At 45.8% G+C, this 144,179-nt stretch overlaps 1 protein-coding gene across 1 annotated transcript; it reads left to right on the top strand.

The window, feature by feature from the left end:
- Positions 1 to 59,818: 59,818 nt before the first annotated feature.
- DHX15 (DEAH-box helicase 15) lies at positions 59,819 to 117,772 on the top strand. The gene is made up of 14 exons (XM_044296490.1): positions 59,819 to 60,018; positions 78,463 to 78,799; positions 78,890 to 79,083; positions 83,532 to 83,691; positions 84,217 to 84,435; positions 89,496 to 89,663; positions 90,557 to 90,643; positions 90,749 to 90,898; positions 99,999 to 100,107; positions 102,777 to 102,968; positions 107,587 to 107,709; positions 111,785 to 111,975; positions 116,670 to 116,839; positions 117,205 to 117,772. The coding sequence occupies exons 1-14, from the start codon at positions 59,954 to 59,956 to the stop codon at positions 117,320 to 117,322; spliced, it is 2,283 nt and encodes a 760-aa protein (XP_044152425.1). The 5' UTR covers positions 59,819 to 59,953; the 3' UTR covers positions 117,323 to 117,772.
- The last annotated feature ends 26,407 nt before the right edge of the window (positions 117,773 to 144,179 follow it).

The raw sequence follows: 144,179 nt of genomic DNA, 5'->3' as shown, positions 1-144,179 counted from the left end.
TGTGTGCATCCGTGTCCGTTGTTCCGTTTTACGTGATTTTCTGCGGACCCATTGACTTTCAATGGGTCTGTTGAAAACTCGGAAAATGCACCGTTTGTCATCCGTGTCCGTGATGCGTGTTTCCGGTCCGTCAAAAAAATATGACCTGTCCTTCTTTAGACGGACAACAGTTCACGGACCCATTAAAGTCAATGGGTCCGTGAAAAAAACACGGAGGCACACAAGATTGCCATCCGCGTCCGTGATCCGCGTCCGTAGGCTACTTTAGCACAGACGGATCCGCAGATCCGTCTGCATACAGCTTTTTCAGAGCTGAGTTTTCACTTTGTGAAAACTCAGATCCGACAGTATATTCTAACACAGAGGCGTTCCCATAGTGATGGGGACGCTTCAAGTTAGAATATACTAATAACTGTGGACATGACTGCCCCCTGCTGCCTGGCAGCATCCGATCTCTTACAGGGGGCTGTGATCCGCACAATTAACCCCTTAGGTGCCGCACCTGAGGGGTTAATTGTGCGTATCATAGCCCCCTGTAAGAGATCAGGTGCTGCCAGGCAGCAGGGGGCAGACCCCCCTCCCTCCCCAGTTTTTAATTCATTGGTGGCCAGTGTGGCCCCCTCCCTCCCTCCCCTGTATTAAATTCATTGGTGGCCAGTGCGGCCCCCCGACCCCCTCCCCTGTATTAAATTTATTGGTGGCCAGTGTGGCCCCCCCTACCCCCCTCCCTCCCTCCCTCCCCTGTATTAAATTCATTGGTGGCCAGTGCGGCCTCCCCTCTCCCCCCCCCATTATTGGTGGCAGCAGAGAGTTCCGATCGGAGTCCCAGTTTAATCGCTGGGGCTCCAATCGGTAACCACAGCAACCAGGATGCTACTGCAGTCCTGGCTGCCATGGTTACTTAGCAATTTTAGAAGCATTATACTTACCTGCGCTGTCTTTGACCGGCCGGGCGCTCCTCCTACTGGTAAGTGACAGGTCTGTGCTATAAGCAATGCGCCGCACAGACCTTTCACTTAACAGTAGGAGGAGCTCCCGGCCGGTCACAGACAGCGCAGGTAAGTATAATGCTTCTAAAATTGCTAAGTAACCATGGCAGCCAGAACTGCAGTAGCGTCCTGGTTGCCATGGTTACCGATCGGAGCCCCAGCGATTAAACTGGGACTCTGATCGGAACTCTCCGCTGCCACCAATGATGGGGGGGAGGGGAGGCCGCACTGGCCAACAATTAATTTAAAACTGGGTAGGGAGGGGGGTCTGCCCCCTGCTGTCTGGCAGCACCTGATCTCTTACAGGGGGCTATGATATGCACAATTAACCCCTCAGGTGCGGCACCTGAGGGGTTAATTGTGCGGATCACAGCCCCCTGTAAGAGATCAGGTGCTGCCAGGCAGCAGGGGGCAGTCATGTCCACAGTTCTTAGTATATTCTAACTTGAAGCGTCCCCATCACCATGGGAACGCCTCTGTGTTAGAATATACTGTCGGATCTGAGTTTTCACAATGTAACTCAAATCCGATGGTATATTCTAACATAGAGGCGTTCCCATGGTGATAGGGACGCTTCAAGTTAAAATATACCATCGGATTGGAGAAAACTCTGATAGGGACTCCTGACTTTACATTGAAAGTCAATGGGGGACGGATCCGTTTGCAATTGCACCATATTGTGTCAACGTCAAACGGATCCGTCCCCATTGACTTGCATTGTAAGTCAGGACGGATCCGTTTGGCTCCGCACAGGCCAGGCGGACACCAAAACTACTTTTTTTTTTACTTTCCTTCATGTCTGGTGATCCTCCAAAAATCACAGAAGACACACGGAAGAAAAAACGGACACAGATCACGGAACAACGGAACCCCGTTTTGCGGACCGTGAAAAGATACTGTAATGTGCATGAGGCCTAAAGTGGATGTTTTTGGAGGAAAGCCAAACCTTTTCCCCAGACGAGAACTGGGGCGGTCTCCTTCTTCTCTTGTCTGCATTGGTCTTCATGCGGACCACCGCTTTGTTGATGCAGACCTTGGTGTCCAAATCTTCAAAAAAATCTCTAAAGGAAGAGTCTGCAGATGGTACCCTGGAAGATGCAGGAACAGGAAGAGGTGTACGAAGGTGTTGACCATAGACGACAAAGAATGGCGAGGATCTAGTAGACTCACTAATGTGGTGACATAGTTACATAGTTTTGTTGTAGGAGAATTCTGCCCAAGGTAACAGTGATACCCAGTTGTCATGTTGCGTAGATACAAAATGTCAAAGATAATTCTCCAATATCTTATTGACCCGCCAATTAGTTTGGGGGTGATAACCAGAAGAGAAGTCCAGGTCTATTTGTAGCAGACGACAGAGGGCTCTCCAGAGCTTGAATGTAAACTGGACTCCTCGATCGGAAACAATATGCCCAGGCAAACCATGTAGTCGAAATATGTGTTTTATGAACAGCAAGTTTTGCAGCCGAGGGCAATCCAATCGATGGGACGAAGTGTGCCATCTTGGAGAAGCGGTCCACCACCACCCAAATCATGGTACATCCAGCTGAAGAGTGCAGATCTGTAATAAAGTCCATGGCAATGTGTTGCCATGGAACATCAGGAACAGGTAGGGGTAGCAACAGGCCTGGTGGTTTGCTCCTGGAAACAAAGTCACGTATGTCTTTGGACAATGTGGGCCACCAGTAGTGGCGAGAGACCAGTTCTGTGGTCTTGTGGATCTCGGGATGACTGGGCAGTTTGGAGTTGTGCCCCCATAACAGGATACGTTTACTTTTGGCAACGGGCACGAAAGTTCTCCCGGGGGGATGTCTCTTACCAGGACGGGAGCCACCGTGATGCAGCGAGCAGGATCTCTCATGTATTGAGGCTTCTCCAGTTGGTCAGAAAAATCAAAAGATCGTGACAGAGCATCCGCCTTGATGATTTTCTCAGCCAGGCGGAAGTGTAACTCAAAATTGAAACGGGAGAAGAAAAGTGCCCACCTGGCTTGGCGGGGGTTCAGACACTGAGTTGTCTGCAGATACGTGAGATTCTTGTGCTCGGTAAAAAATTTTACCAGATGCTGGGCACCCTCCAATAGATAACGCGATTCCTCCAAGGCGAGTTTTATGGCCAGAAGCTCCCTGGCCCCTATACAGTAATTCCTTTCGACGGGAGAGAATAGCTTGGAGAAGAATCCACAGGTGAACGTCTTGCCCTTGGAATTCTTTTGTAGTAAGACCGCACCGGCTCCTATGCAGGAGGCGTCAACTTCTAACAAGAATTGTCAGGAGACATCAAGATTTGCAAGGCAGGTGCAGATGCAAATGAGCTTTTTAACTGGACGAAAGCAGCTTGTGCCTCAGGAGGTCAGTCTTTGGCATTCGCCCCTTTTTTGTAAGAGCGGATATCAGAGATGTTAGGGAGGAACAGTTCAGACTAAACTGCCGATAGAAATTGGCGAATCCCAGGAAGCGCTCTATAGCGCGCAGACCCTGTGGGCGAGGCCATTTCTTTACCGCATTCTGTTTTTCAGGATCTATCTGTAATCCAGCATCTGAGATGTTGTATTCGAGAAATGGTACTGTAGTTTTTTTTCAAAGGTGCATTTCTCGAGTTTGGCATAGAGTCTATTTTCCCTCAAGCGCTGTAAGACTAGTCGTACAGGCCTTCGGTGAGTGGTCAAGTCTGGAGAGAAGACCAGTATATCATCCAGATACACAATCACATAGGATAGAGCAGGTCCCAAAAGACATCATTAACTAGCTCTTGGAATACCGCAGGAGCGTTGCATAGACTTAAGGGCATGACGAGATACTTGTAGTGTCCATCACAAGTGTTTTCCACTCGTCACCTTTACGAATGCGGACAAGATTTTATGCCCTGCGCAGGTCGAGTTTGAGGAAGACCTTAGTCCCCCCGGATCCTGTCAAAGATTTCGGAGATCAGCGGAAGAGGGTATCGGTTCAATTTGCATGGGCTCCTCAGGTGGGGAGGACGCCAGAGGAAGGACAGATCTCTGGAAGGATGGAGCCAGACGAGGTGGTCTGGCATATGCAACCTGCTTCAATCCTAGTAGTCAATGTGATCAGCTCATTCAGAGTGGACGGGCGGTCGTAGCCTGCTAACTCGTCCTTAATGTGGTCGGAAAGGCCTTCCCAGAACACCGCCAGTTGAGCCTTATCATTCCATGTCAGTTTGGCTGCTAAGGTACGAAACTGGATGGCGTACTGGCCCACAGATGCGGACCCTTGTCTAAGATGCAGCAGTGCTGAGGTAGCGTAGGACGTGTGACCCGGCTCCTCAAAGACCATCCAGAAGGTAGTTAGGAAAGACTGCAGATTAGTTGTTTCGGGACCTCCACGTTCCCAAATAGGGTTCACCTAGGCGAGGGCCCAATTCGAGAGCAGGGACACAATGAAGGCAACCTTGGACCGCTCCATGGGGAACCTCTGGGGTCAGACAGGAATATAGTAGAGGAGAGTAGCCTGTATTTCTATGCGCTCGCTGGCGGAAGCGCATTTGGTATATCACGTATCAGTTACCCTTCCTGTAAACTTGTATAAACTTGTTAACACTGTTCCTGTCATTTGTCGATTGCACCCCTGATGTATCGGCACATTACTGTTGATCTCATTTTCCGGCTGTTATATTTTGTTATTTAATAAAGCCGGTATCTGCTTCAGCCTCCTCGTGTGCTGTACCGTATTTGAACCCTGCCCTGTTGTCTCTTTCTCCCCTGACCGCTACACAGGAACCGGAGGATGATGCAGAGACGTAGTCAGGATGAGCAAAGGGTCAGGGCAGGTGGCACAGGAGCAAGGGCAGACAATCCGGGTTGGTAACAGGAGAGGCGATGCAAGCAGGCTGGCATAGGAGATAAACAAAAATCAGGAAGGAAGCAAGAAGTCAGGAACACGAGTGGTAAGCAAGCTCTTTAGCACAAGATAAGGACCTTGACTCTAAGGCATCTGGGTCATCCTGGAGGAAACACATTATGGGTACATATTATTGATCTTTTGTATATGTTTTTGACACTTGCGCTTTATATAATTGATGTAACTCTGTATGAAATACACCTTGTGTTTTCCTCTTGTGGATGCCGCCTTCCTGCACCTATCTTTTAAAAAAAAGGATATAACAAAAGAAATATTTTAATACTTTATATGAGATTTTAATTTATTTAGTTCAGCTAAAATTATGTCAGACAGAGAAGTGCAAGGCCATGCACAGAGAAGTGACAGAGGCCTAAATGTTTCTGGCGCAGGCAGAGGTTGCAGCAGAGTAAGGGGGCATGGCAGCAGGAGTCGCAGCAGGAGTCGCAGCAAGAGGGCTGAGTTCCCGATGTCATCTAGCGGGCGTGTCTTGACTAACAACCCAGCGGTTCTTGATTGGTTAACTCGTCATTCACTTCATCCCAAGTGACATCCGACACCCCCACCCAACAGTCGGTGGGTTCGTCAGACACAACCCTTAGTTGGCATGGCCCGGAAGCAGGCACTGTGCCCTCATCTGTCCTCAACCTGCTTCTGTCCTTTGCTGTTCCCTCACCCACAGAAGTATTGTATGCTGTGGGCCCAGCTACACTATACAGCAAGGACGAGCAACTAAAGGACAGTCAGCAGCTAATGCCCAGCCAAGATCTGGAGGAGACATCTGCCGCTTGCTCCGCAAGGCGGGCAAGTAATGATGAGGAGAGTGGTGTGGGAGGTGGTGTTGCGAGCAGTCAGGCTCCTGACACAGAGACCATTGAGGAGGACATCAGTGACCTGCAGACAGTACTCGATGATGATGAAGCCTATCGCACTTGGGAGCCAGGTGCAGAAGGGGCTTCATCATCATCACAAGAAGAGGGTGGAAGCTTGCCTGTGAGGCAGTAAGGTTGTAGCATGGTTGGGAGTCAGCAGTGGGAAGTCGGGAGCCAAACGTGCCGGGGTAGACCACCTGCTTCACAGCAGCCTACCTGCCCGGGAAGTAGTGTTGCAGTGGTTCATGGAGGCCGTGGCAGTAGCAGTCAGTCAGTGCGGACTGTTGGGGGGAAAATCAGAGGATAGGTCATCAATATTAAAAGCCCGGTGAACCCCTTTAACCCTATCAACACTGAATCAAGAGAAATCAAGGAGGCTGTTAGATTCCTCCACACTCAGCCAATCTCCTTGATTTACTGACATCAGTAACCTGAGGTACCGTGACAGTACATTAGGCAGTCACTGGCTAACAATTTTACTGTAGGCCAGTACAGGCCACAAAAATTAGGCATTAACCTGACAGAAAAGAACTTGTGTGTCACGATGCTGTTCGCCGTGACGTGGTTTGTGCAACCTCTCAGGCGGTATCGTCTCCCTGTGGGTATTCAGGTCTGTTGCGCCCTTGCGTTCTGGCTGCGGCATTCCGTGCTTGCTGGTTGCTAGGGTCAACGTCCTGTATTGCAGCTTCTTTGCTGCGGTTTCTTGTTTACCACTGACCTGATTAGGTACCTCCCTGCTTGGTTCTGATGGGGTTAATCTCCCTCTTCGGTTCCTGGGTGTGTCCTTTCAGGTGCGCTTGTTAGGCTGCTACTTCTGTCTTTGGGCGTGGAGGTTCAGGGCTCAGTCTGCATACTGTAGCTTGTGGTCAGTTCTGTTAATTCAGGCTGTTCCTGTTCTTGCGTGCATTCTGGGGGTCAGTACTGTTAATTCAGACTGTCCAGTACCCTGCTATGTTTCTGCTCTTCCTGTCCATGCCGCGCCATGCCTTGAGGGTGTCTGTACCCTGCTATGTCTTTGTTCATGTCTGTCCTTGTCCATGCCCAGTGGGTGTCATGCCCTTTTTGCTCTGTCATGTCTGTCTATGTTTTTCTTTGCCAGGTTTTGCCTTTGTCCTGCCATCTACGTCTCGGTATGGGCTGCCTGGTTCTGCATTGTTGTCCAGCACGTGACATCGTGATTATGCGGCTGGAGGTACATTAGGGGGTCACTGGATAAAAATTTTACTGTAGGTCAGTACAGGCCCCAAAAATTAGGCATTAACCTGACAGAAAATAACTTGTGATTATTTGGCTGGAGGTACATTAGGCGGTCACTGGATATAAATTTTACTGTAGGCCAGTACAGGCCCCAAAAATTAGCCATTCATCTGACAGAAAAGTACTTGTGATTATTTGGCTGGAGGTACATTAGGTGGTCACTGGATAAAATTTATACTGTAGGCCAGTACAGGCCCCAAAAATTAGGCATTCATCTGACAGAAAAGAACTTGTGATTATTTGGCTGGAGGTACATTAGGCGGTCACTGGATAAAAATGTTACTGTAGGCCACTGGAGTACAGGCCGCAAAAATCACGCATTCACCTGACAGAAAAGGCCTTTTATGGCGCTGTATTTACATAAGACAAGGACCATTTTTTGATCTGGGTGGTGGTGGATATGTGTGGGCTGGCATGAGTAAATTAAATTAGACATGGTCGTCACAGGTGTTGAATTCCTCAGAGATCCATGCCTCATTCATTTTTAGAAATGTGAGGTAGTCCACACTGTCGTGAGCTAGGCGAGTGCGCTTATCGGTCACGATCCCCCCTGCTGCGCAGAACGTCCTTTCGGACAGGGGCAAGCCAAGAGTTCCATGGCAAATTGTGCCAGCTCTGGTCACAGGTCAAGCCTGCGCACCCAGTAGTCCAGGGGTTCCTTGCTTTTCAGAGCGTCCACATCACCCGTTAACCCGATATAGTCGGACACCTGTCAGTCTAGGCGTTCCCTGAGGCTAGATCCAAAGGGCGGATGTCGATGGGTTGGGTGCAAGAATGATCTTATATCCGAAGTGACAGACAAATCTTCAAACCGCCCTCTTCTTGCAGGTCCGGTAGGATTGGTACTCGCACCTGTTTAGCTGTGGGTAGAAATTCCTCTGCCAGCGTCCGCAACAGCAGAAGGCAGCATCTCTCGCAGCAAAGCTTGGAAATGCTGCATTCTGACAGCCCTCTGTGATGCTGGGAACATGTCTGCCATTTTGTGTTTGTACCAGGGGTCTAAGTACATTGCCACCCAGTACTGGTCCTTGCCCTTTATGCTTTTTATACGGGGATCCCTCTTCAAACACTGGAGCATGAAGGCCCCTATTTGCACTAAATTGGAAGCGGTGGAGTGCCCTGGCTCCTACTCATCACCCAGGAGAATGTCGTCCTCGGTCTCCTCCCCCCAGCCACAGAAAACACCAGGGATCCCCGAAAAGTTTGAAGTCCCCCCCATAGCCTGCTCTTCTTGCTCCTCCTCCCTCCAGCCACCATCAACCTCTGACTCCTCTTCAGACTCCTGCTGACTTGTCTCAGATGGAGTAGCCCCCCCTGGGAATTAATTCAGCATTGCGACTTCATCATCTTCCAGCTCCTGCTCCTCGACGGCTTGATCAATGACACGACGCAATGCACGCTCCAGAAAGAAGGCGTAAGGTATGATGTCACCCATGGCTGCCTGGCTGCGACTGACCAGTTTGGTGATCTCATCAAATGGCTGCAGAAGTCTGCATGCATCGTGCATGAGCAGCTAATGGCGCGGTGAAAAGAAACCAAGCTCCCCAGAACCTGTCCTGCTGCAGAGTTCGTACAGGTAGTCGTTAACGGCACGTTGCTGCTGAAGCAGCCTATCAAGCATATACAAGGTGGAGTTCCAGCTCGTTGGGCTGTCACAAATCAGACGTCTGACGGCAAAGTGGTGTCGCGCTGAACATCAGAAAGGCGAGCCATGGGTGTGTAAAATCTAAAATGGACAGAGATTTTCCTGGCCTCCCGCAAGACGTCCTGGACCCTGCTTCCACAAAATATTGATTGTGGGCTGCGATATACCTGCTTCCACAGGTATAGCGCAGCCCTCAATCAGTATTTTGTGGAAGCAGGTATATCAAACCCCTTAATCAGAATTTTGTGGTAGCAGGTATATCAAACCCCTTAATCAGTATTTTGTGGAAGCAGGTATTTCGCGGCCCTCAATCAGTATTTTGCGGAAGCAGGTATATCGCAGCCCTTAATTAGTATTTTGTGGAAGCAGGTATACTGCAACCCTCAATCAGTATTTTGTGGAAGCAGGTATATCAAACCCCTTAATCAGAATTTTGTGGAAGCAGGTATATCGCAGCCCTCAATCAGTATTTTGTGGAAGCAGGTATATTGCCGCCCTCAATCAGTATTTTGTGCAAACAGGTAGATTAAACCTCTTAATCAGTATTTTGTGGAAGCAGGTATAATGCAGTCCTCAATCAGTATTTTGTAGAAGCAGGTATATCGCAGCCCTAAATCAGTACTTTGTGGAAGCAGGTATTTCAAACCCCTTAATCAATATTTTGTGGAAGCAGGTATATCAAACCCCTTAATTAGTATTTTGTGGAAGCAGGTATATCGCAGCCCTCAATCAGTATTTTGTGGAAGCAGGTATATCGCAGCCCTTAATCAGTATTTTGTGGAAGCAGGTATATCGCAGCCCTCAAGCAGTATTTTGTGGAAGCAGGTATATGAAACCCCTTAATTAGTATTTTGTGGAAGCAGGTATATAAAACCCCTTAATCAGTATTTTGTAGAAGCAGGTATATCGCGGCCCTCAATCAGTATTTTGTGGAAGCAGGTATATTGCAGCCCTTAACCACCTCCGGACCGCCTAACACAGATGTGCGGTCCGGAGGCGGCGGCCCTGCGCAGTCACGCATATACGCGTCATCTCGCGAGGGCCGGGATTTCCTGTGAACGCGCGCACACAGGCGCGCGCGCTCACAGGAACGGAAGGTAAGCGAGTGGATCTCCAGCCTGCCAGTGGCGATCGCTCGCTGGCAGGCTGGAGATCTGATTTTTTAACCCCTAACAGGTATATTAGACGCTGTTTTGATAACAGCGTCTAATATACCTGCTACCTGGTCCTCTGGTGGTCCCTTTTGTTAGGATCGACCACCAGAGGACACAGGTAGGTCAGTAAAGTCGCACCAAACACTACACTACACTACACCCCCCCGTCACTTATTAACCCTTTATGAACCCCTGATCACCCATGATCACCCCATATAAACTCCCTGATCACCCCCCTGTCATTGATCACCCCCCTGTCAGGCTCCGTTCAGACGTCCGTATGATTTTTACGGATCCACGGATACATGGATCGGATCCGCAAAACACATGCGGACGTCTGAATGGAGACTTACAGGGGGGTGATCAATGACAGGCGGGTGATCACCCATATACACTCCCTGATCACCCCCTGTCATTGATCACCCCCCTGTCATTGATCACCCCCCTGTAAGGCTCCATTCAGACGTCCGTATGATTTTTACGGATCCATGGATACATGGATCGGATCCGCAAAACACATGCGGACGTCTGAATGGAGCCTTACAGGGGGGTGATCAATGACAGGCGGGTGATCACCCATATACACTCCCTGATCACCCCCTGTCATTGATCACCCCCCTGTCATTGATCACCCCCCTGTAAGGCTCCATTCAGACGTCCGTATGATTTTTACGGATCCATGGATACATGGATCGGATCCGCAAAACACATGCGGACGTCTGAATGGAGCCTTACAGGGGGGTGATCAATGACAGACGGGTGATCACCCATATACACTCCCTGATCACCCCCTGTCATTGATCACCCCCTGTAAGGCTCCATTCAGACGTCCGTATGATTTTTACGGATCCATGGATACATGGATCGGATCCGCAAAACACATGCGGACGTCTGAATGGAGCCTTACAGGGGGGTGATCAATGACAGGCGGGTGATCACCCATATACACTCCCTGATCACCCCCTGTCATTGATCACCCCCCTGTCATTGATCACCCCCTGTCATTGATAACCCCCCTGTAAGGCTCCATTCAGACGTCCGCATGTGTTTTGCGGATCCGATCCATGTATCCATGGATCCGTAAAAATCATACGGACGTCTGAATGGAGCCTTACAGGGGGGGTGATCAGTGACAGGGGGGTGATCACCCTGATCACCCCCTGTCATTGATAACCCCCCTGTAAGGCTCCATTCAGACGTCCGCATGTGTTTTGCGGATCCGATCCATGTATCCATGGATCCGTAAAAATCATACGGACGTCTGAATGGAGCTTTACCAGGGGGGTGATCAATGACAGGGGGGTGATCCGGGAGTCTATATGGGTGATCACCCCCCTGTCATTGATCACCCCCCCCTGTCATTGATCATGCCCCCCCCCCCCCCGTAAGGCTCCATTCAGACATTTTTTTGGCCCAAGTTAGCGGAAATTTTTTGTTTGTTTTTGTTTTTGTTTTTTCTTAAAAACACTCATATTCCACTAACTTGTGTCAAAAAATAAAATCTCACATGAACTCACCATACCCCTCACGGAATCCAAATGCATAAACATTTTTAGACATTTATATTCCAGACTTCTTCTCACGCTTTAGGGCCCCTAAAAAGCCAGGGCAGTATAAATACCCCACATGTGACCCCATTTCGGAAAGAAGACACCCCAAGATATTCCGTGAGGGGCATATTGAGTCCATGAAAGATTGAAATTTTTGTCCTAAGTTAGCGGAAAGTGAGACTTTGTGAGAAAAAAAAAAAAATCAATTTCCGCTAACTTATGCAAAAAAAAAAAATTTTCTATGAACTCGCCAGGCCCCTCATTGAATACCTTGGGGTGTCTTCTTTCCAAAGTGGGGTCACATGTGGGGTATTTATACTGCCCTGGCTTTTTAGGGGCCCGAAAGTGTGAGAAGAAGTCTGGGATCCAAATGTCTAAAAATGCCCTCCTAAAAGGAATTTGGGCACCTTTGCGCATCTAGGCTGCAAAAAAGTGTCACACATCTGGTATCGCCGTACTCAGGAGAAGTTGGGCAATGTGTTTTGAGGTGTCATTTTACATATACCCATGCTGGGTGAGAAAAATATCTTGGTCAAATGCCAACTTTGTATAAACAAATGGGAAAAGTTGTCTTTTGCCAAGATATTTCTCTCACCCAGCATGGTTATATGTAAAATGACACCCCAAAACACATTCCCCAACTTCTCCTGAGTACGGCGATACCAGATGTGTGACACTTTTTTGCAGCCTAGATGCGCAAAGGTGCCCAAATTCCTTTTAGGAGGGCATTTTTAGACATTTGGATCCCAGACTTCTTCTCACACTTTCGGGCCCCTAAAAAGCCAGGGCAGTATAAATACCCCACATGTGACCCCATTTCGGAAAGAAGACACCCCAAGATATTCCGTGAGGGGCATATTGAGTCCATGAAAGATTGAAATTTTTGTCCTAAGTTAGCGGAAAGTGAGACTTTGTGAGAAAAAAAAAAAAATCAATTTCCGCTAACTTATGCAAAAAAAAAAAATTTTCTATGAACTCGCCAGGCCCCTCATTGAATACCTTGGGGTGTCTTCTTTCCAAAGTGGGGTCACATGTGGGGTATTTATACTGCCCTGGCTTTTTAGGGGCCCGAAAGTGTGAGAAGAAGTCTGGGATCCAAATGTCTAAAAATGCCCTCCTAAAAGGAATTTGGGCACCTTTGCGCATCTAGGCTGCAAAAAAGTGTCACACATCTGGTATCGCCGTACTCAGGAGAAGTTGGGCAATGTGTTTTGAGGTGTCATTTTACATATACCCATGCTGGGTGAGAAAAATATCTTGGTCAAATGCCAACTTTGTATAAAAAAATGGGAAAAGTTGTCTTTTGCCAAGATATTTCTCTCACCCAGCATGGGTATATGTAAAATGACACCCCAAAACACATTCCCCAACTTCTCCTGAGTACGGCGATACCAGATGTGCCACACTTTTTTGCAGCCAAGGTGGGCAAAGGGGCACATATTCCAAAGTGCACCTTTCGGATTTCACCGGTCATTTTTTACACATTTTGATTGCAAAGTACTTCTCACATATTTGGGCCCCTAAATTGCCAGGGCAGTATAACTACCCCACAAGTGACCCCATTTTGGAAATAAGACACCCCAAGGTATTCCGTGAGGGGCATGGCGAGTTCCTAGAATTTTTTATTTTTTGTCGCAAGTTAGTGGAATATGAGACTTTGTAAGAAAAAAATAAAAATAAAAAATCATCATCATTTTCCGCTAACTTGTGACAAAAAATAAAAAGTTCTATGAACTCACTATGCCCATCAGCGAATACCTTAGGGTGTCTACTTTCCGAAATGGGGTCATTTGTGCACCTGTTTTCCTTACTTACAAATTGACGAATCTTCCTAAAGGGGAGTTTAGGTGGAGATTGAATGAAACGCTGTTGAATAGTACCACTATTCCCAAAATGGTGGAGAAGCTGGAAGAATACTTTCAATTGAATGACAAGGAGAATATATCCCCGGTACTCTTATGGGATGCACACAAATCAGTGATACGGGGGCAGCTAATAGCCTTGGGCTCTTATGTCAAAAAGCAGAAACAGGTTAAGATCGAGGAACTTACAACGGAGATTGCCAAATTGGAAAAACAACACAAATCACAATCTCGAGAGGACGTCTTGGCACGCCTGGACACCTTGCGTTCCGAATTAAAAAATATACTAAATGCCAAAACGGCCAAGTTATTTCTGTCAACTCAATGTAAATTCTACGCTCATGGCAACAAAGCGTCAAAATTATTACTATCTCAAGTGAAGAAAAAGAAGGTGAAGTCTTTCATATCTCATATCAAGACTACGTCAGCACAGACGGTCAGTAAAACGGACCTGATTGCTGAACAATTTTGCAAGTTTTATAGTCAACTTTACAATTTACGGGAAGATCAATCACCTGCTCAACAGTTGGACAGAAGTCGTTTGATAGATGATTGGTTACACAACATACAACTCCCATCCCTTAGTGTAGAACAAGCAGCTAGCTTGAAAGCTGAATTTACTCTGGAAGAATTACAGAAAGCATTAAAAGAGTCCCCCCTCCATAAAAGTCCTGGCCCAGACGGCTTACCAGTGAGTTATTATGTTAATTTTAAAGATACACTGCTACCATATCTTCTGAGAGTCTGTAACGCTGTGAGAAATGGGGCGGACTTTACAAGAGATATGTTATCAGCTCAGGTGACTATTATACCCAAACCTGAGAAAGACCATTCATTATGTGCCAGTTATAGGCCAATTTCTTTACTCAATAATGATTTAAAATTGTACGCCAAACTACTAGCTAACAGGCTTAAAAAGTATTTACCAGAACTTATATCCCCCGAACAGGTAGGATTCATACCCACTAGAGAAGGGAGGAGTAATGTCATTCGGATTATCCACCTTATGCAATGGGCGAAAACACAAGACATCCCCTTAGCGATTCTTAGTATGGACGCGGAAAAGGCATTTGATAGGGTGGACTGGTTATTTATGGCTAAAGCCTTGACGAAATTTGGCATTCCAGATTCTTTTATAGCGGCTGTCATGGCCATGTACAATTCGCCTACCGCAAGGATCCTAGTTAATGGTACGCTGTCTCCTATGTTTCGAATATCCAATGGTACGAGACAAGGTTGCCCTCTCTCCCCATTGTTGTTTGTGCTGGTGATTGAAACTCTTTTGCAATCTTTTCGGCAGCACGAGGAGATAGCGGGACTATCGGTGGGGTCATCGGTCCATCAAACGGCGGCCTTTGCTGATGACGTACTGCTGTTGGTATCCAACCCTATAGCTGCCTTTCCTGCCATCATGTTGACGCTCAAAGCCTTTTCTGACTTGTCAAACTTCTCAGTAAATTTGTCTAAGTCAGTTGTGCTTTCTCTGTCGGTAGCGCCTAGAGATTTGGAGGTTCTTAAGTCAAGTACACCTTTTGTATGGACGACAACTCAAATTACCTTTTTAGGGATAAAACTCACGCCAGATTTCTCCCGATTATACCAGGAAAACTTTGCATCTCTTCCAAAACGCTTAGAAGATACTATTAGCCAATGGGATATCCCATATGTTTCTTGGTTTGGGCGCAGAGCTTTAATCAAAACTGTTCTCTTGCCTACCATCCTATATTATATTCAGACTCTCCCGATACCTATCCCCAAATCATTTTAAAAAAAAATACAGGATGTTATGTTGAGATTCCTTTGGGGTGGGAGAAGGGCACGCTTACCTTTTAATCAGATTACACGACATCCTATCCAGGGTGGTCTGGGTATCCCAGATGTGCATCATTACCACAAGGCGGTGATATGTCTTAGATGTTTAGAGTGGTTAAGGCCTCATTCAGATCGATTGGATCTGATAGTAGAACAAGCCATGTCAACCGTCCCGCTGAGAGCATTCTTATTTATGGATGGCCCCCATGCTTCCAAAAATATTAGAACTCAGAGTTCAATTACTAAATACGTGCTGAACATGTGGGTGAAGTCTAACTGGAGATCCATTTTGACACCTAATTACCTGATGTTAATGCAAATTAGGGATGTCTTTTTTCAGGCATCTACTGATTTTTTACACACTCTCCCGGACAGTGTGAAACAGGGTGTATCTCCGCTATTGGCTATTTGCCCGGATAATGATATCCCTTCAGCATTAGATCTTTATAAACATCCACTGATGAAGGATTGCTCCCCGTTCCATATCAACTATTGCATCAGATATTTGAAGCAGAACCTAACACGTCTACCTACAGTGGTAGTCCATTCTTCATTTGAAAAATTAGTTGCACAAATTAAAGACCCAAGAGGGAAAATATCCAAACTGTACGAGACTTTAATGTCCACATCTAAGATAGACAGTCCGACCTTTCTTCACCAATGGGAACTAGACTTACAAATAAAGTTTTCATCAGTTGAGAAAAAACTTGCTTTGCTCTCCCCGACTAGGGTGTCCAGGTGTGTCAAGGTACAAGAGAACAGTTATAAAGTCCTAACTAGGTGGTATTTTACCCCCCAAAGACTACATCGTATATTTCCCGCTTCTACAAGTCCCTTGTGTTGGAGGTGTAATAAGGAAATGGGTACCCATGCACACATTTGGTGGTCCTGCCAAGTAGTGCCCTTTTGGAAAGCAGTGTGTGGAGTTTTATCAAAAGTGAGTGGGACGCATGTCCCTGTGACCCCAAAACTTTGCCTGTTTGGCTTGTATAATGACATAAAGGGTCCAAAGAACATTAGAATTTTGTGTGCGGCTCTGCTGGCGTCTGCTAGACTTCTTATCGCAACATGCTGGAAACAACAAGACATACCTCCGATCCAGAAATGGTTTGTCAAATGTGATCAAATATGTAGACTTGAGCAGATGGTACATTGGGACCAGGGATCCACACTTAAATTTGAAGCTATTGGGAACCCCTGGAGATCTTACAGACAATTTATACTAAATTGATAATCTGGATGGGTTGTTACTGAACATACTTGAATGTCGGCCCTTGCATGGAGGTGAGCAGTTCTGGTTCATGTGGATGAGACTTACTAAAGGCAGGATTATAACATCTGAGTGTTCTAGATTTGGCGAGGTTTCGAGGTTAATGACAATACCTTATGCACCAACAACTGGTTTTACCCCCCCCCCCCATCCCCACTACTTTTTCCTTTTACTTTCCTTAACCCAATTACCTGTGTCTACCCACTGTTAAATGTTGTATTTGTGGATGTTCACGTAATATTCTGATTATATTTGTTGAACTACCTCATGCACTTGGACATGTTGCTGACCTATAAGAGAATGTCATTGTTATTATTGATATGTATTATGACAACATGTATCTGTGTCTCAGATTTCTATTTTTTATGCCTAAGTGTCAATGAGTATATATTTATTGCTGAGAAAACAATAAAAAGAGTTTTAAAACGAAATGGGGTCATTTGTGGGGTTTTTCTACTGTTTGGGCATTGTAGAACCTCAGGAAACATGACAGGTGCTCAGAAAGTCAGAGCTGCTTCAAAAAGCGGAAATTCACATTTTTGTACCATAGTTTGTAAACGCTATAACTTTTACCCAAACCATTTTTTTTTGCCCAAACATTTTTTTTTATCAAAGACATGTAGAACTATAAATTTAGCGAAAAATTTATATATGGATGTCGTTTTTTTTTGCAAAATTTTACAGCTGAAAGTGAAAAATGTCATTTTTTGGCAAAAAAATCGTTACATTTTGATTAATAACAAAAAAAGTAAAAATGTCAGCAGCAATAAAATACCACCAAATGAAAGCTCCATTAGTGAGAAGAAAAGGAGGTAAAATTCATAAAATTCAGTATTTTGTAGAAGCAGGTATATGAAACCCCTTAATTAGTATTTTGTGGAAGCAGGTATATCACAGCATTCACGAGCATAACAAAACACAAGGTTCAACCCCCATTTACAGTAGTTCTTAACCCCTTCAGCAGTCTTCACAGTATTTATTTCCCCCTTTCAGCAGTCCCCAATTCACAGTAGTTATTAACCCCAGAGATCTCCACACTATACCCTCCACAGAGACCTCTACACTATACTCCCCACACAGACCTCCACACTATACTTCCCACAGAGACCTCCATGCTCAGGTGTGACCCTGAGGATAGAATCTCTCTATACTGCCGCGGCTCACATGACTGGTTACTACGGGCAACATGCGTGCTCTCTGCGTCTTTGTTTCCATGGATACAATGGCTCTCATAGCAGATGACTGGACCACGTGACTGACCATATGACAGGTAATATAAGGGGCGGGCCGTCCTCGGGAGTGAGCGGCGTCTCGGTGACAGTTGCTAATGCTGGTCTGAAGAACGTAATCAGTATCAGCTGGTGGGAGGAGCTCAGAGCGGCGCATGCGTACTATAGAGCCCTTTAGGCTGCTGCGCATTGAAGGGGTGGGGGCGCTCGGATGTGATTGACAGCTGAAGGGACCAATAGACATTCTGAATTTATATTTAGCCTCCAATCAGAGAGAGAGTTGTGGGGGGCGCCTGGCCACCCTAATTGCCGCAGCCCGGCAAACAATCTTCCAGGGCCCTGTCCTGGGCTGTGGCCCCGCGGTTGGGAACTGCTGCTCCCCACCCCTTGAAAAATTTCTTAAAGAAGTTGTGTCACTTCAGCAAATTGCATTTATCATGTAGAGAAAGTTAATACAAGGCACTTACTAATGTATTGTGATTGTCCATATTGCCTCCTTTGCTGGCTGGATTCATTTTTCCATCACATTATACATAGCTTGTTTCCATGGTTATGACCACTCTACAATCCAGCAGTTGTAGCCGTGTTTACACAGTATAGGAAAAATTGCTGGCCTCTCTGATGGCCGGGATCGTGGGAGTGTGTAAATGATAGAGATTTTCCCTATAGGGCTCAAGCATGACCACCACTGCTGGATTGTAGGGTGGTCAAGAACAAGAAGTGTCTAATGCAATGGAAAAAAATGAATCAAGCCAGCAAAGGAAGCAATATGGACAATCACAATACATTAATAAGTGCCTTGTATTACCTTTCTCTACATGATAAATGCCATTTGCTGTACTGAGACAACCCATTTAAGGGGTGTAGTTTCCAAAGTATGGTCAGTTCTTGAAGGATCTCTTCAAATGCGACATAGCACCCAAAAACCATGTCAGCAAAATCTGCCCTCCAAAAGCCATAAGGCACGCCTTCCCTTCTAAGTCCTGCAGTGCGCCCATACAGCAGTTTATGACCACATATAGGGTGTTGCTGTATTTAGGAGAAATTGGATAGGAAAGTGTGGGGTCCTTTTTCACTTGTTATCCCTTGTGAAAATGAGAAAATCTAGGGTTAAATGCCATTTTATTGTAAAAAATTAAATTTTAAATTTTCACAGCCAAGCGTTTCTAAATTCCTTGAAACGCTTGTTGTGTCATAGCACTCACTGCACTTCTCGATGAATTCCTGAGGAGCTTAGTTTCCAAAATGGGGTCCGTTTTTGGGAGTTTTCATTGTAGGTTATCTCAGGGTCTCTTCAAATGCAACATGGTGCCTGAAAGCCATTCCAGCAAAATCTGCCCTCCAGAAAATATTGCATGCCTTCCCTTCTGCACTCTGCCGTGTGCCAGTGCAGCAGTTTAAAGCCTCATTCACACGTCAGTGTTTTGATCAGTGATTGTGAGCCAAAACCAGGATTGGAGCCTCCAGAGACATAAGGTATAAGGGAAAGAGCTGCACCTGTTCTGTGTTTAGAGCCAGGTTTTGGCTCAAAATCACTGATGGAAATCACTGACCGAACACTGACATATCAATGAGGCATAAGCCACATAGGCAGTGTTTCTGTATACTGCAGAATCTGCACGATGGGGAGATGCAGTGGCGCTGTGCAGGCATCAGAAGCTATGTGTGTGCCTGGGTAAGTATGACTCATGGGCATTTTAGGAGGCATTATAGGGGTTGGATAAAATTAGCAAAAAAGTGGCATTTAAAAAAAAAAATTCACCGACATTTGTTTTAATTCCTATGGAACATCTAAAGGGTTAACAAAGATTCTGAATTCAGTTTTCAATAATTCAAGGGGTGCAGTTTCTAAAATGGGTGGTTTCTATTAGGTGAGAACTGAATTGATCCTTAAAAAGTCAGTTTCTTGAAAATCAGAAAAATTGTTTCTAAAATTCTAAGCTTTCTAACATCTTAAAAAATTATTCCAACAAAAGGTAGAGATATAGTGAATGTTAATAAATATTTTTGAAGTGTACTGTCTTAAAAATTCATATTTTAAAAACAGTACATTTTGTAAATAAATAAATATTAAACATATTGACCCAAATTTACCACTAACATGAAGTAAGATGTGTCATGAGAAAAGAATAGGTTGAATAAGTAAAAGCAGTCCAAAGTTATTAGCACATAAGTGACACATCTGTTTTACAAAATTAGGCTTAAAAGGGAATGTGTAATCAAAAATGACCTATTGTGTAGATCAATGATTTTATGTTTAACATATTTTTAAAGAATTTTGGTGATTTTTATTTAGCAATTTCCATGTCAATATCTAATAAAAAGAAAAAAAACCATAAAGGGGCTCATTTATGAACCAGAAATACATCTAAGGTGTCTGCGACTCTACCCCCGCTCATGCCAGGTCTAAAAAAAATGTGGCCGGGGCGTGGTCTGGGAAGGGTCATTTACCATTTTCTACACCTGGTTTAGGTGTAGAAAATTGTCTAAATGTAAGACAGCTCGGAAGCTGTCTTACATTTACAACTGGTGCTGGATGCGCCGAAGTTATGGAGAGGCCTGCGCCTCTTCATAACTCCGGAGAATCCACTGCCAGCACAGGGCCTTATTAGGACCAGCGTCCAAAATGCTGGTCTTAATAAATGTGCCCAAAATTCTTGCAATTTTGGCACTGGCAACTTAACCTAATGATAGGCGCCACTTCTTGGTTTGTACAGATCACTTTTCAGCAATCATCTCATTATCATTACAGGCAGTGTTACAATGACAGATATCACCTGTCATATATAGATAAGACAGGATCCACCATTCACAGTAGGTGATTGTCAAATCTTATATATTCTTTCCCTGTACAATGACCTCTGCACAGGTCACAGAGCATACCTAAAAAAAACTCTCCCATAGAAGTCAATGAGATCCCCTACTGACCATTGTGCCTATGACCCATGGTGGTTGCTGTAAAGCAATTCTCTAAATGTTGTTAACAAAATCTCTGGCAAGATGACCGCCCCCATAATAATGCTCAGAAAATATAATAAATATAATAAAAAATCAGCATTGAGACAGATATTAGAAAAAAAAAAGGATTTTGTCATTATATGGTTTTAAGTGGCAGAAAAAAAAAATTGTGACACATTCCCTTTGAAATAAATAAGGGTGCACTATATTGTGCGCTTACTAATGTATTGTGATTGTCCATATTGCCTCCTTAGCTGGCTTCATTCATTATTCCATCACATTATACACTGCCCGTATCCAGCGGTTACGGCCACCGCTGCTGCACAGATACAAGGTGGCTGAGACGGGAGCGGCAGCGCTTGCATGTCTATGTGCACTGCCATGGTACTGGCCACCAGAGGCATCAGTGCTTTTTCCTATAGTGTGAAAGCACGGCCACTGCTACTGGATTGCAGGGTGGTCGTAACCTCTGGATACGAGCAGTGTATAATTTGATGGAAAATCAAGGCAGCAGAGGAGGAAAAATGGACAATCACAATACATTAGTAAGTGCCTTATATTAAAGGGCATAAAATCTGGCTGCAGATTTGTACCTATGACACCAGCTGACCTGTTGCATGTGCACTTGGCAGCTGAAGGAATCTGTGTTGGTCCCATGTTCATATGTATAGCTCCTAGATGGGACAAGCCCAGGCACTCAGTATATAAATATAATACACAAATGTACAGTATATCCAAAAATATATCTTTATTGAAATCGATAAAACAAATAAATAGATGCATAAATTGGCAACGACAACCACAACCACATGGAGAGTGCACGAAACACGTTGGGACATCAAATTATAGCATTGCAAGTAATGGAGAAGGTGGGATGGAAAAACAAGTAAAAATAAATACAAAATCAAACCATGTGGCTCTCCCACCTAGATAAAAAACCACAATAATTCACAACATATACACAATACAGACCCGACTAGTGGCACCTCTAGGAGACCCCGACACGTCTTTCGCGTCAGCTTCCTCAGGGGGAATGTTCATATGTGTCCGCATTGCTGAGAAAAAATATTTTTTATATATGCAAATGAGCCTCTAGGAGCAACTGGGGCGTTACCATTACTCCTAGAGACTCTGAGAATCTGCTGACAGATGCCCTACTACACCTGTAGATTAAGCAGGCGATTGTATGCCATCGCTAGTCCCCATACTGATTCTTTGTTAGCCGGCAGCACAGTGCTGATTACATGGAACGATCTACCGCCGACAAACGATTATTTTTAAACATGTTGAAAGATTCCAATTACCCGATAAATGGTTTTTTTCTCATTCATCGGGTAACTGGTGGCAGTATTACACTTCTGGATCATGGCTAACAAGCGTTACTACGAATGCTTGTTAGCGATGATTTTAGCGATTATCTGCCAGTTTAAGGCCCCTTGCAGAAGAGCGTGAGCGGATTAGGTCTGGATGCGTTCAGGGTGCATTCAGGAAAACTCGCACCATTTCACAAGCAATTGCAGTCAGTTTTGTCTGCGATTGCGTTCAGTCGTTCAGTATTTATCGAGCGGGGGAAATGCGCATTGATGCGTTTTTCACGTGCGTGATAAAAAACTGAATGTTTACAAACAACATCTCTTGGCAACCATGAGTGAAAAACGCATCACATACTCACTTGCTTGCGGATGTGATGCGTTTTTCACGCAGTCCCATTCACTTCTATGGGTTCAGAGTTGCGTAAAAAATGCAAAATATAGAACATGCTGCGATTTTCACGCAACGCACAAGTGATGTGTGAAAAACAATGCTTATGTACACAGACCCATTGAAATGAATGGGTCCGGATTCCGTGCGGGCGCAATGCGTTCGCATCATGCATTGCACCCACGCGGAAAACTCGCTCCTGTGAAAGGGGCCTAATAGGTAGTGTTGATCAAGCATGCTCGCCGTTCAATAGTTAGGCCGCTGCAGACAGCGACATTACCTGTACTACATCTCCTGTGTAACGTGTGCGCATCCCAAAAATATCTGTGACATCCAGTGTACTTTTTCCGTAAACGGTGTCAGCTGCAGACAGTGACATCATTTTTTATTAGTCGCTGCTGACATCAGTGACATTATCTGCGGTATTTCTTCTGTGTAACGTTTCCACATCCAAAATACCTGTGACCTTCCCTGTAATTTTATATTAGCCACTGCTGACATCAGCGACATTATCTGTGGTATTTCTCCTATTTGACGTTTCCACATCCCAAATACCTTTTTTTATTTTTTTGCGCATACACTTACAAATCTTACGCTACTGTACGTGTGACAGACTTTCAAGCATATATAACATTTAATATGAAGAAGGCGAGCAGTAAGGGACTTGGAAGTGGCCGTGATGCTGATGGTGCACGAAGAGGTTGTGGCCCTGGGCGAGTTAAAACTGTGCCTGCTGCCAGAGGACAAGAAAAACAATCATCCACGATACCTAGCTTCATGTCCCAGTTTGCAGGGCGGCGTAGGACAACGCTCTCGAAGTCAGACCAGTGCGACCAGGTATAGGCTAGAAAGAAGAAGAATTGTGTACAGTAGGGAAAGGCAGGGATAGTGTTCAGACAAGGAGTGAGTAGGAGGTGTGCCCGACAGAGACAGTGTCTTCTAGCTGCACTTACTGCCTCATAATATAGCTGGAGCAAAAACCTGAAAAGCAGCCACCTGAAAGAACATTTAGGGGGGTCATTTATGACCGGATATACACCATTTTTGTGGCATTTTACAGCCTTCTGTTAGGGATCCACTGATTACGGATCAAGAAAAATGAGTAGTATGGTGAAAGTGGCAAGTAGAGACGAGCGAACCACTCAACATTAGTTTTAAGTCTGGTTCGTCAAATTTTGATGTTTTGGACACTGGCGGAAGACAACTTGTTTCATTTGAATGTCACCACGCCCCCCGCGATGATGAAAACCCTCTCCAAGATGACACTGGAGGCTGGGCAATAAAGAGAGCATGCTGTGTCAGTACAGGCTCCTGTTCAATCTGCCTGCCCAGAAATTCATGGAATCAAGAAACAGGGTATAAACCACGAACAGGCCGGAGTTTACGTAGGTCCGGTTTCGGACTGGGGTGTCTAGGGCCCACCAGTAACATTTATTTTGGGGGCCCACCATATAGATACATTCAAATATTACTTGTTCACACAGCAGCAAGATGCTACCAGTTTCTTTAATAATCTATCAAGTTTTTATATGAACATAGGCTGGTTGAGGTGATGTACATTGAATATACAGTAGGGAAAATAAGTATTTGATACACTGGTGATTTTGCATATTTTCTCACCTACAAATAATGCAGAGATCTGTAATTTTTATGGTAGGTACCCTTCAACTGTGAGAGATAGAGAGAAAACAATCCAGAAAATGCCATTGTATGATTTTTAAATGATTCATTTGCATTTGGTAGAGAAACCTTTGTTTGCAATTACAGAGGTCAGACATTTCCTGTAGTTCTTGACCAGGTTTGCACACACTGCAGAAGGGATTTTGGCCCACTCCTCCATACAGACCTGTAATGACCCAGAGTGCCATTACCACTCCTTTTGGCACCTTGCTACTATTTCCTATGTGCTAATACCGGTAATTTAATGTGTTTTGTGTCATCTAAGAATAATGTGCATATTTATTCCATGTAAATGTTGCATTTCATGTAATGTGCCTGGTTTCGATACCATAAAAAAGGAATTTGCGATACTCGATACTATTCGATACCATGCGAAAAAATTAAAACAAAAAAGCCACGTGCATTCCGCATTTTAATAGTTTGGACTTTTCGGATGTGGCGATGTTTATTTATTTATTGTTTTATTTTATATGTAAAATTGGGAAAGGTTTTTTTTTTTAACTTTTTTAAACTTTTTTTTTTTTTTTTTTTTAGTTTATTTAAAAACTATCCTGGGATCTTCTAATCCCTTGTCCTATTCACCCTAATAGAGCTCTATTAGGGTGAATAGGACTTCACACTCTCCCTGCTGCCCTGTGCATACTGCACACAGCAGCAGAGAGATTACCATTTAGTAGCGTCCTGGCTGCCATGGTAACTGATCGAAGCCCCAGGATTACACTGCTGGGACTCCGATCAGAAGCTGCCACTGCCACTAATGAAGAGGAGCTGAGGGGACCCTGTGGCCACTGCCACCAATGATTATAGTACTGGGGGGTTGAGGGGGGGAGGGGACACTGTGCCACCAATGATAATTAACCCTTAATACAGGAGGCGGGTACTGGCAGCAGATCAGCAGCAGTTAAGCCCTCAGGTGCCGCACCTGAGGGGTTAACTGCCGCTGATCACAGCTCCCTGTCAGAGGCAGGGTGCCAGCTATGCGGCTCTACTGCCGGCACCTGCCTCCTGTATTAAAAGTTCAAGACTACCTTATATGGGTTTGGACTTTGTTAAGCAGCAGACTACAGAGAGCGGCACCCAGGGATGTCACAGCACTTACTATTATTCCTGGGCGCCGCTCCGTTCGCCTGCTGTGTGCCTTTGCCCTATTACTGTCTCTGGCTCCGTATGATAATTATTATCGGAGTGATGAGGAGGAGACAGCAGCTTCTCTAGTGAGCGTTCTTTCTCCCCTGGCTGTAGCGCTGTCCAATCGCAGCGCAGGGAGAAGGAACGCCCACTAGAGAAGCTGCTGTCTCCTCCCCATTGCTCTGATAGTAATTAGCATATGGAGCAGAACTGCAGGAGAGGGTAATGGGGCACAGTGGGTGAACGGAGCGGCGCCCAGGAATAATAGTAAGTGCTGGGACATCCCTGGGCGCCGCTATATGTAGCCTAATACTTAGGCCTCTTGCACACGACCGTTCTTTTTTAAGGTCCGCAAAAACGGGGTCCGTAGGTCCGTGATCCGTGACCGTTTTTTCGTCCGTGGGTCTTCCTTGATTTTTGGAGGATCCACAGACATGAAAAATGAAAAAAAAATCTAAGTCAAGTTTGCCATTGAAATGATAGGAAAAAACGGACACGGATCACGGACACGGATCACTGACGCGGATGACAATCTTGTGTGCATCCGTGTTTTTTCACGGACCCATTGACTTGAATGGGTCCGTGAACCGTTGGCCGTGAAAAAAATAGAACAGGTCCTATTTTTTTCACGGCCAGGAAACACGGATCACGGATGCGGCTGCAAAACGGTGCATTTTCCGATTTTTCCACGGACCCATTGAAAGTCAATGGGTCCGCGAAAAAAAACGGAAAACGGCACAACGGCCACTGATGCACACAACGGTCGTGTGCATGAGGCCTTAAAGTCCGGACCCATGAAAAGTACTATCATTAGTGGCGCAGTGCGCCCTCCCCTCTCTCCCCTCCTCCGTCCCTCTCTCCCCTTTGGTGGCAGCAGCAGCACGGGGAGGGGGGGGGAGAGACTGCATACCGGGACAAATGTATAGATTGGGTATCGAAATTTTGATATCCGCAACGACCCTACTCTGCACATCCACCAATATGGGTCCTATCCAGTGGCGTACCGCCAATATAGGCAGACCACGCCATTGCTATGGGGCCCGCAGCTCAGGGGGGCCCGGAGCGCACGGAAGGCCCCGCCCCCTCTGTTTATTTTAGCCAGCAGTAGACTAGTACAGTGGGCGGCGCAGGCCAGCGGCACTTGACTTTGATCGGCGGCCGCCCATCCCCCGCCCCCGTGTCTTGTATTATCCTGCTCATGCTGCCTCACTGCTTGGACTTGATTCTCCCGCCCGGCCAGCCTGCGGGTGTGTTCTAGTTTTCACACTGGCCAATCAGCGCAAGTCAGCACCACAAAGAGGCAGCTGCTGATTGGCCAGTGTTTGTGGGCAGCAGGGGCGGGCGCCAGTCATACTTACACAGTCCCATTCATTCTCTGTCTGACCTGAGCCACTGGAGTGAAGCAGGCTGCACACTGCACCGATCCCAGCCTGACTGGACACGGTCGGTGCCGGTCTCGTCGACTTCAGTAAGTAGGAGAGGCTACAGGCCTGGTGCAGCAGTGACTCTTAGTGTACTAATCAGTCTGCAATGTGTAGGGAGCTGGTATATAGATCTATAGTACCTATCATTGGCCTAGTACTGTCAGTACAAGCCACAAAGGCTATTAGTAACGGGACAATGAGAGGCAGAGAATAAAACCCCAATAAATGACCACATTTCCCCCATAGACATATGCTTTAAGTTCAGTCTCTGCCCCTCAGTGCACTATTAAGCTAATAGTCTTTGTGGATTGTACTATATAATATGACAATGAGAGCTTTTACATATATACTGTATATACACATCCAAGAAATAAGACCACAGTATCGCAGGGGTAAGTCAAAAATATTAAAAGCTTTATTCAAAAAGGTCCATCCATCACATGAAGCAACGTTTCGACAGCAAAAAAATACATTTGACCGCTTTACAAAGGCGTTTTTTATGCTGAAGCATTGCATCATGTGATGGATGGACCTTTTAATATTTTTGACTTACCCCTGCGATACTGTGGCCTTAACCAAGCTGTTGTTCTGGTGGCCACGTGCACAACGGGAGCAGAGACTGACTGCTGACACAATATTTTATACTTGGGGGGGGCCCACTTTTTTTTTTGCTATGGGGCCCCATGATTTCTATGTACGCCCCTGGTCCTATCCATGTCGATCCCACAACCTCCCCCAATGAAATTTAATGCTCCACCTTGGACATTGTGCGTTGCACCGGTGGAGAGCACATCTGTTCCCTGAGGTCACATGACCAGAAGTTCCCTTCCGATACGTAGTTATAGGCACTGAAGCCGCCGGAGGAGGTGGGGGCCTAGTGAACAACGGAATAGGACCACCAGCTTGGATCCATATATCAAGATTCATGTATATACTTTAGCCTAATGTCTAATACAAGAATAAGAAAAAATGAACCTGGACCGGTGGATGTGCGTTCCACGGGTGAAACGCACTTCCGGTTCCGGGTCACATGATCGGGAGGAACTGGTCCACCACGTGGTGCACAAGGGATGTATCGCCAATATAGGCAGACCACGCAGCTGCTATGGGGCCCGTGACACAAGGGGGCCCGGATCCCATGGAAGGCTCCGCCCCCTATGTCTCCAGACCCGGTCAGTTTATAGTTATGTTCTCTGATCACTACTAGCCTACTACTAGTTATCGGCAAGAATTGAGGGGGCCCACCCACTTGTCTTCCATCCACTATGCTCAGGGCCTCCCTCCCCTATTGCACAGCATGCACCGATGTCTGACCAGTAACATCCAGGCTTCAGGCAGCATAGCGCTCTCTCCCTTCTGTCTGCTGATTGGCCAGTGTATCGCTCGCAGCAGGGGCAGCGAAGAAGGCTTAGCAGACAGAATTGTGTGGGCGCAGCAGTTGTATACCGCGCTCACGCGCTGCCCGCATGCCTTATCAGCCACCCACCGAACCAGGGAACAGTCACTGAATACAGCCCCAGCATCACTGCTGCCAACCCAGCAACAGCCGCCCACAGTCCGAGCAGTAAGTAAAAAAAAAGTTCTTGGGGGGATGCTTGATGGGGGGGGGGGGGGGGGGCAGAGGTCAGAAGCAAGCAGAGTTCCTGTTGGGTATATAAGGCTCATAGAGTGGGTGACGCTAGGGAGGCTCATTCCCGTCACAGCCTTCTATACGACCCCAACTGCCCCCCATCGCCGGATCCACCCGACAGGGGGATGCAGTGGCAGTCGCGGGGGCATCTGGAGCGACGCGGGTGCCAGGGAGCGGGGTAAGTATTACCTGTATGCGGTGCCCGGCATTTTGGGGGGCATAATGGGGAGAGGGCAGGGGAGGAGCCAGGACAGGTGGTGAGATGGGACAGGGGTGGGTAGTGGGCAGAGGTTGGGGGCCCAATTCAGATTCTTGCTATGGGGCCCAATAAATTCTATGTACGCCCCTGTGGTGCGCCCTCCCTTTTGAGCTTACCTATAAAATGCAGCCTATTATCTGTTTTATTGTTATGGAGTCTACCGGGTCATCTATTTGGAGGACAACAAGGGGATTTAACACTCTACAGGCAATCTTTAAATGCTATTTATCCCTTTATTACACTGGGCTGCACAACATATGGTCCCTCTTTTAAATAGGGATTGATGGCCTGCTGGTGACCCTCAAAAACATTAGGAGTAAGGATCTGCTGGTGACCCTCTAAAACATTACGGGTGAGGGCCTGCTGCTGAGCTGACCATCTAAAACATTAGGGGTAAGGGTCTGCTGCAGAGTGGACTCTAAAACATTAGGGGCGAGGCCTGGTGCTGATCTGACCATGTAAAACATTAGGGGCGAGGGCCTGCTGGTGAGATGATCATCCCATCAGCAGGCCCTCACCTACAATCTTTTAGAGGGTCAGCTCACCAGCAGGCCCTTGCATATAATGTTTTTGAGGGTCAGCTCACCAGCAGGCCCTCAACCATAATGTTTTACAGGGTCAGCTCACCAGCAGGCCCTCGCCCATAATTTTTTCAATGGTCAGATCAGCAGCAGGCACTCGCCCATAATTTTTTTGATGCTTAGATTAGCAACAGGCACTTGCCCCTAATGTTTTAGAGAGTCAGCTCTGTAGCAGACCCTCACCCTTAATGTTTTAGATGGTCACCAGCAGGCTCTTGCTCCTAATGTTTTTGAGGGGCACCAGCAGGCCATCAATCATAATTTTTCAAGGGTGTGTATGATACCCTCCTTTATGTGTAATAAAGGGTGTATTGATGTGCCGATTTGTTGTAATTTTTGGCAGCCCTTTCACTTAGTGCATAGGCTTTATGAGTGTAGGAGTGCCACTACCTGAACAATTGTACCACAATGTGAATAAGGCCTTCCATTATGTGATATACAGGTTGTATCAGAGTGCCTCTTCCTTGTAATTTTTGGCAGCACTTGCACTTTATATACAAGTAAATATACAGGAAAGAATGTTTCCTAACAATTTTTCCTCTAAAATCGATTTTATCTTCAATTTTGTGCGTATTATTGTCAGTCTGTAAAAGTGGCGTACTACTCGGACAACATTGTTCCCAACAGCGACCTGGGAGTCCAAGATGCATCCAGACATCCTTCCCATGCTGTTCCCGAACCATTTCAGTGGTGTTTCCATCAATTTATGACCGCAGGGGGTGGCTGGTTTAATGCTCGGGTTCTCCTATTGACTTCCATTGTGCTCGGGTGCTCGGTAGACGTCGGGTGCTCGGTGACGTCAGCGGCCTGAGGAGGTGCATTGTTGCGCGAAACGCCCGTCACCGCTATGCTATGAAGATTCGCTGTCTGCCCCTGCCAACTCTGCTAATACCTGTTACTCGTATCCCGGATGAAATAAAGGATCACTTTATGTATCACTGCTGGGTGAGTGCCGCCTTATTATCCCCCTTTCCATTGAAATTTGTGATAGCCTGTTTGGAATGGCGTTGCACCACAGATCTGCAGTTTGAGACGAGGTGGTGCGCTGCACGTCTGTGTTTGAACGATCGGTATATAGGGATTAATATGGGAGTGTGAAGCTGTGCCGTCCTGTTTCTCTCCTATTTGCATATCTTTTCAGCAATGATTTGTGAAAAACATTATGAATTTGTAAAGCCTGCGGAAGTTCAAGATGAAAGGCAACCGGATTAATAATGGCAGAGATCTTATATGGCCCAACTTCCAAGAAGGTACCATCAACTTAATGTTTCTTGTGGACAGCCACACAGGATCACCTACTTTCAGGTCTGGACCACTCATACGTCTCTTGTCAGCCATCAGTTTATACTTTTTGGCCATCTTTTTTAAATTGTTTTGAATTTTCCGCCATGTGTGAGGAGGACTATGACATAGTGGGAATAACTGAGACATGGCTGGATGATAGCTATGACTGGGCAGTTAATGTACAAGTTTACAGTCTGTTTAGAAAGGATTGTCAAAACAGGAGAGGGGGAGGGGTTGGCCTTTATGTAAAGTCCTGTCTAAAGCCCACAGTCCGTGAAGATATAAGTGAGGGACATGAACATGTAGAGTCACTGTGGGTAGAGATACATGGAGCTAAAAACAATAATAAATTACTAATAGGAGTTTACTATAAACCACCTAATATGCCAGAGTCCACAGAAAATCTACTACTAAACTAGATAGACAAGGCGGCAAATCATAAAGAGGTGGTTATTATGGGGGACTTCAACTACCCAGATATAGACTGGGAAACTGAAACTTGTATATCTCATAAAGGAAACAGGTTCTTGGCAATAGCCAAAGACAATTACCTCGCCCAACTAGTTCAGGACCCGACTAGAGGGACAGCCATACTGGGCTTAGTATTAACCAATAGGCCGGACAGAGCAACAGACGTGCAGGTTGGGGGACACCTGGGAAATAGTGACCATAAAGTAATAACCTTCCAATTGTCATTCAAAAGAGCGTTTCTACAGGGAGGAACAAAAATACCAAACTTCAAAAAAGCTAAATTTAGCCAACTAAGACAGGCCATAGGCCTAACTAACTGGGACAAAGTCCTCAAAAATAAAAATACAGCCACAAAATGGGATATCTTTAAAAGCATCCTAAAATCTCATTGTGAGAGGTACATACCGTATGGGAATAAAAGGTTAAGGAACAAAAAGAAACCAATGTGGATAAACAGAACTGTAAAGAAAGCAATAAATGACAAAAAGAAAGCATATAAAACACTAAAACAGGAGGGTAGCACGGAAGCACTGAAAAACTATAAGGAAAAAATTGAACATGTAAAAAACAAATAAAAGCGGCCAAACTAGAGACCGAGAGATTAATTGCCAAAGAGAGTAAAACTAACCCCAAAATGTTCTTCAATTATATAAATGTTAAAAAGTATAAATCTGAAGGTGTCGGCCCTTTAAAGAGTAATGAGGGGGGAGTCGCAGAGAGCGACGAGGAGAAAGCAAAGCTGTTAAATATTTTTTTCTCCAATGTATTCACTGAGGAAAATAAACTGTCAGATGAAATGCTGAATGTAAAAATAAATTCCCCATTAAAAGTGTCCTGTCCGCGGCCGTACCTATCTTCAATCTGCGCAGGCGCACTGAGAGGCGGCCGCTCGCTCGGCCGCCTCTCAGTGCGCCTGCGCAGATTGAAGATAGGTACGGGCGCGGCGCAGGCGCCAGATTTTGAATGCAAACAGGCAGGGCCAGCAGAGAACGATTCCGTTCCCTGGCCCTGTCAATCACAATGCGGAGGGGGCGTCATTAGGATCGGAGGATGCGGCTGCTACCAGCAAGTAGCCGTCCTACTTGCTGGTAGCAAGGTAATTTGCATATTTTAAAAATAGCTTTTTATCAAATTCTACTGAACCAAAATGATTATTTAACTTATGTATGCAGAGCTCGCAGTATAGGGATTATTAGTAAACAAAAAAAAAAACGGTTTAGGGGCTGACAGAAGCCCTTTAATGATCTTGTAGAAGGCTTGCATAGTAAAATATCAATTTTCGCAGATGACACTATACTGTGTAAAGTATTTTACACTGAAGAGGACAGTATACTGCTACAGAGGGATCTGGATAGATTGCAGGCTTGGGCAGATAAGTGGCAGATGAGGTTTAACACTGACAAATGTAAAGTTATGCACATGGGAAGGAATAATGCAAGTCAAGCGTACATACTAAATGGTAAAACACTCGGTAACACTGACATGGAAAAGGATCTAGGAATTTTAATAAACAGCAAACTAAGCTGTAGAAACCAGTGTCAGGCAGCTGCCAAGGCCAATAAGATAATGGGTTGCATCAAAAGGGGCATAGATGCCCGTGATGAGAACATAGTCCTACCATTTTACAAATCATTAGTCAGACCACACATGGAGTACTGTGTACAGTTCTGCGCTCCTGTGAACAAGGCAGACATAGCAGAGCTGGAGAGGGTCCAGAGGAGGGCAACTAAAGTAATAACTGGAATGGGACAACTATAGTACCCTGAAAGATTATCAAAATTAGGGTTATTCACTTTAGAAAAAAGACGACTGAGGGAAGATCTAATTACTATGTATAAATATATCAGGGGTCAGTACAGAGATCTCTCCCATCATCTATTTATCCCCAGGACTGTGACTGTGACGAGGGGACATCCTCTGCGCCTGGAGGAAAGAAGGTTTGTACACAAACATAGAAGAGGATTCTTTACGGTAAGAGCAGTGAGACTATGGAACTCTCTGCCTGAGGAGGTGGTGATGGTGAGTACAATAAAGGAATTCAAGAGGGGCCTGGATGTATTTCTGGAGTGTAAGAATATTACAGGCTATAGCTACTAGAAAGGGGTCGTTAATCCAGGGAGTTATTCCGATTTCCTGATTGGAGTCGGGAATGAATTTTTTATTCCCCTAAAGTGGGGAAAATTGGCTTCTACCTCACAGGGTTTTTTTTTTGCCTTCCTCTGGATCAACTTGCAGGATAACAGGCCGAACTGGATGGACAAATGTCTTTTTTCGGCCTTATGTACTATGTTACTAAATAGATGACAACGAAGAGGAAAATCTTTCCTCTTCTGGTATACCAGAAGTCTCAGTATCAGAAAATGTGCCAAATTGCGGATGAAATCCATATGCTCCAAAAAACTGCGACTTATCAGTGGAATCCTGTCTGCGGTTATTTATGGCAAACTCGGCCAACGACAAATATGAATACCACTCCTCCTGATTCTCCAAGACAAAACATCTCAAATAAGTCTCCAGATTCTGGTTAGTGCGTTCAGTCTGTCCGTTCGACTGATAGTCCATTGTGACATCAGCAGAGTGGACACTCACCGTGCGCCGTCTTCCAATGACCGTGGATCCCGTATCGATATTACCACAATTAGAAACTATATTGGGGGTAGTGATCGCATTACCGGGGAACCGCCTCCTGATAGATTATCATTTCTTCACCTGAAATTACATGGAATCATAATCATATGTCGCCATTGTTTGGAAGACGTGACCTATGTATTTGATTGCCACTGCTGCATCCATTATCTGATTTACATTTACACAACTGTGACCCGTAGGATTTACCTCCTGAGTAACCCATACTATAGGGAGAAACGCGTTGAGGTGTCACATATACGTGCTAGATAGCCCCCACAACAGAAGATTCATCTAGTGGGGACACTAGTAAATACTAATGCTAACACTGGGTTTGTGTATGATTTCGGGACAACCAGGGATAACTCAGCTTAGGCACGAGGACAGGGAGTCCCTACCATTTAGGGTCGACCCTGGGATGAGGGTGCAGATAGGGTAAGTGAAGGGCCAGATTGGTCCCCTCCTCAATTCTGATCCTGGTAGGTCTCCGGATTTCTGTGTTTGTCTGGTCTTGATTGTATCATATATTGGCCAATTGATCAATTTAATATCGGGATTGTATATTCCCGTTTTTAAACAGATGAAATAAAGCTAATGATTTTAGGAGTGTTCCTTTTTTTTGCTGGACCATTGAATTTTGCTATAAGGAATTTGATTATATCGATTACATTATACTGCTGGACCTTTTCTGTCCGTCCGTTCGACTGAGGATGAAAGGTTGAAGAGAAGGACAACTGGACTCCTAGGCGAGTACAGAACGCCTTCCAGAATCTGGAAACAAACTGAGTCCCCCTATCAGACACCACATCAGATCAACGACCACCAGAATCACAGTTTTCCCCGAGGAATTAGGCAAATCTGTGATAAAGTCCATGGATGGGATAGACAAGGGAAGTAAAGATCCTGAAGACCGAGTATGTGTCACCTTGGCACACGCACAAGTCTCACAAGCTGACACATAGCTCTCAACATATTTACGCAAATGTCACGGCGGACGTGCACTCAGTATAAAATATAACGTACCAACCAGGCTCTGGACGAGAGACAGGGGAAGGGTCATCTCCTAGCTTATCCCTGACCTCTTTCCCTGCACTGCTCAGCCTACATGCAGACCTTGAAGGTAGGTGTGATGTGTCCTCCAGCCTGGGCTGACAAAACCCTGAACTCCCTGAGATGGTGAAGTGGGGAAATAGGAGCAGCCTGCTCGCACAGAACCTGGATGGGATAGATGACACAAACAACCAAACTAGAAATGACACTTATCTTTGAGAGCAGGAACTGACAGCCAACCTTCCCTCCAAGCTTCCCAGACCACAATGATCAGTATAATCCGCTCAGAGCACTTAGCTGGAGACCATTTAAACTAATGACTCCACCCAGTGCACCTGATGAGAGGCGGATCCAGCACGGCCCCAAAACAAATACTAAACTCGTGCTGCTATCCTGGCCAACCTCCGCACATCGTCAGAGTGGGGCATGACAGCAACCCTGGCCACCAGAATCTCTGGGAAAAGAGATCAACCATAGATCTGCTCCCATGGTGTCCCGTAACAACAGTAGTACTGTGATGTTCCTCAAACACCTTGTGCCGCAGTTCCGAAGGAACAAATAACTTCCCTAGGGGACAAGAATCAGGTGCTTCTCCCTGGGCCTCCAACACCTCTGCCTCAAGTTCAGGATAAAGGGCGGATACAACCACCCCATTAGCTAATATCAGGCCAGGATACTCCGAACTTTGACGTTCTTACCCTCAGGGTGATAGGTGACAACGAAATTAAATCTGGTAAAAAAACTGCGACCATCTGGCCTGCCTTGGGTTCAGACGTTTAGCCGACTCCAGATAAGCCATTTTTGTGATCAGTAATTACTGTAATGGGATGAATCGCTCCTTCCAACTAATCACGCCATTCCTCAAAAGCCAACTTGATGGCCAGCAACTCTCTATTACCTACAACATAATTTCTTTCGGCAGTAAAGGGTTTTTAAGAGATAAAAACACATTGACGCCATTTGCTAGGAGAAGGACACTGCGACAAGACTGCTCCAACCCCCACCTCGGATGCGTCAACTTCCACAATGAATGGCTGTGACACCATGGGCAGACATACCGCCTGTGCAGCTGGTTCAGCTGCACAAGGGCTCAGCAAAAGAGGGGGCCATCCCAGTGCCAGCAGAGGTGTTTATTTTTTTTTTATCTTATCATATTTTTCATTCACTACCTCTGCCAACAGGGTAACCTGGGCACCTTGGGGTGGAGGTCGGGAGGGGGCGGAGTTGGGGGGGCTAATTAGCACTTGCTGCAAATCTGCTACCCGTTTGTGTCTACACTCCATAGCTGAAGGACCTTCGATGACATCATAGTAATGTGCTTTTTTCAGCAGTGGAAGTACCTGTGATGAGGTCACCGTCATGTGACCAGTGCAGAAAGAGGCAGCGCTCAGCACTGGAGACCTGTGATGCCATGGAATCAATGTAAGTGTCAGAGAAATGCTGGGAGATGTGGTTCTCTCCATTAGACCTCCTCCCTGCTAAGTGGGAGGGAAATATGTTATTTAACTGGAACTGTATGTTAGAGGGGCTGAAGGGGGGGGCGGGGGTAGTGTCAGTTACATAAGACTGTATGTTATAAAAGACTATAAGAAAGATATGCTTTTTACATGGGACTGTATGTCATAGAAGATTAGAGGGAGATGACTGGTGTTATTTACATGGGACTGGATATTTTAGAAGACTGGAGGGTAAGGAGTGATGTTATTTATATGGGACTTTGTGTTGGAGGGGGGGTGAAGGAAGGGATTAAAGTTATTTACATGGGACTGAAGGGAGAGGAGTGAAATTATTTACATAGGACTTCATGGTATAGAAGACTGAAGGGAGAGGAGTAAAGTTATTTACATGGGACTGCATGGTATAAAAGACTGTAAGGAAGATAGGTTATTTACATGGGACTGTATCATATAGAAGGCTGGTGGGAGAGGACTGGTGTTATTTACATGGGACTTCATTAGAGTTGTTGCGATACCAAAATTTTGATTCGGTTTCGATACCATAAAAAATATTGCGATACTCGATACCATGCGGAAAAAATAAAACAAAAAAGCCACGTGCATTCCGCATTTGAAAAAATTGCGAATCGCGCAGATTTTTTTTATATTTTAATAGTTTGGACTTTACGGACATGGCGATGTTTATTTATTTATTGTTTATATATTTTATCTGTAAAATTGGGAAAGGGGGTGATTTATACGTAATATTTTGGTGTGTTTTTTACAGTTTATTTAACCGCCTCAGGACCGCCGCACGCAGGATTGCGTCCTGGCGGCGGCCCTGTTATTCCTCCTGGACGCGCTGATGCGTCCTCTCGCGAGACTCGAGATTTCGGGCAGAGCCGGCCCGCACATGCACAGTGCGGGCCGGGAATCGTTACAGGAGAAGTTCGTCAACAGCCTGCCAGCCAATGATCATCGCTGGCAGGTTGGTGACTTTTAAAAAATTGAATCAGATGCCATTTAACACCTTATATTTATAAATATAAGGTGTTATATGGCTGCCTGCTCCTCTGCTGGTCCTTTTCGTCGGTTGGTTCCAGCAGAGGAGCACACATCACAGTGAGTACACCAAACACTACACTTAGCCCCCAGATCATCCCCCATCACCCCAATTAACCCCTTGATCACCCCTGTCAATCACTAGTGAAAGGGAAAAAAGTGATCAGTGTAAACTGTCACTTTTTTTTTCCACTAGTATTGACGGTTAGGTTTTAGGATAGTTTAGGCCCCTTTGTTAGGTAGTTAGCGTTGGTTAGCGCCCAGCTCACCGCACCGCAGTCACTGATTCGCTGATTAGCGTATCGCTAATCAGCATTGGTACTTTTATAGTATCTGTAAGTGATCAGAACTGATCACAGTCAGATCAATAATAGTATTAGTGTCACCTTAGTTCGCCCTCCACCCAAAACACAGTGTTTGCCCGATCAGGCCTGATCGGTCGCCCACACGTGCGTTCACCCACACCCGCCCCGCCGCAGTGACAAATTGTATTTTTTTTTTATCACTGCACAATCACTTTACACGCACTGCGGCGATAAAACAATCTGTTTTGATATTTTTTATCAATCGCAGCGGCTTCCGGTACTTCGCTAGCCTCCCATTTGTAAGACAGGCTTGCTTTTTTTCTTGGGTAGTCTCAGGGAATACCCCCTAAATTTAGTTGACCAAATGGCAAGTAAGGGGTATTCTTCTGAAGAGGCCTACAGGCTTCTGACCCAGTCGGATGAGGAATGGGAACCCTCATCTGACGAATCCAGCGGGTCAGAATACGAACCTGTAGAAAGCAGTGGCAGTCTGACCCAAAGTTCGGACGATGAGGTTGAGGTCCCTGATACCACCAGGCGTACCCAGCCCCGTGTTGCTAGACCACAGGTTGCGCAGGATCCGCTTCAAGGGCAGCAGAGTGGGGCTGGAGCTGTCGGATTACGTGGTGAGGCATACACCGGCAGCGCAGCCCATCCTGGACCTAGTACCAGCACTGCCGTACAACATGGTGAAGTGGCGAGCTCCAGAAGGGCAGTTGAAGCTGGTACGGTGGCACGTGCATTAGTTCCCCCGTCGCAGCCACCGCACAGACGGGCCCGTAGAGCCCCTAGAATCCCTGAGGTGCTGGCAAACCCTGATTGGCAGTCCCCAACTTTAGCCGCACCAGTAGTTCCCCCTTTCACCGCCCAGTCTGGAGTTCGGGTTGAGACAGCTCAGATCGGATCAGCACTGGGGTTTTTTGAGCTGTTCTTGACTGCGGAGCTCTTGGACTTGTCGTGGCAGAAACAAACCAATATGCCACTCAATTTATAGCCGCCAACCCGGGAAGCTTTTATGCCCAGTCTTTCCGGTGGAAACCAGTCCAAGTTTCCGAATTTAAAACTTTTCTGGGCCTTCTCCTCAACATGGGCCTAACAAAAAAGCATGAATTGCGGTCATATTGGTCCAGGAACCCAATTCATCACATGCCCATGTTCTCTGCTGCCATGTCCAGGACACGATTTGAGACCATCCTGCATTTCCTGCACTTTAGTGACAACAGCACCTCTCGTCCCAGAGGCCACCCAGCTTTTGACCGGCTCCACAAAATTCGGCCCCTCATAGACCACTTTAACACCAAATTTGCTGATTTGTATACCCCTGAGCAAAACATGTGCATAGACGAGTCCCTTATACATTTTACCGGGCGCCTTGGCTTCAAACAATACATCCCAAGCAAGCGCGCCCGGTATGGGGTCAAATTGTATAAGCTCTTTGAAAGGTCCACAGGCTATACGCACAAATTTCGAGTCTGTGAGGGTAAAAATCAGACCCTGGAGCCGGTCGGTTGCCCTGACTACCTGGGGAGCAGTGGGAAGACAGTCTGGGACTTGGTGTCACCCTTATTTGGCAAGGGGTACTATCTTTATGTGGACAATTTTTACACAAGTGTACCCCTCTTCAGGCATTTGTTTTTAGAACAGATTGGCTGCTGTGGCACCGCGCGACCTAGGGGCTTCCCCCAACGGCTCATTACCACCCGTCTTGCAAGGGGGGAGAGGGCTGCCTTGTGTAACGAAGAACTGCTCGCGGTGAAATGGAGAGACAAGCGTGATGCTTACATCCTCTCCTCCATTCACGCAGACACGACAATACAAATTGAACAAGCAACCAGTGTCATTGAAAAGCCCCTCTCGGTCCACGACTATAATTTGCTCATGGGAGGGGTGGCTCCTTATTTACTTTTCCGCAGGACCAGACGTTGGTATAAGAAGGTGTCTGTATGTTTAATTCAATTGACACTGTATAATAGTTTTGTTCTCTACAGTAAGGCTGAGGAAGGAAGAGATCAGGAAGAGATCATCGAGAACCTCCTGTATCCAGGAGGTTCCGTGGCCCCAACCACCAGTGTAGTGAGCCGTCTACACGAGCGACATTTCCCCAATGTCGTTGCTGGTACCTCAAACCAAGCGCCACCATAGTGCACAGAGCAGCAGGGAGCCGACTATGGCAGCCAAGGCTTCAGTAGCGTCCTGGCTGCCATGGTAACCGATCGGAGCCCCAGGATTACACTGCTGGGGCTCCGATCAGAAGCTGCCACTGCCACCAATGAAGAGGAGCGGAGGGGACCCTGTGGCCACTGCCACCAATGATTATAATACTGGGGGGGTTGAGGGGGGGAGGGGGCACTGCGCCACCAATGATAATTAACCCTTAATACAGGAGGCGAGTACTGACAGCAGATCAGCGGTAGTTATGCGCTCCGTGGCCGTATTGCGGACCTTATTTGCGGATCCGCAATACACGGGCGTCGTTCCGTGGGCATTCCCTATCACGGATGTGGATCACTTCACTTCAATGGGTCCGCAAATCCGAAGATGCGGAATGGTGCAGAACGGAAGCACAAAACGGAACTCTACGGAAGCACTATGGAGTGCTTCCGTGCGGTTTCGTCCCGTAATTACGTTCCGCAAAAAGATAGAACATGTCCTATCTTTTGGCGGAACGGGTGGATCGCGGACCTATTAAAGTGAATTGGGTCCACGATCCGCTGCGACTGCCCTACGGTTGGTGTTCATGCATTGCGGCTCGCAATTAGCGGGCCGCAGCACGGCCACGGGGCGCACACATTTGTGTGCAAGAGGCCTTAGCCTGTAAAATGGCTAGGGAAGTGCTAAAGCCACCCATCAGTGCCGGTCTGTGTTGGGCCCATGTTCATATATGCCTGCATTATTGAGAAAAAATAATGAATATTTGAATATATGCAAATGTTCCTCTAGGAGCAACGGGGGCGTTACCATTACACCTAGAGGCTCTGCTGTCTCTGCAACTGCTGCTCCCTGTCAACTTTGACAGGGCCTGGCAGTGAAAATGTCATCCCGCCGGGCCATGTTAAAGTGCAGAGGGCGCGGCAGTTACAGAGAGCGGAGCCTCTAGGTGTAATGGTAACGCCCCTGTTTGTATATAATAAAACATCATTTTTCTCAGCAATGTGGGCACATTAGAACATGGGACCAACACAGATGCCTTCAGCTGCCAAGCGCACATGGAACAGGTCAGTCCTTTAATTGTCCAAGTGTATGAATTGTTTAAATATAGAGAGAATCTGAATCGCACATCCTCATTCCTATACTCCTGATATAACAACTGTTTTCAATTTGCAGCATTTCTTTTGATAAAACATGGCTATACAGCACTAGTATCAATCATTTGCTGTGCACTATTAAGAGGCATTAGTATACAGTTTGATCAAAGAGCATAGGCCGACTTACCGCGACAAGGTTACCTCTTGTTAAGTGGGAACCTACTCTAACCGTAGCGCAGCGCCGTGACCACCGCACCTCCACACCGCTCCAGCAGGCAATGGGATCCAGCAGCCACACCGCGGCCCCACCTTGCGGCAGAGCCACCTAGGCCTCGGATCCCATCACTCCACCAGCACGGCACAGAGGCAGCGACGGCCACCGTCCAGCGCCGCATGTGAACTGGTGCAAAGGGATCACCTGTTCACAGCTTCTCAGGAACTCCAACTGAGATGTGGTAGGAATTATTTGACCCTTTGCAGACGGAGTGCTTCCGTGCGGTTTCGTCCCGTAATTCCGTTCCGCAAAAAGATAGAACATGTCCTATCTTTTGGCGGAACGGGTGGATCGCGGACCCATTAAAGTGAATGGGTCCGCGATCCGCTGCGACTGCCCCACGGTTGGTGTTCATGCATTGCGGCTCGCAATTAGCGGGCCGCAGCACGGCCACGGGGCTGTCACTACCAGAGCTTTGAGACGTTCTCACAGCTCTGTGTCTCCACCCCTGTGATGATGTCACTTAGAGTTTGGAGGTGTTCTCACTGTTCTGTTTCTCCGACCCTGTGATGAGGTCTTTACTCCCAGCTGTCTCTCCTGCGTTTGATTTCCCTGCCTTTAAATCACCCCTCCTCCTATTGCAGGGCGTGGATTATATTTCTCTTTTCAGTTGTAGCTCTGCCTTGAGTATCTTCACTTGTTAAGCTACTAGTTCTCTGGACCTGTGTTCTGCTGCTGCAAGCACTCCGGATATTGCCAGCGGCCCTTGGATCCGTCTTCTCTGCGGCTGCAGCTCCATCAGCTAAGTGTGCAGACTTTGTTGTGTACCATCAGCTAAGTGTGCAGACTTTGTTGTGTACCTGGTGATTTCCTGACTGGATCTGAGGTGGCCAAGGTTCCCTCCATATTCTGAGCAGGGCATCGGTGGCCGTGCCCCTTCCACTATTGTAGGGGTTACAGGGCTCATCAGTCTAAGGTACGCGGGCATGCCTTGTTCCACCATTTGGATCCGGGCATGTGCTTTAGCAGCATAGGGAGAGTGTTGAGGGTCTGACAGGGGTCACCCTTTCTCTTCCCTAGTTTGGGTCCGGTCAGTAGCTCTTCTTACTGTGTATGCTCTGGTTACCCTTAAACAGCCGTGACAGGGGCGCACACATTCGTGTGCAAGAGGCCTTAGCCTGTAAAATGGCTAGGGAAGTGCTAAAGCCACCCATCAGTGCCGGTCTGTGTTGGGCCCATGTTCATATATGCCTGCATTATTGAGAAAAAATAATGAATATTTGAATATATGCAAATGTTCCTCTAGGAGCAACGGGGGCGTTACCATTACACCTAGAGGCTCTGCTGTCTCTGCAACTGCTGCTCCCTGTCAACTTTGACAGGGCTGGCAGTGAAAATGTCATCCCGCCGGGCCATGTTAAAGTGCAGAGGGCGCGGCAGTTACAGAGAGCGGAGCCTCTAGGTGTAATGGTAACGCCCCTGTTTGTATATAATAAAACATCATTTTTCTCAGCAATGTGGGCACATTAGAACATGGGACCAACACAGATGCCTTCAGCTGCCAAGCGCACATAGAACAGGTCAGTCCTTTAATTGTCCAAGTGTATGAGGCAGTCCTGAGGGATAGCTGAAGGCTAGGGAGTATTTTACCATCAGCTATGGACATTGGGGGGAGGAAGCTGGTACTAAAGTGCTTAGGGCAGCATCAAATCTAAATATGGACCTGGCTCCACAGCAGTAGCAGGATGTAGTGTCCCACATCACACTGCTGGTCTGTGTATGAGGAGGAGCGGTGCGGCCGGGAATCTGCTGTGCTCCTCCTCCTACACAGGTGTGGCACTACATCCTGCTACTGTTGTGGAGCGCCAGCGGCTGAACTGTAATCATGAGGAACTAGGTGAGTATATGCAGCGTCCCGCTAGTGAACGTGGGCACTGCCAAGTTGTTGTATTGTATACTGCATATATTTGCTTCTGAAATCTCTGTTAACAGGCTGGTAGGGTGCACTACATCACATCCACCACTAGATGGCGATAACACTAGGATATACAGTACAGACCAAAAGTTTGGACACACCTTCTCATTCAAAGAGTTTTCTTTATTTTCATGACTATTAAAATTGTAGATTCACACTGAAGGCATCACAACTATGAATTAACACATGTGGAATTATATACATAACAAAAAAGTGTGAAACAACTGGAAATATGTCATATTCTAGGTTCTTCAAAGTAGCCACCTTTTGCTTTGATTACTGCTTTGCACACTCTTGGCATTCTCTTGATGAGCTTCAAGAGGTAGTCAGCTGAAATGGTTTTCACTTCACAGGTGTGCCCTGTCAGGTTTAATAAGTGGGATTTCTTGCCTTATAAATGGGATTGGGACCATCAGTTGCGTTGTGGAGAGGTCAGGTGGATACACAGCTGATAGTCCTACTGAATAGACTGTTAGAATTTGTATTATGGCAAGAAAAAAGCAGCTAAGTAAAGAAAAACGAGTGGCCATCATTACTTTAAGAAATGAAGGTCAGTCAGTCCGAAAAATTGGGAAAACTTTGAAAGTGTCCCCAAGTGCAGTCACAAAAACCATCAAGCGCTACAAAGAAACTGGCTCACATGCGGACCGCCCCAGGAAAGGATGACCAAGAGTCACCTCTGCTGCGGAGGATAAGTTCATCCGAGTCACCAGCCTCAGAAATCGCAGGTTAACAGCAGCTCAGATTAGAGACCAGGTCAATGCCACACAGAGTTCTAGCAGCAGACACATCTCTAGAACAACTGTTAAGAGGAGACTGTGTGAATCAGGCCTTCATGGTAGAATATCTGCTAGGAAACCACTGCTAAGGACAGGCAACAAGCAGAAGAGACTTGTTTGGGCTAAAGAACACAAGGAATGGACATTAGACCAGTGGAAATCTGTGCTTTGGTCTGATGAGACCAAATTTGAGATCTTTGGTTCCAACCACCGTGTCTTTGTGCGACGCAGAAAAGGTGAACGGATGGACTCTACATACCTGGTTCCCACCGTGAAGCATGGAGGAGGAGGTGTGATTGTGTGGGGGTGCTTTGCTGGTGATACTGTTGGGGATTTATTCAAAATTGAAGGCATACTGAACCAGCATGGCTACCACAGCATCTTGCAGCGGCATGCTATTCCATCCGGTTTGCGTTTAGTTGGACCATCATTTATTTTTCAACAGGACAATGACCCCAAACACACCTCCAGGCTGTGTAAGGGCTATTTGACCATGAAGGAGAGTGATGGGGTGCTGCGCCAGATGACCTGGCCTCCACAGTCACCGGACCTGAACCCAATCGAGATGGTTTGGGGTGAGCTGGACCGCAGAGTGAAGGTAAAAGGGCCAACAAGTGCTAAGCATCTCTGGGAACTCCTTGAGGACTGTTGGAAGACCATTTCAGGTGACTACCTCTTGAAGCTCATCAAGAGAATGCCAAGAGTGTGCAAAGCAGTAATCAAAGCAAAAGGTGGCTACTTTGAAGAACCTAGAATATGACATATTTTCAGTTGATTCACACTTTTTTGTTATGTATATAATTCCACATGTGTTAATTCATAGTTTTGATGCCTTCAGTGTGAATCTACAATTTTCATAGTCATGAAAATAAAGAAAACTCTTTGAATGAGAAGGTGTGTCCAAACTTTTGGTCTGTACTGTATATACCTCAGTTCAGGCCTAGTTAGGGTGTTGAGAAGATGTAGAGTGGAGTTCAGTGTGTGTGTGGTGAGCAGATGGAGTAGCTGGAGTGAGGAGCAGGGGGAAGGATAGAGGGCCCCCCTACTCTCAGCTCTCTCTGAGGCCCCACGGTCCAGAGGAGCCAAGTGATCTTTTCCCAAGTTTTAGGCTAAGAAGAAAGGCTAAGGTGAGACCTCTTTCTGCAGTCTATCCCTCCAGGAGGACAAGTGGAAAATTGTGTTTTGACTACAGAAAAAACAAAGGAAGATAACAGCCATCTTATTAGGCTTATGGTCTTTTTTGAATTCAGTGTAGGACAATCTAGCTACAGGCAGCCTCACCGGTATATAGAAGCCAGAAAGGCCAATCTGTTATGTCACTTATGTGGAAGGAAGGATCAGAAACCACTGTTACTGGGATTAGAATAAGGCAAGGAGCTAGATACCAGCCAGTTGGAGTTTCACTAATGTAGCTAAACTTTAAACTGAAGTTTCTTAACTACAAAAAGCCTGTTACCTCGGATTACAATTTATTACCTCTGCATGCAAGATACACTGTGTTATCTGTGAATGTCATTGCTACTGAGAACCAGCAAAACAGTAAAAGTTGTGAGTTGCATTCAACTGTTGTCTTACTCCTTAATTCAACTACTACTCTCACCATTGTTGTACCACAATGGTACTGGCGTAATGACTAACGGGACCTAGCCATAAGCACATAAAGCCAAGTTACCACCAAGGGCACCTCAACCACCATCTGGACTGTGTCCCTCATATCAGTGTGCCCCGGAGAATTCCTGTTCTGATCTCCCCTTCACTGCACTGCTGGCCCAGGGAGGCATCTGCTAACCGTGTGTACCCGATGAACTATTGTACCCTTTCGGCCCACCATGAACCTCACGTGTTTTCCCCTGCGGACCGGCATGTTGCATATAGTCTTTCAACTCCCTGTGAAGGGGGCCCATATCTGACCATTACTACTGTGAGGGGGCATATATCTGACCATTACTACTGTGAGGGGGCACATATCAGGGCATATCTACCATGTACTGGCACAAAGGGTGAATAATTACTAGTGGGGGCATTAAAGGGGTTCTACAGTTATTTAAAACTGATGATCTATCCTCTGGATAGATCATCAGCATCTATAGCACCGCTGCCTTCTCAAATAGCTGATCAGCGGGGGCTCAGGGTGTTGGACCCCCGCCGATCAGATGCTGATGATCTATCCAGAGGATAGATCATCAGTTTAAAATAACTGCAGAACACCTTTAAGGGGACTGGGTGTGTATAGTTATGCTTTGGGCAGAGTTAGTGGTGTGGCTTAGTATGAAAAGAACATATATACATATTGTAAACATATTCATAAGATGTTTTTTATTTGCACATATATGTTTATATTTGTATGTGTGGTTGGGGGGGGGGGGGGCAGGTACATCCTTTGCACAGGGGCCCTTTGCTGCCTGTGTCCGCCCCTGTGTGACACATCAGGTTGCACCAGTATAGGAGCCGAAGCAAAACATTTTCCTTCATGTAATGCCTCATCAGACCAGACTGAGAAATTCACACCTTTCTTAGTCATATCAGTTAATGGTTTAACAACAGGCGAGTAATTCAAGATAAATTTACGATAGTAGTTGATGAACCCCAAAATTTGCATGAGCACTTTCATATTTTTAGGTCAATCCCAGTCCAACACAGCACAGACTTTTTCCGGATCCATACAAAAACCCGAAGATGAGAGCAGGTAACCCAGGAATTGCACTTCCGGGACCTCGAATACACACTTCTCCATCTTAGCATACTATTTATTCTCCCTTAGGATCTGTAAGACCTGTCTCACGTGATCCTGATGCTTCTCCATGTCGGGGGAATAAATTAGAATATCATCCAGATACACTACCACAAACCTGCCTACCAGATGATGAAAGATGTCATTGAAGAAATGTTGAAAAACAGCCAGAGCATTGGTCAACCCAAAAGGCATGACCAAATTCTCGAAATGACCTTCAGGGCTAATAAAGGCCGTTTTCCATTCGTCCCCCTCGTTGATCCTTACCAGATTGTATGCCCCCCTCAAATCCAACTTAGAAAACACCTTGGCACCAACAATTTGATTGAATAAATCTGGGATCAAAGAAAGGGGATCACGGACAGTAATCTGGTTAAGATCACGGAAGTCCAAACATGGCCTAAGGGTTATGTCCTTTTTCTTAACAAAGAAAAACCCTGCATCCACTGGGGATTTGGATGGTCTAATATGACCTTTAGCCAAACTCTCGGTGATATACTCTCGCATGGCTACTCTTTCGGGTTCAGAAAGATTATACAACCGAGACTTGGGCAACTTAGCAAGGTTGACGAGGTAATCATACTCCCGATGCGGAGGCAACTCCTGGACTCCACTTTCAGAGAATACATCAGAAAAATCCGAAATAAAAGAAGGTAATATTTTAGTGGTTACAACAGAAATCGCATCCGGATCCGTCTACAAATGTTGCCCGTTTGCATGCAGATTGCCGAATCCGGCAGTCAGTTTCGGCGACGGAACTGCTTGCCGGATCACTCTGCCTCAAGTGTGAAAGTAGCCTTAGTGCGACGTCTGTCATGTCCGTGTTATACTGACTCATAGTATTTAGTGATGGACGAACATCGGCCGGGACGGTTCGCGAACCACAAGTTCTCGGCGGGCCCCATTCACTTTAATGGCAGGCGAACCTAAAAAAACTCATATTTGCAGCCACCAAATACTTAGTAGAAGTGTACAAATAGTCCCACAACATGGACAGTGACATACTAGACGGGGGACCCATTTTTTATGCGTCTTAAAGGGAAATTCTCTGAAATGTGCTCTGTTGGAGACTAGAAATTTTTCATTTTAGGCCACAGGAGTACAGGCCTTACAAATTAGGCTTTCACCTGACATAAAAGAAATTGCGATTATGTGGCTCGAGGTACATTATGCGGTCACTGAATAACAATTTTACTGTAGCTCACTTTTTTCCCTTTTTTGGGGGGGCAACTGGTAGATCACTCCTGTAGAAATTGTTTGTTCCAATGTCGTTTGTCACTCTCTGTAGCTGAAGTAACGCAGCAAAACCGCAAACAAATGCTGCACTACCCAAATGTACTATATAGAAAGTATATAATTGGTATATCACACCCCTGCTTCAATACTTTTTTTGGGGGGGCAACTGGTATATCACACCAGTAGAAATGATTTGTTCCAATAGCGTTTGGCACTCTGTGTGGCTGCGGTAACGCAGCAGAACCGCACACAACTGCTGCACAATACAAATGCACTATAATATACTTTCTATGTTAGAAAGTATATTATAAGTATATTACACCCCTCAGTGTGTCACACCTATCGATAGCACACCTATACCAGTCCTTAAAAGGACTATTGTGGCCATATTAGCTAGCATTTGGTGTCCCTAATAGCCTGTCCCTGCTCCACACAGCAACCTCTCCCTACACTGGCAAAAGACAGAATGTAAAATGGCGGCCAGATCAGGTTTATTTATAAGGTAGGGGTTATGTCCATGTGCTAAAATGTCTCAATTGGCTGTCCTGTACCACCTTATGGATGTTATTAACCTACAAAAGGCAGCTCTGTCAACTAAGACAGCTATAGTGACCACTTGTACCACATCCAGAGTAAACTAAAAACCAAACAAGTGGAATGTTATATCAAAAGATGTCATTTATTATAAAATGTAAAAAATGGAGAACAACGGGATGTAATACAGTACACGGAGAAGCACAGGGTAAGTCAACTCAGAAGAACCACCATGAAACTGTGCAGAGTAATGCACAGATAGGTACGATCAAGAGGTGAGGCTAAAGCTAAGACTCTGGGAGACCGAAAAAATATCACATATACTAGTCTCCCCAATAGGGGTATGGTACACAAGGCACCACAGACAAATTGTAGTGAACCCAAAGTCGTAGCTAGCATACACTGATTAGTATAGGCGTCACAATCAGCCCGATATAATAATAAAAAAATCACTTGGCTGGGATCAGAATAATACAGTCGTTATACGCCTAAGTGCATGGGACCCAGCGTGGACACATACAGGGGTACCCCACACACAATCAAAACCGTGCTAAATACAAACTGTACCTGAGGACATGGTGGCAAATTGAATGACAAGCCCTGGGCGCGGGACCTCGACGCGCGTTTCACTTCACGGCTTCGAAGCCGTGAGGTGAAACGCGCGTCGAGGTCCCGCGCCCAGGGCTTGTCATTCAATTTGCCACCATGTCCTCAGGTACGGTTTGTATTTAGCACGGTTTTGATTGTGTGTGGGGTACCCCTGTATGTGTCCACGCTGGGTCCCATGCACTTAGGCGTATAACGACTGTATTATTCTGATCCCAGCCAAGTGATTTTTTTATTATTATATCGGGCTGATTGTGACGCCTATACTAATCAGTGTATGCTAGCTACGACTTTGGGTTCACTACAATTTATCTGTGGTGCCTTGTGTACCATACCCTTATTGGGGAGACTAGTATATGTGATATTTTTTCGGTCTCCCAGAGTCTTAGCTTTAGCCTCACCTCTTGATCGTACCTATCTGTGCATTACTCTGCACAGTTTCATGGTGGTTCTTCTGAGTTGACTTACCCTGTGCTTCTCCGTGTACTGTATTACATCCCGTTGTTCTCCATTTTTTACATTTTATAATAAATGACATCTTTTGATATAACATTCCACTTGTTTGGTTTTTTCACCTTATGGATGTGTCATGGGTCAAAATTCTTCACAATGTAAAAGAATATGGCGGGCACGAAAATCGCCACATGTTCGGCGAATCGCGAGTGCGCAAAGTTCGCTCATCTCTACCCAGAATCTGTTCAGGCTGAACTCCACTGTATCTGATGCGGGGCATCACCCTTCGTATGTTGGCAATGCAAGATCACTGGCCGGAATTCATTTAACCCCTTAAAAACATCAGTTAATTATTCAAATCAGTGAAAAGTGTCCGTCTGCCCACTTTGATGCCAGTGTTCATGCCCAGAACCTGTTCGGGCCAGGTTGAAAACCACTGTATCTGATGCGGGGCATCCCACCCTATATGTTGGCAGTGTGAGATCACTGGTCCGAATTCATTTAATTCCTTAAAGTGGTAGTCTCATCATGGACAATGGGGGCATATCGCTAGGATATGCCCCATTGTCTTATAGGTGTGAATCCCACACCTATATCGAGAACGGAGCCCCGCAAGGTAATGGCTTGAGGACTCCGGTCCGGCCACCACCAAGCCGGCTCCCCATAGAAGTGAATGGGAGCGTACCGTGCATGCGCGGCCCCCGCACCCATTCATTTTTATGGGGCCGATGGAAATAGCCGAGCCAGCGTTCGGCTATTTTGGCCGGCCCCATAGAAAATTATTGCAGGGTGGCTGCGCATGCGCAGTGCGCCCTACTTCACTTACCGCGCTCCGTTCTCGACATACAGTGCCTTGCAAAACTATTTACCCCCCTTGATTTTTTTTCGTGTTTTGGTGCCTCACAACCTGAAATTAACAAGGATTGTTTGAGAATTTGCATCATTTAATTTACAGAACATGCCCACAACTTTTGAAGATTTTTTTTATTTTTATTGTGAAGCTTTGGATAAGTCTCTACGAGCTTGCCACATCTTACCACTGGGATTTTTGCCCATTCCTCCTTGCAAAACTGATCCAGCTCCTTCAAATTTGATGTTTGCGCTTGTGAACAGAAATCTTTAAATCTGACCACAGATTTTCTATTGGATTGATATCTGGGCTTTGACTAGGCCATTCCAACACATTTACATGTTTCCCCCTTAAATCACTCAAGTGTATCTTTAGCAGTGTGTTTGGGGTCATTGTCCTGCTGGAAGGTGAACCTCCGGCCTAACCTCAAATCACGCACAGAGTGGTACAGGTTTTGCTCAAGAATATCCCTGTATTTAGCACCATCTTTCCCTCAACTCTGACCAGTTTCCCAGTCCCATCCCCACAGCATGATGCTGCCACCACCATGTTTCACTGTGGGCATGGTGTTCTTTGGGTGATGTGATGTCTTGGGTTTGCGCCAGACATAGCGTTTTTTTTATGCCAAAAAAGTTAAATTTTAGTCTCATCAGACCAGACCTTCCTCCATACATTTTGGTAGTCTCCTACATGCCTTTCCACAAACTCACAACGTGCCTTTTTGTTTTTAGCTGAAAGTAATGGCATTCTTCTGCCCACTCTGCCATAAAGCCCAACTCTATGGAGCGTGTGGCTTATTGTCGTCCTATGTACAGATACTCCAGTTTCTGCTGTGGAACTCTCTCCTTGCCCGATCCGTGAGTTTTGGTGGAAGGCCGTCTCTTGGCAGGTTTGCTGTTGTGCCATGCTCTTTCCCTTTGGTTATGATAGGTTTGATGGTGCTCCTAGGGATCATCAAAGATTTGGATATTTTTTTATAACCTAACCCTGACTTGTACCTGTTTTTCCTCCCTCACTTGTTTTCTTTCATTATTTTAAGTACCTTTTCGTTCTGCATTTGTTGTATTTACTATACTCCGGGTGTAGGGAGTGATCTATGTATTTCACTTATCTGTATTTTAAACTAGACTAAGGGAATGGCGCTAATCACCTTGTACTCTACGGACTTTCACTGTTAGACTGGTGAGATCTTCTCGCCATACGGCGGTCATTGACCGACCTCCTTACCACATACATCTAGGTGCTTGAGACTACCAAGCACTCTCCTTTCCAGCTGCCTTCCCTGTCTTTTACTTACTTCTTAATCTCTATCATCCCACCACTGTAGGCACCCATTTTTCCTTCCCCTGGGAGATTTAACGATCTCTTAGGATTGGAATAACTTCCATTTTTTTCTTTCTTATTGTCTCTATTAACCGGCAAGGGGACGTACCCATGCCGGATATAGGAAATGAAGAAGACGCAGGGTGGGAGTACCTTTTAACAGACGTGGTTAACCTGATGAACAAAGTAACACGGGAAGTCAAAAACCTTTTACAGAACCAGAATGCTGAGAAACTTAAACCTACACCAAAAAGCACCTGGGCTCATATGAAAGTAGAACATGATAAGGACACGATGAATAACATCGAACAAACTGAGTCCAACATTCTGGGACTTATCAAGGACTTCATCCGTAATAAATTGACAGTTATTTTCTTTCCATGTATTTATCCCTGGGCATTATACCCAGAGGCCTTAGATCATCTTTAAAACCCTCATTTCTGGATGACCCATTGTTCTATGAGAAGTGGCTTAAAGTTAGTGATGAGTACGCTGTGCTAACCTAATGAGAATTTTGATTACCAAATGGAAGCTCCAATTTGGTAGTTATACTTAAGAAGCTATTATACATTGAATTAGATACCGTACACTCACCTCACCCACTGTTACACAAGAGAAAAGACCTCAGAATCTTTGAATATCCTATAGTTAGAGACAAATGTGGCAAACTTATGAGGGACCTTACAGATTATAAAGATAGTAAAATTAGAACTTGAGAACGTACGCGTCCTCGCTCTAATCACTCTCTTAAACCTTTGACAGTAAGCAACAATATCCAACATGGATCATACACCTATGCTGACATTGTGAAACTATCACAAAGAGATCTGACCTTTCATAACAGCAACATCTATAAAAACATTCGCAAAAATAACCCTAGAAGGACATTTTCAGGTGATCCTCATCCCACTAAACGATGGGCTAAACACCCTGACTATACCCCACACCTTTTACCGATCCACTTGTGAACATTGCATCTTCTACAGTTAGGGACCCCGCTTTAAACCATCCTCGTACTCCTACCTCTATGATCAGGATAGAACCCACAGGGGTTATTACATCCGCACATACCACTCCCGGTAAATATACATCTGGTCAAAAGGTTAGTACCATTGAGATAAAACATGTACTGAAGAACAAACTGGGGAGGAACCGCGAATAAGTGAGACCCACACTATACAACCTCCCACTAGCTCCAGTTCAGAGACGTCTACCACAATACCAATAGAAGACAATTTGAGTTTCTCCACCTACTCAACATCGTCATCTAATTCTGACCACTTTTTAGCTCTACCATCCAATTTGACTGAAGATTATTTTTTAGATCGGGTCTCCCCAACGGTACAGACACCCAACCCTACTCCACCGACCAGGAAGATCTTAACCAGCATTCTATCCCTCAACTTGATGATCAAACAGTTGGACTCACCCCATCTGAGTACCCCATCAACAACACAATCGCTGAAAATTACCCACTTTTACACCCCGGTATCGAGCATTAAAAAAAAGCGACTAAACACAGATTTTGAAGATGCCGAGGAGGTAGAAAAAGAGGCGCCCTAAACAAGAGACTCAAGCCCAGAAAGTTGGAGAATCATTAGATCCCACCAATAAGGAAAAAGAGAAAGGCATCTTCAATTTGTCTAAATACCCACTTACACTCAATGAAATTAAACTTCTAGAAAAGGGACTCTCTTTTTGCCCCACTAATAATCCCGACCTCTTCGAACTATTTGTGGATTTGAATCAATTTGTTAGAAAACTTACCCTCCATAGACATTTTACCATTAAAGACCTCACCCGTCCGAATCCTAATATTGTGTCTCCTGCAGTCATCCTATCTGACTTAATGCCAGTCCACACTACACCTTCCACCTCTTCTATTCACGGCAGTATTCCATATCTCTTATCCAAGAGTACCATCATACCCTCTAAAATTAAGCCTAAATCAACATTCTACCCCCTTGAGAGCAGAGGGCCTAACATAGAAAGCTTCTACAATATGGTCACGGCTGACCTAAAAGAAAACCTCACCATAACTTCGATCACTGAACGGGAAAAGAATCTTAACCCGGAACTGACTCGTGCCCTAAGAACTCTGACCAAAAATAACAATATTGTCATAAAAAGTGCCGATAAGGGGGGCGGTATAGTTATTATGGACACCAACTACTATGTTTCTGAATCCCTCCGTATTCTATCCGATCGGGATTACTATGAACCGTTGACATACGATCCCACCCAGGAATATAAAAAGATAATATACCAGCTTATAGATGAAGGTCATAGCACGGGTATTATTGACAAAAAAGGTAGGACCCATTTAAAAACTCCCCACCCATTAACAGCGAGATTCTACTTTCTACCTATAATCCATAAGTCACTGATAAACCCCCCCGGGAGATCAATCATATCAGGTATTGGTTCTCTCACCACTAATCTGTCTGAATATGTCGATGGTATATTACAAACATATGTTTTAAAACTGCCATCATACCTCCATGACACCTCCCATCTACTGAACATCCTGGAAACCTTCCAATGGGAAGAAACTTTCAATTGGGTAACATTAGATGTCTCTTCGCTTTACAGCTATATTCTCCACTCACTGGGTTTGGGAGCGATAAGAGAGGTCTTACTCTCGGACCCAATGATGTCCGAGACACAGGTTTCGTTTATCCTCAAATCCATTGAATTCATCTTGAACCATAACTATTTTTCCTTTAAAGACACCGTATACCAGGGCTGGCCAACCTGTGGCTCTCCAACTGTTGTAAAACTACAATTCCCACCATGCCCTGCTGTATGCTGATAGCTGTAGGCTGTCTGGGCATGCTGGGAGTTGTAGTTTTGCAACAGCTGGAGAGCCACAGGTTGGCCATCCCTGCCGTATACCATCAGGTAAAAGGGATGGCGATGGGGACAAAATTTGCCCCATTGTATGAAAATCTGTTCATGGGGTCCTTCGAGGAGAAGATGGGTCTCCTAATACACCACAAAATTTAATTGTATAAAAGATTCATTGATGACTTCATTTTGGTCTGGGATGGTAACCCTGAAGACCTTTTAATATTTGTAAGAGGACTTAATGATAATGATTTGAATTTGACCTTTACACTTGAACATCACCCGAAGGAAGCAGTCTTTTTAGACCTGCACCTAAATAAAGTTGACAACCAAATTATCAGAAGGACACATTTTAAACGAGTGGATACGAACAGCTACCTGGACTTTAAAAGTTGCCACCACCACCGTTGGAAAAACAACATCCCCTACGGTCAGATGACAAGGATTACGGTAGGAGGAACTGCTCTGATGATAAGCTACTCAAAGAACAATTAGATATGGTGGGAAAAAGATATGTGGGAAAAAGGGAGTTTATCACACAAAAAAGAGAAACTACCCGTCTCTAGATATCGCCCACTCAGTCTGATCACACGTTACAATATTAAACATGCAGAGATCAGGAGAATTTTGACTAAACATTGGACAGTGCTAACAAAGGATCCCATTATAGGAAAAAACATTCCAAAAGTCCCTAATCTGACATTTCGGAGGGCAAAAACACTTAAAGGGGTTCTGCACTTTCATTTAACTGATGATCTATCCTTTGGATAGACCATTAGCTTCTGATCGGCGGGGGTCTGACACCCGGGACCCCCGTCAATCAGCTGTTTTAGAAGGCAGCAGCGCCACGGCCTTCTCACTGTTTACCGCCGGCCCACTGATGTCACGACTAGTATCAACTAGCGTGGGCGCGGCTAAGCTCCATTCAAGTGAACAGAGCTTAGCCCCGCCCACGCTAGTTGATACTAGTCATAACGTCAGTGGGCGGGCGGTCCGGCGGTAAACAGTGAGAAGGCCGCGGCGCTGCTTCTCAAACAGCTGATCGGCGGGGGTCCCGGGTTTCGGACCCCTGCCGAACAGAAGCTGATGATCTATCCAGAGGATAGATCATCAGTTAAATGAAAGTGCAGAACCCCTTTAAAGATATCTTTGCACCATCCTGCCCCAAGTTTAAAAAGCCGCTGGGCGGACAACTACCCATAGGGGGAAATATGACCGCGTGTAGAGTAGGATCCCACAAGTGTGGGTCAAGGAGATGCAAGTGTTGGAGTATGATTACTAACAATAAGAAGAAATTGACTCTAGCAACCTTTGAAGACCCTATCCAACTACGACATGCCATGAATTGCAGTACTTCCAATGTAATATATCTACTACAATGCCCCTGCAACATGTACTATGTAGGCCGTACCACTCAATCACTGCGTTAACATATGAATGAGCACAGGTCTAACATAAAACGAAAAGTAAATACCCACAGTGTGTCCTGCCATTTTCCCATCTATCATGATGGTGACCCAACCCCTCTTAAAGTAACCCCACTCAAATGGATTCCACATTCTTACCAGACCCTTTGTCGCAAGGAGATGTATTGGATTTATAGCCTTAACACGCTAGCTCAGTTTGGATTGAAAGAATCATTTGAATATGTGAATTACTGAATCCCTTTTTTCTATACCGGATGGGTTGTCCCTACCCCTTCTTACCTCGTAGAAACCCCTTCTCTTTTACAATATTTACTGTTTCAGCCTCACAGGTTTTTAAGAAGACATTACGGTATTTTATTGTTTTATCTTATGCACATTGATTTTATCCACCTTAGGCCATCTATTGGGAATCATTATGTGTAAGTAACGGGAACTAGGAAATAATAAATAAAAATAATTACCCCATATGATTTGCCACATTCACATGACTTTGAAACAGTGGGATTGTGTCTCCTTTTATATATCCTTTCTCTATATACGATACACAAGTGTTCATATATGTAATTATGACCTTTTATATATACTCTCAAATTCCTTCTCACTTTATATGTTCATGTACTAATCACACCCATTGCAAACAAACGAATTTAGTAGTCACCATTTGATTTTTGCGATAGGTTTTAAATCAACTTATTTATTATTAGTTTTTGTTATGTATGTTTTAATATTTATATGTACTTTTATATCGGCACATGTACTTATATATCTCCGTATCTGTTTATACGCGCCTATATATGCTTGCATCATTTTACATATACTAGGCATCCCACACTGCTATAATCTAGAGCGCCCACATTGTATAGATATAATTATCTATCTAATGATCACTAACAGTGAGACCAATATCTACTCCTTTTCCTTTGCCCGATGTGCTCCTAGAAATGTTTGCATCATCTTATATACACCAAGCATCCCCACATTGCTAGAATTCAGAGCGCTCATAGGGTATAACTACAGTGGATATAAAAAGTCTACACACCCCTGTTAAAATGTCAAGTTTCTGTGATGTAAAAAAAGATAAATCATTTCATAACTTTTTCCACTATTATTGTGACCTGTAAACTGTACAACTAAATTGAAAAACAAACTGAAATCTTTTAGGTAGAGGGAAGAAAAAAAAACTAAAATAATGTGGTTGTATAAGTGTGCACACCCTCTTATAACTGGGGATGTAGCTGTGTTCAGAATTAAGCAATCACATTCAAAATCCTGTTAAATAGGAGTCAGCATACACCTGCTATCATTTAAAGTGCCTCTGATTATCCCCAAATAAAGTTCTGCTGCTCTAGTTGGTCTTTCCTGAAATTTTCTTAGTCACATCCCACAGCAAAAGCCATGGTCCACAGAGAGCTTCCAAAGCATCAGAGGGATCTCATTGTTAAAAGGTATCAGTCAGGAGACGGGTACAAAAGAATTTCCAAGGCATTAGATATACCAGATAGGAACACAGTGAAGACAGTCATCATCAAGTGGAGAAAATATGGCACAACAGTGACATTACCAGCAACTGGGCGTCCCTCCAAAATTGATGAAAAAACAAGAAGAAAACTGGTCTGGGAGGCTACCAAGAGGCCTACAGCAACATTAAAGGAGCTGCAGGAACATCTGGCAAGTACTGGCTGTGTGGTACATGTGACAACAATCTCCCATATTCTTCATATGTCTGGGCTATGGGGTAGAGTGGCAAGACAAAAGCCTTTTCTTACGAAGAAAAACATCCAAGCCAGGCTACATTTTGCAAAAACACATCTGAAGTCTCCCAAAAGCATGTGGGAAAAGGTGTTATGGTCTGATGAAACTAAGGTTGAACTTTTTGGCCATAATTCCAAAAGATATGTTTGGCACAAAAACAACACTGCACATCACCAAAAGAACACCATACCCACAGTGAAGCATGGTGGTGGCAGCATCATGCCAAGGGACTGTTTTTCTTCAGCTGGAACTGGGGCCTTAGTTAAGCTAGAGGGAATTATGAACAGTTCCAAATACCAGTCAATATTGGCAGAAAACCTTCAGGCTTCTGCTAGAAAGCTAAACATGTAGCATGACAACGACCTAAAGCATAAATCAAAATCAACAAAGGAATGGCTTCACCAGAAGAAGATTAAAGTTTTGCAATGGCCCAGCCAGAGCCCAGACCTGAATCCGATTGAAAATCTGTGGGGTGATCTGAAGAGGCCTGTGCACAAGAGATGCCCTCGCAATCTGACAGATTTGGAGTGTTTTTGCAAAGAAGAGTGGGCAAATCTTGCCAAGTCAAAATGTGCCATGCTGATAGGCGACAGGTGACATCATTTCACTAATTATGTGACTTCTGAAGGTAATTGGTTACACCAGAGCTTTTTATGGGCTTCCTAACAAAGGGGTGAATACATACGCACATACCAATTTTCTGTTTTCTATTTCTAAACAATAGTTTTATTTATACATTTTTCTCATTTCACTTCACCAACTTAGACTATTGTGCTCCGATCCATCACATAAAATTCCGATTAACAAAACATTGAACTTAAAGGGACACTGACAGGCCCAATAACCATAATTAGCTGTACATATCCATGCACAGGTCTTCTAATGTGCATTAAAAACATATAGGTATCCCCCCTGTTCACATTATGAATACTGCAAACTCATGTTTTATAACGTGAAGTAATCGCTGTTCTTTCTGCCCAAGGGGCGGGGTTTCAGCTTCTCTTGCGCCCAGCCAGCATCAGCCCAACCGCCGTTTTGAAGCGCCGCCCAGCTCATCAATATTCACTTAGCTGGGCGGCTTCTGCTGTCCCCGACCTTCCGAGATCCGGCGCATGCCCAATAGAAAGCTATGGGCATCGGACTTGCTTTCAGCTTCTGCGCATGCGCCCGGCACCCATAGCTTTCTATTGGGCATGCGCCGGATCTCGGAAGGTCGGGGACAGCAGAAGCCGCCCAGCTAAGTGAATATTGATGAGCTGGGCGGCGCTTCAAAACGGCGGTTGGGCTGATGCTGGCTGGGCGCAAGAGAAGCTGAAACTCTGCCCCTTGGGCAGAAAGAACAGCGATTAGTTCAGGTTATAAAACGTGAGTTTGCAGTATTCATAATGTGGACAGGGGGGAAACTTATATGTTTTTAATGCACATTAGAAGACCTGTGCATGGATATGTACAGCTAATTATGGTTATTGGGCCTGTCAGTGTCCCTTTAAGGCTGTAATGTAACAAAATACGAAAAAGTCAAGGGGGGGAATACTTTTGCAAAGCACTGTAGGTGTGAGTCCCAGCAGTGGGACCCACACCTATAAGACAATGGGGGCATATCCTAGCGATATGCCCCCATTGTTCATGATGAGAGAACTCCTTTAAATTACACTTTTTTGGGGCCCATCTTTTGTATTTTAATGCCGCTTTGAACTGATTTGCGTTAAAGGTGTTGTCCGGGAAGTTTTTTTTTTTTTTTTAAGTGCGATTCTAGGTCCCCCCCATATGTTTTAAGGTATTTTCGCCATTTCTACACGGCTCAGACGGTCCCCCACGCACTGTTTACTTTTGTCTAACTTCCTGCCGCTCTGCACTGTGGGTCCAAGCGCAGCGCGGCATCACGTGCTTTCAGACAACTCTCATCTCCGCCGTGACTCCGCCCCCTCATTGTTTTATTCCGCCTCCTGCCGCACATCGCTACGTCCTCCATGCATCCGCCCCCCTTGAATCATATTCCATATAGTTCCCTTGCCTCCTTCATTGTGAACAACACGCCCTGCTGGGTGACGTCACCGGACCGGAGGGGCGTGGCTTAGCACGATCTGTTGCTGCCGAGGTACCGCCCCACCGAGCGCTCTGCATAATGCCTGCGGCTGATGGTGACGTCACCGGGCTCCCTGCGAAGCGGCTTCGCTCTGCAGAAGGGAACCGGTACGTCACTGAATGTGAGAAAAGACACTTCCGGCTGAGAATTTGTGTAATGAATACGGGGCATCAGAAAAGTATGGGAAGGGTAGGACAGTCATGTTGGAGATAGTTATGTCCGGACAACCCCTTTAAGGACAGCTCACTGCATCTTTTCCTGTTACTGTTGATAAGATGTCCTCAAAATAAATAAAAAAATACAAATGATGTGAATAAGAAACCAACTTCAGCCTCGTGCTCTAGTGTGCATTATGTCGTCGTTTTCTCTCAAAACGAGTCTCTCTTGCTAATAAATGGTATTGGTGATTTCCTCTCTAATCTTCAGAGCACGCACACACCACGCAGCTTCTGACGCAATTCCCCCCAGACAGCAGCACATTAGCACATTAGCACATTAGCACAAGCACAGCAACCCAAGAGCGCGGTGACGTCATCCCTCACTTTACGTGCTGCGGTTCAATTGGCTGAGCGTCCTCCACTCATTACGCTTCTTCCGATCGTCCAATCGCAGTTTTTGTTTGTTTGCTGACGTCACGCCACTCTAGCCGAACCCCTTTCCCGCTTTTGTCTTTGCGCAGGCGCCTTTCGCCTTCTCTCTGGGCCCCTCTCGAGCCGCGATTCGCGTTGTTTCTCTGTGGACCCGTCTTAGACACGTGACCTCGGAGCCGCTAGGCCTAGCGTACCGGGAGGAGAAGCGGCGAACATGTCCAAGCGGCACCGACTGGACCTGGGCGAGGATTATGCCACGAGTAAGAAGAGAGGAGAAGGGTGAGTACCGGGGAGAGGAGGCGCCATGTCCTCTTCTTTGTCCGCTGGAATATGGCGGCCGCCATGAGTCTGGAGACCTGCGCGTCAGGAAGCTCGTGGTTACCTGTAATGTGCGGCTAATGGTCCGCTCTGCTGGTGTGAATGTCCAGCCTGCCTGGTGTAAGCAGTGTACAACGGGCCTCGTTATCCTTCCCCGTCCGTTAGTACATAGGACTGACACAGCACGGTGCCGTGTATACTGTGAGGTGCAGAGCATACTGGGGGTTGTGGTATGTAGTGTGCTGAGCATACTGAGGGTAGTGGTGGCATGTAGTGTGCTGTGTATACTGTAAGGTGCAGAGCATGCTGGGGGTAGTATAGAGCATACTGGGGGTTGTGGCGTTATGTAGTGTGCTGAGCATACTAAGGGTAGTGGTGGTATGTAGCATGCTACCTGTACTAAGGGGGTGTGGTGGTGTGCCGCGCATACTGGGAGTAGTGGTGGTGTGTCGTGCGCCGCGCATACTGGGAGTAGTGGTGGTGTGTCGTGCGCCGCGCATACTGGGAGTAGTGGTGGCGTGTCGTGCGCCGCGCATACTGGGAGTAGTGGTGGTGTGTCGTGCGCCGCGCATACTGGGAGTAGTGGTGGTGTGTCGTGCGCCGCGCATACTGGGAGTAGTGGTGGTGTGTCGTGCGCCGCGCATACTGGGGGTGGTGGTGGCGGTGTCTGGCGCCGCGCATACTGGTGGCGGTGTCTGGCGCCGCGCATACTGGTGGCGGTGTCGGGCGCCGCGCATACTGGGGGTGGTGGTGGCGGTGGCGGGCGCCGCGCATACTGGTGGTGGTGGCGGTGTCGGGCGCCGCGCATACTGGGGGTGGTGGTGGCGGTGTCGGGCGCCGCGCATACTGGGGGTGGTGGTGGCGGTGTCGGGCGCCGCGCATACTGGGGGTGGCGGTGTCGGGCGCCGCGCATACTGGGGGTGCAAATCGGGCTGGTGTGGACCAGCACCACGGTCCAATTCAGTAGAAATGAAAGAAGTCCAGCAGCACACCAAGGGTTTCAAAGGAAAACGTGTGGTTTATTCACCCAGTATCAATGTCAGCAGCGACGTTTCAACAAGTTTCTTAGCTTGAGAAAGACCGCAACAAGCGGTTGAAATGTCGCTGCTGACATTGATACTGGGTGAATAAACCACACGTTTTCCTTTGAAACCCTTGGTGTGCTGCTGGCCTTCTTTCATTTCTACTATTAGGTATAGTTCACACCAGTTATTGTGAGCTAAATCCAGGCATGGAGGCTACACAGCAATAAGGTATAAAGGAAAGATCTTCTCCCGGTCACAGCATACTGACCACGTGTGAAGAAGCCCTAATGGTCTGGTGAAAGTTGTATTGACCATTACATGGTGTAAATGGCCGGTAAGATGGGCAGCAGTCTCCATCAGTCGTTCTGCTCCCCCAACACCATTACTGGCGGCAGTGTGATCTGTAAATGGTAGAGTCGCAGAGCTTTCGGAAATCTTGATATGTCCTAGTGGTGGGCTTTGATCTGGGGGGGGTCTGAGTCCCAAGACCCTCACTCATCACTGCAGGGGATGGACCCATAGGATTTGTGAGTCAGTTTCACTTTGTCTACTGCAGCAAAGAGACAAGCCCTCTATGGGAATGCCCCTCTCCTCGTTCTAGGGATCGTCTCGGGACTCGGGCCCCACCAAACAATACCTTTTTGAAGGGTCAGTGACGTGTTAATTCTGCATGTAATGACGTCTGCCATGGGCACCACTCCGTCCCCTTTGTGGAAAAGTTCATTTGAATAAATCCCTCTAAGGGTCCATTCACAAGTCCGCAATTTCGTTACGCATTTTGGGGAATGGAATTGCGGACCCATTCACTTCTAGGGGGCAGCACCATGTGCTGCCTGGGCACGGAATTGCAGACCCGCACTTCCAGGTCCGCAACTCCGTTCCCGAAAAAAATAGAACATGTCCTATTCTTGTCCGCAATTGCGGACAAGAACAGGCATATTCTATTAGTGCCGGGAATGTGCGGTCCGCAAAATGCGGAACGCACTTTGCCGCTCTCTCCGTGGCTCCGCAAAACATGTTGCGGACGTGTGAATGGACCCTTAAACTTAGCTTTTACTAATTTACATGATTATAAAACAAAACCTAACTCGCCCCAAAACAAAATTCAAAAAATGTCGATGATTGTATCTATATCTTCTCACATTGTCAGTGCCCTAATAATGATAAATATGCACAAAAACGTCCTCCTGTTCTGTATATATCTGGTGATGCAATAATCCAGAAATAATACATGGATTTACTTAGGATATGGTGATCTCAGACACATGGTAGGGTTTAGCAAAGTGCAGTCGGGTTTGGGAAAATGATATACCTAATTTGTCTCCCCCGAAAGAGGCAACCTCGCTTATCCTATCTTGTGACCTGAATCGCACTAGAAAGGAGGAATTGATTAATTTACGCAATGTACTGGTTCTTCAGGGGACCAAAGTGTGATATTTGGAGAAGAAAAATTGCGCTCTGAAATGGCTCAGGTGCTACTTTTAACACCTTAGTGACCAAGCCGGTTTGGGCGTTAAGGACCAAGCAAAATTTTGGAAATCTGACATGTCAAGTTAGCGGAGAATAGCTTTGTAAAGGTTTCGCACATCAAAGTAATTCTGACATTGTTTTCTCATCACATATTGTACTTTACTTAGGTGGTAAAATTTTACCGATAAAATATGCGTATCTTTATTAAAATACTTAAATCTATGAAAATTTGTAAAAATTAGCATACTTTTCTATTTTCAACGTTTATTGGCCAGAGAAAGTACCACAGCATTGCTGCATTTTTCTCCCCTACTTTCCACTTCATCACCACGACGGCTACAAGGAGATTGACCCCTGACCTCTGTAGGGGCAGGAACAGAGAGAGGGTTTAAATCCCCCCCTCCCACCACCAGCACCAGTGTTTCCTGTCCCTACAGAGGACAGGGGCAGAGAGAGTCTCCCTGCGGGGAGATGAAGATGAAAGCGGAACTTCCTGACACCTACCGGGTGTTCCCCCTGCCCTCCTGCGGTCTTCGTACTAACGCTGGGCAGGGGCGAAGGAGGGAGGCCTCGCTCCATTATTATATGTGAGCCTGCTCCCGGTCGCGATCTCCCGCCGGGCCTGTTTGGCTATCGCCGGGTGCGCGCCTAAGCGCTTCAGGATAACGGCCGTCGTCACTTCCGGGTGCCGGGGGAAGTGACGTCATTCAGAAGCGTCTCCGAGTCAAATTTTCGCGCGCAGCAGCGCCGAATGTCTCAGTGTACCGGCGTACATCGGAGCCAGCGTGCAGTCATGTCGGCTGAACCCCGCTCCCCTGGAGACCCTTCTGTGCCGCCTGTAGTAAGTCCCCTGTGGGGAAGCGCTTCTTCCTTTACCCTGTTACTTGTCTATACACTGTACCAGGTTGCTTGTTCCTCCTCCTCCACATCTCTGGCTTGGGGCTCCTGCTGTTAGCATGTGTACTTACCATAGCTAATAAGGGTTGTTCTCCCCAGGTCACTAAGGAGGCTCAGAAAAAGATCAAAAAACAGTCCAAATGTGTGTCCTGCCTCAAACGGCTACCGGACGACTACCGTAAAAAGCTTTGTAAGGACTGCATATCTAATGTGATCGCCGAGGAACAGCCTTCTTTCCTTAAAGATCTAAGGTCCATGATCCATGAGGAAGTTAAAACCTCCTTATCCCAGATGCCTCTATCTAGGGATGCACCCCCTTCAAAAAGACATAGGGGCCCTTCCCCTTCCCTATCTGATCCAGAGATTATAGAGGAGGAGGCCTCGTCCTCCAGAACACGGGAGGACGAGGCGGTCTCCTCTGATCTTGAGACTTCAGAATCAGATCAAAGATTCTGCTTCTCCTTGGACGAGATGCCAGACCTGCTAAGGGCAGTCCGGGCCACTATGGGGGTCGAAGAAACCCCTAAAGCACACTCAGTCCAGGATGAGATGTTTGGGAGACTCAGGGTTAAAAAAACCCGGGTGTTCCCAATCAATGAGAACATACGGGATATGGTGCTGGACGAGTGGTCCAACCCAGAAAAGAGGTTGGGGGTGTCCAGGTCCTTTAAAAACCGGCTGTTTGACACGGACGAAGTTAAAATCTTCAGTGAAACACCGAAAATCGATATTCAGGTCGCAAAGGTCAATAAAAAGACTGCCTTGCCCTTTGAAGACACCTCTCAACTGCGTGATCCCATGGACAGGAAGGCAGATAGCCTCTTAAAAAAATCATGGGAAGCAGCGATGCTTATCTTAAAAACAAACATCGCAGCTACCTCAGTTGCAAGATCCATGAAACTGTGGCTAGAGGAACTGGAATCTCTTATCAGAGATAATACTCCTAGGGATGAGATCTTGAGATCCCTCCCCCTGTTAAAATCCGCCACAGCATTTATGGCTGACGCCTCAGCGGAATCGGTCAGATTCGCTGCAAAGGACGCGGGACTCTCCAATGCGGCCCGTCGCGCCCTATGGATGAAAAGCTGGTCGGGCGACAACACATCAAAGATGAAGCTTTGCTCCATCCCGTTCTCAGGGGAATACGTCTTTGGCCCTGTCCTAGACCGTATCCTGGAGAAAGCGGCTGACAAGAAAAAGGGATTCCCAGAAGAGAGACCCTACAAAAGGAAATATCCCTTTCGGGCCCCCACTAGCCAGAACAATCCCTTTAAGGGTAAAGGGAAGTCAGGACGCTGGAGTTACCCCAAAGGGGGCAGGGGTAGGAATAACCCCTCCTCCTCCCAGAGTAAACCCTCGGATAAACAATGACGTCAGAGTGGGGGGGAGATTGAAGAATTTTCTGACTCCTTGGGAGTCCATTACCCCGAACCCTTGGGTCCGGGACATCATAAGATCCGGGTACCGGATCGAACTCTCTTCATCTCCCCCAAACCGCTTCATTGTTACCAACCCACATTCCCCCAAAGTACGCGGAAAGATTCTGGAAGGAATTCAAAGCCTTCTGGCAACGGACGTAATAGTACAAGTCCCGCCAACACAGCAAAAACAAGGTTTCTATTCAAACCTGTTTTTGGTAGAGAAAAAAGAAGGCTCTTTCCGTACAATCATAAATCTGAAAGCCCTGAACAAATTTGTCATCTATCGAAAGTTCAGGATGGAATCCCTGAAATCCCTGATTCCGTTGATAAAGAGGAATGCCCTGATGTGCTCAGTAGACCTTCAGGACGCATACTATCACGTCCCAATTCATCCAGAGTCACAAAGGTTCTTGAGGTTCGCCATCCAGGACCACAAGAGGGTAACCCGTCACTACCAGTTTACGGCCCTTCCCTTTGGGATATCATCTGCACCCAGAGTGTTTACAAAGCTGGTAGTCGAGATGATGGCCTTCTTGAGACACAAAGGACTGGTGATCATACCGTACCTGGACGATTTCCTCCTAATTGGCAATTCAGAGAAAGAACTCAGAACAGACCTACAAACCTTTCTGTCTCTCGTTCAGGATCTGGGTTGGTTGGTGAACTTGAAGAAATCAAACCTGGTGCCCTCCAGCACTATCCAGTTCCTGGGTGTTATCCTGGATTCCCGAACACAACATACCTTCCTTCCGCCAGACAAGGTCAGAAACCTTCAATTAAAGGTCCGACGATTCCAGCACAGGAGGTCCTGTCCTATAAGAGAAGCTATGAGCCTCCTAGGTCTTCTCTCGTCCTGCATCACGTCCGTCCCATGGATCCTCAGAGCTTGGAACAGACGACAGGCCTCCTTGGATCAGAAGGTCCTGATCCCTCTGGCAGTAAAAACCTCCCTAGATTGGTGGAAAAACACAAGCAATCTGTCCTTGGGGGTCGTTTGGGAGAAAATCCCCTACATTCAGGTGCTTACAGACGCAAGCGAGAAAGGATGGGGAGCGAAAGTGGGAGACCGTTGGTGTCAAGGTTCCTGGACCCCAACTATCCGCTCTCAGTCCTCCAATTTCAGGGAACTAGAAGCAGTCTGGAAAGCCCTGAAAACCGCAGAGATACTTCTGAGGGGTCAACACGTAAAGATTCTTTCAGACAACACGACGACGGTGGCGTACCTATCTCACCAGGGAGGCACGAGATCGGAGAAACTGATGTCTATCACAAAGAAGATTTTCAACTGGGCAGAATCCCACGTGAATTCCATCTCCGCAATCCACTTAAAAGGGATACTGAACGTGGAAGCGGACTATCTCAGTCGCAGTCGATAGACCAGACAGAATGGTCCTTGAATCCAGAAGTGTTCCAGCTACTGGCAGAAAGATGGGGCACTCCACAGGTGGATCTGTTCGCATCCAAAAGAAACGCAAAGGTACCGACGTTCTGTACGTTAAACCCACGGGACTATCCCTGGGCGTTGGATGCGCTCACAATTCGTTGGGACTGGGATCTCAGTTATGCGTTCCCACCATTGCCTCTACTTCCCAGGATAATCCAGAAACTCTACCTAGAAGATACGACACTAATCCTGATAGCTCCCTATTGGCCGAAGAGAAGCTGGTTCCCTGCTCTAAGGAATCTATCAGTAGAGGACCCATGGCCTCTTCCTGCCAGGAGGGACCTGCTTCACCAAGGCCCAATACTACACCCAAACCCAAGCTTCCTCAAGTTGTCAGCTTAGATCCTGAGGTCCAGAAGTTGAGGTCACAGGGGCTTTCGGACCAAGTGATAACTACCCTTAAAGCGAGTAGGAAGAAAGTTACCTTCTCAATTTATCTAAAAATTTGGAAGAGATTCTGTACATGGATGGGGAACCCGGCCCCAAACTTAGAGCCGCCCAATTTCTTGAAAATCTTGGACTTCCTCCAGCAGGGACTTGAACTAGGTCTCAGACCCTCTACCCTAAAGGTACAGGTCTCGGCACTAGCCTGCTTCTTTGATCGAGATATAGCCAGTCATCACTGGATCAGGAGATTCATGAAAGCTGCCTCCCGTCTACGCCCCTCTCTAAAATCTAGGATCCCCAGCTGGGACCTTAACGTGGTACTCACTGGCTTAACTCTCGCTCCATTTGAACCCCTATTTGATTGTTCCATCAAACATCTGTCGTTTAAAACTGCTTTCTTGGTGGCCATCACGTCCGCAAGAAGGATAGGCGAGATCCAAGCATTATCGATACAGGAACCCTATCTCCGTATCACCGATGATAGGATTATTCTTAAATTGGATCCGGGTTTCTTGCCTAAGGTAGTATCGGATTTCCACCGTAACCAGGAGATAGTCTTACCCTCCTTTTGCAATAATCCCTCTAACGATAGGGAATCTAACTTCCACTCTCTAGACGTAAGACGCTCTGTCTTACGGTATCTTGAAGTGTCAAAAGGTTTCTGTAGATCCAATAACCTGTTTGTCCTCTTCTCGGGGAAGAATAAGGGTCTAAAAGCCTCCAGATCCTCTCTAGCACGGTGGATAAAAGACTCCATTTCCATTTCTTACGAGTCCCAAGACCTGTCTTGCCCCTCAAATTTAAGAGCTCACTCTACCCGGGCCATGTCCTCCTCCCAGGCAGAACGGGCCGGAGCTTCCCTTGAAGACATTTGTAAAGCCGCTACGTGGTCTAACATCCACACCTTTACAAAACACTATAGGTTAGACCTATCTAGCTCAGACTTGTCTTTTGGACGGAAAGTCCTTCAGGCGGTCGTCCCCCCCTAAGCTATAATTTTTTATATCTCCTTGTAGCCGTCGTGGTGATGAAGTGGAAAGCCGGAATTAGACTTACCGGTAATTCAATTTCCACGAGATCACCACGACGGCACATATATTCCCTACCCTTTTGCGTTACCTGGGAGGTTATGAAGGAATACCCTCTTGGTTTATTATGTTTTGTTCTCACCACTTTTTTCTGTCTCTGTAATTTTGGACACACTGGTGCTGGTGGTGGGAGGGGGGGATTTAAACCCTCTCTCTGTTCCTGCCCCTACAGAGGTCAGGGGTCAATCTCCTTGTAGCCGTCGTGGTGATCTCGTGGAAATTGAATTACCGGTAAGTCTAATTCCGGCTTTTCTATTTTCAACGTTTATTGGCCAGAGAAAGTACCACAGCATTGCTGCATTTTTCTCCCCGGCCAAAAATCCTGAACACTTGCCACATTGAAATGTATTAAAGCCGGATTCGGCCCGAAGTGTTCCGGCAAAACGGATCCAGCATTAATTTCCATTGAAATGTATTAGTGCATTAAAATTGCCACATTGACTGATCGGTTCTTCTAGTCCACGCATGCGCAGACACCCATTCTCCTTCATTGGAAGAAGGAGAATGGGTGTCATCAGATGAGTCTTCTGAGGACGAGGCCGCAGGTAATCCACTGTTTTTCATGTTGAGAACACTAACTCCCTAGTCAAGGTGGTTAGAGCTACCATGGGGTTGGATGATCAGAAGCCTCAGCAGTCAGTCCTGGACTCTGTTTGAAGGGTTGTCCCAGGAAAAGAAAGTGTTTGACGTGCATAAAAACATTCAAGTAGTAATTGCCAGAGAGTGGTAAGAACCTGATAGGACGTTTTTTGGTCCTTCTTCTTTGGAGCGGTAGTATCCGTTTGATGAAGAGATCTCCACTCCTTGAGATAGGGCCCCAAAGCTGGATGCTCCAGTGGTGAAAATGTCCAGAAAAGCCACACTACCCGTTGAAGATATGGATTTACTTAGGGGCCCAATGGACAAGAGAGCAGAAGTTTATTTAAAATAGAACTGGGAAGCCCCTGCGGTGGCTTTTAAACCTGCTATTGCTGCTACGTTTGTTGCTAGGTCCCTAAAAGTGTGGATCGGGGAGTTAGAGGCTCGCATTAAGGGGGCTACCCCTAGGGAGCAGTAACTTTCTTCCTTCCCTACCATAAATAATGCCTTGGATTTTTTTAGCCGACGCTTCTGCGGACTTCTTAAAAAGGAACATGTCACCGGGATTTTGTGTATAGAGCTGAGGACATGGGTTGCTAGATGGCCGCTAGTACATCCGCAATACCCAGTCCCCATAGCTCTGTGTGCTTTTATTGTGTAAAAAAAAAAAAAAAACGATTTGATACATATGGAAATTAACATCAAGCTCATCAAGAGTGTGCAAAGCAGTAATCCAAGCAAAAGGTGGCTACTTTGAAGAACCTAGAATATTACATATTTTCAGTTGTCACACTTTTTTGTTATGTATATAATTCCACATGTGTTAATTCATAGTTTTGATGCCTTCAGTGTGAATCTACAATTTTCATAGTCATGAAAATAAAGAAAACACTTTGAATGAGAAGATGTGTCCAAACTTTTGGTCTGTACTGTAAACCAGAGAGAGTGGTCCCTTGATCAGGGGGTATTCAATCAGGTTGCAGCGTTATGGGGGATTCTGGAAATAGATCTTTGCCACCAGGTCAAACAGAAAAGTAGAGGTCTTTTCCCTATCTCCAGGAGAGCATCTGAGAGCAGTGGACACACTGGCCCAATCGTGGCAGCAGGGCCTTCTTTATGCCCCCCCCCCCCCCCCCTAAAGTTGTTACCAAGGGTTCTCAGGAAAATCAGAGAGGATAACTATGGTGATAGTTATAGCTCCTTTTTGGCCTGGATGGGTGTGGTTTTCCTGGCTCCGCAAGATGTCAAGAGACCTCATGGGTGCTTCCAGAATCTCAGGAGCTTCTGTCTCGGGGTCCAATCTTTCACCCAGAGGTGAAAAATCTGCACCTGACTGCCTGGTTGTTGAAAGGGGGGATTTTAAAGAAAAGAGGTCTCTAAGGATGTAGTTAACACTCTGTTGGCCCGTCGGAAGAAGGTCACTTCTGATATCTGAGAGTTTGGAGAGCCTTTTTCAGATTTGCCATTAGACCTGTGGATGTGCTAGAAGTTCCTGACATCCCACTTGTATTAGATTTTCTACAAGAGGGTTGGAAGCAGAAACTTAGGCCTCACACTTTCCAAATTTCAGCTTTAAGCGCTTTGTTTGAGTTTAAGTTAGCAGAACATCCTTGGGTTAAGAGGTTTGTGACAGCAGTGTCTAAGTTATCTCCGGTCTGTAAAAATAGAGTTCCTCCATGGGATTTAAATTTGGTCCTCTACACTCACTTCAGACCCCTTCGAGTCTATTGATAAGATCTTCCCGAAGATGCTCTCCCTTAAAGGGAACTTGTCACCTGGATTTTGGGTATAGAGCGGAGGACATTTGTTGCTAGATGGCCGCTAGCACATCCGCAATATCCAGTCCCCATAGCTCTGTGTGCCTTTATTGTGTAAAAAAAAACTATTTGATACATATGCAAATTAACCTGAGAAGTCCTGTCCCTGAGATGAGTTGGGCACAAGACTCCTCTCACACCCGGCTGGCACCCCCTATAGAAATGCCTATTCAGCTGCGGACAAGAATAGGACATGTTCTATCTTTTGCGGAGCTGCAAACCGGAAGTTCTGGGCTGCGCTCCGGAAATGCTGAAGCGGAGAGCACATAGTTTTGCGGAACGGCTGGGGACCCTTTTGCGGAAGTGTGAATGGACCCTAAGAGATCCTCCTGACCTCTGTTGCTTTTATTTCAGGGAGCATAGAAGGGATCTGCAGCTTCTTCTCAGACTATTGCTAGGTGGATTAGACAAGCCATTTCCTCAGGGTTTGGGGCTCACTCTATGAGATCAGTCTCCACTTCACTGGCAGAGAGAGCTTCAGCTTCTATAGAACAGATTTGTAAGGCGGCTCCCTTACTTTTATTTTATGCACTTAAGACTTCAGATACCTTCTAATGATGGTCTTACCTTTGGCCATAAGGTGCTTCAGGCTGTGGTCCCACTCTAGATGGGGTTTCTTGCCGGTTCTCCAGGGGTGCTGTCATAGGCAAAAGACAGCACCTGATTAATTCCCATCTCCCCAAAATATATATATATAAACAAATGTATAATGTTTAGGTTAAGATATTATCTTTCTTAGTTCGTGAAAAAGGACTGGCGGTAGAGGGATTGATCCCTCTTTTAAAAAGCGGTTCTGTTTCCTGTCCTGAGGCGGTCTCTCCAGGGGTGCGGTCATAGGCTCAAAGAAAACAGATTACCGCTAAGTGTAATCCAATATTTTCGCCCTGTCAGATGTACCTGCCCATAAGACGCACCTAGGTATTAGAGGAGGGAGATTAGAATATATATTTTTTTTTAATGAGACTTCAGATCAGACCCCCAATGTTAGGACTCATGCACACGACCGTATGTATTTTGCGGTCCGCAAAAAATACGGATGCCGTCAATGTGCATTCCTTATTGCGCGGAATGGAGCAGCTGGGCCCTAATAGAACATTCCTATCCTTGTGCATAATGCCACACAGGTTGTATTGATACATTGGAAGCCTGGCATTAACTGTTGCTGGGCTTCCACTGTAAGGCCTAGTTCACTCTTTAGTGATTGTGAGCCAAAACCAGGTGCAGGTCTAAAATCCACCTGGTTTCAGATAACATTCACTGATGGAAATTGGTGACCAAGTCACTGAAGTGTGAACCAGGCCTAAAGGTAGGGATTGGGAGAACTCCAGTTCCAGCCGCGTAACTCCCTAGATGCCAAGGTGAATAGCAACTAGCGAATGACTTAGACTGTGCCAAAGGCTCAACCTGATAGACGACCCCCGCTCACCCTTACAATGATGGGCTATAATGCATTGGTATTTGAGATGTACCGGTGTATTATAAAAACACTGACCCCTAGTGGGACTAAGTGAAATTTAGAAAAAAAAGTGGTTAAAAAAAGGGCAACACATATATATGGTATTGCGCTGGGTTTGACACAACCCATATAATAAAGATAACATGGTTTTTAAACGACCCCGTTTTTTTTTTTTCTCCCAAAAAAAATACTCCTTGTCAAACGTTTTGGCTACATAGACTAGACGGGCTGTACTGATACAGCGCTCTGGACCAAAGATTCCCATACGTAGAAATATATATGACTTCTTGTAAATAGTAAAGTTGCTCGCTCGTACAGATGTCCATGGCACTTGTACAGGAGTTAATGCATTCTCTGCCCAAGAGCAATGTTAAAAAAAAAATAAATGGTTTTTTTTCCCTTATTATACCCCCCTCCCCCCCTCCCCCCAAAAAAAAATTAATTAAAAATAAGTCTCATGTACCCCAAAGTGATGCCAGTAAAAACGACATCTTTGTGCAAAAAAAATAACATTAATGGAAAAATGCATGTTTTTGTTCTGGGTATGAGATGTGCTTTTGTGTAAAGCAGTAAAAAAACACACACAACCAAACGTATTTGTAGTCTTGTCGCCATTTGCGCCTAGACCTCTGCCGCTTTCACATTACTGACATGGCACGCTGCTGTCAGCGCGTGCCATGTTTTTCTCAACAGCACAGGGGAAAAGGAGGCAGCCCCTCCCCCCTGTACTGCTGCTGCTGCCACCAATTGGCTGATAGCCCCTCCCCACCTCCTCCCTGCTATGGCCACTGCGCCACCAATGAATATCGTTTATGCTTAATACAAACGCAGGCTGCGCTGTGATCCGCTGCTATTAACCCCCCAGGTGCGGCATCTGAGGGGTTAATAGCGATGGATCGCAGCGTGCAGTCATAGAGGCTGGGTGCCGGGTGTGGGATATGTCCGGCAGGGCAGCCTGCGTTTGTATTAAGCATAAACGATATTCATTGGTGGTGCAGTGCACCAAACCCCCCCCCCCCCCCCCCCCCCTATTGGTGGTGCAGGGTGAATGGACAAGGGATGAAAAGATCCTAGGTTCTAGCCCCTAAGGGGGAAATGGGTATTAAATAAAAGGTTAAAAAAACAAAACATAATTAACAATATTAAAGGTTCTATCATCACAGTTTCACCATTTTAACCCTTCACATAGCTTTCTAGCAGCATTACAGTTGATAAAAACGTTACCTTTATAAGCAATCGTGGACTTATAAAACTGTCAAAAATCATCTTAGTAGGATATGCAAATGAGGGCTCGCAAGTGCCCAGGGGCGGCGTCAACCTCGTTGGTGCCTAGGCAGCTCTGCCTTATCGTCGCTTCCCCCCGCTTAGTCTTTCCCTCTGCCCGCCCATCTTCTTACTACTTCTTTTACTGAGATCCCGTGCCTGCGCGCTGAGTCGGCCGGCGCATGCGCTCTGCGATATCCATTCCTGGTACGGCATCACAGTAAGTAATGCGAATGCGCCAGCTAACTTTGTCCGTTAGCCTGCGCATTAAATACTGTGATGCAGTACCAGGAATGGACATCGCAGTGCGCATGCGCCGGCCGACAGACTCGGCAAGCAGGCGCGGGATCTTGGTGAGAGAAGTAAGAAGATGGGCGAGCAGGGGGAAGCGACGACAAGGCAGAGCTGCCTGGGCACCTACGAGGTTGACGAGGTCCCCGTGACAACTCTAGGTAAGACGTGTGTGTTTTTTTTTTTTTTTTTGTTTTTTTTTTTGTTTTTCTTACATATAATTACGGTTTAATATAATATACCGTATTTTTCGCCGTATAAGACGCACCGGCGTATAAGACGCACCTAGGTTTTTGGGGAGGAAAATAAGAAAAAAAATATTTTTAACCAAAAGGTGTGCTGTGGGTTTGGTGGGTTTGGAACTAGGTGGTCTGTGGATGGCACTATTACTGGGGATCTGTGGATGACGGACACTGTTATGGGGGGATCTGTGGATGACGGACACTGTTATGGGGGATCTGTGGATGACGGACACTGTTATGGGGGGATCTGTAGATGACGGACACTGTTATGGGGGGATCTGTAGATGACGGACACTGTTATGGGGGGATCTGTGGATGACGGACACTTATGGGGGGATCTGTGGATGACGGACACTGTTATGGGGGGAACTGTGGATGACGGACACTGTTAGGGGGGAACTGTGGATGACAGACACTGTTATGGGGGGATCTGTGGCTTTCACTGTTACAGGGGGATCTGTGGCTGGCACTGTTACAGGGGGGGATCTGTGGATGGCACTGTTATACATGTGTCATCCACAGACCCTCCCAGCCCATAACTGTGCCATCCACAGATCCCCCGCCGCTCCTGTATACTAATATAATATGTCTTATTCAATTAATAGTTATTAAATATGCCTCTTTATTCCTAAAAGTACCTTAAATCCTAAGCGCTTCAGTACAATGCCGGCAGGCCGGGCGGCCGGCGCGGCGCGTCACTCACTGACGTCACTTGCCTGCGCCGCCTGCTTCACTCATAAACGTGACATCAGGGAGTTACGCTGCCGCCCGCCCGGCCTGCATTGTACGGATGAGCTTAGGATTTAAGGTACTATTAGGCATAAAGGGGCATATTTAATAACCATTCATTGAATATGACATATTTTATTAGTATACAGGAGCGGCGGGGCGGGGCTATAGTACAGTGACTGCACCGCCCCGCCGCTATTGCCGGCCCCAGCTCCTCCTCCCAGTCCCTCCCCGAGTCCTCGCTCTCTTTACATCGCTGCCAGCGATGTAAAACTGACTGCATTCGCCGTATAAGACGCAGGGGCATTTCTCCCCCATTTTGGGGGAAGAAAAAGTGCGTCTTATACGGCGAAAAATACGGTATTTTAAGTTTGGTGACAATTTTTTTTCATTTGGCTCCTAAATTTTTCAGGTTAGGAGCCAATGGCTCCTTGATATTTTTTTTAGTCTGGAGCCCTGACCATAATAGTACTGATTCATAGAATAAAAGAATGCTTCACAGTGAACGTTGTAAACTTCAAGTGCAGACAGCCGGATAGGTAGTCGTATTTGCTGATTATGGGCAGTATTTGCAGATGAGGGCTGATTCACACTACCGTGCTCGGTCCGGGAGACACGGGCACTTCAGCTCCGCTGACCTGAACTGGCTGCAACATAGTGATCACCGAGTGAGGTCGCGTGAATCAGGACTTGGGCCCAGTTGGCCTAGATGTTGGGTACCAGAGATTTGAGTTAGGCTACAGGCACACGACTGTATGTGTTTTGCGGTCCGCAAATTGTGGATCCGCCAAAAAAATAAACGCATGGCATCCGTATGCCATCCATTTATTTTTCTTTTTTTGGCGAATCCATTGTAACAATGCCTAAAACGGACAAGAATAGGACATGTTCTATTTTTTTTGTGGGGCTACGGAACGGGCATACTGATGTGGACAGCGCACGGTGTGCTGTGTGCATTTTTTGGGGACCCATTGAAATGAATGGGTCCGCATCCTATCTGCAGAAAAAACGGAACAGACACGGAGACTATGTTCATGTGAATGTAGCCTTATGATTTTCAGCCATCCGATGGCTCCATGACTGCACCACATCTGATGGAAATAATATTAGGACATGTTCAGCATTAGAATATGCATTAGGCCTTCAGTCTGCTACTTTAAGTGATCAGATCTCATAGAAGATGTCTTTTACTAATGGTAGGTCTTTAAAGGGAACCTGTCACCAGGATTTTGGGTATAGAACGGAGGACATGGGTTGCCGACATCCGCAATACCCAGTCCCCATAGCTCTGTGTGCTTTTATTGTGTAAAAAAAACCCGATTACATATGCAAATTAACCTGAGATGAGTCCTGTATGTGAGATGAGTCAGGGACAGTTCATTTTACACTCTTAAATACCCTGCCCATGTATATGGCGAAACATGACGGGGGGCAGTAATTAGGTTTTAGATCACAGCCGACCTAGAATTAATGTGCTAGCTACTGAGTAGCTGATAGATAGCTTCACTAGTGAACGTGCCGTTATTAGAGACCAAGCTGACTATCCGAACATAAATAGAAGGCATTTAGATCACAGCCAGTGTAGCGAACTAATAGCTGCCACTACAGCCACAAAGTAGCACGACATGTTGCAATAATGTGCAAGTAGATATAGACAAAAATTAGGTAGTAGGCAGTACAGCTAGCAACAGCGCCATCACAATAGCTCAGAGAGCGAATATAGAGACATATAGTAGACAGCCATGTAAAACGCTGCCTTTCTAATATAAGCAAATACTACAAGAGAATTAACAGAAGTACAGCACAAAACTGGTCGACTGTTGAAAGTTTTAACTTAGTAGGTTAGAATTAAGATTGCACAAAATATATCTATCACTTTTAAAAGTTAAATTAAGTAAACTGAGATCAATAAAATCATAATGTACATGTTGAGCAGGCAATCAGTAGTCAACTGACTAAATGTAAATACAGAGTCAGGGACAGGACTCATCTCAGATTAATTTGCATATGGATCAAATATTTTTATTTTTTTTGCACAATAAAAGCACACAGAGCTATGGGGACTGGGTATTGCGGATGTTTCTATTAAAGGTAGGCAGACAATGTCACAGAGCAGCAGGAAATGCTAGCAGAATGCTTGGGTGTATAGGGAGAGGCATTACCGGTAGAAAGAGGGAGGTGCTCATGCCGCTCTACAGAGCACTAGTGAGACCTCATTTGGAGTATTGTGCTCAGTACTGGAGGCCATATCTCCAGAAGGATATTGATACTTTGGAGAGAGTTCAGAGAAGAGCTACTAAACTGGTACATGGATTGCAGGATAAAACTTACCAGGAAAGGTTAAAGGACCTTAAAGGGCTTCTGTCACCCCACAAAAGTAATTTTTTTTTTTTTTTGGATAGTTACATTACTTATAGCGCGATATAGGAGAATATAATCTTGTCACTTACTTTGATGCGGCCGTTTCTTTAGAAAACGAAGTTTTATAATATGTAAATCCGGTCTCTACCAGCAAGTAGGGCGTCTACTTGCTGGTAGCCGCAGCAGAAAACCGCCCCCTCGCCGTGTTGATTGACAGGGCCAGCCGTGATCTCATCCTCCGGCCGGCCCTGTCAGTATTTCAAAAATCGCGCGCCTCTGTTCATTCGGCGCAGGCGCTCTGAGATGAGGCTCGTCTCCTCAGAACTCCCTCAGTGCGCCTGCGCCGATGACGTCTTCTCTGTCATCGGCGCAGGCGCACTGAGGGAGTTCTGAGGAGACGAGCCTCCTCATCTCAGAGCGCCTGCGCCGAATGAACAGAGGCGCGCGATTTTTGAAATACTGACAGGGCCGGCCGGAGGATGAGATCACGGCTGGCCCTGTCAATCAACACGGCGAGGGGGCGGTTTTCTGCTGCGGCTACCAGCAAGTAGACGCCCTACTTGCTGGTAGAGACCGGATTTACATATTATAAAACTTCGTTTTCTAAAGAAACGGCCGCATCAAAGTAAGTGACAAGATTATATTCTCCTATATCGCGCTATAAGTAATGTAACTACCCAAAAAAAAAAAAATTACTTTTGTGGGGTGACAGAAGCCCTTTAACATGTATAGCTTGGAAGAAAGACGAGACAGAGGGGATATGATAGAAACTTTCAAATACATAAAGGGAATCAACAAGGTAAAAGAGGAGAGAATATTTAAAAGAAGAAAAACTGCTACAAGAGGACATAGTTTTAAATTAGAGGGGCAAAGGTTTAAAAGTAATATCAGGAAGTATTACTTTACTGAGAGAGTAGTGGATGCATGGAATAGCCTTCCTGCAGAAGTGGTAGCTGCAAATACAGTGGAGGAGTTTAAGCATGCATGGGATAGGCATAAGGCCTGCCTTCATATAAGATAGGGCCAAGGGCTATCCATAGTATTCAGTATATTGGGCAGACTAGATGGGCCAAATGGTTCTTATCTGTCGACACATTCTATGTGCTAGTGGCCATCTAGCAACCCATGTCCTCAGCTCTATACACAAAATCCTGGAGACAGGTTCCTTTTAAAGTGATCCGGTCATTGACTACTAGCTGAATCTTTCACCAAAAACTTCAAGCAGGAGCAGCAGCTAGTTGCTGAGTCCCAATGGTGCTTCTGCTAAGTTCTGTATCTGGGAGGATCATAGCGGAGCTGTAAGTGGGGGGAATCTGGAGGTCACTCACAGAGAAGATGCATCTTCAGCTGGCCATTCATATGAAATTGCAGTTGTTTGGATTACTCTACAAACCTATGTGTTTCACTGGGGAGAGGGAAGCCTCTGGCAATGGCTGATTTTAGACTTCTACCTAACTTTGATGTCTTTCTCCCAGTCATGCTTTGCTCCTCTTCTGAAAATCCAGCTTCTGCTGACGTCACTTTTGCAGCTCAGGAGGGAGGCAGTGCTGTTTACTGGGCGAGAACTATTTCCCCCCCCATGGGGTATGCGCAGGTGTTTGCATATGCTCCAGGGAGGGGAATTGTTCTGTCCAAAGCACCTTTCCCGTCCTGGGCTGTGATGGTGACAACTCGTCTATAGCTCAGGCCACAAACCGATGGAATCTGCATTTTCAGAAGAGTGACCGTGCTTCTGATCCACACAACTTTGAGATGGTAAGTATATTGCAGACTTATTTTTTTACAGGCGAGTTATGTGTAAGTAAAGTGAGTTTGCAGGGCCAGCTGGATCTCAGAAGACTCATTTAAGTGGCATTGCTTATCTCTTGCGTGATTCTTCACTTGGTGTTAACCTGTACAAGCTTTTAATCTCGTCTAATATCTCTGAAATTTTAGGAAGGACCGGGATCGCGATAGAGATGACCGCTCAAAGGACCGAGATCGTGACAGAGACCGTGATCGCGAGCGGGATAGAGACAAAGATAAAGAATCTCGTAGTACGGCGAACACTCCATTTATCTCAGCTGGTGGAGTACAGGCCGTGAAGCCGGCAGCACTTCCCCAAGGCGTCAATCCATTTACCAACTTACCCCACACACCACGGTACTATGAAATCCTGAAGAAGCGTCTGCTGTTGCCTGTCTGGGAGTACAAGGAACGTTTTACAGATATTCTCATAAGGAACCAGTCTTTTGTCTTGGTGGGAGAGACGGGTTCTGGAAAAACTACACAGGTAAGAGTCCTTGACTCCTAGCTATGCAGTCTCATGACTGTTCTTGGTAACATAAAGAGTGTGCTAAACTCCTGCACTGTTATATTGTAGATCCCTCAGTGGTGTGTAGAATACATGAGGTCGTTACCTGGTCCCAAGAGAGCCGTTGCCTGTACCCAGCCCAGAAGAGTGGCTGCCATGAGCGTGGCTCAGAGAGTTGCCGATGAAATGGATGTTATGCTTGGCCAAGAGGTTGGCTACTCTATTCGATTTGAAGACTGCAGCAGTGCGAAAACAACTCTGAAGTAAGTACAGTCTTAACACTGAAACCTTCCACTTCATTTCAGGGGATACTGACTACCTAGTGTTGTTTGACTGGGAATGCCACCTTGGTCCCTTATAGGGAGTTGCTTTATGCAACACCTCTAGTCAGAGGACTGCTTCTTTGTGGTTTTATGTCACAGATATCCTGCGGAAATGTTCGTCAACCCCATTAGAATGTATGGAATGGTCCCAGAAATGTTCACTGCAAATCTGTCACATGTGAACATGCCCTAGCAGAGTTGTCAGATGGCCCTTGTATTCATCGTGGACTGTATTAATTTTCCGTTAAATTTAGTATTCATCACCTATCCAGTGGATAAGAAAGGAAGAAAAGCCAGACAGGTGGGCAATCAGTCCGCGATGTGTCCTCAGTGCCCATATGTTCCCAGGACGTGGGCCTTATCCAGAGTAATCCAAAATTGTGAAAATCCAGCACCGATGTAAAAATGTATTTCTTCATTTAAAAAAAGGGCAACACGAAATGGTCCCAATAATCTGTGGCGGTCAGTGCAGGATGTGTCATCCGTGCACACAATGGGCTCTGCCTGTGATACAATTAACAAACACAACAGGCTAACTTAATTACTCACAGGCAGAAAACACTCATTTTTACCAAAACACAGAAAACACCTCAAAACCCCACATATCCCCATAAATTATACATCCCTGGATGGCTCTGATCTGGACAGAAGACAATATATCCAAAAATCTTAGTAGGGTTTCCCGAATTCCATGGAAGTCACATTTAACCGACTGCAAGCATGGCTTTCCTGCCCAAAACAGTTCCACAGATTTAGGCCCCATGCACACGGCCGTTGTTCAGGGCCGTGTGCGGGCCGTGGAACCGCGGCCTGGATCCCTTCCTGTGAGCTGGAGCGCACGGCGTCACTGGTTGCTATGACGCCGTGCGCCCCCTGCTGCCGGCACAGTACAGTAATACACTGGTATAGATCATACCAGTGTATTACTGTATTGCGGCGGCAGCAGGGAGCGCACGGCGTCATAGCAACCAGTGACGCCGTGCGCTCCAGCTCACAGGAAGGGATCCAGGCCGCGGTTCCACGGCCCGCACACGGCCCTGAACAACGGCCGTGTGCATGGGGCCTTAGGCTGTGTGGGCCGGTCTACTTTCTCCTTCAAAGCATGTACAAATTGCATGACCGTATCCGTTTGTGCATACTTTCATTGAAAGCGTCTTGTTTGGTAAATCCCATTTGCCGAACCACATAGGAAAAAGACACAAACAAGCGTTTTTACTGAGGGGTAACAAGGTTTTATTATATGGGCCATAATCCTGAGGCAAAAGGCTGACCAACAAGCCCCTCCAAAACCCAGTGGTGAGGTTATTTTTGCCACAGAGGAGAAAACCCCTCTATTCCTGGCTGTGTGTGACAACATCCTATTCTTGAGGGCAGGTCCCAGAGTTGGCATATCCTGTAGATATGCTACAGCAGGGACCGGCACTCCAGCTGTGGTGAAACTACAACTCCCAGCATGCACACTTGCTTAGCTGTTTTCAGAACTCCCATAGAAGTGAATGGAGCATATTGTGAGTTGTAGTTTCACAACATCTGGAGTGCTGAAGGTTGCTGACCCCTGTGCTACAGTCTAAATATCCAGTTCGGGGAATAATCTTTTAAGTTGATTTTTGTATCGCTTAAATAAAAAAAGTTCTAATGAGCAAAGAGGGTGTAGTGTGGAGTTCGCAGGCTTTGTAACATTGCCACTGATTGATTTTCTTGTTTCTGGCTCTTTGGAATACTGAGCAATTAAGTTTGTTTTGCATGTTTTCTAGCCATTTTCTAATTTTTTGCTGCGTTTAGTTCAGCGGCAGCTAGCATAACAACTTGTATTGGCTCTATTTCAGTAAGAACAGCTTATTAGAGCTTACTGTTTAGTACCGTTTTTGTGCGCTGACAGCAGGTAATAAGGCTGCTTTGTGCAGTCTCTATAATTATGTTAATTAATAATTACACCCCTAGCTGTAAGGTGTAATCTCGCTAGTGAGGAATATGGAACTACAAATGTTTTCTTGTGTATTTAATGTTTGGAAATTGAATTTTAAAGGCAATGTGTCATCAATAAATAAGTTACTGTTTAAATTTGATTTTTTTTTCCCATGTCACTGTCTGTATTTAACATAAATGTATATGATCCTGCAAATGTTACACTTGCCAGCAGGCTTGTTCTGTACAGATAACTTTTCAGTAGCCATTATCCCCACAGGCAGAATTAATGACACATTAAGTAACACCTCTGTATAGATAATACAGAATCCACCATTCACAATAGATGATATCCCAGCTATCACTCCCTCCTGACCTCTGCACAGGTCACAGAGCATGCCTAGAAAAATCTCCCATAGAAGGCAATAGGGTCAGCTCCTGTCCATATATCTATAGCTCATGTATCTGCTCCCAAAAGGCAGGACGTCTACGAGGGGTTGTCACTTTAGCAAATAGCACTTATGTACAGGAAGTTAATACAAGGCACTTACTAATGTATTGTTATCCATATTGTCTCCTTTACTGGTTTGATTCATTTTTCCATCCCATTATACTAGGGTTGTTTCGGGTATTGAATTTTCTGGTTTGCAGTCTCTCCCTCCTCCCTGTGCCGCTGCCACCGATGGGAACGAAGATAAGAGGGGAGAGCGCACTGTGCCACCAATTATAACTAACGTTTAATACATTACAAATACAGCCGACCTCTGACAGGGCGCGGTGTCCGCTGCAATTAACCCCTCAGGTGCCGCACCTAAGGGGTTAATTGCAGCTGATCGCAGCTCCCTTAATTGTTAATTATCAATTATCATTGGTGGTGCAGTGTGCCGCGGCCCCCCCCCAGTATTAAAAACATTGGTGGCAGTGGCCACAGAGTCCCCTCACCTCCTCTCATTGGCGGCAGTGGCAGCTTCTGATCAGAGCCCCAGCTGTGTGATCCTGGGGCTCCAATCGGTTACCATGGCAGCCAGGACGCTACTGAAGCCCTGGCTGCCATAGTAATTTCCCTGCTGCTGTGTGCAGTATGCACAGGGCAGCAGGGAGAGTGTGAAGTCCTATTCACCCTAATAGATAATAGGACAAGGGATGAAAAGATCCCAGGATCTAGCCCCTAAGGGGGAAAATGGTTATTAAATAAAAAGTAAAAAAATAAAATAAAAAAACACACCAAAATATTAAGTATAAATCACTCCTGTTCCCAATTTTACATATAAAATTAATAAACATATTACCATGTCCGAAAAGTCCAAACTATTAGCCTATTTTAAAAAATCTCCTATGCGGTGAGTGCCGTAACAGAAAAAATAAAAACCGTGCTATTTTCCTTTTTTGTCACCTTGTCTCCCCAAAAAAATAGGATCGGACTATTCGATTATGGGCCGGACGTTCCATAAAATGTGGAATGCACTCTGCTTTTTTTGGCATTTTATTTTTTTGGCATGGTATCGAAACAGAATCAAAATTTTGGTATCGAAACAACCCTACATTATACACTGTTTTTTTTCCATGGTTACCGCCACCCTGCAGTCCCTCACTGGTGGTGGTGCTTGCACATTATAGAGAAAAGCACCAACCTGTGTGCGCTCTTACGGTCCAGGCCACCAGACAGGCTGGTGCTTTTGCCTATCCTACACAAGCACTGCCACTGTTGCAGGGTGGTCGTAACCATGGAAACGAGCAGTGTATAATGTGATGGAAAAATGAATCCAGCCAGCAAAGTAGGCAATAGGGATAATACATACATTAGTAAGTGCCTTCAATTAACATGATAAATGCCATTTGCTGAGGTGAATCATATTTTAAAGGGAATCTGTCACTTAGTTTTACCCTATAGAGCAGCCGACATGCACGGATAGATCTCCGCTAGCATGTCCGCAATATACTTGTCCCATATATCTGGTTTTATTTTGCTTAAAAAATTATTTTATTGATATGTAAATTAACCAATTAAGGTGCCCAAGGCGTAGTTAGTTATGGTTAAGGAGCCCAGCACTGCCTGCATCCAGGAATCTCCTCCTTGCTCACGAAGTTACAGTGCCGTAATCTCGCGATGCGCAAGCTGGCGCATGCGCAGTGTCGGCAGAGTGTTTGTTCCCTTTGCTGGCATCAGCTTCAGTGAATGAACTGCGCATCGCGAGATTACGGCACTGTAACTTTGTGAGCAAGGAGGAGGTTCCTGGATGCAGGTGGTGCTGGGCACCTTAACCGTAAGTAACCACGCCTTGGGCACCTTACTTGGCTAATTTATATATCTATAAAATCATTTTACTCCCCCCATTATCTTAAAACTTACTACGAGTCAATTTCCACTATTGAAATTGCCCCTGATGCTTGCCCCGTGGCCACACCTATATGGGGTAGGTAACTAGCTGTAATAGAATGTACAATAAATTGGAGCTATGCTGAATGTATCTCTCTCTCTGTAGGTACATGACTGATGGTATGTTACTCCGAGAGGCAATGAACGACCCCTTGTTGGAGCGCTATGGTGTAGTCATACTTGACGAAGCCCATGAAAGAACTTTAGCTACAGATATTTTAATGGGTGTTTTAAAAGAGGTTGTTCGACAAAGGAATGATTTAAAGGTAAGCAGATCTTATTGCTGTCTTTCGTGCTGTTCTGGGGTCCATGTTTTTGGTGTCCATCGCTGATGGCTTTCAGGGTGGTCATAGCCATAGAAATGAGCAGTATATAATGTGATGGGGGCAGGCCCTAGCCACTTTGAGAACCCTTGCTTCCCCTGCTCCTTCTGCCAGCCCCTTCATCTCCTTGTTGGTAAATGGGGACAGGTTTCTGCATACTCATTTCACATGGCTCTATCAGTCAATGAGAGAGGAGCTCGCAGAGGAAGGGGTGGAGCAAATAAGTACAGACTGGCTTAGGCCCGCCCTCGGTGAACTTAATTGCTCATTTGCATATGACCGTAAAATACCTTTTCTACAGAATGAAGCAACAGAATGCTATCTGAATAGTATCGTTGCATTCAGCGGAGGCGTTGTGACCGGATTAACAGTGAATTTGCTCGCTTTAAATGACTGTGTGATTTACCAATTTCTCCATGCTGTTTCTGGTTTAGTTTTTGTTTTCATTCGTCCAATTTCTTTCCACAGGTTATAGTCATGAGCGCCACTCTTGATGCAGGAAAGTTTCAAGTTTACTTCGATAGCTGTCCTCTCCTCACTATTCCTGGTCGCACACATCCTGTAGAAATCTTTTACACTCCGGAGCCCGAGAGAGACTATCTAGAAGCAGCCATTCGTACAGTCATTCAGATTCATATGTGTGAAGAGGAGGAGGGAGATCTTCTGCTCTTCCTTACCGGCCAAGAGGTTTGTGTCACCAACTTACAGCTATTTATTATTGTGCTGGTAGCCTTTTCCCTCCTGATGGTATATCACTCATACAAGCCTTCAGTTCTTCATCCTCAGAAGCTGCAGTGTTAACTGGATTTCCTTGCACAGCGACACTCCCAGCCACCTGTTGTTAAAGGGAATCTGTCATCAGGTTTTAGCATATTAAGCTGTTACCATTGCAATGTACAATAAACTACCTTCTTTCCAGCAAGGGTCTTCTTTTTTTTTAATGTTATCATTTAGATTAAAAAAGCGATTTTTCGGTTATGCTAATGAACCTTCAAGGAGGCCAGAGGGGCGTTATTCCTCTCCTTTAGAGCCCAGTAACGCCCCCCTGCAGTGCCCAGACAGCCTTAATTTTAAGCCCAAGCATGCCGCCTCAAAATAAATTTCCTCCCACAGCCGAGCTGAACGGCGCAGCCCCCTCCGCTACGTCATATATTATATTCAACATACGAACTTTGCTTCATCCTTTCTTGCGCATGAAATCTCACGCAGCCGCAGTATCGACAACAGCCTCAATAGTGTCACTGGGCATACGCCGGGCCCAGTGACATAATCGGAGCGCTCTTGCCTCAGGAGCCGCTGGAGTCGGCAATACTGCGGCTGCGCAAGATTTCATGCACAAGAAAGGATGAAGCAAGGTTCATCTGTTGAATATATATGATGTAGCAGAGGGGGCGGCGCAGTTCAGCTCAGCTGTGGGAGGAAGTGTATTTAAGGAGGCGTGCTGGGCACTGCAGGGGGGGCGTTACTGGGCTCTAGAGGAGAGGAATAACACCCCTCTGGGCACCTTGAAGGTTCATTATAACTGAAAAATTGCTTTTTAAAATCTAAATGACAACATGAAAAAAAAAAGACCCTTGCTGTAAAGAAAGTAGTTTATTGTACATTGCAATGGTAACTGCTTAATATGCTAAAACCTGATGACCGATTCCCTTTAAGGAGAACTGACAGAAGGAAATCTGTTGGGTAACATGGAGGCCATAGCATAACATGGGACTATCCCTTTAAAGGCTATGTACACCTTTTTGGAGGCAATTTTTGATTGCATTTTACTCATTTTTTTTTTGGCTAAAATCATTTTCAATTGGCCTTTATTAAAAATATTGAGACATTCTGTCACAATGGGTTAACAGTTTTTTTCTTGCTGTGTGACTGGTACTTTCAGTTGTGCCTCTAAGCCTGATCTCTAAACCACTAGGAGGTCATAAACACTTATTGAAGCCCCGTTCTTATCTGAAAGATAAGGACTGAGCTTTAAAGGGACACTGTCAGGCCTTCTGAGCATAATTAGCTCTTTATATGCCCCCCCCTAGGTCTTATAATAAGTTTCCAATTCATATAAGTATTATCCCTGTGCGCATTGTAAAACGTTAAAAATCTTTATAATCACCTGTCCTTTCTGCCCAAGGGGCGTTCTTTGTGCCGCATTTGTACCCAGCCGCGTCCCAACTGCCGGATCCTTAGACACACCCATCTCATTAGTATTCACTTGGCGCAATGTGATCCCGGCGAGTGAGGGTGCCGGGCGCATGCGCAGGATCTCCGAATGTCGGGGACAGGAAAATACCGCCCAGCGAAGTGAATACTAATGAGATGGGCGTGTTAATTATAATGTGAGAGAGCAGAGAAAAGGAGTCCGTCTGCTCCCCAGATGATGGGAAAAGACAGAGAATCCACAGGCAGCTACAAGAGGATCTAAGCTCTTTACACAAAAAGGCCTCCCTATTTTTAATTAAAAAAACAATAGAAAAAATGATTTGGCTCTAAAGATGTACAATGCAATAATAAAAAACAATTGCCCCCAAAGGTGTACATAGCCTTGAGGGTACATCAAGCACGATCAGATTATTCATTGACCACCCTTTGCAGCTAAAACGGCTTCCTCTCTTCTGGGAAGGTTTTCTATAAATTTTTTGTGTGGACAAAAATTGCCACAGACATTCATCCAGAACAGCATTAGTAAGGTCAGATACAAATGGTTAAGGGGCCTGGCTCACAGTCTGTGTTCTAGTCCATCCCATAGGTATTCAAGGTTGAGGTCAGGACTCTTTGCAGTTCAGTTGTTCTTCCAAGGCAAACTCGCCAAACCATGGCTTTTTGGACCTTTGTGTACTAGGGCAGAGTCGTGCTGAAACAGAAGAGCATACATTTGTCCAAAGTGTCTTGGTTTGGTGAAGCAGTAAGATTTCCCTTCACTGGAACTAAGGCTTCTAGGCCAACTCCTGAAAAACAACCCCACAGCATTATTCCTCAACCACCAGACTTTACAGTTGATGCAATTCAGTCAGACAGGTAACATTCACCAAACCCAGACTTGTCCATCAGGCCAGCAGATAGAGAAATGTGATTCTTCACTTCAAGGAGAACGTTTCCTCTGCTCCAGAGTCCAGTGCTTGGCCTTGTGCTCAATGATGTAAGGCTTGGAACCCATGCATTGAAGTTCCTGGTGCACAGTTTTGTGCTGATGTCAGAGGAGGTTTGGACTCTGCTGTTAAGTCAGAGCATTGATGTTCCTGAGCACTGGGCCACCCTGCTCTGTAACTTCTGGTCTACACAAAGTTGCTGTGGTTCCTATTCGCTTCCACTTTGCAATAATCCCTCTCACAGCTGGTGCTGGAATCCTGAGAGAATTTTCCTCAACTGACTAACATTGGTGACATCCTGTTACAGTGCCATGATCAAATTCAGTGAGCTCTTCACACCGAGCCATTCCTTCACAAATGCCTGGATTTTATACACCTTTGACAATGGGACTTGAATAAAACCCCCCGAATTCAATGATTCAGAGTTTCCCTAATACTTTCCTCCATACAGTGTATCTTGTTTTAATGTGTAAGGCTTCATTCACATCACTGTTCAGCCTTTCCGTTCTCCTGCTCCATTTAGGAGCAGGATAACGGAAAGGCACATAACTGATGCCAAACTGAGCCCTTAGGACCCCATAGACTATAATGGGGTCCGTTATGTTTCCGCTTAGAAGATGATTTTGAAGCAGAGACAAAAGTTCTGCATGCACAACTTCTGTCTCCGCTCAAAAATCATCTTCTGAGTGGAAACATAACGGACCCCATTATAGTCTATGATGTCCTAAGGGCTGAGATCTGACTGCTGGGGCCTGGCGTGGATGGAGTGGTAATTTGCATGTGTGGCCGATATGACACTGGTCACTCAATCTGATACACCTTTCACCTATGCTGTGGATAGGTTATAAATGATTTTCATGGGGTAACCTCTTAAAAGGTGTCTGCCATAACAGATTACCTATATACCTCCCTTATTCATTGTTCCTTTTGTTGTTCAGAGATCGGTACATTAGTATTCCTTGCAGCTTTTCATTATTGTTCTAATTGTGGTCCTTTGGCTGCTTTGTGACTTTGTGCGGCCGGCTCCACTGTTGGGCTGTAACCTAAGCTGACCGCCTAGAGAGCATTGAGTTTAGAGCGGAAACTCAGAAAAATGTTAATATTTTGCAAAAGTTCATTTATTTCAGTAATGCAGCTTAAAAGGTGAACCTTATGAGAGAGACTCATTACATGGAAAGCGAGATATTTCAAGCCTTTTGTTATAATTTGGATGATTATGGCCTATAGCTTATGAAACCCCAAATTGACAATCTCAGAAAATTTTAATATTGTGAAAAGGTTCAATATTCTAGGCTCAAAGTATCACACTCTAGTCAGCTAATTAGTCCATACTAGCGTACCTGAGCCTTTACATGGTCTCTGTCTGGTTCCGTAGGAATCACAATCATGGGAAAGACTGTGCAGAAAACCATCACTGACACCCTCCATAAGGAGGGAAAGCCTCAAAAGGTATTTGCAAAAGCAGTTAGATGTTCCGAAAGTGCTGTATCAAAGCACAATAATAGAAAGTTGTGTGGAAGGAAAAGGTGCACAAGCAGCAGGGATGACCGCAGTCTGGAGCGGATTGTCAGGAAAAGGCCATTCAAAAGTGTTGGGGACTTTCACAATGAGTGGACTGAGGCTGGAGTTACTGCATCAAGAGCCACCAACACACAGACGGATCCTGGACATTGGCTTCAAATGTCGTATTCCTCTTGTCAAGCCTCTCCTGAACAACATTGTCAGAAGCGTCTTACCTGGGCTAAAGAAAGAAGAACTGGTCTTTAGCTCAGTGGTCCAAAGTCATCTTTTCTGATGAGAGCAACTTTTGCATCTCATTTGGAAACTAAGGACCCAGAGTCTGGAGGAAGAATGGAGAGGCACACAATGAAAGATGCTTGACATCCAGTGTGAAGTTTCCACAGTCTGTGATTTGGGGAGCCATGTCATCTGCTGGTGTTGGTCCACTGTGTTTCATTAAGTCCAGAGTCGACTCGGCAGTCTACCAGGTGATTTTGGAGAACTTCATGCTTTATTCCACAGACCAGCTTTATGGAGATGGTGACTTCATTTCCAGCTGGACTTGGCACCTGCCCACACTGCCAAAAGTACCAATACCCGGTTCAATGACCATGGGATTACTGTGCTTGATTGGCCAGAAAACTCGCCTGACCTGAACTCCATAGAGACTCTATGGGGCATTGCCAAGAGAAAGATCACATGAGGCCAAACAATGCAGAAGAGCTGAAGACTGCTATTGAAGCCTCCTGGTCTTCCATAACACCTCAGCAGTGCCACAGCCTGATGGCATCCATGCCACGCCGTATTGAGGGGCCCAAACCAAGTACTGAATACATATGCATAATTATACTCTTCAGAGGTCCTACATTTTTCTATTTAACACCCTTTTTTTAAATTGATTTCATGTAATATTATAATTTTCAGAGATTGTGTCTTTGGGGTTTCTTAAGCAGTAAACCATAATCCAAATTATAACAAAGGCTTAAAATATCTCGCTTTGCATGTAATGAGTCTCTCATGTATTAGTTCAACCTTTTTAAGTTGCATTACTGAAATAAATAAACTTTTGCATGATATTCTTATTTTTCGAGTTTCACCTGTACATGCCACATGACCGCTGTTTCTGAATTAATTTTCCCCTTTCTATGTTTCATTTTTGTCCTTTAGGAAATTGATGAAGCGTGCAAAAGGATAAAAAGAGAAATTGATGACTTGGGACCTGAAGTTGGGGATATAAAGATCATCCCTCTATATTCTACCCTTCCACCCCAGCAACAGCAGAGAATATTTGAACCCCCTCCACCCAAGAAACCCAGTGGTGCAATAGGAAGGAAAGTGAGTATAAGAGCAGAGAGAACAAGAACGGGGATCACCCCAAGATTGGCACATGGCAATGATCCACTGGCTCACTAAAGGGTGGGGGAAGGGGTAGGGACGTGTCTCCTGTAAACTGCCACACCAGTCCAGGTTCATGGGACTGACAGACAGCCGAGCACAGTACAACAGTTTGATGTCTCTTTCACAGGGCGATGGTCACTATTTGTTAGGCTACTTTCATATTAGCGGCAGCCTTCTCCAGAAGGCTGTTACAGCGGGTGGACAGCCTGGCGCTTCCGTGCTGCCACTAGTTCACTTGTGCCGCCGGAGGGCAGCTCCAGCCCTATTGACTATAATGGGGGCAGGCCGGAGGTCTGGCAGAGAGGCGGCTGGAATAAAACTACGGGGTCACGGCAACACAGATCCGGCAGGCTGTTCACCCGCCGGAGAAGGCTGCTGCTAGTGTGAAAGTATCCCTAGATGCTCTCTCCTCTCTTGTAAGTGAGGGAGCCTTCGCTATTTAGTCCATATGCCCAAATAGGGTTAATATGTTGTGAATGTCTTTGTAAGACAGCTCCCGTAAAAGTAGGAGTGGTGAGGTCAACATGATGAACCATATTAAACCAGGCATATTGTCTGGTAGGGTTGATGCTAATAAATCGAGCTGAAACTACATCTTCTTCCAGACCACACCCACTCGTCACTTTATAAGATTGATGGGCAGTGACAGGTCGTATCTCCATTTGCAACAAATGCAGGTGTAAACTTAGTAAATGTGGGCAAATTACTTAAAAATAAAAAAAATCTGTGAAAAAGAAAAACCTGCACAATGTGGTAACTGAATATGTATGGAAGTAACATTGGCAATCTGTTTTCCATGATTTTCTAAGTTTCCTCTTGTCACTTTTTAGGTTGTGGTATCCACTAACATCGCTGAGACCTCATTAACCATTGATGGTGTTGTATTTGTGATCGATCCTGGATTTGCTAAGCAAAAGGTACATTGACCTTTTTATCACTGATGTAGGAAATTGTAGTTGCTGTGACTTTCACTTTGATATCGTTATGGAATGTGTTAATGTGGCTCTTATGTGCATGAATAGGTGTACAACCCTCGAATTCGGGTAGAGTCTCTTCTGGTTACTGCTATCAGCAAGGCTTCCGCACAGCAAAGAGCAGGTCGTGCTGGTCGTACCAGGCCCGGCAAATGCTTCAGACTTTACACAGAGAAGGCGTATAAAACAGAAATGCAGGTAGGTTGTGTTTTTTATTTCCCTTTTTTACAGGGGTTGAAATCTGCAAGTAACACAGGAGCTAATTAAAAACTGTAGTGGGTGAAGATATTATCCTTAATGGCCTATTCTCGTCTCCCCTTTTTATTTCTTTTGTGCCCCAATCGCGTTTCTAGCCCTCTTTCCATCTCCATAGTAATTTAATTTCCCCATGTGTCAGTATTCATTGCGTGGTCCTGCTGCTCGTTCCCTGGCTTTTCTTGCTTAGTGTGTAGTATGAGACAATGACTTCATGTATCCAGCAAGTGGCACTGTCATAGAAATGACTGCTCTGCTTACTACAGTGTGTCCCCCAATGCTGCAATTTATAAGCATCACATCCACTCAGCTTAAAGGGAGTCTGTCACCGGCATTTCACTTTTTTAACCCTTCCCACAGCTCCCTAGCATGCTTAGTTAATAAAAACGTTACCTCTGGCATCAATCCTGGACTTATAGAACCATCAAAAACTATCTTTATAAGGCTACTTTCACACTAGCGTTTGGGGCTCCGCTTGTGAGTTCCGTTCAAAGGCTCTCGCAAGCGGCCCCGAACGCTTCCGTCCAGCCCTAATGCATGGATGCGGATCCGCTCAGAATGCATCAGTCTGGCAGCGTTTGGCCTCCGCTCCGCTCAGCAGGCGGACACCTGAACGCTGCTTGCAGCGTTTGGGTGTTTGCCTGGCCGTGCGGAGGCAAACGGATCCGTCCAGACTTACAATGTAAGTCAATGGGGACGGATCCGTTTGAATTTTCAAACGGATCCGTCCCCCATTGACTTTCAATGTAAAGTCTGGACGGATCCGTCTGAGGCTACTTTGACACTTAAATTTTTTTTTACAAAATAATGCAGACGGATCCGTTCTGAACGCAAGTGTGAAAGTAGCCTTAGATATGCAAATAAGGGCTCGCAAGTGCCCAGGGGCGGCGTTACTCTCTTAGGTGCCCTGCTAGCTCAGCCTTTTTTATTGCTTCCCCCCGCCCCTTCCTACCCTCCGCCCACCCATCCTTTCCCTCTGACTGCCTTTCTACTAACTTGTTGTTCTGCCGATATCCCGCGCCTGTGCACTCATTCCTTTGGCCTGCGCATGCGCACTGCGATGCCCATTCCTTGATGGTTCTATAAGTTCAGGATTGATGCCAGAGGTAACGTTTTTGTTAACTGTAAGCATGCTAGGGAGCTGTGGGAAGGGTTAAAAAAGTGAAATGCTGGTGACAGACTCCCTTTAATTAATGAAGGACCTGGAATACATGGCATCCGATATTTCATAACCCTGGATCCTTTAAACTGTGGGAAAAGGGTTATTACACTCCTGTGAGCACCGCGGCTTTCTCCATGCTTACCACACACAGCGCTGTACATTGTGTAGCGTGCTGTGCTTGGTATTGCAGCTCAGTCTCATTCACAAGCACTAAGATACTGATGACCTATCTTGAGGAATCCTGGAAAACCCCTTTAAAGGGTATTCCCAACTTTTCGCCGATGGCTCAGTAGCTGCTTTATATGAAAGCGTAAGTATGAAAAGATGCTGAGTTTTCTACATGACATAATTTGCCCATACCTAACCCCCCAAAGTAAGCAATTGAGAGTTGATTCCTTATGGCTACTGGACGTGTCCTTGTAGTTTTTCCTGGCGGTTGAGCATGCACAGTATTGTGGTAAGTGCTAGGTTTCCCTGTCCCCGTTGCACAGGGTGAGCATGCTCCGTGAGCTGCATTTTAATTGCATTGTCAGAGCACCTCCAGCTGTGGGGACATAACTATTATATGAGAAGCAGCTGGGCTGGGCATCCATCTCTAGTGGCTGGTGGGGCAGACATCAATGTTTTTTTATTGACAGCATAATAAAAATAATTGTTTGTACCATAGTTTGTCTCCTGTGCACCGCTCTCATGGTCCCTAAATTGCTGAGGACCTTTGAGAGGAGAGTCTGTGTCAGCAGTGCACAGGAAGCAGAGGTGCTGGGAGACAGTGAGTGGTGCTTCTGTGAGCTGTAGTTCCAGAGTTAGGACCTGCACTCACATGGTATGAGGAGAGGGACGGCAGAAAAGGGTTAAAATACTTTGAGATTCTCTTCTAAGTAAGTTTACTTTACCATGGAGTAGTCTGTTTACAAGCTGAGGGCATTGTTTTTTTGGGGGGAAAATAATGATTATGGGGAAATTCCTTTAATATAGGATTTGAGTTATTCCAGCCACAGAAGCACTAATCGGGACCGGTCCATTAAAGGGCATCTTTAGCAGATTTGTAGCTAGGACACTGGCTGACCTGTTACATGTGCACTTGGCAGCTGAAGGCATCTGTGTTGGTCCCATGTTCATATGTGCCCGCATTGCTGAGAAAAATGAAGTTTCTCGCCCATATTCATTGGGGGACACAGAGACCTTGGGTATAGCTATGTCCTCTAGGAGGCGTTGACACTAGATAAAGCTGTTAGCTCCTCCCCTGGCAGCTATACCCCCTCCAGCCTGGAGAGAGAGCTTCAGTTTTTTCTAGTGTCAATAGGAGGCAAGACCTCCCTGCTCTGCAGGGATCTCCTGAAGATTTTATTTTTTTCCTTCCTTTTCAGATGGGACAACAGTGGTCGCCTCGCCTCCCTGTTCTCCCGGGGTCGAGTTGCGCCAGTGCCGATTCCGCACTGCTGCCTCCCCCACAGAAGACAAAGTGGACCAGGGCAGCCTCGCTCCCCTGCATCCCGCCAGCCAAGGGGTCACCTAGGTCCGCCAAAGAGAAGACCCTCCCGCCATACCAGACGCCTGCCACTCCGGTGCCAGCTGCTGAGGAGGTGACCCTGCTGGAGAAGGTGACCTTGAGGTCCACTTAGGGAGGGTGAAGAGAAGAGGATGAGAGAGGTGAGTACATGGGACTAGGTGAGTATGAAGACACCTTGCCCCTCCCTCCATCTTTGAAAGTCTGGGTCACCCTATGGTTAACGGCCAGGGGGCTTTACTCAACTATGGCAAGACCCCTGAAAGAGAGCAGGGGTTTAATCCGGCGGGCGCCATGCGACACGCGGTCCCCCTCTCACTTGCCCTCTAGGCCGACTGCTTCCGGCTCTTAGAGGGTTAATGTATCTTTTTCCCGGGGCACCTCCGGCAAAAGACTGGAGCCCAGTCCGTCTCGGGAGCAGGCGTCCACTTGCTGCAGTATCCTTCATTTTACTTTCGGGAGCAGGCGTCAAGCACGCAGCTCCGAAAGGGTTAATGCCCCTGGCCGTTCGCGGACATCTGACAACTTGCGGTTGTCTCGCGCCGCGGGGCACTTACTTAACATGGACCTCCGGCTGTCACGATTTCGGCCGCGGGGTGAGCATCCCGGTCCTCCGGGCGCCGCTGCAAATTTAGGCCCCGGCTTCTCTTGGGGCCTATAGGCTTCCTTCCCCTGTTGTCATCCCGGCCGCGGTGCGGCTTCTCAGGCGGGATGTGTGTCGCGCTCCGCTCCGGGTCCCTCCACCCTCCGGCTGACTTCAGTACAGAGGGGGAGGGTCCGGGGTGGCTGTGCATCGGAACTTTAGGCCCTGGTTTCGCGACCTGCTAGGCCGCGACTCAGAGGGGGAGGGTGGCGGACCGGCGCGAATAATTCCCGCCTAGCTGCCGCTGCCCCGCCCCCATCAGCACCGCCCCTGGACCTAATGTCGTTATTGGTTAACCCTTTCCGGCCAGCCACTTCTGTTGGGCCAGCTCCGGATTATCAGGGGTTGGATGGCCTAGAAAAATTGCTTATTGCACTGTTAACTCCTTCCTGCCTCTTATCCACTTGAGGCTAGGCAGACCAGTTTTTAAAAAGTAAAAAAAAAAAAAATTAAATGAAGCTGGAAATAAATGTCTGCCTCCATTCAGGCCCTACTCCACTCAGTCATGTCCACTCTGACTGTGCGGCACGAAAATGGGCCCGTGTCATGCCCCGGACATGTGACGACCTCTCTTACCGTAGTTTCCCACTCCGCCCTCTGGGCCGTTTGGTTGATAATCCTCCACCTGCGTGGACCAGTGGAGGACCTCTGACAGTTCCCAACCCACCCTCAGGGGAAGCTTGGTTGATTCTTTTCCACCGGTGCAATGCAGTTGAGGACCGCTGCAATTACCAATCCACCCTCCGGGGTCATTGGTCATAATTCTCCACCTGTTCAATACAGCGGAGAGCCTCTGGAACTCCCATTCCACCCTCCGGGGTCGTTTGGTTGATAATTCTCCACCTGTTCAATACAGTGGAGAGCCTCCGTAATTCCCAATTCACCCTCCGGGGTCGTTTGGTTGATAATTCTCCACCGGCTCAATACAGTGGAGAACCTCTGGATTCCCATTCCACCCTCCGGGGTCGTTTGGTTGGTAGTTCTCCACCTGTTCAATACAGCGGAGAGCCTCCGCAATTCCCAATCCACCCTCCGGGGTTGTTTGGTTGATAATTCTCCGCCTGCTCAATACAGCGGAGAACCTCTGGAATTCCCATTCCACCCTCGGGGTCGTTTGGTTGATAACTCTCCACCTTCGCAACTCACAGGAGGACAGCTGAAGTATTCCCGTAATTCTCCACCTGCGCAATTCAGTTAAGGATCTCTGCGGGATCCCAATCCGTCCTCCGGGGCCGTTTGGTCGATATTCATCTACCTGAGCCATACTGTGGAGAACCTCTGGAATTCCCAATCCACCCCATGGGGTCGTTTGGTTGATAATTCCCCACCTGCGCGATTCCAGTGGGGGAAAAAAACTGGAAATTCCCAATCCACCCTCTAGGGTTGTTGGGTTGATAATTCTCCGCAGGTTCCCTTTGTATACAGGACCTCTGTTCCCAATCCACCCCCAGGTAGTTTGGTTGATAAGCCCCAACTGCGCAGTCCGCGACTGCTAGGGGCGATTTTCTAATGCGTATACCTGCGCGCAAGCGGACCACAGCAGGTCGTCTTCTCCTCGATATCTCCACTCACCCTTCCTTCCTCCCAGGGTCACGCTCAGGTGCACCCTCTCTCACGGGAGTGGGTCCGCCCAAGGGAGGGGGGGTGAGGAGAATCACTGATTCGGGCCTTGACGTGAATCCGAATCAATCTCCTTAGGTTGCGTCTACGGTGGCCAGCAGCACTCGTCGTGGGCATTACCCCCTTCCTTAGCCGGTGTAATTGCACTACTACGATCCGGTTTTCACCTTTATACTTTGTCCCCTGCCATAGGTGGACTAGGTACAATAACACTATTTTCAGTGCATTCCCCCTTCTGTAGGTGGCGGAATTGTACCTCCACTGGGTTCTGTACCTGCCGTATTCATTAGCTCCTTCCATTGGTGGAGTGTTTCCATTCTCACTGGTTACAAGGGGTACTGTATCCATTACCTCCTTTCTCGGGTGCTAATTGCTCTCCCATAAGGTACAGGATTGCCATATGCACTAGTTTTCACCGTGGGTATTAACCCCCCTTCCTGGTGGGGTGTCTGCCTGTGGCGCCAGTTTGGATACGGTCCGGCTGTCGCACTATCCTTCCTTAGGCGGAGTGTTGCGCGTCATTGTGCTTACTACTTGCCTTACTCTCTTTCGCTAGTGATCACTAGCGGGGGGGGAGTATCTGTACATCTTCAGATTCTGCAATTCAACTGCGCCACGGCTCTAGGTGCCTGCGCTTATTTCATTGGGGGCGTGGCGACAGTCGGTACTTGACGGTGCTCGGTACGCTTACTCTAGTACTATATGAGTTCCGCCAGTACATACGGTGGCTATTCCTCATTGTGTTCCTTTGGAGCTGGGTTTGGGCAGGATTATAACTCCTGCCCAAAACCACTTGTGTCCTGGAGACTCCCATCTCTATGGGTTTCCATTGTCCCAGTCAGTAACGGTATTGTCCGCATCAGTAGTGGTGCGTACACCATTGCACATATATGGTTTACGTGCCAACAGGGCCAAGTGTTACACTGACTCCTTACTCTCTTCCACCATTCCTGATGTGGGAAGTGTTTGGGTTGGCACTCTGGTTTAGTTTTGCAGCCTGTTCAGCCTGTGCGGGTACTAGCGTTCGCAGTCGCTACAGTGGGGCATTCTAACAGGTAGGGGTTCTACCCTGACGCTTGCTGGGCAGTTGTTCCTGTTCAGCGCCCTTCCCGGGTGGAGCGTTTTTAAAGTTAGCTCTCCTTCCCTGGGGCTGTATGGTACCGTGGCTTCTACCGGATTCCTCTACGGTATGGGGGTCCTGTGGTAGCCATTGCGTAATCTGGCTCCTCCTGTACGGCTCCTTCGTCAGTTGACGGATTCTTCTGTCTCCGTATTCGGTGGCGTACGCTGCATAGGCTCCTCTTTTGGCGGAGTATGGCATCCCTGCTTTCATCCGGTGGCTACTTCTGTATACTGCTGGTCTCGGATGGGAAACGGGCTTCCCCCTTCCCCCTTTCTCTTTCCGTTCTTCCTTCTCTGGCTCGGGGTTCACGGCCATTCCGCAAACCTTGGTGGTTCCTCTGTTGCTACCCCCCTCATCTATGTGATGCAGGGTTTTTGGTTCTGTGGTTTTTTCTTTTTCTTTCGGTCTCGTTCTGGACCGACTGTTGGCCTGTGACGTTCCTGTATTCCTCCTTCTACAGGTGACTCCTACCGTTGGTCCTGGGCGCGCTACCGGTGTGTACCACTACCTCTCGATACTTGACTGGTGTCGGCATGTCTGTCCGATGTAGTCATGCCTTTTCGCTGCGGATTCCGTGACTAGACTATGAGACTCCCCACGCCAGGATGTGCGGGGGGTGCTGTCGCGTCTGTTGATGGAGTTTGGTTCCTGGAACGGGACACCCCTTCTCTTCTTCCTCCTTGAGGCAGAAGTTTTTCTCTCTAATCTTGGTTTGGTTGTTTGCTTCCGTCAAGCAGTTTTGCTACACGGTCGCTAACGGAGTTCTTCCATCAATGGTTCTCATATCGTCACTACCTTTGACTATCCAATGTATTGATTCCTGGCTTGCGGTTGGACATGCCTCATTCAGGCAGCTTCTCGGTCTCCCGTCAAACCTGGTCGGCTCGGGGGGACATTGGTGGACCACTTCCGTTTCCGTGGAGCGCTTCTCCTTAGCAGGGGTGGATCGGGGTTTTTTTTGCTTGGGCTTTGGTTCTTGGCTGGATAGGTTCGACACTGTGTGGCCTTCCAGCGTCCTCTGACCCACCCGGGGTCCTCAATTCCTTCCTACAGGGAATAGCCGTACGGTTCCTCCATGCCGTCCTCCTTTTACCGCCTGGGATCAGACCTTGGTCTTTTTAGCACTCCGGAATTCTCCCCTTGAACCTGTCCTGGTTCTGCCAGGGGTAGGAGCTTCCCTGGGGCCGTTCTTCCTTTCTCCCGACGGTCTCTGATTTTCATCTCAATGAAGAATCTGGCCTTCCATCACTACGTACCTCCCCTTCCCACCCTAAGGAACAGGAGTTGGGTCATTTGGCCTTGTCAGGGCTCTGACTGTTTGTCAGCCTCCAGTTCCTTCCGGCGTCCGTGCTCGCCTTGGTTTTGTCTTCCGGAGGGTCCTCGCATAACATTGGCGGCCTCCAGGGTGTTAATTGCACGTCTGCATTTTTTTTTTGAACTTCTGTCCCCGGGGCAAGGTTCCACCCTTCAGTGTTGCGGCTCCTTTCACCAGAGGGGTTAGCGCTCTTGGGCTCGGATGGTTCAAGGTTCAGCCGTGCAGTTGTGCGGGGCGGCTACTGCCCTCCTCCGCTCATTCACAATTATTTGCCAGGTGCATACTTATGCATCGGCGGGCACCGCCTCTGGAAGCTTGGTCTTGCAGGCAGCAGTTTTCTGTTGCCTGCAGGGGCGCTGGCTCCATGGGTCTGTGTTTCTTTCCCCCCCCTTGCGGACTGCTCTTGGACGTCCCAAGGTCTCTGTGTCCCCCAATGAATATGGGCGAGAAAAGGAGATTTTTGTATAACTTACCAGTAAAATCTCTTTCTCGCTCTTCATTGGGGGACACAGCACCCACCCAGTATTATTGTTTGGTCACGGTTGTGGCAGTTGATGGTTTGAGCCCGTTGGGTCTTTTGCCATGGTTGGTGTTCCGTGTTTTTTCTTAGCTTGCTTCTCCTACTGCTTCTCACAAACTGAAGCTCTCTCTCCAGGCTGGAGGGGGTATAGCTGCCAGGGGAGGAGCTAACAGCTTTATCTAGTGTCAACGCCTCCTAGAGGACATAGCTATACCCAAGGTCTCTGTGTCCCCCAATGAAGAGCGAGAAAGAGATTTTACTGGTAAGTTATACAAAAATCTCCTTTATGTATGCAAATGAGCCTCTAGGTGCAACTGGGGCGTTTACACTACTCCTAGAGGTTCTGCTTTCTTTGCAACTGCTGCTCCCCACCATTTTGATTTTAGAAGTCTGGACCAGGCATGATGTGGTTCACACAGCCTGGCCCTGTCAAAGTGCAGAGGGCGCAGCAGTTGCAGGGAGAACAGAACCTCTAGGTGTAATGGCAATGCCCCTGTTGCTCTGAGAGGCTCATTTGCATATATAAAAACATAGGGCCAGATTTATCATGACTCTGACAGCTCACTCCACTTTAACATATGGCTAAAGTCAGTTTTAGCCAAGTCAGATTTATGATCGGCCCTTTAAGACTGTAATAAATGTGGTTTGACGGTAGCAGTTTATCCGTCAGTAAGCAGCTTTACGAAAGTCGCACATCTTTATGAAAAAGTCGCTTGTTCTATTAAAAAGTCTCAAGATGAGCATGGTCCTCACTGGAGTGAAATTGCGACCTTTTTAAATGGTCCCAATACTAAATCTGTCTAGAGATTCATTTACATAAGAAAACACACCCACTTTCAGAAAACTGGCGAGCCTAGTGCAGAGCAGAAAAAAGTCGCAAATTTGTGCGCAGTTTTAGCGTTTGGGACTTTTTTTGGGACTTTTTCACTCCATTATTCTGACCTGAGCTAATGATAAATCTGGCCCAATATTTTTCTCAGCAATGCGGGCACATATGAACATGGGACCCACACAGATGTCTTCAGCTGCCAAGTGCACATGTAACAGGTCAAATCTGCTGACAGGTGCCTATTAAATGACAGTGATGAGATGACACGTCTTCTACAGGTTTCATTATAATGTTTTTTCATGATTGTTTTATTCTCCCTTTTAGGACAACACATACCCGGAGATTTTGAGATCCAACTTGGGTTCAGTGGTGCTGCAGCTGAAAAAGCTTGGTATTGATGACTTGGTACACTTTGACTTCATGGATCCACCAGGTAAGATCCCGAGCGTGGACAAATTATACTGTGTAATTGGTAAAGCACTTGTAATGGTTTTGTCATTGGAGCTGTGCTTTTCTAAAGGATTTCTCCTGGTGTTCATTCTTGCATCTTATGTTCGGTGAAAATGATTGGTTATTAATTTCGCCAAGCAGTGGAGGAACATTCAGTTCTCAATGTTCCTTTAAGTCGAGCTTAATTAAGTCATTTGCCGTTAGCCATGTAAAACGAAGGCGTCTATGAACGTTTCAGCTGGGAAGTGTAATACTGACAAACAGTTGACTGCTTAGAGCAGAGCTGCAAACATCTGTTCAAATCCAAATATCGCCCTTATAGCAATAGTCTACGAATGCACTACTTATTAACCCCTCTTCTTCCAAGCATTGCAGCTTACATGTATGGGTGTAGCCAGTGTGCTCATCCAAGGGATGAAAGCTGCAATGGCTTTAATTCATGAACATGGAAACATGTGCCCTATGTGGTGGTTAACCCTTAGGCCTCCGGAGGTTTTTTTGTTATTGCGATTTTTATTTTTCTTCCCTATTTTCCTTGAGCCATAACTTTTTTTATATTTCCGGTCACATAGCTGTATGAGGGTTTATTTTTTTGCAAGATAGGTTGTACTTTCTAATGCCACAATTAATTATTGCATAAAATGTAACGGAAAGCATTAAAATTCCAAAATGGGGTGGAATTGGAAAAAAAAACATGCAATACATCCATCGTTTTACGGGTTTGTTTTCCACGGCGTTTCATTTACGGCAAAACTGACCCATGGCCTTCATTCTCTGGGTCCGTACGATTACAAAGATGCCCAATATTTTTATGTCTAAATAGCGTAAAAATAAATTTAAACTTTAAGTTTTACATGTGCGTGACTTTTTTATCACATTTTTTGGGGTAAGAAGCAATTAAAAAAATGGCAAATTGACCATCTTGACCCCTTTTTCCATTACGCCATTCGCCGTATTGGAATTTAAAAAAATATATATTTTAATAGTATCGACGTTTTCTGTCGCGATTATACCCATGATGTTTATATTAACTGTTATTTAGGGTTTTATTTTTTAATTATATGGTAAGGCTACTTTCACACTAGCGTTCGATCGGATCCGTTGTGAACGGATCCGATCATAATAATGCAGACGGAGGCTCCGTTCAGAACGGATCCGTCTGCATTATTTTTAGCATATAACAGCTAAGTGTGAAAATAGCCTCGGACGGATCCGTCCAGACTTTCAATGTAAAGTCAATGGGGGACGGATCCGCCTGAAGATTGCGCCATATTGTGGCATCTTCAAACGGATCCGTCCCCATTGACTTACATTGTAAGTCTGGACGGATCCGCACGCCTCCGCACGGCCAGGCGGACACCCGAACGCTGCAAGCAGCGTTCAGGTGTCCGCCTGTCCGTGCGGAGGCGAGCGGAGCGGAGGCTGAACGCCGACAGACTGAGGCAGTCTGAGCGGATCCGCTCCATTCAGACTGCATCAGGGCTGGACGGCTGCGTTCGGGTCCGCTCGTGAGCTCCTTCAAACGGAGCTCACGAGCGGACCGACGAACGCTAGTGTGAAAGTAGCCTAAGGGGGTTTATTTAAACTTTTATATATTTTTTTATTTATAAAAAAAAAAAAAAAATTTTGAGCCAATACATTTTAGATTTTGTTCTATCAGGGATTTTTAAAATGACATTTAAACTAAAAGTTGCTAATTTCTTATCCTGGCCTGCCATCGGGTGGCCAAAATAAGAATTGCAGCATGAACACTTAAAGCCTCACCAGCGAGGCTTGCAGTGTTCAGCGCAACTACTGATGCCCACATTGGCTGCATGAGACATCGGTAGGAAGCCAAGAAGCGCGAGCTTCCGGCTTTTTGCGCATTTAAATGCCGTGATCTCACTTGATCACGGCATCTAAAGCCTTTAATTACCTCAATCGGCATTACTGCTGGTCACGGTAATTAGCCGCAGGTCTCTGCTGCATGAAACTGTGCTGGTAGCGAATGGGTTAAAGAATGGTCCATGCTTTGGGGAATGCAAAATTTGCTTAGGGAGAGCACCTTAAACGACGTGAGGAGACTTATGAGCCGTGCACGTTCCTCTGGAATTCTGGGAAGCGGGTATGCAAATGAACTCTTAGCAAGCTCTACCTCTAATGCCACCAGATGTAAGGTAGGTAGGCAGATTCCACCCACTGCATTCGCTCGTGTGAAAGAGCCCTAAGGGTTACATAGCATCATAACTCAATATAGTGCTATGCTTACCTCTTCTTTATTTGAACATTCTTGGCCTTGAATATGTCTGATGCATCTTCTCTGTGGCATCAATTTGGTCACTGGTGCTAACCTGTGGAGGGAAACTCTTTTACATATAAGACTTACCCCCCCCCCCCCCCCCCCGACGCCGCAGTCGCCTGCTGCAGGCTTTTCCACCCATCTTCCAACTGGATGTGGCTGTTGAGCAGCTAAACAGGAAAATAAGTGGCCACATTCGGTCGGGGGCCCGGCAGAAGAGCGCGAAACAAGGGAGGGTAAATCCTATGTAAAAGCACTTGCTTCCAGAGATTAGCACCAGTCACTAATTAGACTGAATACCTGGAGAACCCCTTTAATGTGAGTTTTTTTTTTGCACGACATTTATTAACTTTTTTTTTTTCTTCTGTCCATAGCCCCTGAAACACTGATGCGAGCTTTGGAGTTGCTAAATTACCTTGCTGCCTTAAATGATGATGGTGATCTGACTGAACTGGGATCCATGATGGCAGAGTTTCCCCTCGACCCCCAGCTTGCCAAGATGGTCATTGCCAGTTGTGACTTCAATTGTTCTAATGAGATCCTATCCATAACGGCTATGTTGTCAGGTAATAGCAGGGTACATGCAAGGCAAGAATGACTTAGGGGGGCATTTAAACGACCATATGTATTTTGCAGTCCGCAAAAGCCGGATGACGTCCATTTGACATCTGTGTTGCCTTTTTCTTTTTATGTGGACCCATTGACGTCAATGGGTCCGTGAACTGCATTTTGCAGCCGAGTATAGGACATGTTCTATGTTCTGTGGGCCAGGCATACAGGTGCGGAAAGCACATGAATCATCTGTGTGTTCTCCACGTCCTTATGTCTGTTCCCCAAAAATGCAACACAGACGTCATCCATATTGTGCAGATCTACCTTTTGCGTACTGCAAATACATATGATTGAGTGAATGCATTCTTACTGTGTATCCAAGTGACGTAATGTCAGACTTCAGTATATGGGGTTGTATGGAACAGAGGCTAACACGTGCTTACTGTCCCGAGTCTCTGCTCTTGGGCATTTATCCACTTTAGACAGAGACTGTTGTGTATTGTGCTGCTGTCTCGTTATAGAGAGATGTTGTCTGTGCATGGGTGTGAAAATGGTTCAGGCGCTTAATGACAACCTACTTAGTCTTGCCTTTGCATGCAGCACGCATGCCTCATGAAGCATTGACTTATAGAATAAACCTGGCCATACACAAATACACCTATAGTGTCATTCCCTCAACATCTGCCATCAGTTGATAACATTTGGTGTGGGTTGGTCTTGGAGTTAAGCACGGTCTCTGTTGCAGTTAAAGGGGATTTCCAGTTTAAGGAGGAAACCGGGCAACCCCCTGGATCCACCTGAAATGGAGAACAGGGTACTTACTTGGCTTACAGAGCCTGTGCCCACCCTCTGATTTTCCCAGCTATAGTGGTGATATGTCAACAACATATGACCACTTCAGCCAATCACTGGTCTCAGCGGTGCACCTGATGAGGCTAGTTGAATGTTGTTGACGTAACCGCTGCTGCTGAGTTAACAGTCCGGTCACTAGAATCGGAGCGGTGCCACAGGATCTGTGAAGTAAGTACTTACCTGTTTTTATTTCAGGTAGATCTAAGGGGGCTCTCCGGTTTCCTCCTGAAACCGGACAAACCATTTAACATGAGAGCTTGCTAGATCTCGATGTACATGATTGTGGGTCAGTTGAAGGAGATGGTCTTTAGGTGTTAGGTTTATGGCCAGTTTATGTCACACTCCTCCTTACAAGATTATTTTATATATTCTTAGTTGTACAGAAGCTTTTACACATTTTTAATCTTACGGTTTAGGCTTTTCACAGGTTTTTGTAGCCTTTAATGCCTATTCTAATGGAATGTGAATAGCTTGCGGAGCAGCTGGTAACTAAATTCAAGGAAATATCCAAGACTTACTGTATTTTGAAGAACCATTAGGACCTCACACATGAAAATAGTTTCCAAAAAAAGATGTCTGTCTCGCACATAGAAACCAGTCTGATCCCAACTTTCAGTTTTCAGCATCAAGCTTGAAAATGAGGCGTTCTGACTGATTACTGTGGGCAATTGTGACGCTTCATCTTTGGCTTTGTTCACATCTGTGATTTGTATTATGAATTGAAAACACAGCACAGTGCGGGATTCATTGCACAGTGGACGTGGGCAGTGACTCACAGACCCCTATTGACTTACTATGGTTTCTGCTGTTATGTACTTTATTGCATACAGTGCTCTGCCCCTGTCCAAACTACAGAGTCTGCGACAGAGGCTTAACACTGGGCCTCCACTGCAGATGTGAACAGAGACTTAGAACCGTTTCTGCTGATCTGTTGAGTACTAACTAGCTTTGGCACATTGTCTGCAAAATTTCTTGATCTGAGAAATGAAGACTTAAAGAATTAAAGGAGTATTCTGGTTAGAACTGATAGCAAGCACAAGTATTGGAGTTCCCTGTGATTGTAGTGACAAGTTAAAGGGGTTGTCTCACTTCAGTAAATGGCATTTATCATGTACAGAAAGTTAATGTAAGCCCGGCACTTACTAATGTATTGCTATTACCCATATTGCTTCCTTTGCTGGCTGGATTCATTTTTCCCTTACGCCCATGACGGCACCCTTGAGAGAGCCCGCCTCTATCCAGGACAGGAAACAGGAACCCCTGTGGAGAGCTTTAAAGGAGGTACATTGCCCCCAATAGCACCATAGTTGAGAACTGTTCTCCTAGCCCTGAAGGGCTTTCTGCCCAAACTTCTAGAAAAAGGGGTAAAAAACTTTTCGGACAATGCTACCGTATTATCCTGCCTGAATAGACAGGGAGGTACCAAATCAAAAGATCTATTGGCCTTAACAGTGGAAATTTCTCGGCATCCCTTCCCTCTGCTAATATTCTGGAGGATAGAGTTCTCATTAGACCAGATCATTCATTCCTTCCTTCCCAAGGTGGTTTCACCTTTTCATAGATCTCAAGACATTGTCCTTCCTTCCTTTTTGTCAATCCCTGAAAAACGAGAACGAATTGCCTAGACGTCAGGAGGTGCCTCTCTGAATATTTAAGTTACTAGCCAGTGGAGAAAATCTTCTAGGCTGTTTGTGCAGTTTGGAAGAAGCAGTAAGGGTGATAGTTTCTTCCAGAACATTAGCCAGATGCCTATTCTGCAGCATATATATATATATATATTTTATTTTTTTAAAGTGAAAAAAATATAAGAATTCTTATAGAGCTTTACAGTAGTAAAGATGAGGACGAGTTCTCGCGATTAACTGGTGCTATTGGGGCAATTTCCCTCCTTTAAAGCCCTCCACAGGGTTTCCTGTCCTGGATGGAGGCGGGCTCTCTTAAAGGTACTGTCATGGGCTCATGGGAAAAAAAATCCAGAATTTCTATCACATTATACACTGCTCATTTCCATGGTTACAGACCACCCTGCAATCCGTCAGTGGTGGTCGTGCTTGCACAATATAGGAAAAAACTGTAGCCTAAATATGCTCTCATGTTCCCGGCCACCAGAGAGGCTGACACTTTTTCCTATAGTGTGCAAGCACGACCACCGCTGACGGTAACCATGGAAACGAGCAGTGTATAATCTGATGGAAAAATTAATCCAGCCGGCAAAGGAGGCAATATGGATAATCACAATACATTAGTAACGGCCTTGTATTAACTTTCTCTACATGATAAATGCAACTTACTGAAGTGAGACAACCCCTTTAAGCATGCTCACTACCATTTAATTAATCTCTATGGACGTGACGGTGGAGTGTAGGGCTTGGCCCTCTCTGGCAGTCCAATGAACTTTAGTGGTGCACATATCATGACATCACTACATTCAAACAAAACACAGTGGACCCCCATTCTTGTCATTGGTGGGGGTTTGAGCAGTTGGACCCACACCCATCTAACAGTTATAGCCTATCCAGTGTATAGTGGGATAGCTTGTTGTGACCAGGATACCCCTTTAAGGATATTCTTGTTCTTCCATGCATCAGTATTTTGTTCCGTACGTGTATATGCTCATTTATTATCACATTTTTTTTTTATAGAGCAATCAGATGATTCAGACTCAGAGCAGATGGGCAGGGCAGAGTCTTTCTTTCTCTCAGCGTTTTCTGTGGAGATGGTGGTAGCTTAGTGGGTGTAGCCATAACTTTTCATATTCTGTACCCCTCATCCTGATGGAGCGGCAGGTCCGGCATGCACCGTGCCGCTCCATTCATTCTCTATGGGAGTGCCAGAGATGGCTGAGCACTGCGCATGTTTGGCTTGCTGCTCCATCACAATGGTGTAGTGATTGTGGGGGTGCCCCCCCCCCCCTCCCTTCCCGCCAATCAATTCGTTATTCCCTTCCCAGTGGAGAGGGAATAACTTTGTTGCCACTTTTAAGCATTGCATAGTGTCTATTCTTATCAATGGGCCATCTCTGAGACCTACAGTACCACAGGACCTCCAGAGTGACACCCTCCCCTCTGAGCAGATACTGAGCAGAGGACCCTCTCACCCGCCAATTAAAGAAGAATTCCCCAATAGGCTGTATGAAAATAGGATTTCTAAACTGGACAACCTCTTAAAGGGCAAGCATCTGCTTTGTAGCTTCCTGTCGGGACTGATCGTAAGAACTAGTCCCATCTGTCAGTTTGAGATCGGATAATTTAAAGGGGAACATCCCATAAGATTAGAGAGGTGATAGGAAGTGTCACTACTGCTGCCACCTCCGCAGAGATCTGTTTCTCTATCGAATTGCAAGGAATTGGCCATTAGTGTCAGGAAGACTGCATTCTGAATGGACATACACAACTAAGTCCCAGCAGTTTTTTTTTGTTTTTTTTTTCTTTATCCCGAATTCCATAGGTTGTGGTGGAGAAGGCAGCCTTTCTCTGTTGCTCTGTTTAGTCCTTCTGACCCTCATACGTATGTTTGCTCACTTACTGGCTGTCATGGTGCTGTACACATCAATAAGCTCTAGACAGTATAATCCGATTCTTTGTAGTTTTGAAACCCTCTTGTCTTACAGATGGGGTTAGGTGTTGATGTACCAAAGAGAGGTAGTATACAGCCCACGATGACCATCCTGCCCTGCCCTATGCTCTGTGAACTGACCTAGCTAGGCCTTGTTCCTCTGTCAGTGAATGCGTGACTCATCGATATGGGCATTTGTGTTGGGCCCATACCAACCTTGTTTAGTCCCACAGTGTTTTATTCGACCCACGGAAGTCAAGAAAGCTGCAGATGAATCCAAGATGAGGTTTGCCCACATAGATGGCGATCATCTGACGCTGCTGAACGTCTACCACGCTTTCAAACAGAGTGAGTGGCTTTATTAGATGTGTGCATTATGTATAAGGAGATATAAATGGCCTGGATTAGTTTTCTTTTTTAATTCTCTGTTCTCTGCTATGGTTTTAACCAGATTCATCCCATGATGGACACTATTGGTGCTTGACAAAATACATTGACTTAAAGGAGTATTCCGCTTTTGACAAGTTATCCCCTATCCATAGGATAGGGGATGACTACTAGATCAGTGGGGGTCCTACTCCAGGGAAACCCACCAGTCAAAACAACGGAGTCTCGGTAACTCTTGGGGACCCCTGAAATTAATCGAGTGGCAGGTTGGGCATGGACACTGCTGCTTCATTCATCTCTATGGGATATCCCCCTACCCAGAACTCCCATTGTGATGAATGCAGCAGCAGTTTGCATGCCTGACCTGCCACCTCGTTCAATGGGTAGGGGGTCTCTGTTCTTGTGACTGTTGGTAGTCCCAGCATCAGGACCTCTACTGATCTAATAATTATAAAAACAAGTGGAATACCTCTTTATTTGGATCCTTCATTTTGAAATGTAAAATATCTCTGCATGCTATTTTTCTTGTCAAACTTACCAGAATCTGGGATGGAGCTTCCAGTGCAGATGTGAACACACAACACAATCAAAATTTACGCCCAAAGGCAATAATGGCTGTGAGCTAAATAAACACCTATAAATGTACATCACAGCCGTGTTCAAATGTAAAACATACCAAATCTTTATTGTTACATAATAATAAAAAAAATTATTATTCATTCTCGATGAAGACACAGGAATGACACTGGACAGCTGGTAATGTAGCAATATAATAAATGCAGTAAATCCCATCTACCCCTGACAAGTGCCAAGTAGATATCAAGTCAATAGATAATAAAGTGCATGAAAATGGGGATAAATGTGGGAAAAATAGCTGCTCAATAAATACAGACCAGTAAATCTTGACCCCGACGCGTGTTTCGCTGTCGCTTCTTCAGGGGGATAAACATGGATGGTGCTTCTAAGGCTACATGCACACGACCGTGCTGTTTTTAGCGGTCTGCAAACTGCGGATCCTTAAACGGAAGCCGCCCGTGTGCCTTCTGCAATTTGCGGAACGGGCAGCAGTCAATATAAATGCCTATTGTCCGCAAAGTGCGGACAAGAATAGGACATGTTATATTTTTTTAGCAGGGCCGCGGAACGGAGCAACGGATGCGGACAGCACAGAGTGTTTTGCGGACCCTTTGAAGTTAATAGGTCAGCATTCGAGCCACCAAAATGGCGGCTCGGATGCAGACCCAAACAACGGCCGTGTGCATGAGGCTTTTATATACCCCTTTAATTAGTCAGACGCCTTACACATGCGGTGGAATGGAATATCCTGTGACGCAAACAGGAAGTGACATCAGTCGCCTGACACAACCATATGTCACTTCCGGTGCAGTTCCACTAACACACCCAAGGCAACGATAATATAAAACAAGATGACGTTATACCTAGGGCATAATGTAGTTGTCAAGGAGATGATCAATCTTTTCCTAGACAGGAAAATTGAAGTATGGAGCGATGTCAGGTACATATACTCGTCATTGCTATCTGCCCATAGGAAGCCCCGCCTACAGTCATGTGAGCGCTCATGCTCCAATCGCGTTGCCCCACATCACTGTTGGTCATCAGTTTGGGCACCTCCCACACATCACATGATCGGCCTGGTCAGGTCCTAAAGCACATCATAACATTAATCGCTAAATATTATAAGCCAGCCCCAATCGGTAGATAGATGAGGTGTAGCCTAATATCTATGGACAAACCCCAAATGATCAATACAGAAGTATATCACAAATATAGTATATGGGTAAATCATTAGAGGGATATGTGGTATATGTGTATCTATAGCAATCAACAAAGTCGACAGTGTATAATCCATATGTGATACTACAAACCCAAAGTATGTTAAATAAATCATATATAATACATATATAGCATCCATATATGAAACCTTCAATATATAAGCTTCCCTACATGAATATCTATATGTATCAATAAATACTATAAGAAATATATAGTGTAAAAATATGAACAATAAATATTAATAATAGATTGACCAAAATAAGGCAAGTGCATGCATGGTGAGACAAACGTTGCTAAAAAAAAAAAAGTGACATAAGGTGCTCAGTGCAAGTGTACAAACGTGAACATGCAAAAAGTGCAAATAAGATAAACATCCTGCAGAGGTATGCGAGTAGAGCCTGACTTAGTGAATTTTGTTCACGGTTTCTTGAGGATCATTTATTAATGTAAGGGTCCATTCACCTGTCCGTAGAATGGGTCCGCATCCGTTCCGCCTAGGGGAGCAAGTCTTTTATGCCTCATGCACACGGCCGTTGTTTGGGTCCGCATCTGAGCCGCCGTTCTGGCGGCTCGGATGCGGACCCATTCACTTCAATGGGGCCACAAAAGATGCAGACGGCACTCCGTGTGCTGTCAGCATCCATTGCTCCGTTCCGTGGCCCCGCAAAAAAAAAAAAAAAAAAATGGAACATGTCCTATTCTTGTCTGTTTCGCGGACAAGAATAGGCATTTCTACAATGGACCGCCAGTTCCGTTCCGCAAATTGCGGAAGGCACACGGTCGGCTTCCTTTTTTGTGGATCCGTGGTTTGCGGACCGCAAAAAATGACACGGTTGTGTGCATGAGGCCTTATTCAAACACTGCATTTGAAATGGGCTCTTGGCTCAGGTGGGAGCCTACCTCATTGATATAATAATGCCAAAGCTGGTGATGTAACAGTGGGACGCCAGCATAGTGTATCATGTGTACATTATTCTGGCTGGTTCATCCTTACCTCATTTATGATGACATTAAAGGGGTGTTCTGAGAGTTTATAGCTGATGACGATGTATAGGTCATCAGTATCTGATCTGTGGGGGTCCGACACCCAGGACTTTCTGCCAATCATCTGTTTGAGAGGGCACCAGTGCTCTCTGTAGCTTTTCCTAGGATATGTTCTTTGGTCACAGGAGCGCCAGTGCTTTCTCAAACAGCTGATCGGCAAGGGTCTGGGTGTCAGGCCCCCACTGACCAGATACTGATGACCTATCCTGAGGATAGGTCATCGATATTAAATTCCTGGAAAAACATTTAAACAAACTGTCTTCCTGCATTTGAATAAATTGGTGTCCCAGGTACCTCTGTGGGGTAGGGTGCAGCTTTATTCACCATTGTGGTATCCTCTTTTATTAGAAATCCGTGTTATGCAGTCCCTCTATGTGACTAGTTACCGCCATTCTGCTTGTCGAAGTGGTGTGCCCCTACGCAGTCTGCCACTGTCAGCAGGACAGTCTGAGACTATGTGAGAACTAATGATACACAGTTGTATAACGAAGGAACTGCACAACAGCGAGTAACAAGAAATGAAATGTATTTTCAGTGGAACGCAAGTATTGACTAAAATAGATATTAGGAGAGGTGCCAGGTCCTCTTGAAAGAGCATCTGTCAGCAGTTTTGTGCCTATGACACTGGCTGACCTGTTACATGAGCACTTGGCAGCTGAAGGCATCTGTGTTGGTCCCATGTTCATATGTCGCCTCATTGCTGAGAAAAATTAAGTTTAAATATATGCAAATGAGCCTCTAGGAGCAACAGGGGCGTTGCCGTTACACCTAGAGGTTCAGCTCTCTGCAGCTGCCGCCCCTCTCCATTTTGACAAGACCAGGCAGTGAAAACGTCGCCCAGCCTGGCCCTGTCAATCAAAGTGCGGAGGGTGCAGCAGTGGCAGAGAGCTTAGTCTCTAGGTGTAATGGTACACCCCCATTGCTCCTAGAGGCTCATTTGCATATATTCAGTAATACGGGCACATATGAGCATGGGACCAACACAGATGCCTTCAGCTGCCAAGTACAAATGTAACGGGTCAGCCAGTGTCCTAGGCACAAATCTGCTGCCCTTATAAAACCAGGTTAATGTTACATCGGCAAATGACCCCAGTGCTCTATTTTCATGGTTTCTTCACCCATAATGCAATGTCATTTGTTGGACTGCTTGAGCCTGTTTTTCCATTTTCTGATCAAGGTGCTCTTCTTCCTCCCCCAGACCACGAGTCGTCTCAGTGGAGTTATGACAACTTCATTAACTACAGGTCCCTGATGTCTGCAGACAATGTACGGCAGCAGCTGTCACGAATCATGGACAGGTTTAACTTGCCACGTAGAAGCACAGACTTCACGAGCCGGGATTATTACATTAATATCAGAAAAGCCCTGGTTACCGGCTATTTTATGCAGGTACGTTTCGGCATCTGGAAAAAGGGAACTTTAAATTCCTGCCTTTAAGGTTGAGTTCAGATGGAAAATAAATTGCATAAATGGTTATGAGAGTCTCTAAAATCATATAACAAGGTCTTTTAGGAATTGATATGTGAGAACTGGAGGGACTGGAGAAAGTACAAGCAATTAACTCCACATAAATGGATCCTGGCCTCCCTACTGATCTGTGATATGAGAAGATTAACTCTCTATGTGCTCATCGACTCCTGCTCTTGTTTAGATTTTTTTTTTCTTTTTAAAGGGTTTCTACCACTTAGGCGTCACATATTTGGCTGTCAGACACTAGCGATCCGCTAGTGTCTGCTCTGGCCAACCATCCTAATATAATTGCTTTTGGGACGGTGGTTTGGCTAAAAAAACTACTTTTATTAATATGCTAATGAGCCTCTAGGTGCTATGGGGGCGTCATTAGCACCTAGAGGCTCCGTCTACCTTCAGAAACTGCCGCCGCCGAGCGCGTCCCTCCAGCCCGCCCATCTCCTCCTGAATGCGATCCTCGTATGTATTCTGCGCATGCGCAGTAAATGTCTGACAGCTTCCCTGCTCAGACATCTCCACTGCGCCTGTTCCTCGGAGCACTATGGCGTCATCGCGCAGGCGCAGTGGAGATGTCTGAGCAAGGAAGCGGTCAGACATTCACTGCGCATGCGCAGAATACATACGAGGATCGCATTCAGGAGGAGATGGGCGGGCTGGAGGGACGCGCTCGGCGGCGGCAGTTTCTGAAGGTAGACGGAGCCTCTAGGTGCTAATGACGCCCCCATAGCACCTAGAGGCTCATTAGCATATTAATAAAAGTAGTTTTTTTAGCCAAACCACCGTCCCAAAAGCAATTATATTAGGATGGTTGGCCAGAGCAGACACTAGCGGATCGCTAGTGTCTGACAGCCAAATATGTGACGCCTAAGTGGTAGAAACCCTTTAAGCCACTTTCATTAGATGAAATTATCAAGCATGTGGTGCATTGTAAAGTATGTCACCTCAGATTTAGAGAAATATTGCATGCAATGGGAAGTATCTGCCCGTCTCCTGAGCACTGGGGATTAATCGTGAAGGGCTCTTTCAGATCCATTTTCTTGACTTTAGGATATTGATGTATCTGGATCGCCTGATTATTGCGTTTATTATATAACTAGTAGTTTAAACTCTTAAAGGGGTTGTCTCACTTCAGCAAGTGGCATTTATCTTGTAGAGGAAGTTAAGACAAGGCACTTGTTATCCATATTGCTTCCTTTGCTGGCTGGATTCATTTTTCCATCACATTGTACGCTGCTCGTTTCCATGGTTACAAACCATCCTGCAATCCATCAGTGGTGGTCGTGCTTGCACACTATAGGAAAAAGCACCAGCCTCTCTGGTGACTAGGAGCGCACATAGACTACTGCTTTTAGCTATATTGTGCAAGCACGACCACCACTGCTGGATTGCAGGGTGGCCGTAACCACGGAAATTAGGAATGTATAATGTAATGGAAAAATGAATCCAGTCAGAAAAGGAAGCAATATGGATAATAACAATACATTAGTAAGTGGCTTGTATTAACTTTCTCTACATGATAAATGCCATTTGCCAAGTGAGAGAAGCCCTTTAAAGCGTTTTGCCCACCTTTTGAATGCCATATACAATTGAACGATATGTGGGAGAAAAATTTTTAAAAAATCTCTGCATTACTTGTACATTCTAAATCGCAGCCTATATCCTATTCCAGTGCTGCATTCACGACTCAACAGCCTTCGGAACCGAAATCTCCCAATATTACACTCGGGTTCAGTTTCTGCACAGACCATGGTTGGTCATTCTACATTTTGCCTGTGTGGAGGAGGAGAGGCAGGCCAGTAGGGGACAGGTTGCAGGAAGGGGGGACATATAGTTCCTCTTTTCCTTGTTAAGGGCCTCTTTCACATGAGCCTATCAAAGTCTGTCCTTGTTCCAGCTCTGGAATATGCACAGATTCCTGATGAATCATCACTATTGCTTCAGGAATTCACCTGGAACGTACATGTGTATTCTTTCCTTCCTGAATGTTTTATTCACTCCTATAGACTACAATAGGTGTATCTGGAAGCAAATAAGCACAAAAATGGGACATGCTCCAGATTTCAAATACTGACGGAAATACTACCCATGTGAATAGCCCTTTTAATTAACGTGAGCAGCAGATTCCTTTGCACAAAATGTGTGTCGTATACTAATTGCAAATACGCTCATGTGAAAGAGGCCCATCTGTACATGACTTCAGGAGCAGGGTGTATTATCGTGGGATCTGAGGTTCGGAAAAAATACACCGAACACGACTTAGGTGCATAAAGATTTTACTAAAAGATAAATACACAGATATAAATAGATAAAGTAAGTAATAGCCGCCAAGAGTCGTCAAACGTCCAGCGCCCAACATGGCACTCTGCTGACACCCATATGATGCCACGAGAGATGATGGTAGCAAGACATCTTAGGCTGCATTCACACTTCAGTTATTTCAATCAGTTAGGCCTCATGCACACAAATGTGTGTTTTGCGGTCCGAAAATTGCGGATCCGCAAAGCACAGATGACGTCCGTGTGCGTTCTGCAATTTGCGGAACGGCACAGACAGCCATTAATATTGGTGTAAAGTAGAACTGGCTTAGTTGCCCGTGTCAACCAATCAGATTCAATCTTTAATTTTTTTTTTCAGCTCCTTTGGAAAATGAAAGGTGGAATCTGGCTGCTATGGGCAACTGAGCCAGTTCTACTTTACACCAGTTTGATAAAGTGTTTTCTCATCTCCTAGCCCCACCCAGCTAGTACAGGTACCTCATACTGCAGAAATACAGCCAAGTATCGGGCATAACTACATTTAAATTACAAGGATTTAAAGAGGAAAGGCCAATCCAATAAAACCTTGCTTTACACGTGGACTTCTGTACATGTGATCAATCCCCCTTTGCCCCATCAGTCAGATCACTTTGCTCTGATTGTCATATGAGTGTCTAATCTAATCACCCCTCTGCACCTAATTAGGCCATTTATTAATGTCATGACCCAAGACATTTACCAGCGCCTGGTACACGGTGTTAAGTTTCACTCAACACACAAACCTCAAAGTTTACATTTTACACTGTCCCTACCTGATCTTTACTGTAACATATACAGGCCACTTCTCTAGTGCTAATCATTGCATGCTGCAGCAATAGCAATAATGATCATCACTAGAGTGGAAAATCTAATATCTATTTAATACATATGATAAAGATTTCTGACTGAGAAGACTTTCCTCTCACTGACTCTTGCTGTAAATGATCGCTTTCAGTTATATGGTAGGGCTGCATGCCATGGGGGCAGCAGTGATATAGGTGTAGAGCTTAGTAGTTTGCTTCTCCATAAGTGCTCATTCAATAACACTTGTTCACACAGCATGCCTTTGCATCGTTTTCAGTTGCATTTTATGGTAAACATAACAGGAATAAAAAAAAAAATGCTGCAAAACTCCAAGTATGAAAAAAACATTGGTGTCAAAGGCCTGTGTTAAGCCACGCCCCCATAACCACACCCCTTTTCCATCCATTTAAACTTGACCGATATTTTTGGTCATCTGTAGCAACTCGCATCATAAACGTAACTTATTTATGGGGTGCAGGAAACACAGTAAAATAAAACTATACCAGGCGTGCAGTTTACCATTCATCACCCCTACCAAATAGTAATCAGAAATGGCACCAATGGAAACTACAAATTGTTCCACAAGAAAAACAGCCTCCACAGAGTTACGCCATTAAATGGTTGGGTCTTGGAATGCGGTGACACACACATAATTTTGTAAATAGTGGTTTTATTGTGCAAGTAGTACAATCTAATAAACTGTATTAAAGAGGACCTGTCACAGCTCCATGTCTGACTTAATATATTCATGCCTCCCCCATGTAATAACCATTCCGGAGCATCTCTTCTTATGGCTCTGTGTTGTTCTATTCCTTTATTTCTACTAGAAGTTATGAATGAATTGCTATCGGTCTGCAGTAAGGGTACAGAGGGGGTGGTAACCATTTGGGGGGTACCAGCACAGTCTGAAAATGGCAGCACTGATTGGATAGAGCGAGTCCGTGCAGGTACACCCCCCCCCCCCCCCCAACTTGTTACCACCCCTCTGTACCCTTACTGCAGACCGCTAGCAATTCATTCATAACTTCTAGTAGATATAATAAAGAAACGGCACAACATAGAGCCATAAGAATAGATCATCCAGAATTGTTACATGGGGAATGCATGTAGCTACAAAATCGGGCATGTCAGGAGAGGGAACGTCCTCTTTAATACATTATATGTACCTCAAAACGTAAAAACCTGAACCTCCACAATACACCAGGCTGTAGCGTTGCTGCCCACTTTCTTTATATCTAGTACATATCTCCCAGGTAAATCTGTTTCTTCTTGGTGCGGCAGACGTCTGCGTGGCCGTGTTAGGTGGCATAAGGGTTTTAATTTAGTGTGCTAGTTGTCCCCCGCTCTGCAGCAGTATAAGTCTTCTGATTATTGACCGTGCAGAGATTTGTCTATGCCCTTGAGCAATGAAGTGTAAATAAACTGTTTTCTGTCCTCGTGTAGCTTTTCATTGAGCAGCTTTGTAAGGATTATAATCCCTTTTTCATAAGAGTTGGATTTATTTCCTCTCCTAAGGTGGCACATTTGGAAAGAACCGGCCATTACCTGACCGTGAAAGACAACCAGGTTGTGCAGTTGCATCCTTCTACGGTTCTGGACCACAAGCCAGAGTGGGTCCTTTATAATGAATTTGTCCTTACAACAAAGAATTACATCCGCACATGCACAGACATAAAGCCGGAATGGTAAGTTTCAAGATTTCCCCCTCATGTCATATTTTTCAAGGCAGCTGAAATTCCTGTATTTCCAGGAAGCGTAAATGTTCATCCAAACCTCTGCGATAACCTACTGTGGTGAAAAAAATATAGTGCATGCGTACCCCAGTGCCACCCACAGTGGGCCGCAGCCCAGTGACGTCACGACTCATTTCTAAAACAGCTGATCAGTACTCTTGCCAATAAGATGCTGGTGATCTATCCAAAGGATAGATCATCAGTAAGGAAAAGGCGGAGCATCCCTATAATTTCTACGGGAGGCTGTCTTGTCTGATTCTAATAGCATCTTCCTCTGTTTTAGATGTAATGTGTAAATATATGTTTTTTTATTTCAGGTTGGTGAAAATTGCTGCCCAGTACTACGACATGAGCAACTTCCCACAGTGTGAAGCCAAGAGACAGCTGGAAAGAATCATTGCCAAATTTCAGACAAAGGAGTACTCCCAGTACTGAGGGTTCACGAATGATTATTTTTTTATTCAAAATTTTTTTTTTTTTGAGATCTAGAGAATGTGGACTGATAAATTTGTACCTTGTTGTGATGGTTCAGTGATGGCCTTGATCTGAAAGCTTTTTAATTTTTGTTCTTTCATGACGTTCTTACATAAATGAAACATTTATGGCTCCCCTTTGTGTTGACACTGTAGCTCGTACTGGAAACATCGATCAATGTTTTTGCAGTTTATTGGAAGTAGTTCTATATATAACAATACTCTGAACATTTCACTAGAAATGTTTGAATCCGCTTCTGAAACGTGATCAGACCATGTTATGCATGAGCGTTGTAACCGGTGACATTCCTTTATAGAAGTTGTGTGAAATGTTACAACTAGTGCATCTGTAGTCCCAAACTTCGGCCTCAGTGTGGAGGCATCGGCTTCAATAAAGTCTATTTATACTAAACCAGGATGTTCTGCATCAGCTTCAGGAAAGTTGGAGTGGTTACTTAATGATCAGGTGTCAGCAGCCCCTAGCAACCAATCAGATTCCGCATTTCATTTTCCAAAGGAGCTGTGAAAGAGGTAAGGTGCAGTCTGGTTGCTATGGGCAACTAAGCCAGTTCTACTTTACGCCAGTTTGATGAACCTCCCCCATAGTGTATGAAAGCCTGAGCACCTGATCCCATACAAAACACATTCATGTGTTCACATCACACATTTACTTTTCATTAATGTTAAAGGGATTCTGTCATGAGATTTTACCCCTATAACCTAAACATATCCTCATGTCCGGAGTAATATATAGGAATCCTAAGCTAAGCATCATCTGGCGCATGCACACTTCGCTCAACAAAGGCGCTGCCAGGAGTCCGCGGCACATCAGGCAGAGCCTAGTGCGCAGGCACGGGATCTGGCATAGGGACAGGTAGGATTGCGGAGGCAGCACTGAGCTAGGGAAGGCGGCGCTGGGCACCGGACGGCGAGGGGTGCGGACGGGCACCCTATATTAACGGACCTCCCCTTGGGCACCTTAAGGGAGTGAGTGACAGGTTATAAAAACCAGTTTTTTGTGCAAATAGAGCCACAGTGACGTTTAATAAGGCCTGCTTAGGATTCTTATTACTACTCTGGACATGAGCATATGTTTAGGTTATAGGGGTAAAATCTCTTGACAGAATCCCTTTAAACTTTTTATTGTTTTTCTATTCATTAATATTATTTTTGGACATTTTACTAGATCCATTAATAGTCTCTGCTCCTATGTCCTCTTCCGATTTGATTGGTTCAGGTCCTGATAACAGCACTTAGGCCTCTTGCACACGGCCGTATGTATTTTGCGGTCTGCAAAATAATGATCTGCCAAAAATACGGATGACATCCGCGTGTATTCCGTATTGTGCAGAACGGAACAGCTGGCCCCTAATAGAACAGTACTATCCTTGTCCGTAATGCAGACAATAATAGGACTTGTTCTATTTCTTTTGCAGGACGGAAATACAGAAACGGAATGCACAGGGAGTACCTTCCGTTTTTTTTTTTCCCGGACCCATTGAAATGGTTCTGTAGACGGTCCGCAAAAAAAAATACAGAACAGCAACGGAATGAAAATGTTTGTGTGCAAGAGGCCTTAGACTGAAGAATGTTAATTACTTGACCTTGAACCAGTTGGGCCCAATTGGCAGCACCTGGACCAGAGGCTGTAAATCAGATCTGGATACCACCTTAAATAGGAGCCCTGTGATCGCCAGGGGAAGAGGCACTGTAAATAAATGAGAGTTCTGACACATACGTACATAAAGAGGTCACTAATGGTTTACCTGAGAGCCCCTGATACACACTGGTACTTCTGCTGTATATCTTCCCTGGGGTAGCTGCACAATGGATGGACTGGATCTGTCAGGCTCATAGAGGGAGGGTGCCCCTTACTAATTGAAGTCAATATTCCCTAGTTCAGGGATCGGCAACCTCTGGCACTCCAGCTGTTCTGAAACTACAACTCTCAGAATCTTCCTTTCACCTCTTTGGGAGTTACACGAACAGCAGAGTAAGTGTGCATTCTGGGAGTTGTAGTTGCACAGCAGCTGGAGTGCTGAAGGTTGCTGATCCCTGCCCTAGTTAGTTACGCAGTAATCTGGTCACCACTGCAGCTCTCTTTATGGTGGTCATTCAACTTTCAAGTAGTTGTGGATGGCAAATCTTCTAGCGTCAAAGCTTTATGCAGTTGAATAGGGCAGAAGTATTTGCAACAAATCTTCCATGGGTGAATTTACCAAAAAGAAATCCTCTGCTCGCAATCCTCCTACACAGAGCATCTTGCTGGAGGACCTGTCCTGTATTTTATTCCCCCCTGTTGTGGCGCTGCAGGGAAATTGAGCTCCGCCAGGCTCCCCCTCAGAGTACAGCAGATCACTGGGGTCTCAGCAGGGGATGAGCTATCTGCTTAGTTTTAAGGGACCATTCTGACAAGTAAAGTTTGCCCAAATTGGAGAGGTGTAACTGCATGATTCAGATTTGTCATTGCTGAATCTTCAGCAATTTACTGGCACCCTATTGGGGAAGCTCTAATGGCTGTAACATATCAGTACAGTATTTTTTAGATATTTCATAGAAGCTGGTAGTCACCTTGTACTGCAGGGCATGCTGCAGAAACCCCTTGTGATTGTCAACTGATCAGCTGCTGCTGGCTATACACTGCCCCCTACAGCGGCCACTACAGGGGAAACATAGTATTACACGCCAGCCATGCAAATGAATTATCCGGCTTTATTCTACATGGACAGGCCAAGTAATGCAGCCAGTTTTATAATTGCATAGATGTCTATTTAGGAGTCCATGATCACCTTATAACATGTTCTGTTCTTTGGGAACCTTGAACTAGAAGCCCAATTTATAGATTTCATTGCTTGAACCCCCTCATGTTGCGGTAACAGCTTTTATCTGCAGCGCATGGATTAAATATATAGTCTCACTGGGACTCTGCAGGGAGTTTTCTGAGCGATCTTCAGATTATTCTAAAGAGGGATTTTAGCAGATGTGACCTTTTTCACCTCATGGTAATGAAAGCAACCCTCAGAGTGGTTAGTAGTATGGGTGATGGTACGAGCCTCAGGTCCTTCTGCTGCAGATCTGGGATTTCTTTTACTAAGTCCAGCAGGTAGAGAACATCACGGACTATGAGAAACATGTACTTTGTATTGCAGGCAATTTGGGGGACAATTAATTTTTTTTTTCAACCAAAGGCTGAACTTGTATATGGATACAAATGAAGATGTCTCCTGAATCGCAAATCTGATTTTCTTCAAGTTTTAATAATCAGGATCAACCCTACCAAACAATATTGTGTACTTGATTTAATAGGGTTGACAGGTCCTATTTAAAGTGGAACTGTACTATTGATGGCCTATCTGATATTTAATTAATGGGGGTCTAAACAATGGCCTCCCCATCAGAGCTGAATGAAGCGGCCATGGCACTGGCTGGAACAATAGTGAACGCTTTGTCCTCTTCACCGTCTTCTGATGCACAGCACTGTCCATACGCGGGACTAAATTGTGATGGGATGTAGTACCAGGCCTGGCCACCTCTATGTATGGTGCACTACTGACCCCTCATTTAACTACTGAAGAGGTGTCCAACCCCTGTCAGGCAGATATTGATCACTTATGCTAATTCCAGATTAAAGAGATGACCAAGACATGCTGAGAGTTGTAGTCTTGTGACAGCAGTGTAGCCACAGGTTGGAGAACACTGACTGACTTCATTTCTACACTAGTAATATTTTCTCACCATTACATAGATGGGCCCTCTAAAACCAGAATTTGTTAGGTTGCCCTCAACTTGAAAGGGGAGACCATTATATTTCTTCTCTGGGAGTCCAGATGGCCGTACCACACGATGTGTATCGCAGTTAGGCCTCGTTCACATTTCTGTGTCCGTTTGACGACTGTAAAAAAAAAAATCTATCCATGAAGAATCCGCCTGTCATCCGTATTCCACAGACACTACTTGGCTGAAAATAAATTTCCAGAACCTCTCCTATCACTGGCCAGTGAAAACTGATCGTCCGTGATTTTCATGGACCCATAGACTTTAATGAGCATGTTTGGTCCACATCATGGACCAGAGTAGTGCATGTCTCCATGATTTCTTGACTGACTCCGGGCTCATGTATATGGACATAACAGTCTTTGCGGTCCGCAAAACATGGATACGGGCCGTGTGCGTTCTGCATTTTGAGAAACAGACTATCTGGGCCATAACAGAACCATTCTATCTTTGGTCACAATGCGAACTGCACAAAAAATATACTTGTGTGCATGAGCGCTCAGTCAATAAAAAAAATACTGATGTGCGAACAAACAAATTAATTTCAGTGGGTATATGTGGTAAATGCGGAAACGGAAAAGTGAACAAGGCCTTACCACACGCCCTTTACAGGTATCTTTACCTTCTGGTGTGTCACGTTTTTTGATATATCAGATAGGCCTTCCCTGCTCCGTGTTACTTATACCCGATCATTTTTAGGCTTGCTCTGCAGTTGCCTTATTTACGCTTCTGATTGGTTCGTCTGCCAGAAGTGCGGTTTATGACATTTTCTCACAGTGAAGATCGCCCTCTGCTGGCCAGAGCACTAAATACAAACACATACGGCTTGAGGAACTTAGCCTGGCCTTAGCAGGTGCGGAAGTAGGTATCAATAATGGAAGAGCCTGGCAATGATACATGCATGAATAATTGGAAAACCTACAGGCCGGGTGCTGTAATATACAATTCTCTTATCATATTCATTTATATTGTGCCAGTGGAGAACACAGAGGCTGAGCAGGTGTTGCCCAGTTACTAGACTTCTGTACTTTTTCTCAACATGACTCGATGGCTTTGATATACAGTTACTGTAGATTGAATCCGCTGGTATTGGAGGAGTACAGAATTTTCGAGTGAGCAAAATTAGCACACATCGCTATGCCTGCTCCAAATGGCTGTTTTAATTTTATACCGATGGTTTGAGTCAACAAATAAGTAAATGACCTATTTGCCATGCTCCTTAGAAAAGACACTTTTAAAGATGGTTAAAAGATAACAAAGCTATAGCTAGAAATGAATGGAAAAAGTAAACGGGAGCTAGGCTTTCCCTTCCTGCCAGTCTGCAGGATCCTGAAACAAACAGTCTTGCAGGAATCCTACAGAAAAGACTCTCCTGCTGATCTGTTCCATTTTCAGCTGGAGATCGGCTGAAAAGGTTTCATCTTATGTAAGTGAGAGGCCGGAGCAGAGAGGCTTGTGCTTCAGCCAGCTGTCCTACAGCCAGATGCTATATAGTGAGAAGGAGGGATGACTTGGCGGAGCACCAGCTACGTACACAGATGTCTTTATATGTTTCTCAGTTTTAATAGTAATATGAGAAAAAAATAGGTTCAAAAGAAAGAAGGTTATGAAGGGAGATTTTTTTTTTTTTTAAATTGTGCATTCTCCATGTTTAGTGTTCCTTCATCTTTAAAAGTAGGAATTTAAATGGTTATTTAGTTTGAGGGTTTTAAGGGTTAACGCTTCATATAATAAGCTGCCCTATGGCTTTGTACATGGCTCCAAGCTGTAAAGCAGTATGTACTGTAGATAGCTGTTATATGGGCCCACACTGTATGTCCATATTTCATATGAATAATAAAGAGTTAAAATACCATATTTTTGGACCATAAGACGCAGCTAGCTATAAGACACACACACCAGGTTTAGAAAATTAGAAAAAATATATTTTCTACTACTTTAACTTTGCCAGGTGGTTTAATGATGTGTAGGGGTCAAGGTCACTAACTTTGGGGTCTAGCGTAGGGGTTAATAGTTTTGGTCAGCATCTGCCAACCTTAGTGTGTCCTCTGCTGACCATTGAAACCAACAGCAATGGCACATGTGGTTATCTCATTAATGTACCTCTCCAAAGACATATGTCTCCTGCTCTTGCGCTGTAGTGTTCCGCCATGCTTCTGCTAGATTAGTTATTTTTTAGGTATATTATTATTTTTTTACCCCCTATGATCATGACATTATACAAAAACAAACATCTTTAAAGTATGCACATTTTACAAACACAGCTCTACAGAATGCATATTATACACACACATCCCTGCAGTACGCATATAATACACACACACAGCGGTGCAGTATGCATAAACATGTACACACAGCTCTGCTGCACACACAGCTCTGCTGTACACACAACTGACAAACACGGCTCTGCTGCATACACAGCTGACACACACATAGTTGACACATACACAGCGTTGTTGCATACGCAGCTGACCCATACAGCAATGCTGCACACACAACTGACAAAACACAGCTTTGCTGCGTACGCAGCTCGCACAAAATTAACGTTAATAAAGACTCACATTTGTGCTCTTCCTGGTCTGGCTCCTCCCACTTGTGACATTACCAAAGGTCCTGAAGCTGCAGTTAGTGGTAGCTTCCATCTCCTTATCTGCAGCTTGGAGACCTTCAGGGTGGAGAAAGCCATCAGGCTACTTTCACACTAGGGTTCAGGGATCTGGCAGGCTGCTGCTCTCTGGATCCGGCATTGTTGGACACTGCCTGAATGCCCTCATTCACTGTAATGGAGACCGGCGGAGTTCCAGATGCATCTTGGCAAATAAGCTGGACTAAAACCGCTGGTGCCGGTGGGTATTGTGGCATTGTCCAGCAACGCCAGATCCAGGGAGCTCGAGCAATCTGTTCCCTGCTGGAACAGCCTGTCGGATCTCTGAACACTAGTGTGAAACTAGTCTTAGGCCTCCTGCACACGAACGTGTGCTGCCCGTTGCCGTATTGTGGACCACATTTGCAGATCCACAATACACGAGCTCCGTTCCGTGGGCATTCCGCATCACGGATGCGGACCTATACACTTCAATGGGTCCCAAAATCCGGAGATGCGGAACGTAAGCACGGAACGGAACCCTATAAAAGCACTACGGAGTTCTTCTGTGGGGTTTCGTCCCCTCCTTTCGTTCCGCAAAAAGATAGAACATGCGGCTGTCCCACCATCTGTGTTCGTTCATTGCGGGCTGCAGTACAGCCACGGGGTGCACACGTTCGTGTGCAGGAGTCCTTAGGCTGAGTTCACATCACCATTTATTTTTCTGTTCTTCTGATCCATAAGAAGAACAGAAAAAAAAAAAACGGATCCTGAGCATCCATTATGCACGTTTGACCTCCATTTGAGCCATTTCTGACAGTGATCTGTTATTTTATATGTAAAAAAAAAAGCCCTGCATGCACGCAGGATTTTTTCCCGTCTAAAATAACAGATGCCAAATGTGTATAACTGATGCTTTGGATCTGTTTATTATTATTTTTTCTGTTCTTCTAATGGATCAGAAGAACGGAAAATAATAGCGATGTGAACTCAGCCTTAGGCCTCATGCACACGACCGTTGTGTGTTTTGCCGTCCGCAAACCACGGATGGCGTCTGTGTGCGTTCCGCAATTTGCGGAACAGCACGGACAGCCATTAATATACTGCTTATTCTTGTCCGCAAAAGGCGGACAAGAATAGGACAGGTTATATTTTTTTACGGACCACGGAACAGAGCAACGGATGCGGACAGCACACTGAGTGCTGTCCGCATCTTTTGCAGCCCCATTGACGTGAATAGTTCCGCATCCAAGCCGCCAAAACTGCGGCTCGGAAGCGGACCAAAATAACGGCTGTGTGCATGAGGCCTTAGCTGGACGATCATTCAGCCTCCTCTCTTGCGTGCACTGATAACACAGACCGGTGTCAGGCAGGGGGAGAGAAGTATGCAGAGGCCGGTGGGCATCATGGCAAGCAAGTCTCTGCTGTTTCAAACAGCAGAGACCTGCGGCTAATTACTGTGACCGGCGATAATGTCGATCACAGTAATTAAAGGCTTTAGATGCCATGATCAAGTGAGATCATGGTTTTTAAATGCGCAAAAACCCTTTGGCCAATGGGGGCACTGAACACTATCAGCCTTGCCGACGAGGCTTATAGCGTTCATGCTGCAATTCTTATTTCCAGGACGTCCCTCCATGACAGCACCCATGGAGGTTGTCCTATTGGTCTCTGTAGGGACAGGAAGCGAGAGAGATTAAAAGGCCCCCTCCCCTCCCACTCTCCAGTGTTCTTCCTGTCCCTACAGGGATCGGAGCAGAGAGAATCTTTCCCGACTCTGGGAATCTATTTCAGGGCCGAGCCTGGTCGGGGGGGGTCTCCCTCTCCTCTTCAGGCTCTGGAGGGCCCTGGGGCTAGCACCTCTCTGGGTAGGGGTCCCCTAGCTGCCCCCGATACCTGTTTCCTTCCCGCATCAAGCTCTGTGGGTGGCCGCGGTATCAGGGAGCCGAAGCCGCTTCTTCCGGGTTCGGGAGCTCTGGGATCGGCTGCGGCTCCTGCGCTCGGCGCTCCTCCCGTTTGACGTGCAAGCCCATGTGACCGGAAGTGCGGGTCACATGGGCGGAAGAAAGATGGCGGCGCCCAGGGAACGCTGAGCCCGGCGGAATGCACGCAAGGGGGGGTCGACTCTTCGTTTGAATGAGTCCCCCCCCACCTGGATTTAAGGAGGCGGAGCCGCGCGGCAACGGGTGGACCAGGTAGGACATAAATTGTGTGTCAGTTTGTTGTCCAAACGTGGTATGGAGGTCCAGATGTCAGCTATGGATACTAGCGCAGACATCCCTAACCCGAGTCATGTAAGTAGTAAGGCTTGTATTCCGGTCCCTCTCTCTCTTCTTGGCACTGGACTAATGGTCTCTCTCTCTTCCATACCAGGGAGAGAAAGACACCACGGTTAAAACGCTGGGAGAACCCAAAAAGAAACCCAGAAGATGTGCTCTGTGCTCAAAGAGACTGGGGGACGCACATGTAAAAGCCCTGTGTAGCGACTGCCTGGCAAAGATTCTCAGAGACGAACAATCCTCCCTTTTGGCTGATCTGAGAATGATTGTGAAAGAGGAGATCCAAGCGGCCAGCTCTAGTATAGCACAGAAACCCTGTGCCGTCTCCCCTCCCCCCAAGAGACCCCGTGTTCTTAGGGAGTCAGATTCTGAGGAAGAAGGTTTATATCTGTCAGAAGGGGAAACCTCAAAGGGGGATGACGATCAGGGCTCGTCTTATATGGCCGACGACCAGAGAAGATATCTCTTCTCGCAAGAAGATCTAGATCCCCTCCTGTCGGCCGTAAGGCAGACAATGGATATAGAGGAGGAAGAACAGACTCGCTCGATACAGGACGAGATGTTCGGCGGCTTAAAAGCTAAGAAGAAAAAGTTGTTCCCGGTAAACGAGACCTTAAAGGACCTAGTCATAGACGAGTGGGCAGATGCCGATAGAAAATTGTACATTCCACGGGAGTTTAAGAACAGACTATTGTTCAACTCAGAGGACACAAAACTGTGGGATATAGTTCCTAAAGTTGACATTCAAGTGGCAAAGGTGGTAAAGAGAACCACTCTCCCCTTTGAAGACTCAGCCCAGCTAAAGGAACCAATGGATCGGAAGATCGACGGTTTGCTCAAAAGAGCATGGGAAGTTTCGGCCAACAGCATAAATACCAATATTGCTGCTACCTCCGTGGCCAGATCTCTGTGTTTATGGGTGAACCAGCTGGAGGAACATCTTAAGCGGGACACCCCTAAGGAAGAAATTCTGGCATCCCTGCCTCTCTTTAAGATGGCCGCATCCTTTGTAGCAGACGCCTCGGCAGAGTCCATAAGGTTTGCAGCAAAAACAGACTCCCTAACAAATACGGCGAGGAGAGCCCTGTGGCTAAAATCCTGGTCTGGGGATATAGCCTCCAAGAATAAATTATGCGCCTTACCTCTTAAAGGTTCTCACCTCTTCGGTCCGGTACTGGACGAGATCCTGGAGAAAACAGCGGACAGAAAGAAAGGTTTTCCGGAGGAAAAAGGCAAGAAACCCTTGCCCTTTCGTAAGACGACCAGCAGCTTCCAGGGCACTCCCAGAGGTAAAGGGAAGACGGGAAGGTGGAGCTACCCCAAAGGAGGAAAAGGTCGGGGTTTCCTTTTTAATCCCAACTCCAAGCCTGAGAAACAATGACGCCAGACCAGTAGGGGGCAGACTCCAGTTCTTTTGGGAAGAATGGACCCGGATAACCAAGAACCAATACATCCTGGAATCCATCCAGAAAGGGTTCAAGATAGAGTTTCGCCTTCCCCCTCCTCATCTTTTTCAGGCCACAATATTTGGGCGCAATAGTACAAGTCCCTCCTTCAGAAGAATTCAAGGGTCACTATTCAAAACTCTTCCTCATAACCAAACCGGATGGCTCCAAGAGAACCATCATCAACCTGAAATTCCTAAACAAATGGATAACACATCACCACTTCAAGATGGAATCAATAAAATCCGCAATTCCGTTGATAAGCCCAGGGGCGTTCCTATGCACCCTGGATCTAAAGGACGCTTATTACCACGTCCCCATTCACCCTCAATACCAACAATACTTGAGGTTCGCAATCAAGAAAGACGGCAGGATTATGCATTTCCAGTTCCAATGTCTCCCGTTTGGGATCTCATCAGCCCCACGCATCTTTACAAAGGTAGTGGCGGAGATAGTTGCCTATCTAAGACAGAGACAGGTAACTATAATTCCCTACCTAGACGATTTTCTGCTTGTGGCAGACTCAGAGGAGGAGTTAGAGCTTCACAAAGAAAGGACTCTATCTTTGCTCACACGTCTAGGATGGAAAATAAACCTGGAGAAATCAGACCTACATCCAGCAACACAAAAGAAGTTCCTAGGAACCCTCCTAAACTCCGTGACCCAATATTCTCTTCTTCCCCAGGACAAGCAGGTCAGTATAAGGGAAAGAATAAGAGCCTTCAAACTAAAGAAAAAACGGACTCTACGGGAAGCCATGCAGGTCCTAGGTCTGATGACCTCATGCATCACAACAGTTCCTTGGGCCCAGTTCCATTCAAGAACTCTCCAGGCGGAAGTCCTCTCTTCTTGGGACAAGGACCACAGATCTCTGAACGCCAGGATATCTCTTTCAGACAGGGCAGTAAGCTCCCTCTCCTGGTGGTTGTTAGCAGAAAACCTGTCCCGGGGGATTTCCTGGAACACGTTACCACTCAGAACATTAACCACGGACGCAAGCAGCCAGGGTTGGGGGGCTCACGTAGAGGATCAGTTCTTTCAGGGCAGTTGGTCCAATACAGACGCCCTACGATCCTCAAACTTCCGGGAGTTAAAAGCGGTCTGGGAGTCCCTGAGGGCGGCAGAACATCTCCTCATAGGTCATCATGTCCGAGTACTATCAGACAACGTAACAACTGTTTGCTACATAAAGAGACAAGGGGGGACGAAGAATCCTCATCTCCAGCAGCTAGCGGATCTCATCTTCAGCTGGTCAGAGGAAAAGATCTTATCCATTTCAGCCACACACCTGAAAGGATCTCTCAATCGCACAGCGGACTTTCTCAGCCGACAGTTAGTCAGGCCAGGGGAATGGAAATTGAACCAGGAGGTATTCCAGTTGATTTGCCAGCAGTGGGGGAGACCTCAGGTGGATTTATTCGCGTCCAGCAGAAATACTCAGCTGGACTATTTCTTCTCGCTAGACCCAAGAGGAGGACCACTAGCGGTGGATGCTCTTTCCCAACCTTGGGACATGAGTCTAGCCTACGCCTTTCCCCCACTTCTCCTCATACCGCAGGTCCTGAAGAAATTGAGAGGGTGCTCATCCACGCTGATTTTGATAGCCCCAGCTTGGCCCAAGAGAGCCTGGTTTTCGGTGCTAAAGACCATGTCCATCAGGGATCCAATATCCCTTCCAAAAAGACAGGATCTTCTATCGCAAGGTCCTCTGTTTCACCCCAACCTGGACAAACTGAACCTTACAGCATGGATCCTGAGAGGCAGACCTTAAGGAATAAAGGGCTCTCGGACAAGGTAATTTCAACTTTACAGAGCTGCCGCAAACCTGTCACAAGAGCAATATACAACAAGATCTGGAAGAAGTTCTCATCCTGGTTGTCACAGAACCATACAGATTCCGGATCCCCCACGGTGGGTTGTATTTTAGAGTTCCTTCAGGAGGGGTTCGATGCAGGTCTGAAACCCAGCACACTCAAAGTACAGGTTTCGGCTCTCAGCTGTTGTCTCGATACTCCCCTTGCAGACCATAGGTGGATTAAAAGCTTTCTAAGAGCAGCTTCTAGATTGAGACCCACCTTGAGACAGTCGGTCCCCCCCTGGAGTCTAAACATAGTTTTAGAAGGGTTATGCGATCCTCCTTTTGAGCCAATGGGGCAGATATCCGAAAAATTTCTGTCTCTAAAAGCGGTGTTCCTTCTGGCTATAACCACAGCCCGCAGGATAGGGGAAATCCAGGCCTTATCAATTAAACAACCTTATCTAAGGATTCTGGATGACCGCATAATCTTGAGGCCGGATCCAGCTTTTCTTCCCAAGGTGGTCTCTACTTTCCATAGAGAACAGGAGCTAACACTCCCTTCATTTTGTTCCTTTCCCAAAAATATACAGGAGGAAAGATTCCAGAGGCTGGACGTTAGAAGAACAATCCTAGCCTATCTGGACAGAACCAGTTCCTGGAGGAGATCAAGTAATCTGTTCATCCAGTTCGGTGGGAAGAATAGAGGCTTGAAAGCATCAAAACAGACGCTGGCACGGTGGATTAAGGACACCATCAGAGAAGCATACAGACTGCAGGAAATGTCCTGCCCCTTAAATCTGAAGGCACATTCCACGAGAGCGATGGCAACTTCCTGGGCTGAAAGGGCCGACGCTACAGTTGACCAGATTTGCAAGGCTGCAACCTGGTCTAACTTCCTGACTTTTGCTAAGCATTATAGGCTTGATGTATTGGCCGGACAGGACTTGGCCTTTGGGCGAAAAGTCCTTCAGGCAGTAGTCCCCCCCCTAGGAGATTCAGTTGTTAGTTCTCCATGGGTGCTGTCATGGAGGGACGTCCTGGAAATACTGGTTTAGTTTACCGGTAAATCCTTTTCCAGGAGTCCGACATGACAGCACCCTGTACTACCCTCCCTGTTATGCTGGTTCCAGCCTTGTAAGCAGTGTGAATATAACATTGTATTAATAAAGGTGTTGGATCCTATCCGGTGTAGTAATTTGAAAGAACACTGGAGAGTGGGAGGGGAGGGGGCCTTTTAATCTCTCTCGCTTCCTGTCCCTACAGAGACCAATAGGACAACCTCCATGGGTGCTGTCATGTCGGACTCCTGGAAAAGGATTTACCGGTAAACTAAACCAGTATTTTGGCCACCAGTTGGCAGGCCAGGATCAGAAATGAGCAATTTTCTGTCCAAAACCCATTTTAAAAATCCCTGATAGTACAAAATTAAAAACCATAGTTTATAGGCTCATATATGAACTTCAAAATAATATTATTTTTTTTAAGTAAAAAAAAAAAAAAATATATATATATATATATATATATATATATATAAAAAATATAAAAGTTTAAATCACTCCCCCCCCCTCTTTCTGTATAATAAAAGTAAATACCTAAATAACTAAATATAAACATCATGGGCATCACCGCAACTAAAAGCGCCTATACTATTAACATAGAAAAAAAATTCTAATATGGCGAATGGCTTAACGGAAAAAAAGGGTAAAAATGGCTGATTTGCCATTTTTCCTTTGCTTTTTTTTTTTTACACAATTTAGACAAAAAACCTATACACATTGGGGTATCGTAATCGTACTTACCCAGAGAATGAAGGGCATGAGTCAGTTTTGCCACAAACGAAACACCGTGGGAACAAAACCCTTAAATCGGTGGAGGAATTGCGTTTGTTTTTTCTAATTACACCCCATTTGGAATTTTTATTACTGCTTCCCACTACATTTTATGCTATAATTTATGGTAGTATTAAAAAGTACAACTTATCCTGCAAAAAATAAGACCTCATACAGCTATGTGAATGGAAATATAAAAAAGTTATGGCACAAGGAAGATAGAGAAGAAAAATGTAAACTCAAAAACAAAAAAACCTCTGGTAAACCTAAGGGTTAATAGAAAATGGTGTAATTAGCTGTAAAGTCATGACTACTAGGGGTCTCACTTCAACCTAAGTTGCAGTCCACTGCCTGTTGTCAGACAAGATCTGACACTGGTAACCGAGGCACAGCAGATTGCCTGATGAAACTGCTTCTCAACAGCTTTTGAAGGTTATAGGAGCCTCCTGTGTGTCTGTGTTATTTCCCCCTCTTTATCTGTTCTGTGAGCTCCAGAGCTGAAAACAAACATGGTGGGAAGTAAGGGAAAGGATGTCACAGTAGTACAGTGCTAGCAAATTAGACAGAAGGGAGATGCCCTGCTTCTGAGTGATATGCATCTAGCTGTGCAGCTAAAACAGGAATAATATGGCTGGAAAATACTTTTTAAGCAAGCACAAAAACACCAGTTTTTTCACAGTTATTGTACAAAGCAGCACAGTCGTTATGCCAACTTTTTATTTTGAAAACACAGGTCTGGTTTAAGTAAGCAGTCAGTAGGGCTGGCACTGCTGGCTCACCCTGACTGCGGACTTTAACATGCAGGCACTTTTAGCAAGATTTTTTCTTGATGAAAAAGTGTGTCTTTTAGTCCAGAAAGTATAGAAAATTGGATGCTGTATTACAGAGATATTCTCAGCTTCAGGAGGTGAATATCGCCATAAAACAGCGCAGTATGGAGGCACCATACAGAGTCTAATTAAGTGCCTCCTAGAGCTGCCTTACAGGTTTGTCTTGTGTATGGCGCCTTAGATTTAGCATGAGTTCTGCATCTGACAACCTAAAGAGGGTGTCCAGCTTTTAGATATTATTGATGTATCCTCTGGCACCTCCACCTATCATCTGTTTTCTCTTGAGTGGGAGTGGAGGTGCAGTACATGGTGGGCAGTGCCTACTGCCAGCTCTGCAGTGGCGTAACAGCAGGGGAAGCGGCTGCTTCGGGGCCCGGGCTGACAAGTGGCCCGGCGCCTGACAGCGTGTCAGTCAAGTTTAATCTTTTTTATTTATATGCAATTTACCTTCCTAACGTGCCGTTTGTGCCCAGCCGCGCCAATTATTGCCAAGCCCACCACCGCCCCGCTGTTAATTATTCACTGCTGCCCTCGTCTTTTTTTTTTTTTTTTTTCTAAGTGCGCCGTAGTCTCGCGCATGTGCTGATGTTACTCACGTCCGGGCCCATGCGGTGTCCTGGCAGCAGCCTCAAGTAGTGTAATCACGCATGCACCAGCTTTCTCCGCTTTCTGATGCATGCGCGATTACACTACTTGAGGCTGCTGCCAGGACACCGTGCGGGCCGCCCACACGTGAGTAACATCGGCGCATGCGCGAGACTACGGCACACTTAGAAAAAAAAAAAAAAGATGAGGGACATCCCTTTGGGCACGTTAGGAAGGTAATTTGCATATAAATAAAAAAGATTTTTATCAAAAATAAAAAGGACAGGTGGGGGTAAAAATAGTATATCAAAAATTGGGGGGGCCCATACAAAAATTTGCTGTGGGGCCCAGGCACTTCTAGTTGCGCCCCTGCAGCTCTGTCTATGTTTCCAGTGACTTTCCAGTACTGGCGGCTGCCTAAAGTAGCTGATCTATGCAGGTGCCGGGTGTTGCGTCGTGCCAGGGGTAGGCAACCTCCGGCACTCCAGCTGTTGTGAAACTACAACTCCCAACATGCCTACTTGCTCATTTCTTCTTAGAACTCCCATATAAATGAATGGAGCATGCTGGGAATTGTAGTTTCACAACAGCTGGAGTGCCGAAGGTTGCTGATCCCTGACCTATACTAAAAGCTAGAATACTCCTTTAACAAAGTCATGCACCTGTGAAATTGGACTTGATCGCAAAAGTTTTTTTATATGACTACTGAGGAAAACAAGAAACTTTTTATTCACTGACAGTAAGCAAGGAGCTTGAAAATGGTGAGTAGTTGAAATACAGAGTATATTAGAAGACTGAGTAACTTTTCTATACAGTAAAGATGAAACCAGAACAAAACCTTTGAAATTATCTAGCTAAAAAGCAAATTGAGATGGGACCTCACAATGAGGAAATGAAAGCCCCACTAGCTGTCCTTTCCAATAATTACGAGAGCTCTGTGAGGGGAGTTCATGTGCAGAGAGCGTTCTAAAATGTGGTTTAATAATGATGATGTCCTGTGGAGAAGGCCATATAGAACCTAGTGGAATGTAATTGGGTAGACCTGATAAATAGGCAATGTGCCACCAAAACAGTTAACCTTCCACCTCATGCAAAAGACAGAGGTCGGAGAAGGATCCTGCGTGAAATTACTTCAGGGGTTAGAGCCCAAGGTACATTTCCCATTATGGAAGTAAGTTAGTACATTAAATGAAGGTATGGCGTTCCGGAGGCCAGGCAGACCTACCTGCAGTCATTTTATACAGAGCCTCCTGCATGACTAAAGGTGACCGTTCCAATTAGGCGAATGTCACTCCCAGGTCACCGAACAAATTGAATGATATGTCAGCTGCCTCCACATGTGTAATGACTGCACAAGTCAGGCTGAAATGGAAAGTTAGACTGTATCCCGCACCGTCTTGTGGCTCCTTACATCATGACGTGGAAAGACTGACTTAGAAATAGCTCAATCCTTGTGAAAGATCATCTGTCAGCACCTATGACACTGGCTGACCTGTTACATGTGCACTTGGCAGCTGAAGGCATCTGTGTATGTGCCCGCATTGCTGAGAAAAATGATGTTTTAATGAGAGAAATTCGATTCGGCAAGTTCGCCGAATTTTTCAAAAAAATAGTTTCGATCCGAATTTTTTCGCAGCGAATTGCGTTAAAAAACAGCTATTTCCTGGCTGCAGGGAGTCTTTATAGTGGTGTAGAACACTGTGCCTTGCAGTAACACACATAGGGAGTCTGCTGTGGTAGTGAAACAATACTGTGAGTCAGTATGACATGTAGATCACAGGCTTCGCTCTTAGAATCACTGCACACTGACGCTGGGTTCACACCTGAGCGTTCGCGATGGAGCGCTCTGTATGCGCGATTGTACCGGCGTTTACAATCGCGCATACAGAGACAAGCGAACGCCCATTGTCGCGCGTTCCCGGATGTCTATGTACGGGAACGCGCGACAAGACGCCCCAAAGAAGCTCATGTACTTCTTGGGGCGTCGGGCGTTTTACAGCGCGATCGTACGTGCTGTAAAATGCTCAGGTGAGAACCATTCCCATAGGGAATCATTGGTTCTTGCCTGTTGAGCGTTTTACAGCGCGTAGGAACGTGCTGTAAAACGCTCAGGTCTGAACCCAGCCTTAACTTATTTGGGCAGTTACGGGGCCAAAACTGACCAAATAACTCAACTATGAACTCAGACTTACAGGTCGATGTTAGCGTCAAGAAGAAGCGCACTCCTTTTACACCGTCAGCAGCTGATTCCACATAGACGTCTACAGAACCTGTTCTATTAAACGCTTATACAAGTAGAGCCCCCGATAGAGTGGAGAGGGTGTCAGCTGTAAGTTTGTGTTGAGTTCACAGAATATTTTGCCCTTCCTCTCATCTGTCAGAACAATAACCCCCAAAAAACGGATCCTGTCTGTGGAGCATCCGCCTTCACTCGGTCAGCATTTTGTCAGTAATCCATCAGTATTGCTAAAGCCAAAAAAACAGGCGTGGATCCAAAACAGAGAGGACACGTGAATGGAATATTTGCATGTCTTCTGTGTTTTGTACCCACTCCTGCGTTTGGCTACCAAATCATGAGCCTATTCTGATGCAAAATAGGGACCATGTCATGCAGGCCTTACAGCTATTACATAGACAGGATCCGTTGTGCTGCCCAATTCCCCTGAAGAAGCCAGTTATCTGGTGAAACATGTTGGAGGGCAGATTTAGCTTTTAAATCAGCGATCCACTCCACTGTCAGTTATTTAGCAGTAGTCCGGCCGGCCTACTTATCAAAGCTAGAGTAGTTTAGCAGTGTGATACGGTATTCAAACCGTGAATGTTATGTACGCAGTGTGCACCACCAAAGGGATAGACAGAGGTCAGCTAACATATGGTATTATCCATGTGCTGTATTAGAAGTGGGAAGAGTGAGTTCAGCTCCCACAACTCAGCCTAGATGAAGGCGTCACTGCAAGCGACATGAAGGCAGCTAACTGCCTATAAGTGACAGGGGTGAGAGATAGTGCACGTGCTCTCCCTCCTGACTCACTGAACATCATTTGACCACGCAGTGGAGTGTTCACTGTATTTTTTATCTTTTTCTATTATTTGGTTCATTAAGTAAAATTAAATAAAGGTATAAAGCACGTATTTTAACCCAAATAATAATAAAAGTGAATTATTATATTCTCAACTGGGACAAGGTAGGTTCAACGCCTGCATAGGCATCTGTAAATAAACTATTTGATAAACCTTACCCAGGGTATGTCTCAAATATGAATAAATGCTGAACGGCAAATAATATATATTTTTTTGCCACTAATACATGCCAAAATGGCTGTAATTTTCTCACTTCACCACCCAACAGCAAAAACATTTTTGTTTTTGTGCCACTAATATATGCCAAAATGGGCTTTAGAACATATAACTGCACCACTGAACGTCAAATAGGCCCTTATTTTTTTCCACTTATACATGCCACAAGAGGCTTTAGAACATATAACAGCACCGCTGAACGGCAAATAATATATATTTTTTTACTAATACATACCAAAAAGGGCTGTAATTTTCTCACTTCACCACACAACGGCAAATACTTTTTTTTTCTTGTGCCACTAATACATGTCAAAAAGGGCTTTAGAATATATAACTGCACCGCTGAACAGCAAATATATATATATATTTTATTGCCACTAATACATGCCAAAAAGGGCTGTAATTTTTTCACTTCACCACACAACAGCTAAGAGGCCCTTTTTTCCCACTAATACAAGCCCAAAAAATCCTTTAGAACATATAACTGCACCGCACAAGGGCAAATAAGACATAGGAATATTTCCTTGTAATAAACCCTGTTAATGGCTGTAACACCCCAATAACAAGAACGGTTTGCTGGAATTACAGAGCTGTATAATGGCAATTTGGATCTCCAGTCAGTGCAGCAAGGTGTAATAGGATTGTTTCTATTACCCAGGCTGTAACCTCCCCTACTGAACGCTGTTCTGCCTCAATACTGTAGAATAATTCCTCCCTATTCTTTACCTGAACTTCTATACAGCAAAATAAAAGTTTTAAAGTCTTTTCTACTACTTTCCTTAGAGCCTGCTGACGTCTCTACCTGCACTAAGTACACTGGAAAATGGCTGAATCCAAGATGGCTGAGGCTATTTATAGGGCTGTGACATCACAGGGCTGGCTGCTCATTGGCTGCATGCATGGCATTGTGGGTGATCCTTCTTTCCCAGAGTTCCTTGCTCCATGTCCTCACACGTGCAGCAGCCATTTTAGGAAAAAATGCGATTCATTACCACGAATGCTAATGCATTATCCCCTGAAGACGCTGGTTATCCAGCGATACATGTTGGGATGCAGTGTCCATGAGTGTTAGCTTTTAGACAGTGGTAGTGAGGGTGCGCTATAATAGTAGTGAATGCATAGAGATACAGGTGGCAATGAAGTATAGCCATCAAAAAGGTTGAAATAACAGCGGCAATAAAAGTAGCAGCTGATCTATAGCAATGTCAGTAATGAACTAAGTGATCACACAGCTATGCAAGGGAAAATAGCTTTATTGTCACAAGTAAACATAGGCCACGAATAACTGTGGCATCTAAACAGTAGTAGGCCACTATGAGTGACATATGAAAATAACAGGATAGAGCAGCCCTCACCACTGATAGTTTTAAATGTCTATGTAGTGTCTATGTATACATTGTGGTAGGGGAAAAAACCCTTTTAAAAAAAAGTTAATGAATAAAAGTAAAGCTTTAGATAATAAAAACAGTACACGATCCAAAGACATATTTAGGTCCTGGTGGACCATCAATTAGCTTGCTAAATCAGTAAACGTTGACATGTACTGTGTGGTCAGTTGATATTTAGGGTCAGGTGTGATCACATTTTCACATCCGGGCCCTGTCAATCAAATTGGAGAGGGAGCAGCAATTGCAGAGAGAACAGAGTCGCTAGGTGCAACAGCAACACCCCCGTTGCTCCTAGAGGCTCATTTGCATATAGTATAACATCATGTTTCTCAGCAATACGGGCACATATGAACATGGGACAAACACAGATGCCTTCAGCTGCCAAGTGCACATGTAACAGGTCAGCCAGTGTCATAGATACAAGTCTGCTGACAGATGTCCTTTAATTTCTTTAAAAGCCAACATACTGTATGGCTTCTTAATAATTGTCACTATACCCATGGTCTCCAATTGTTTCAAATGTACAGCTCCCAAAGTGCATTTAAAAGGGTTGCCCATTCTCATACATCGAAACTCCAATAAAAAAAAATCTCCAACTTGTTCTTTTCCCTCTTTAAAACGTGCTTGTTAGCGATGATTCGGACACACACAGCCTTTAACGAGCCAATATCTCGCTTTTATATATATTCAAATGGATTAATTGTGGGTTTCAACACATCTGTTCAAATTCCTATGGTTAGATGGTTATTTCCACAATTTTCCATAGTAGGACACTCCACTTGAGGTGACCAGGATATGTACATAACACATGGCCACATGGCGATGCACAAATATACAGGCAACGTGGCGCATGGAACCACGGTTTTAGTGGTCAAGTGCATGCTGGCGTGCCCTATTGTGGATATAACCATCTAATCTTGGGAATTTGAATAGATGTGTTGAAAACCTCAATTACTCCATTTGAATATATATAAGCGAGATATTGGCTTGTAAAAGCTGTGTGTGGACGCAAACGAGTATGCTTTAATGAAGAAATAACACATTTGGGATTTTTATTGGAGTTCGGCTGACTTGGACTTTTCAATTTTCTAAATTGTTACATGTGGAAGGAAGTCTGTCCAAGCTAAACATGGACAGTGGGATGTGGCGGCACTACAGCCCATCTTACACATCCAACAGTTGCCTCTCCCACCTGTGGGATTCATGCTTATGTTGAGAGGGAAAATTCGATTAGCCGCGAAACCGAATTTCCCTGTGCTTCTTGGTAGTGAATCAATTTTCCCTGAAATGGCTGTAAAAAATAAAAAAAATCATACTTACCTCATCCATTTGATCGCGGGCCGCGGCCATCTTGATTGAAGATCCTGTGTGCAGTGACATATGAAGTCACCATGTCAGCTGATGTAAGGACATCATCACAGGCGGGATCTTCAATCAAGATGACTGTGACTGGGTATTCGCGATCAAACGGATGAGGTAAGTATGATTTTTAATTTTTTTTTTAATTTTACAGTTTTATTGCTTTCAGCGATGGCCGTTTCCTGTCATTGCACCCACTGCTTAAAAAATAATAATCTGCTTTGTGATGAAGTAATTAGTCACAAAGCAAAAAATTTTTGTAAAATTTCACGAAGCAGCCGAATCGAATTTTCCAATACTTTGCTCAGTTTGCCCTTTGGAAGGGCGCATTCACACGCAATTTGCGGAATGGAACTGGAATAAAGACATGCTCTATAGGACATGCTCTATATTTTTTGCGGGGCCGTGGAACAGACATACAAATGTGAACAGAACAGTACACGGTGTGCTGTCCACATCTTTTGCAGGCCCCTTGAAATTAATGGTTCTGCACCTGTTCTGCAAAATTGCCCTGTAGGAGCACCTAGAGGGTAAATGTATATTCCAGTGACACATCTTTCCATAGTGATTGCACTTGATTGAGAAGCTGGAGCCACGATAATCGGCTGATGGTAGGGCCCACTTCTTTTTAAAAATGGCTTGTCTTGCAAGAACTGTCTGAATTCCTACGTGTGGTCTGGACCTCCACCATGGTCCTCCAGACAGTTTATTATAAGAGAATAATGCACTATTACTTGTACACGCCATTGAATCATAATATCAGAACTTCAGTTCTCATGATTCATTCTTATTTCAGATGGATTATTAATCTTAAGTGAATAATAGAGGCAATAAAAAAAAAACTCCATGCCGACGTCAAGATCATCGCGGAGGTCCTCCAGGACAATGTACAGAGATGAAAATGCCAAGCGGTAACATGGAAATACTATTAAAATGCTGTCAACTACATACATCCGATTCTGTAATACATTTTGTAGACATTCATTATTCTGTTTTTAATTTAAACCTCATTATGGAAGCGAGGAAAATGGGTCTTGAGGGGCCCTTCAAAGTATAGTTATGTAGATAATATATGAGAAGTGTTTTATTTTTTCATGCTCAGTGATGATATCCACCGAACAGGAACATCAAGCATTGCCAGTTCATTAAAAGCGTTTCTTGATCTTAAATATATATCTACAGGATATCAGCAGAAATGTCTGACAGGTGGGATCCCAGGGAGAACTGGAGTCTGGGCAGTCACATCTAGGTAGAGAATGAATGGAGGTCTCAGAGGCAGATGTGCCATAAATGTCTACCATGTGAAAATCCACCCGTCAGCTACCCTTGGGATAACAGTTCTGGAGCATCCTTTCTTAGATCTCTTCATTGTGATATTCCTATGTTATTCCTCCTGGGACTGTATGAATAAAATGACAACTGGGCATTAGAATTTCTCGTATCAATGGGGCGTGTCCGTAAATCGCGTGACGCTGTCCAATCAGTGCAGACAAAGTCAGACAGTGTATGGGGCATACCCTATTGGTAACAGTAATGTATAATGGTAGTGCTCAGTTGTCAAATTATTCACACAATTCTAGGAGGAATAATAGCGTAATATAGGTCATGTGCACAAAAGCACCTTGAAGTGGTTTTCCAGATTTTATATATTTGTTTGGTGGGGGTCCAACTCCGGGCATCCAAGCCAATCAGCTGTTTGAAGAGGCCATGGTGCTCAGATGAATGATGCAGCCTCTTTTTAGGTCAGTGATGTCATGTTCATTGGTCACATGGCCTAGTTGCAACTCAGTCCCATTCAAATGAATGAGGCTGAGCTGCAATACCAAGCATAGCCACTGTACCAGGGGCTGACTGGCAACTTTTGGCCCAGGGGGCAAGTAACACCCAGAGGCCCACTGAGCCCCCCTCCTGCTTTCCCATTTCCCCTGCCTCCTCCTGACCCCCCCCCCTTGCCACTTTCGTCAGCCATGTAAATTACAACACAGTAAAACAAAATAAACTAGGCATGCTCCGATATATCGGCCGCCGAAACATATCAGCCGAAAATTGCATTTTTGGTATAATGCCGAAAGTGTCATTTTCTGGCTGATACAGTGTTGCATCCGTGTATTCTCTCCTCCCCGCTGGGCGCTGCTCTGTGTCCCCCCCATGACACTTGATGACTTTTGCAGGAGAAACTGTATATTGTGTGGCACAGTGTAGGCTATATGTGTATAACATAAACATATTTTATTTGAAAACTTACAGTTACTTGACCCTTGGGGATCTCGGACGCCACTTCCACACTTTGGTCGGGGGCTCGGCGGAGCTGATGTTGTGTTTTATCCTAATGAGAAAGATTTCATAATAAGGATTTGGAGAAGGGGCAGAGGGATAGCAGAGCAGGGAGAGGCTGGTGCTGCTACTAGGGGGTCATACCATGGGGGAGTAATAAAACCCACCATAATGCCCCCCCCCAGTAGAAATAATTTTCCTTATAATAGACAGTGCACAAAATACCCCCTTGTAATATCCCCAGTTGAGCTAATGTCCCCATAGTGCCCCCTATAATGTGCTAGTAGCCAGATAGGGCCCCCTATAATGTGCCAGTAGCCATATAGGGCCCCCCTATAATGTGCCAGTAGCCAGATAGGGCCCCCCTATAATGTGCCAGTAGCCAGATAGAGCCCACCTATAATGTGCCAGTAGCCATAGGCCCCCTCCACTATAATGTGCCAGTACCCAGAGAGGGCCCCCCTATAATGTGCCAGTAGCCATAGGCCCCCCTATAATGTGCCAGTAGCCATAGCCCCCCCACTAATGTGCCAGTAGCCATAGCCCCCCACTAATGTGCCAGTAGCCATAGCCCCCCCACTAATGTGCCAGTAGCCATAGCCCCCCCACTAATGTGCCAGTAGCCATAGCCCCCCCACTAATGTGCCAGTAGCCACATAGGGCCCCCCTATAATGTGCCAGTAGCCACATAGGGCCCCCCTATAATGTGCCAGTAGCCATAGGCCCCCCATAATGTGCCAGTAGCCATAGGCCCCCCATAATGTGCCAGTAGCCATAGGGCCCCCATAATGTGCCAGTAGCCATAGGGCCCCCATAATCTGCCATCAGCCCATAGTCCCCCTATAATCTGCCATCAGCCCATAGTCCCCCTATAATCTGCCATCAGCCCATAGTCCCCCTATAATCTGCCAGTAGCCATAGGCCCCCCTATAATGTGCCAGTAGCCATAGCCCCCCCCATATAATGTGCAAGTAGCCATAGCCCCCCCTATAATGTGCCAGTAGCCATAGGCCCCCCTATAATCTGCCAGTAGCCATAGCCCCCCTATAATCTGCCAGTAGCCATAGGCCCCCCATAATGTGCCAGTAGCCATAGGTCCCCCATAATGTGCCAGTAGCCATAGGTCCCCCATAATGTGCCAGTACCCATAGCCCCCCCATAATGTGCCAGTAGCCATAGGCCCCCATAATGTGCCAGTAGCCATAGGTCCCCCATAATGTGCCAGTACCCATAGCCCCCCATAATGTGCCAGTAGCCATAGGCCCCCCTATAATCTGCCAGTAGCCATAGGTCCCCCCTATAATCTGCCAGTAGCCATAGGCCCCCCCTATAATCTGCCAGTAGCCATAGGCCTCCCATAATGTGCCAGTAGCCATAGGTCCCCCATAATGTGCCAGTAGCCATAGCCCCCCCATATAATGTGCAAGTAGTCATAGCGCCCCCACTATAATGTGCAAGTAGCCTTAGCCCCCCCCCCTATAATGTGCCAGTAGCCATAGGCCCCCTATAATCTGCCAGTAGCCATAGCCCCCCTATAATCTGCCAGTAGCCATAGGCCCCCCATAATGTGCCAGTAGCCATAGGTCCCCCATAATGTGCCAGTAGCCATAGGTCCCCCATAATGTGCCAGTACCCATAGCCCCCCCATAATGTGCCAGTAGCCATAGGCCCCCATAATGTGCCAGTAGCCATAGGTCCCCCATAATGTGCCAGTACCCATAGCCCCCCCATAATGTGCCAGTAGCCATAGGCCCCCATATAATCTGCCAGTAGCCATAGGCCCCCCACTAATGTGCCAGTAGCCAGATAGGGCCCCCCACTAATGTGCCAGGAGTAGCCAGATAGGGGCCCCCCTATAATGTGCCAGGAGTAGCCACTAGCCAGATTGTGCCCCCCACCCCCCTCATAAAGTGCCAGGCCCAGGGCCAGTAGCCAGATAGGGACAGAAATAAAGAAGAAAAAAAAAATGTCAGTCAGACTTATACTTACCTCCCTGCTTCTCTGGAATACTCCGGTCCCGCCTCCAGCCAGCACAGATCTAATCACTTTACGGCAGCGCAGCGGCTCAGTCAGGCCGCAGGACCGGCGCAGGTGGCGCGATGACGTCATCGCGCCGATGACGTCATCGCGCCGCCTGCGCCGGTCCGGCGGCCTGTCTGATAGGCTGCCGGCAACACGCCTCCCCTGCTCCCCGTCTCCCTGGCTTAAAGTGGCAGTTCATTCCGGCCCGGCCGGCCGGCCGGGACAGCAAGCCAGGGAGGCCCGGGGGGCAATTGCCCCCCTGCCCCCCGGCCCAGTCCGCCCCTGCACTGTACAATGTATGGCGCTGTGCTTGGTAAGCTGCGAGGAGGCTGCAATGCTCACTGGAGCCCCAGGGGCGTAGCTACAGGGGGTGCAACCTGGCCCAAGAGCTTAAGGGGGCCCAAAGACCTTCATAAGAAGACACTGGTATTATAGAAAGTGCATGCTGGGAGGGCTCTTTTATAGATTTTGCACTGGGGCCCATAATCTTCAAGTTACACCTCTGGCTGGACGGAAGGGGTTAGGTCAAGAATTTGGCATGGGGGAGGTGGGCAGTTTCAATTTTTACCTTAGGCTGAAGGAGGGTTATGTGCTCTAAGGGAAGGGGGGTCCAAGCTAAAATCTTGTACCAGGGCCCATAAGCCTTTAGCCTTTAGCATAGGCCCCTGCCCGGGGTCCCTTCATTCAGATGATTGGTGACGTTGACGAGTGTCAGATCCCACCAATTAGATATTGATGACCTACCCTGAGGAGAGGTCATCAATATAGGGTTCCCGGGAACCCCTTTAAGAAATTAATCTCGAAAATGTCAGAGGTAATATATATTGTTTATGTGAAAATGCACTCTCTGCACTTCCTCAGGCTGGACCTGCTTAGCAGCTATTTGTTTAAAAGGTTTATCCAGGTTTTTATATTTGATGGCTTATCTGTAGAATAGGCCAACCATATCAGATTGGTGGGGGACTTATTCTGGGCACCTCTACTAATCTACAGTGCCCAGGCAAGCGATATGGTCAGGTTTTTGGTTTGTAGTAGAGGGTGGTGCAGCTTTGGTCCATTCACTTAAATAAGATAATTAATCACTTAATAAAATACCCTGGACCCCAAGGGGTGCAACAGCTCTAGTGCAAAAATTACTGCTTCAACAAGTGAAAAACTGAGCAGACTAATAAAACAGCAATGTTAATAATGACAGATGGATTTTATTACTTGGGTATATGCTCCATATGTATGTATGAAGGATAAAAGAATCTGACAGTTTGCTTCTGTTATTCCATAAATGATACAAATGGAAGATCCATTTCCTATAAATGATACAAAGTGCTCCTTCATATGGTATCCCTCTGTACAATCTC

Source organism: Bufo gargarizans, chromosome 1 (assembly GCF_014858855.1).
Source record: "Bufo gargarizans isolate SCDJY-AF-19 chromosome 1, ASM1485885v1, whole genome shotgun sequence".
Taxonomy (NCBI): Eukaryota; Metazoa; Chordata; class Amphibia; order Anura; family Bufonidae; genus Bufo; species Bufo gargarizans.
This window is presented reverse-complemented; position numbering and strand designations above follow the sequence as displayed.

Excerpts from the sequence above, each read along its gene's own strand:
- DHX15 (XM_044296490.1), top strand. The coding sequence starts at position 59,954 with ATGTCCAAGCGGCACCGACTGGACCTGGGCGAGGATTATGCCACGAGT. Across the intron at positions 79,084-83,531 it reads AGTGCGAAAACAACTCTGAA|GTACATGACTGATGGTATGT; the intron begins GTAAGTACAGTC and ends CTCTCTCTGTAG. Across the intron at positions 83,692-84,216 it reads GACAAAGGAATGATTTAAAG|GTTATAGTCATGAGCGCCAC; the intron begins GTAAGCAGATCT and ends TTCTTTCCACAG.